The sequence below is a fragment of the Dryobates pubescens genome, chromosome 5 (assembly GCF_014839835.1).
Source record: "Dryobates pubescens isolate bDryPub1 chromosome 5, bDryPub1.pri, whole genome shotgun sequence".
In the NCBI taxonomy this organism is placed as follows: Eukaryota; Metazoa; Chordata; class Aves; order Piciformes; family Picidae; genus Dryobates; species Dryobates pubescens.
This window is the reverse complement of record NC_071616.1, coordinates 21219169-21363347: the sequence shown is the minus strand read 5'-3', so window position 1 is coordinate 21363347 and position 144179 is coordinate 21219169. Positions and strand designations below refer to the sequence as shown.

The window sequence follows — 144179 nt, the reverse complement described above, 5'->3', positions numbered from 1 at the left end:
GAGAAAATAGTTTTTCAGAAAGGCTGTCGTGAGAGCCACCTGCACGCAGCGAGGAGGCCGGGGCAGGCGCGCCGGAGAGGTCAGCTGAAACAACAAGCGGTGCCTAGGCTACGCTGCCAAAACAGCTCGCACTGGGGCTTGAATTACCGCCTTTGTGCAAACACCCTGCGTGCCCTGCCACCAGCTCCCCTGCTTTGATGAAGCAGATAGGGCTGAAAGGAAAACAGAATGGGGAGAGAAAGCAACATATGGCGATACTCATGGAGCTGCTCGATGAAACAGGCTCTGCTCCCACTGGACCTAAGGGAAGTTTTGCCTCCAACTCCAGTGATAGCAAAAGCAGAGCTCAGGAGACTGAAGGAGAGTTTGGGCACACAGGGAAATGAGCTGCTGATCAGGGAGGCCAGGGACACCAGTCAACTGTATGCTGTGCTGCAGCAAGCCAAGTATTAGTGGGAGCTTAGAAAATTATACTCGCACTGGGCATAGAAGGGCAAGTGTAGTTCCTGAATTTGGAAAATATTCCTGTTTACTTCTGCTGGCCTCTCGGGGAGAGGGCAGCGTTACGAATGATCCCAGCCACATAAAGGGAACAACTAAGATTTTACCTGAGCAAGAATGCTGTTTTCAAGGCTCATAAATGCTTATTGATTTGTCCTTTTCTATTTGTGTGCCTCTGCATTTCCAGGAGCACTAGTGGAAAGAGAACATTCCTGAAAAAAAACAATCCAACTGTTAGCAGAGGTCTGACCCTCAGCCCCTTGACAGCCATGAAGCTGCTTGCCTCCAGCAATGGATTTGATCCATCCTCTGCTGACACAGGGCTGACACAGCCCTGGTGTGCAGAGCCTCTGGCCCACAGCAGTGCCCTCCTGTTCCTCCAGCTGCCTCTTACCTGCACACATTCACCTTTCAGACGAGCCCAGGACACTGCCAGAGGTCACCTAGAGGGTTGCCAAGAGTTTGGCCTGCAGTGTCTTGGGGTTTTTCAATGGACTGTTTTCAGTTTGGGATTCCTGAGCTCCTTAGTCACATCTTTGCAGATAACTATAAATCACCTTCTGCAGAGCCTGGGGTTTTGCAATACTTGGCCCTTTGCAATTTTGCCTCTTCTGCAAATAAGAGGAGTGCCCGTTTTTGCTCTGTTTGAGACAAGCTTTCAGGCTATCAGTTTTGGGTTCGTGAAGAATAAGTTGGGCTAATCCTGCTTCCTTGCCAAAGTTATTAAATTTCATTGAAAGCAGCTAGAGACACATTAAGTTCCTCTGTTTTCTTGTTTTCCCTTGTAAGGAATAGTTGCCACTGGGCTGGAATATTGGCAAAAGCATCTGTGAAAGCTTGGGAAAAGACTGGGAAGGATTGCATACTTGGTCAGGTTTACATCTCTAGTCCAGGACCTCCACTGGTGGGAAGCCTTTTCCCTGAGGTGAGCTGAATGTTGTTTGCTGATTGAAACCACCTGCTGTTGCTGTGATGATGATCACCTGGGCAGAGGCAGGTGATTTCTGGGGTTGCCCTTCCCTCCCCACATCAAATCTCATCCACTTCTATGGGTGATGGAGTCCCAGAGGACAAACTCTGCACCCATGCTCTACTGTATTTCATGTCATGCAGTTTCATGGTGCAGCTGTTTGGCTGGGAGCATGGCTGGAGGGATACACCTGCACAGCTCAATGTGGATCACAGGGAAGTCTCAGCTGATGGCTTTGGAGTAGTGTGCCCATGGCAGGGCTCTGCATGGGGCAGAGGGTCCTGCCACCACTCCCAAAAGTGCTTCATGACCAAGGGGATGTGCTGCCTGGAAACCAAAGCTGAGCAGATTCCTACCTGCCATGGTGCACCACTTCTGTGGGTTTTGGTTCTTGGGCAGAGCATGGACTTCCTCAGCCCTCAGGTAAATAAGACAGAAACAAGTATGCTACAGTCTTTAATATTTGCACAGGCTCCTTCCCTTCCTAGGAAGTTGTTAAAATGATGGGAAAACCCCACGGTATTGCAGCAAACCATCAGCATGGCTGTCATATCTTTGTCTCATGTCTGGTCAGCTCTGCTCACGAAAGCAGCTGCCATCATTGGCTACGGAGGCTGCTCAGGGTAGGATTTATTTTTAAGTTATTGGGGGTTTTTTTTGTTGCAGGGATAGATTTGACTTTTATACTTTTCAGGTTCACTCACCCTCTCATTGGTGCCTTTCCCTCTCTCTGAGCTCACTTAATAATGTATGACAAGGAGCACAGGCTGCTTGCTCTGCCACAACAGCAATAGCGCAGTGTGAACCCGCACCGTGCAGGGTCAGGTTTCTGCCACTTGGGAATTCGACAGATGGAAATGCTGGGATTCTTTCCATGGCCCTCCTGCCTCCCAGGCCCCCAGGATAGGAGAGGATTATCAGGGGCATATCCAAGCACAATCACCAGCACGGGAGAAGGAGGACCTATAGTGAGGGCTGAGGAGAGTGAGAGAGGATAGAAGCCATTTTAATGAAACCGCTGAGGATGAGACTCTTCCCTCTGCCTGGGCAGTCAGGGCATTCATAATCATGTTGCTTATAAAATCAGTTTAGCTTCATGAACTGATCTTGTTTTCACTGTGATGACCCAACTAATTAAAAAATTCTGAAAAAAAAGTCCCCTCCATCCCCAAACTGGTGCTAGTTATTTCCTCTCCTTTGTTTTCTCTGCACAGAGTCAGAAGTCCTTGGTTCCAAGGGATTCTGAAGAAGATTCCCCAACACTGCAGTCTGCCCAGACTCCCTCACTCAGGAGGGCTGAAGCTGTTGTTACAAGCCCTAGCGCTTCTGCATGAACATTGTGCTGCCATCCCTGAGCCACTGCTGCTTCTGCATATCTGCTTCTAGAGATTCAAGGACTGGCCTGTAGGATCAAGCCATTTTCCTTCTTGTGCAAGGAACTTTGCTTTCAGATCAGTCCCATTTGTGCAAGGTGCCCCATAGAGGCCAGCCTTGTACATCAGAGGAGGAAAAGGAATTTTGGAAGCTGGTCTTATGGGTAGAGGGATATGTATCTTGTTTCCCTTATCTCTGTTGTCTGTGGGTCTTCAGCTGACAGGAGATGGAACAAAACCCCCTGAATTAGGAAGAGCAAAAATGCATGTGAAGTCACGAAAAGGAGGAGCAACTGAGAAGGTGCCACAGCCAAAGCTTTAAAAAGACCAAGAAAAGATACATCATATGAAAACAGAACAAATCAGCAGTGGTGGTTTTGTGCCATAGGTCTCTGTATCTTCTTCATACTAAGGAGCATGGATGGGAGCAGAAAGGTGCGTAGACCAGAGCTTTGGGCATTTCAGGATCAAGTGTCAGTCTGTGCAGGTGCGTATGCAGGTGAAGCCATCCTGAAATACAGCTGAAAGCCACACGAGGCTGCCTCCTATCACCTCTCACTTTCATCAGCACTGTGGCACAATGGTTTTGGACTTTGGCCCCAATGCTTTGTATATGGGGAAAGACTGGGGCTTCTTTGTCCCCAGGAGTCATCTTTTTTTCCCCAAACCCTCCCATGTACCTTCCAAATTTCATCCCAGATTGAATGGCTTCTTTTTTTCATAAGAGCTGTCTATACTGTAACAAAAATATTCCTCTTAATTTTAGAGTATGAAATGTTGCAAAAGTCAAAGCTGGTTATATTTTGCAGTTATGGCAGAGCTGACTGGAGCAGTCTCACAAAAGTGGTGTTGCTGGGATATGAAAACATCACTGTGGCAGGCATTGTGGAGTTTTAGGACTCATCCACCTGCCTCTACAGTTGTTTCCAATGGAAAACCCAGCGACTGGAGGTTGGCAAATGTGATGTCCGTCTACAAGAAGGGCCAGGATCTAGGGAACTACAGACCTGCTATTTTGATCTCAGTGCTGAGGAATGTCATGGAACGATCATCTTGAGTGCCACATACAGCACATGCAGGACAACCAGGTGATCATGCCTAGTCAGCATGTTCATGAAGGGCAGGTCCTGCTTGCAAACATGATCTCTTCCTATGACAAGGTGACCCACTTAGTGGATGAAGGAAAGGCTGTGGATGTTGTGTACCTGGTCTTTAGTAAAACCTTTGGCGCTGATTCCCACAGCATCCTCTTAAAGAAACCAGCTGCTCATGGCTTGGATGGGTGGACATTTCACTGCTGAAATACATAGCTGGATGGCCAGGCCCAAAGAGTGGTGGGGAATGGAGTTAAATCCAGTTGGTGGCCAGTCACTAGTGGTGACTGTAGTCACCACTAGTCACTAGTGGTGTTTCAGAGTGCTCAGTAGTGGGTCCAGTTCTCTTCAATATCTTTATCAATGATCTGGATCAGGGAATTGAGTGCACTCTCAGCAAGTCTGCAGATGACACTAAGCTGAGAGGGAGTGCTGATCTGCTTGAGGGTAGGAAGGCTCTACAAGGGGACCTGGACAGATTGGATCAGTGGACTGAGGCCCATTGTATGAGATTCAACAAGGCCAAACACTGGGTCCTGCATTTGCTTCACAGTAACCAGCTTTGGGGCAGAGTGGCTGGAAAGCTGCCCATCAGAGTTCAAAGCTACCCAGACCTTGGAATATTGATTGACAGTCAACTGAATATGATCTAGTGTGTGCCCAGGTGGCAAAAAAGGCCAACAGCATCCTGGCCAGTATCAGGAATAGTGTGACCAGCAAAGTAATTGTCACCCCTGTACTTCACAGAATCAGAATTGTCAGGGTTGCACTGGTGGGGACACACCTTGAGTTCAGTTTTGGGGCCTTAACTACAAGAAAGACATTGAGGTGCTGAAGTGTGTCCAGAGAAGGGCAACGAAGGTGGTGGAGGAGCCTGAAGAACAAGTCATGAAGAGCAACTGAGGTAACTGGGTTTGTTTAGTCTAAAGAAAAGGAGGCTGAGGAAAACTCTTCTCACTCTCTCAATTACCTGAAAGAAGGTTGCTTTGAGGTGGATGCTGGTCTCTTCTCCCTAGTAACAAGTGATACGACCAGAGGAAAACGGCCTCAAGTTGCACCAGGTGAGGTTTAGATTAGATATTAGAAGAAACTTCTTGAATGAAAGGGTTCTCAAACAAAGGTAGGTGGTGGGATCACCATCCCTGGAGGTGTTTAAAAGATGCGTAGATGTGGTGCTAAGGGACATGGTTTAACACCAGACTTGGTAAAGTTATCGAACAGTTGGACTTGCTGATCTTAAAAGTCTTTTCCAATGAAAACAGTTCAGTCATTCTGAATAGGAGCCCATTGATAAATGTCATACAATACCAGGATGTACTCAAGATGCTCTGTTATGGCAGAGCAGGAATATTAAGAGCTGTTTGCTGTGCCTGGGCACTCCAGCTGTATCCAGCCCGGCCAGGGACTGTTGAGCCAGGGCTCCTCAGTGAGTACATGATGTTCTCTTCATTCTGCATTTGCAACCCTCAATTTCTCTTCTAATGCTGCCCTATGATGTGGCAAAGTGACTAAATATGGGACTTAATGAGACACACCCATAGTCTGAATTTGTTGATTTTTGTTATGTACAGTGCTTGGGTGGTAGTGGGAGCAGAGTGTGTGGGAGAGGGAGTTGTGATGTTCCCAGGTACTTATGAGGGCTGGTGCAGCCCCAGCTTTCTGTGGCCAACAGAACATGGAGGGGAAGGAGGATACATGGGGGCTTTCACATCCCCAAGCAGGGAGAAGGTGGTGTGGCACAGCAGGGGTGCCCAGAGCTGCCCAGCATTGGTCAGCAACAGACAGCTGGTGGGCAGGGAAATCACCGTGGGGCACGGCAAGCCTCCCCTTGGCTCTGGGGAGGACAGGCAGGGTGTAGCATGGAACATCAGGCAGGCATATTGTTTGACTTTATCCCTTCATGAGGCCACTTTGTGGTCCCTGTCAATCCTGAGTGACAAGATACATAGATGGAAGCCAGCATTTGCTTCGTGTCTCAGTTTCCTCACTCCAGCTTCTTACAGAGGCTTAGAGAGCCTTGAGAACAGGGACTGGGACAGAGACAGCTCCTACACCAAAATATGTCACTGCTAGCTGATGCAATCCCAGCAAGAGACAAGGGGACTTAAGACAGCTCATGAAAAACATGCCATTAGACTTGCCTTTAAACCTTGCCTTCAGGATTTTGAACTTAAAAATAACACACACCGTTGGTCATTTATGTTTAGCTCACTGGTGGCTTTCTTTCCTGCAGGAATGTGAGGATTAGATGGTCTTCTCCACTTGTGTGGTGACTCCACCAGCACCCAGCAAAGCGATCATGTTCTCCTCTCCTAAAGCTTGGGCTGGATTGGCAGCAGTGGTGCAACAGCAGATGCATGAATGAGATTCCAGAGCGCCACAATCCATCCAGGTGCGAAGGAGGGGCTTGCTGTGCAGGACAGGTTCTGTGGCAGGCTGGAGCAGGACCTTCAAGCCAAGTGAAGACTGCAGGAAAAACACGGATATTATTCAGCTTCATTTTATAGGTAACAAAGCCTACTTATTGCAGTGCCCTGATTTCTGAGGGCCAGACCCAGCTGCTTGGCTACAATCACTGACAAGCTGCCATCAGGTTTCAGTGGTGTAAAGTGACTGTAAATGACAGTAGGAAGTGGCTGCAAAGGTTTGTTAATCAAGAAAGTGTTAGAAAGGCAAATACTTAGCAGAATGCAGCAAAATCACCAGAGAGGGGTAACACTGTGCTGCAGCTGGAGCACTGGCTAGGTATCTGGGGGCTCAGAAACCTCTGTCTGCTTTCTGAGCTGAATCTGAGCTGTGTGCAACACATCAAAATAGAAGATGTGAGATAAAACAAGCTATGATACCAATACTGGCTCCCCTGCAGTTCTTCCACAGGACAGATACTGGAATCTGAGGGACACAGACCCTGGCCTCAGTCTGGGCAGCAACCTGCTCTTTGATTGCATGGTGAAGATACATGTGCAGTCCTGAGGCCTGACACCACCAAGACAGAAGAACTGAACATAATCTCCTCCTGCACCTGCACTTTTAAGATGAGGCTGCCCAAAATGGGCAGATCGTTTATGGGTGTTGTGGGCAGAGCCAGCTTGTTGCACAAGGGGCAGAACAAACTCTCAGACCACCACTGCCAAGTATCTCAGCTGCTGCTAATGCCTCCTGGTCTCTGTGATTAGCATCTTGGGGCCTGGAAAGCTGTCATTAGCCAGGACATTTCAATGAAAGAAAAGTGTTTCCTGAATTCACAGTCAGATCCTCTCTTCTCTTCTCTTCTCTTCTCTTCTCTTCTCTTCTCTTCTCTTCTCTTCTCTTCTCTTCTCTTCTCTTCTCTTCTCTTCTCTTCTCTTCTCTTCTCTTCTCTTCTCTTCTCTTCTCTTCTCTTCTCTTCTCTTCTCTTCTCTTCTCTTCTCTTCTCTTCTCTTCTCTTCTCTTCTCTTCTCTTCTCTTCTCTTCTCTTCTCTTCTCTTCTCTTCTCTTCTCTTCTCTTCTCTTCTCTTCTTCTCTCTTCTCATTTCGTTTCGCAGCTGTTTGGCCAAGTAACAATTTGGGGATGGTGGGAAAGACAGAAATAAAAGAGGAGGTTTACTAGGAGAGGCCTAAAATTAGCATCCATACAGCTTAAGAGCAAATTTACTTCTGAGAATAAAACTGAGATGCAGGCTCTGCATCACAGCAAAAGACAACACTGGGACAGGGAGAGAGACTTGTGTATTCACCCCTCAGGGAATGAATGAGTCATAGAACAGTGCCCCAAGGCAGCCTGCTCTGCCTGGAGTCTGTCTTGCAGATACAAGGAGACAAATCTTGCTCAGAAGAAATTTTGAGAGCAGGTACAGTGAAGCTGAACAAGATGATGGCTGCCATTCTGGGTATGGACGAACTTTTCCTAGGTGGTGCCAGTCCTCTGTTCTCATGCAGGAGCAGTCAGAAAGAGAAGGAAAGTGGCAGCAGACACCACTAAACTCTGCTCTGTGCACTTCAGGATATGATTCACCATGGCACTCAGCTTCCTTAGACCTGCGAAAGTGATTTCAACCCAAATAATACTACCTCCCCATCAGTCCCAGAAGCTCAGGACTTCAGTGTTGCCCTTCAGAGGCTGCTGAGAATGCCATGATTTTTGCCTCCATTGTGGGTCATTTAATGTGTTTTGAGATCTATCTGAAGTACTTCTGTGGTTCACTTCACGCTAGTGTCACTTCATACATTTCATCTCCAGCTGTGATAAGAGCTGATGCCTCCACTCCACAGAACCTTTTAAGACACACTACATTTGGAGGCTCTGTTATAATATCACTGCTATACATGGCTAATAGCCACCTCCATACTACTTGACTGCATTGAGATAGTCAGAATTCCTCTAAAGTTGCTTCAGCCTTATGTGATCTTTAGGGAGCAATTGGTTATGTTAAGTGTAGACACAGCATAGGACATCAAGGCAAGGGTCCTTAAAATACGCTTGTTTCAGAAGGAACATTTGCAAAGGTGAGCTTGAGGTGAGAGGAACACATAACTCATATGTCAAATGCCATATTGAAAAAGTGTCTGGTGGTGAAACAAAGATTGGCAAACTCTCTTGTAATGGCTGGTTTAAGAGATCAAGTAGTGCCTTGGGGCTAACTGTAAAAATGGAGCATTTAAAGTGGTGGGTGATCGTTCATACCAGTCTAATTATGTTGGAAATAATTTGAAACAAATTAGAAGGGGAAAATAGAGTCAGCCCCCCTCCCCCAAAATCTAGGAAAGATCAACCTGTAAGTATTGCCAATATTTCTTATCTTGTAGGAGCAAAAAATTTTCCCTGTGAAAAATTGGACTCTCCAGCCTAGTGAGAATGTGCAGTTCTCACGTGGAGAAGAATTCTTCATGTGGAGAAGAAACTGTTGGTTGTCATCATTAGTGATAATATATTAGTACTGGATGAGGGCTCTCTGTGGTGAAGTAAACATGCCTGCAAGGCTTAGCTATAGTCTCTTCCTTTCAGAGAGCACCTAATTACATCTAGAGAGACCTATTGCACCTTTAATCATGATAAATTATCTGTGCTGTTTTTCTGACACTAGAGTTGCCTATCTGCTGAGCAGTGGTAGAGATCAGGAGACTTGGTAAGTGGTTCCTTAGTAAAGTAGAAATCATTGCTACCATCTGAGTATATCATTAACATTTTATTTCCACATACCTTCTCTTCTCCTGGGTCAGAACAGGCCAAATGACACACACAATTTATTTGTTTGTTTGACCTCTTAGCCAATTGCCAATATGCACTTCCCAAAAGGCAATGGTCTACCATGACCATTGAGTCAACTCTCTTGACGAAATGAGGTAGCTCATCAAGCAGGTCTTAACAGGACTGAGTGCCCCATAAAGACTCATGAAAAAGCCACTGTTCAACCATTGCACCTCAGGACAGCTACAGCGGTATTTACCAGAGCACTTTCTCGGCTTGTGAGGGGAAGAGCTTGTCTCTGCCTCATGGATCTTTTGCAGAAAACAGCTCGGAGAACAGCTCCTGGAGATTCCTCTGTATTTATGCAAATTACTTCTTAATGGGAAAAAAAAAATAACTTCAAAGCAAATTTTTCTGGTCACCTTTCTGATTTGCATTTGCAAAGCTTTATCCAGTGGTACCTATTAAAATGTTTCTTGAGAGCCGTTTGGGTGGCACTGTTCAGGCAGGCCAGGAAGTGTTCAGAGAAGCAAACTGGCTGTCTCGATGCAAATGAGCCCTCTGAGATAACTGGAAAACTCTTTCTTGTGGGCTTTGTTAAATACCGTGGTCTAACAGGCTGTTCTTTGCTTTTTTGTGCTGCCTGCACACGCTGCCTGCACACCCTGACCTGGTGTTGTGCTGTTTGTCCAGACTGCAGCCTGGGCACTAAAGTTCAATGAGTGCAGACAAACTGAGCTTGCAAAAACATGAGGTTCAGAAACCAGTTTCAGCTCTACTCCGGGTCACACAGCTATGGGACTTGCTTGGGCTGAATTTGCCCCGGTTTTCTGTTGGTGTAGCCCTGATGACTTCAGTGGCCTGTAAACAGGGTAAGAATCACATGGTAGATGTCTGCATGCTTTGAAGTAGGATTTGAATATACAATAGTGGTGCAATGTATCTGCTGCTAAATCAGGTGTGTTTCCTTGAAGCAACTGCATAGAAGAGATCAGAGGCACAGACTTAGGTGGGTCTAGAGCTCTCTGCTTTGGTCTGCTGCTGGAACAGCAGCTAATCGAACTGCAAGGCATCAGAAAGCCCTTAGCTTACTTAAAAGGAGAGTGATAGTCTCTCCATGGCTAGGGAAAATGTGCAGGCAAAAAGGCAAAACCCCAGGGGTGAGGTCCCAATTCAGCAATCTCTCCACCCACAGATCAGCACATGGTCTACCTTAAAATACCAATGGCAGTGATACATCTAGCTTTAGTAGGAGCATTTTCCCATTGCAGTGCTGCACCACTCTGGTCAGTGTTCCAGCACACACCAGGCTAGCCAAACTTCCATGGTCTGGCCTACTTGTCCAGTGGAAATGTGCATTGAGGAGCTCACCACAGTTTTCGATGTCTGGTCTGGACTTTGTTGGCTTGGCTGCAAGGGAAGAGACTGGCAGGCTGGCTCAAGCCTTGGACAAGCAATGCTGAGGAGCCATCAGTGACGTTTTCTTGTGAGAGTGTTCATTCACATGAGCACTGAGCTAGGAAAATGCAAAAGATCCATGAGGCAGAGACAATTTCTTCCCCTCACAAGCAGAGGAAGTGCTCTGGTAATGACACTGTAGCTGGGAAGAGCTGATGGAAAGAAGAAAATTTCCATTGTTGTGAGCCTCAGGTTCCCTATAGAATCCAACTGCAAATAACAGCTAGGCAAAGACAATTTCTCTGCACTCTTAGCTGCTTTTTGTCATATTTTCAGCACTGGTCCATGTCATGTTTCTCTTTCCAGTGTACCTTTGAACTCCTCTCTCCTTGTTAATTTCAAGCCTGATGCACTGACAATGCTTTGTCCTGCCAGGACATTTCCTTAGGAAATCTCCCTGGTTCAGTCCCGGAGCCAGCCTCCTGCACAGGATGAGGGTGCAGTGGTGTGTATTTGCTGCCGGGCAGCAGAGCTTGCATCTCTGTTTTGCTCCTGCTTGCCTGTGCATTCCCAGCAGGGAGAACAGTATTGTCTCAAGGAGTGGCAGGCATAGGTATGGGATCAGGAAACTTGTTTGGTCATGCTGTAATCACCACAGGAACTCTCTTATCTGCTCTTATCACACAGTGCTGCAGTGTGGCTTCCCTAACACACCAGTCCCTCTGAGACCTGGCCAGTATGAAGGCTGCCAGCCTGGGACCAGGGATTCCCACACAGCAGGACTACCCTAAAATCACTCAGGCTATCCTCCCACACTGACAGCCACATTCAGTTTCCTTTGGATTCCATAAAAGCATGGAAGGAAAGGAAAGAGTGATGAAACCTGTCTATTGGTTGCAGCTTTCCCCTAGCTGGTCACTACTCAGAGGCTGGAGTCAGTCTCTCCCAGGTGTGTAAAGGTCCTCCACCTGGCCAAGTTGTGAACTCCAGTGAAAGGCATGTCAGCTACCCATGAGCCTGTACAGGGAGCATCAGGTCTTCCAGGAAGAGTGCCTTGGCATTTGGCACTTTGTCTAGAGAGCACCCATCAGCCAAGAGGTGCTTGTGCTGCCTTATTCCTGCTAAAGTCAGATTTCCTGTGTTCGTGTTATCTGTTTGAGAGGGAGCTTTGAGAAAGCTAAGCCAAGGTTTTGGGCAGCTGGAGGGATTCAAAACAAGACATAAACTTTAACATGGTGTTTGCAACTCCTTCAAAGCCCAGGTAGTGCTGCCTGGCACGTTTTTGATCAGGAGCAAAGGCAGGTGCCAGGTCTGCTCTTCACTGCAGCCCTTTGCATGGAGAGTGGCCTGTTTCAGGCAGGTGTCACTAATTAACCATTGTCTTATTTGAAATAATTGCTGTGCAAATCAGATGCATGCCAGGCTGGTTAATGTATGGCTTACTCATCAATAAGTTGTCTCCTGGTCCTCCTGGATGGTTGGGATTCAAGAATGGGGTTCTGGATCTCTCCTCTGGAGGGGCTTTTTCCATATGAAGGAACTCGGAGGGTGAAAATTTACACCCTGAGGGATGCCCTGTGCCTCCCTACCACCCATCCCACACATCTCTGACAGGATGAGTCAAGAAAATGAAACAGTGAAAAGTGAAGATTTCTGATGGCTTTTGAGTAGAAAGAGGGAGTGGTGTGCAGAGACTCTGGATTCAGGCTCATTTTTGCAAGGCCTATTCAGAGGAAGTGCCTCCAGATATTTCCAAGCCTGTTAAAAAAACCTCATGAGCTTAGCGGTCATTTTTCACTGTTTTGTTGCAGACTTTGATCACTATGAAAATACTGTGAGATGCAAAAAGACAGGGGTGAGCCAGGGGTTGCAAGACTTGGGAAAATTTGGATTGAGTCCAAGTATGGGCAAACTGACCCTGGGATGCTGTTGCAGCAGCAGTTCTCTCTTCCTCACTTTGGTACCCTTGGAGCTGCTGTGGTTTGACAGTATATTTGCCCACCTCCCTCAAATCCAAGACCAAAAAGAGCTTTTCTATCATGTGAAGACTGATGTGATTTATTGTAGAATAATCTTACAAAAGAGGGTGAAGGAATGGTACAGGATGGTGGAGTTGGATGGGTAATGTTGTCCTGGGGAGGGGCTGAAAATAAATGAGAAAAGAACCCTTAGTGCAGAGCCAGGACATTGAAAGAGGATAGATTCAGGGTGTAAGCCTTAGATTCAGTAAAGAAAGCTTCTGACTTCAGTTTTGTGCAGCAGGTGCAAGTAAAATATTGCAGATGAATGGTAAAGATTGTCATGGAATGTAAAGCATTGTCACTTGTTATTTTTTCTCCCAATATACTGCAAGGAGCATTAGCAGCTAAGCAGCATCTCATGGGTTTGTGCTGCATTTGAGGCATTGTTGGACTCTATGTATTATTTGACAATAAACCACAGCAGATCTTCCCCTGATGGAAACTCTCTGTTTGTTCTTGGATTGAGGGGGAAAGGCATGCCGGGGGTTGGCCCGGCCAGGGTTGAATGTGTTTGAGCATTCCCTCCCCTTATAGGATTGAATCCCTGTCAGCCCTGTGATGGATGCACTGCTGAGCCAGTATATCTGATAACCACAATCATTAACTAAATTGTTGGAGGGTCAGGGGTTGGAGGGCCAAACACTGCTATGCTCCCAGTTTTACAAGGTTCCTTTGTCACATTGTGTGCAAACACAAGTCATGTAGGCAGGGAAAGCCTCTGCAGAGTCAGGCAACGGTGGCAGATCCACAGGGGGACCTGGTGAGCAAGGAAAGATCCATAGGGATGGGGAGAAAACTGCAGGACTGGGGTCTTTCAGCCACCAGATCAGCCACATCTTTGGGAATGAATGCAGGATTTCCTCATGCTCACAGCTCCCTTTGAGAATGGTGTTTGACTTTCTTCTCTGCAGAAAAAGGCAGGCCACTGTGGTTGCACTGGCTTCCCTCACCCATCTTCCCCACTACCCTCCTCTCCTCCTCTGAAAAAAGGCCGTTTATGGTGCACAGCCTCTCTCCCGGCTTGATCCATCAGAGCCTCCCTGCAGTTATGAGCTGTCACACACAGAGCCAGCAACCTCTCTAGAAAATTGCCTTCCATCCTGAGGCCGCCACTTTCACTTTTACAGGCAGATATCTCCAAGTGTTAAAAAATAATTGCCTGCAAGCTGGGATGCTCTCTTATTCATCCTGGAGAGCAAAGTGTAGTGGAATAAAAGGGATGTGCCCATCCTCTGTCTCTTTATGGACAGTCTGTTGCTTACAAGACTGTTGAACCAGATTCAATGCACCACTGAAGCATCTAAGAGAGGATTTAGGGATTTAAAATTTGCCTATGGGCACCAATACACACTTGTGAACAAATGGCTGTGATCCCTGAAGAGGTTATCAGACGCCAAAAAAGAGAGAAGAAGGAATCATCTCACATTGGGTCAGCAGGGGGAAACAGGACAAAATGGTAGCAGGAGGTTCAGATGGACCCAGGATGGGGAACAAAGCTCCCAGGATGAAATTCCCAAGCAGAGATGTGTGCTGCCCTGCAGCTTTGGGAATACATGGGAAAAAGTGTAGAGAGAAGATGTGGGATATTAAGCACATCCACTTCAGTGACCAAAAATACTTCTGCTCATTCTTCAGTGTCACAAGAAGACATTTTTGACATAGCTTATTTAGACAGCTGCCTGCAGACAGTCAGGGGAAGGAGAGGGAAGGGGAGGGGAGGGGAGGGGAGGGGAGGGGAGGGGAGGGGAGGGGAGGGGAGGGGAGGGGAGGGGAGGGGAGGGAATTATTGTTTCATAAAAATGTGAAACTTTCAGTGGGACCGTGAAGCTTTCAACAAAAAGCAGCTTTGCAATAGGTTACACAGACATTTTCCTGCCAAGGTCAAGATATTCTCCAGGCTTTTTCCAAGAACCTCTTTATTTTTATTTTTATTTTCTTTTTTGAAACAACTGTACATGAATTTTTAATGCATATTCTATTACAAACGGCAGCGCAGTGCAGTACAGTTCAGAATAGACCTAGCCTGGAATAAGGAGCATTGATTGTATTGATGAAGAATGTTCCTCTGATATCTGAAGTCCCACTTGCACCTCTGGAAGAGGCTGTAAAGCAAATTCTTTTATTATTACATTTTGGTTTGTAACCAATATTTCAACCCCAGATAAAGAATCACATAAATTCACACTGCAAAGGAAGTTCTTGTCCTGTGTACCTTTACTCATTTCCCCTGCAGACCTCTAAAATGTGTCATCACCAGTGCTGCTGCCTGGCAGAGGGGTGCAGGACCTGCAGAGCTGGCAGAAAGCCACTTACAGGCTGTGGGGAATGAGACAGCCTGTGAGAAAAAGATGCCATCAACTGCCTCCATATGTGGACATTCTTCAATCAAAAAGCTGTATGACATCCAAACACAGGTGTGAGGCATCTTGCCTCTTGTGCATGTATATAGATATTCACTTGACTTAGCATCAAAACAATTGCAGAAAAAAATTCTTGGGGGACATCTGTGAGAAGTATGAATGGCTGTAGGGTGTAGTGCACACTATGTTGGGGGGGGGGGGAAAGGTGCTGAAAAGAATATTCAGAGGTGTTTTTTTTCTGCTGCTCTCAGTGTGACTCCACTCCCAAATATCAAAGGGACATTGGGAAGCCCCCTGCAGACTGCAGAGCACAGTGACAAGGTTGTAAGGAAGGAGACTCTCTGCAGAAGGGATAGCAGACACAGAATCAGTGCAGGCACACAATGGAGATCAGATTAGAGGAGACCCAAATTCCTGGGCCATGGAACACTTGCCAAACAGGTTTTCTCACCTGCACCACCAAAATTTGAGGGCTTCTGTGAATATGGTGGCTGCACACCACAATGTTTGTGGACAGTGATGCTGCACAGCTGTGGCCCATACCAGAGGCTGGTCCCACACCAGCAGTACTGAGCTAGGCTGCTGGGCATGCTGTGTGGTCAAAGGCAGGCTGGGTATCCCTCCCTCATGGCTGGCTCCTGACCCAAACAGGAGCCTAGACCTAAGCAACAAGGCTGGGAGAGTCTCTGTTTGTGGGCAGAAACCAAGCAGGTGCTCTTAGAAGGTCTCATTGACTCTCTTTCAATGAGTGACTCAGCTTCTGGACGCATGGGGGAAAGGCAGAAGAAAGAAGCTCCACTAAAAATTGGACTCATGCAGCCAGGTTTTTGTACATTTTTCTCTCCTATGACATTCTCCCTTTTGGTTGAGATCCTGCACAAAGAGATCTTTGGCTGGCTTACTCAACTGGACATTTACAGCTGGATGATGTCCCAGTCCCATTGCAGATGTGTGAGCTCCAAACCATCCACACAACTCCCCATTAGGGAAACCACCTTGAGGTCACTTGGGAAATTTAGTACCTCAAGGTTCCAAAATTGTAGCTGACTCAGAATTGTACAGAAGCTGCTGCTGTGAGCATGGTTTGTGAGATCACTGCACACATATCTCTCATTTGAAAGCTGAATAATACCAACTAGGCCACTGCTGGAGCATTTGATGAGTCACTGCACTCCTCTGCTTAAGATGGGGCCTTTTTATTGTTTTTATTGTTCTTTTAGTCATAAGGAAGACAAGTTTCCTTTGTTTGTAAGCCATGAGCTGCTCTGTGGCATCCAATTAGCTTTACAGGAGAAGGCTGCTTGGTCTCCTGTCCCTCTTAAAAGCAACAAACATTAAATGTTCTTTTCAACACTGAATTATTTACAGCAGGATAGTAGGAAGGTGTGCAAAGATTTTGTATTTTAATGGAGAAATGGTTTGACAATCAAACAGCCCCCATGCCATGACCCCTTGTAGTAACATTATTGTGTGGATTGGTGGCTGAAATGGTGACTTGTCCATCTCTGGACTAAGCCAGCTGTGGGCAAATGATTCTTAAATTGTCATCTGAGATGTAGCACTGTGCAGCAGTAAGTACATGACACTTACTTCCAACCAAGCTAGTAAATCCCAGCGAGGAATTTGCTTGGTGTGCACAAGTTCCCTGTGAATTCCTTGGAATTACCATGAGCTTGGGCTTTTCTTGGCAAGTTGTGGGTAGGGAGTTTTGCTGGGGGATTTTCAATTGTTGTTGGAATTTCAGGTGCATTCTGATGGGATAGGAAATGCAGGCTGTGGCATCTGTTTATGTCCCCTGATGAAGTGAAAAAAACTGGAAAAAAAAAAAAAAAAGAAAGATCTACACTGAGTAAGGACTTTCTGTAGCGGGAAGGAGAATTCAGTGGTGATCAGTAATTGTGCTGGGGTATCGCAATTAACAACAATCATAATTTAGGGTTTTAGGCAGTCCTGAATGTTTATAAGAAGTCATGCTGTGCCCAAACTGACAAGCTATGAGTTTGACAGTCCTCTGGTTAAACAAACACTACCATGGCTCAAGTGAGAATTTGGTTGCAGTGAGCTCCAGGACTTTATCCTGGCATTGCTTCAAGACACTAGCGTGCCACCGCTCTGCGACACTGACACATCATTACTCCAGCACATTAACATCTCACTGGTGCATGAAGTGAGCAAAGCCCAACAGGGAGTCTCAATGGGGTATACAGGCTCTGGAGTACACTTCTGTTCAGTGATGAACTAAACCCAGCTCAAGAAGGAGCTGTAGATGGAAAATTATTCTGGTGGACAGAAGTATGGTCCATGGTACAGAACCCATGTGCTCTTTGTCTGGTTTCTTACCTCCAAAACTCGAGGTGAGGCCATATGTTGCCAAAATCTAAGGACCATACTGAGGTCCCAGGAGCTCTTTAACCTCTGATTTCGTTTGTCCTAATAGGTACCAGGCCAGGTAGCCAGGGAGGAAGTGGGCTTTTTTCCCTGTCTCTTGTTCAAACCATATGTATCCCTGGCTCTTCTTCACCCAGAGCAAAGCCAAAGGCACAGTTAGATGTGTACAGCTCTTGGGCCTTGCCTTTTGATGGAGGGAACAAGGAAGGTGGTGGCCACTGGCTCCTTTCAGTGATAAAAATAAAGTCATGGAAAGGAAATCTTTTTCTCCAGAAATGTCTGGCAGTCAAGGTCCTACATCCTGAACTTCCTCACCTCAGCCTTCTCCAGAGCTTTGGGACCTAAAAGCATTACTATAACTGGGCATGGGTAGTCCAGATTGTAAAAAATGACTCATTTTTTCATCCAGCATTTGGATGCTGTTAGTATTTTCCTTCTTTTCAAGGACATTTGAAAAGTCTCTGTGTTAACAATTTGAGCATGCCCCTTTTCCAGTGTTTAATATCCCTCTTTGAGCACATGATGGTCTTGAAACATCATTGATTGCTCCCCACAACACTATCAGACCTGTCCCAGCTAGTCAGGAATCCCATATGGGATGCCAACCCCCATATCCAGCACAGTACCGGTCCCAGAGTTGTTTCTCTGCCCCATGTTGTCTTTTCATCACCTTTATCAAGTTATGCCATCTTGGAACAGTACCTGGGTATTTTGTCAGGCTTCACATTGATTAGAGGCTGTTTTTCCATCTCCTGAAATCCGTTATTTGTTCTTCATTCACTTCCTTCTGCTGATTCAATCTGCTGCAGAAGTGACTCATTGCATGGTGGCTCCTCTGAGGTTTTGGAGTTGCCTTGCACTTATGTGAGGTGCAGTCATGTCTCACAGAAGCTATCAGTTCAGTGGTGGACATCTCCCATGAAGATGCTTTCCCAGGCTTGTTGCCAGGAAGATTTCAGCCATAGTGGGCTTTTCATCCAAAAGCCCTTGATTTGCTCACAGGCCTTTTCCAGAGCCTGAGGAAAAATCAGATTCTCTCTTTTGGAAATTGTTTGTGGAAGACCAGGTTTCTGATGCTGAATACCAGGGGTATATGTTATCCATCATGAATGTAAGAGGCACAGCAGCAACATGAGAACAGGAAAGGAGAGCAGACCTTAGAGGCAGTCTCTTAAGAAACTGAGTTCTTAATTTTAGCAAAGAGAGAGAGAGGACATTCTGATATATATGCTTTGAAGGGATGAAACAACTCAGTGCTCCTCGTGGTTTGAGAGTTGAGGACAAATATATTTGAACCAGAAGGACATGACTGAACAATGGTTGTGACCAGTCATTGAGACAGAGGAAAAGACACTCCATCTCTCAGTGTCTTCAGAGCAATGTGGGCTTCAGAGAAACAAACTACTGAGCTTGAGCAATTCAGCTCAGTGATCTGGGTAAATACAGATTTAGCCATTCCTTCTGGCTGTAAAAGCTATGACCGTTCTGGTTCTCACATTTTATCAGTGGGAAAGGGCTGAATTTGGTAAACCCAGACATAAATGTTGTGAGCTATATTTATACAAACCAGTGAAACCTTCTCCTTGTAGGGCAGCAGCCCTCTCCCCATGTGGCAGCAGTCACTCATCAAAAGGTAGCAGCAAGTCTGGGATGGGGGCTACTCCCTGGGAGGGTGGCTGGAACTCATCCACAGCTGTCCTGGAGTAGTGATGGTGTTGGTGTCCCAGATCAGCTTCTTCTCTCAAGGAAGCTCAGAGGCAGAGGGGAAAGGTTTCATGAACCCAGAAAGGAACCTTTAAGAGGTTCGACATCAACAGCATCCAGCAGCACCTGGAGCCTAACAGAGGGGGGGGGGGGGGGGGGGGGGAGGTGGCTGGGTGCTGTTTCTGAAGGTAATCAGCATCTGTGGTTCTGTGAACAGATCTGATGGTCTGTTTCATCCTGTATTCATGTAAATGCAGTTCTCTGAACACCCAGAGACCCCTAAGCTTTACCAGCTAACCACACCAGCCCCAGTTCACCAATCCCCACGATATCAGAAAACAAACAGGTTTAAACACTACAAAAAGCATAAGCTCTGTGACTTTCCAAACTTAGTTTGGCTCCAAGGTGTTGCTGTTGCAAGATAGATGACAATTTCCAGCTTTGGCATGGAAGTTCGGCTTCATCTCCTGTGCAGAAACCCCTGGCACCAGCCGTCCTTTTCCCCACAGGACATGTACATGGATAACCAGAAACCCTATCCCAAGCCCAAAGCTGGGTTTGGCTGCTAGTTTTTTCAAGGCTTATGGTATTAACCAGGGTTCCTATGAAAAGATCTCAAGCATGGGCCTCCTATGAAAAGATCTCAAGCATAGAGAGTAACATAGAGAATGGTGTGAAACCCATGAGGGAGAGTAACCCGAGCAGCAGCATTGCTATGGCAATGGAGATAAGGGGCAGCCCTCACAGGGCAGCTGATGAGTGACATGGTTTCTGGTGCTTTCAATGAATTGAAGTGTTTTCCTTCTTGACTCAAACTAGAAGTAGCACAACTTAAAAACAATTAACGTCCCTTAGAGAAGAAGAAAAAAAACCCAACTCAGTAATTTTTTTCTTCTATTTTTAAGTCTCACTTCACCACAATAGCTCCAATATTTCACTCCTGACTCAAAGGCAAAGTCCGAGGGAGCAGGATATGCTGTAGGGTATCTCTCTTGCCACACTATTCGTGTTATTCTCAAGTTCCTCTCTCCCGGGTTGATCTTGGCAGCAGATCACAGCACCACCGCAGCACAATGTAAACCGGAGCCATTGTTACTCCGTCTCCCGCTCCTCAGCGCTGCAACAACATTTCCCTAAACGCCTCCCAGCAAATTGTTGCCGTGTCCCGTCCCGCTTCCCCCTCCTCCAAAATCCATTAGGCTGCTGCAGTTCAGCTATTCATCTAGCCCCCTTGGAGGCACCGAAATAAAACAGTTTCCCCTTGTTGGCTGACATTGCACAGGGTTTTGACAAATGGTCTCGGTGACAGCAGAAAGCGACTGCTGCAGAGTTGCCCGATGTTTCATGTCATGGGCACCAAGTGGGCAGAAAGGGGTAGCAGGGAAGGGGGCAGCCATCAAATGGCCTTAAATTGCTTTGTCCTCTTCCATCACCTGGTGAAGGTACAGTGGCAGGTCCAGTGGAGACCCTCAGAGGTGAACTCTTTCTATGGGAGTGGCCCAGTGTACAATCTGAGGAGCATACCAGGGTTTGGACCAACACAGTGGAGTCAGTGGTGGCTTTTGCTGCTACAGTCAGAACTGAAAATGAGTCGTGAGACCAACAGAGAGATGAGGGTCTCAGTCTTCTTCACTGGGGACCAGTTAATGGCAGCTGCCTGTTGAGACTTTTGCTTACAAATTGGCATCTAATAAAACCCTGATATATATCAATTTGATGTATATATTTGTATGCACCTGATCCCACTGCTTCAACAACGCAAGGACAAAGAGCACTATACAATATCAGCATGATGCTGAACCTCAGTTAACTCACTCTGCTTCTCATGAGTGCATATGACTCCAGTCCCAGCAGATGCAGCAGAAGGATGCCCAATCAGCAAAGCCAGCCCTAACCCCACAGAAATCTCCACAGTCACACTCTACCCATGCATTGCCCAGGTTGGTAGTGGATGGTACCCAAGATAGGCTGGGAGCAGTAATAAAGTGACATCTATGGGAGCTCACTGCCAACTTCAGTGAAACAAGATCAAGTCTTCTGTCACTTGGCAACCTGCTTTATCAATGTGAACTTGTATCTCTGCTGCTGTTTTTCCAAGGGCTATTCGTGGTTCAAAGCTGTAGACAATACTGTTCCTTTCTTCACTCACCGCCACCTAGCTATCTCTGGCAGAGTGTGACTCTGGAGAGAAGCAATTTGAGAGAGGAAATACATTGAAGATGGAAATAGCATGGAAGATACAACAAGGGCTTTACTTTCTTGTTTCTATCTTACTCAAGATTATATTTCCTGACTGCATCCCCGAAGTCCTTTGAGTTGTTCTAAAAATTATGACAGGAACAATTAAAAAAAAAAAAAAATCATGTACATTGTAGAAAACCCAGAATGATTCTGTTGACTTCCACAGTGTGGAAATGGCAAATGGGAGTTGGCACCTGACCCTTGGCTAAAGCATGAAATATACAGAAGGCGCAGGGGCATGGAAGAGAGAAATGCAGTGTCCCAATCAGATACCTATGTGGGAACATTTCTATCAGCATTCCAGTTCATAGCCCATTGGAAAACTCATCTTGGTCTCTGCAAAGGTGCAATGTAAAAAACAAACAAACAAACAAACAAGAACTCAGTAAGTGGATAGAAATATGTATTAGATGGAAAATTCTACAAATGAGACTGTGGCAGGACAGGTTTACTTGGGAGAAATGACTGAAAAAAGCCAAACCAGAGCCCTTTTCCCTGGAAGTCTGCTGGATCAGTTCACCTGTACAGGAAGGAAGGTTGCATACTCATCCTGGGTTTACTCTGAGTTTCCTAAGTTTGTACTAGAAATAGCATGAGAAGCTATGACAAGGTGAGGTGAAATAAGTGCGCACAACCACAGGCCAGTTTTTATAGTAAGAGCTTTGCAATCTCAGCAGAACTTTCCTTGAAAGGCTAAAGTTGTCCTTCCATAGGTAAATCTGACCTGACTGGTTTAATTTTCTGAGAAATGGCTACATAGAGATCAGGTGGCAAGTTTGTAATGAATTAACAAAATGATGTAATAAAGAACAAATGGAACAGAAAGAAAATGTCAGGGAAAGTGTAAAAATCAAACAAATTGAGAAAAAAAAAGGCAAACCAAAACCCAAAAAATCCAATCCCCACTTAGCTGACCTGCAACAATTAAGGCTAAAATATCACCTCAGCCCCATCTGGAGAGCTTTGCTTGGACCAGTCCCTGAAGCTGGAGAGGGCTCAGGGATCCTCCATGGAGTAGAACTCCTGCTGTTGCCCCACCACCCAGGACCCTTGACATCAGTCAGGACACCAGTCCACACAGTGGCTCGGGGTTTATACCCTCCACACTTTCTGGGGCTGTGTGTCAGAAAGTCTCACCAAGAAAGTGTCTCTAAAGAGATCCCAGGCTGCCAAAATGCCCAAGCTGAAACTTTCTATTTTGATCAAATCTAGCTTGAGTGCACAGCTTTTTCTGCCTGACCCTAAATGGATGTGCAGACAGGGAAATTTATGAGAAATAAACAGCTTCAGTTAAACAAACATTTGCAGCCCTGTGGCTATCCTGGCAGGGGAAAAAACATTAAAAATCCAACAGCAGATATTAGCAACAGATTTTTAACAGGTGGAGGAATTATCATATGTATCTAAGAAAGAAAACACAACAGGCACTCCTAATCAGCATACCAGCGCTGATTTAAACATGGGCTTTTAAATAGAGTGTGTGAGCAGCAAATGAGTTCTAATTGAGGAAAGCTTGTAAACAACCAAGAGCTTTCATCTGCAGCATCAGGCACAATATGGGCTCTATGATGGGGGCTGGACCACGCTGCAAAGCCCAACCCCAGGAGTGGAGACAGGTAGGAGCTCACATCTCCTTAACGAATTTTGAGGCAGAAGCACTTTGGAATAGTGAGAAGCCACGAATCTAGACTCACACTTCTCAGGGAGATTTGGAGCAGTCACCCTGCCATGGGAGTCACTTTTAAAAACCATCCTTGAGAGATGTCATTTGTCTTGAAGTAAGAGACTTGAGAGTCCTTTCCAGTGCCCATGTTCATGTGGGCATCTGATTCCTGTTACATCTGCTTCTCTGGGTAGTGACTTGCCTCAACATCCAACATCTGTCAAGCACTGTGAAGTATCTGGGGAGCAATCTGGGAAAGCAGGAGTAGTAGAAAGGAGGGAATGTGGCTGGGAGCAAGCCTCTAAAAGATAGTTGGGGCTGTGGTCAGGAAAGAAAGGTCTGTTGCAGCAGAGCATGCAAAGTGAATGCTCATCCTGTGATGCAAGAAGAGAGGAGATGCAGCATGTCAGGAAATGTCTAAGCAGTGCAGATACAATCAGGCTGAAAACACACAGAGCATGCCAAGGAAGTAACCTTGAATGTCTGCTGGTATTTCTCTCTGGAAGGCAACAACAGGATATTAGGGGACAGAAGCAGGGACATGGTTGCCAGTGCTTACCTAGATACATAAATTATGTGCCCTGGAAAGGATCATAAAGGGAAAAGTGTTTGTGCCCCGGTTCCAGACCAGGACTCCCTCAAAGGTAAGTGCTGGCTCCACTGGCAGCAGTGCCCAGCTGAGTTGTCACAGCCAGCTGGAAGTTTTGACTGTGAGATGGTTACGTTCAGGGTTAGAGCTCAGTGTTTCCACCAGGTCTTTGGGGGACAGGCCATCAAAAACACTCCCACTGCAGGAGAGATGGACTCAGGAGGCTAAGCTGTGCACGCATCTGGCCTCTGCTGCTAGGAAAAAGCAATCTGCTTTAATTCAGTTTTTATTTCCAGAAGTTTGAATCGCTCTCTGCTCCAATAAATGATTAATCATTCCAATGAGCTGAACCAGAAACTGGCAAATCAAACCCACCCTTGTTTTGAAAACACTTTGCCCACAAAACCCAGTTTAGCACTATACCCCAGAGCAGGGGAAACACAAACCCAAGCAGAATATAGCGTCCGCAGCTCCCAACCCAAGTACCCAAATTTAGGCATGTAGATACAGCAGCTTAACCCTGAGGATTGCTGGGACCCATATAGACCACCAGAGTCAATGGAAGCAGCAGGTGCTTGGAAACTGAAATCAAAGCACTCATTTAGGGCACTAAATATAGAGCAAAATTTAAACACCCAGGCTGGAAAATGTTGGCCATGTAGTCCCTCTGCTTCATTTTGCTGCAGGTCTTTTGCACCCAGGCTGCTGCTGTACAACATCCATAGAAGGTGCTGGGTCTCCACTCACACTAGTGCTGCTCATTAACAGGTTTTTATCCACAGTGACACAGTGCAAAGTAGGTTCCCCTCCTCACTTTTTCAGAGGATATTGCTGCACTTGAGATAACCTCACTGGTTTATCTGCACTGAAAGCAGTGTCAGCAGGCCATCAGAACACCTCTCTGCTGACTCGCTGCTTCCAAGGTGTTTTGGGGCCATGTTCAGGAGTTGTCCACATTCCACCAAGGGTGAGATTTGCATCTAGGCAGCCCCTGGCAGCACATTGGGGTCCAGGGAGCCAAGGCAGCACCTCCCACTACACACTCAAGGAAGGCAAAACTCTCTGCTGCCAGTTTTCTTCCCCCTCCCCATCATTTCATCCATGCTCACCTTTTAACTTGCCCAAATGTTCAGCTCCAGTAAGGCCTTATTTTGCTTCCTGTTGAGAAGCTGCTGCACTCACCATTTCCATTTGCTTTTGAGAAGCAGAGTTTAGAAAAAGTTGCAGGAGCTGAACTTTCAGGGCCCTGCAGAGGCCAGTCCTGCCCCAAGGAGTTTCAGTTGCACAGAAAGCAGCTCAGGTCACAGATGTCACCTTGGCTGGAGCAAGAGCTGGCATGCACATCTCCTGTGCAGGCTGACTTGGAGTTTTGGCACTGAACAACCCTTTCTCATGCTCCTCTCATGGAGCATTTTGGAATGTAGCCCAGTGACGTAGACATGCAACAGCAAAGGGACCATCAAAGAGAGAAGAACTAGATAAACCACATGGCGAAAGGAGAAACAGATACGGACTCTGTCTCTGAATTTTCAGCTCAGAGAGAGGTCAGGTCCTGGGACTGCACCGAACAACAGTACAACTCCACTCTTGCCAACAACTATTATTGTATACTACATATCAATGCTCTAATGCTTATAACTTCATGTAAAACTGTATATCCTAAATGTTCAAAACTGTAAATCTGAGCCATCTCTCCATGGAGTTGTTTGTGTTTTGTTTTTTTTTTTCTGGCACTGGCTGGTATCAGGATGTAGAAAAGCCCTGCCAGAGTATTTCTTCTGCTCCTAAAACAATGAGCTGCCTGCAGTAGTTCCTGGCTGTGGGCAAGTGTTTAATAATGGGCAGCACAGTGAAGAATAGGAGCTGCTGCTCTGTCAGATAACGGTGTAGAGAAGCCACCCAACCTCTCCTACCAACTTCTCAGGGCTAGGCACAGGACAACGGCTACCAGTCACTCAACCCTTCTTCCTTCTCACATTTCTCCCTTTTGCATCTCCTCTAAGAGGAAACCAGGAGCGCTGGTGGTGCAGCGTGAACATGAATAGTTCAGTCCCAACTGGAGAACATGAAACTGCGGACATACAACTTTTGAGAAAGACTCTGTTGGCTGTGACTTGCTGCACAGGTCCTCAACAGCAGAAATTCAAGAGGGATGAATGAATGCAGTGGGGTAGCTACTTAACCTCATCTCTGAATCCCAAAACACAGTCTGCTTCCACACTATTGATGCCCACAGCCTTTTTAGCCTCCTCCCTACTGGTAAAGCTGCAGCGTTAGATGCTCTTCTGCTAACTTTATCTGCATGAGTCCTGGTCATTGACATATTCCCTCTGCCAAACAAATGAGATCAGAAAGCTCAGCCCCAGCATGGTGTACCCATCCCCACTTTCCAGTGCTGCTCCTTGACAACAGTCATGGATAGCATGAGCCTCTTCACAGACCCCAGCACTCAGGGCAGCAAAATTCAGGCAGCTTTAGACCTTCACTCTAATAAGAGCCATGTACATGCAGAAATAAAGCATGAAACAATCATCTCTGTTTTCTTCATCAGTCTCAAAGCCAGTAGGGGCCAAGAAGTCAGCCCAACAGAGATTGTAAATAAAGGATTCAAACAAAGCAGAGAACAGTACTGATCCATGTTGGAAGCTCACACATGAGATGCTGCTCAGTTTGGTTGTGCCAACTCAAAATCATCAGAGAACAATTTAGAAGGGTATGGAGTTCATACAGTAAAAACAGCTGATAACGTGGAACAGCAGCTCTGCAAATGGAGACGGTAGAGACTGGGACTTTCAGCCCCAGGGAGACAAGGGTGTCTGCACTGTAAATCCCAAGAGTTATGGAGAGGCTGAAGAGGGAACAACTTTTTGCTGTACTTGTGTCACCTTATCAGGGATCAGATTCACAACAAACAAAAAGAAACATTTTTCCACTCAATGCATAGTGGATTTGTGGACCTTATTGCCACAGGATGTTGTGGAGGCCTAAAGCATAAACAGGATGACATAATGCCATGAAGAAGTGGTGCCTATCAAACATGTCTGGCTCAGGAAGGCCCTAAACCACAGATTGACAGAAACTGAAAGAGGGCTAGCTGCAGTTCCCTGCTTTCTTGCAGTTTCTCTATGCATCTTCCACTGGCTGCTACAGGACACAGGACTAGGTGGACCTTTGATCTTTACCAGTATGATGGTTGGCTGGATCAGTTACCACCTACAGGTAGGGCTTTGTTAACAGGTAGGGTTATGCCTCCAAACAGAGGACCAAGCCTTCAAAGGGCCTTATGTATGCTGCTGCCACAGCAATTTCCAAACCTGCTCCACAGCTCCCTGCTCAAGCTTCTTTCATATGCAGCCTATCAGCACAGCAAATCTGCCACAGGGAAAAGTCCCCTTCAACCCAAGCCACCTTCAGATGGGTGGGAGAAGAGATAGGATAGCAGCTGAGAAAGATCTACAAGTTAACATGTCTTTCCATATGAAACAGGGCTGAAGGATTTGCATTTGATTGCTTTTGTGGGTGTTTTTTGTTTGGGTTTTTTGTTTCGTTTTGTTTTTTGACAGAGCATTTGAAAGCAATAATCTCTTTTGGGAACTCTGAGGCCAGAGAACAGTGCAACACTCTAGTCACAGTCTTGCATCCTTACAGAATTGTCATGTTTACAGCTGCAAAGTGATCCCTCTGCCTTATCCACCACTGGAGAGAGAAAAACAAAACAACAAAGGAAAAGGCACTCTTAGTTTGGTCTTCAGAAAAGCACACATTCTTTGTGTTTCTTTGGTTATAAAGAGTAACATGGATGAAGTATATATATAGTATGTATGTATATATGTATGAAGTATGTAACAGCTCCTAACCACTGCCTGTTTCATGGTTTCCATGATTGCCCCCCATCTAGAAAAACTGGAAGCAGCTTTGTTGCCAGGGACAGAAACAAACTGAATTCCCCTTTTAAGTTCCTGAAGATTCACTCAAACTAGTTAATCTACATAGTCCTTTCAAGAAGGTATCACAAAGTACCCTTTGAGAAGAATGTGCTCCATGAAATATGGGACATGTTTACTGGCGGCAAGAATCAAGATAGCGTTGTCTCCTTCTCAGGAAATGACATGCCTTGTGCCAATTCTCTGCAAGTAACCCAGGTTACTAATTCTGAGGCAGGAGAGATGGGTCCTGATCCAGGTCATTTAAGTCTGACTTGGTGGTATGCATTGACACTGCTCTGTACAATTCTATTTCTTCTTGGTCCAGAAGTAGGACACAGCATGTAAAAAAGGTGATTAATCTAAACCACACAGATTCTACTGGCTTTAGCAAAAGTGACCCAATGAACCATGAACCTTAGAGATGCTTGCAGAAAAAGCCCAACATCCAATTTATTACCTATGACATCCATTTATAAGCGTTTAATTGCAAACAGATGCTTACAATCAAGTGTTTGAAGAAGAGATTTCTACACTCTAAGTCTCTGTCACACTGCAAGATGCCATTTGTATACAGAGCAAAAGCAGAGTGCCACTTACTCATGGAGAAACATTGTGGGTATGAGGATGAACATGGGAAGGATTTAGTTGGATCTCATTCCAAAGGGGATCTTTTGTTCCTTTACTGTTTTATGAGCCCATTCTTTATTCCACCATCTGTGATGAAACTATGACAAGGGGCTAGTTAGGGTCTGCTTTGCAGCACTGAACAGAACAGGTCTGGGATTCACAAAATTTTTCCAAAGCAAGAACAAGATTCCCAAGAATGACTCAAACACCTACTTTACTGTTGAGAAAGGAGAGAAAACAATGCCAGCCTCTTCTATCCTCACTCACAATAAGCCCCACAAAAGTCTCAGCTAGACTGCCTAACAGAGGGGGTGGTAACTGCCCAGGCCAGTTCATTAGCTACTTGAGCTCTTCTTCAGGCCTATCCTTCCTCTGTTGCATCAAAATGACTACTTGACAGCCCCTCAGGACTCAAGAACTAAAAGACAGACCCACATGCGTGACAGTTATCATAGAATCATGGAATGCTATGGAAAGTTTATTTTGCTACATACTAATTCCATGGTCTGCTGGAGAGCAAACTGGACAACACCACACAGCCAAAAGAACTGAGTTTGCCAAGAATTTCAGGTTAGCATCAGATCTTAAAAAAAAGCAGCAGAGGAAAAATAACAATCTGGAAATACTCATTGCTTAACAGAAAAAAACCCCAAACTCTCAAGGAAGAACCCATTTACTCTTTACATTACACAGTTCTTCTAACCGATGATGCTACTAGTAGCATACAGCTCAGCACATGTGTACCAGGCAGAAATTGAGATGTTTTGATGTGGAGAAGACATGCAATCAGTTTCAGAGCACCACAGAAATAAAATCTGTGTAAGACAGATCAAGGTTATACTATGTTGCTTTAATTCATCTTGTTTCACATATCTCAGTCTACATTACTCACCCTTGGTCATCACACAGAGGTTGCATAAAATAATAGTTGGATTTAGCAGGCAAACAGCACTACCAGTTGAACAAAACCTGGATGTGGTATCCATTGGCCATGGGAGAACTGCTCTGCCCCTTTGTTTAGGACAGTGGGCGATGACCACCGCTGTAACCCCATTAATTCGGGTATTATTTCAGTAATACAAAGTAGCAGAACCAGAGCATACAGGAGCAGCAAGCCAGCTCACTGAACAGCAACAGTCTTATTCCATATGCATGTGTTATTTCTCCTTCTGCCCAGAGCAGCAACACACATTGCAGAATTTGTATTCATGTATAATCTCCCAACAAGGTGCATTCTCTCAGGTGTTTTAAGTATGTTTGAGTATGAGAAATTGCTCCCTGTAACAGGTACTCAAACACTGGAAGTCTCCAAGAATGCATCTTGCAAAAATTAACTGTCCTGAGTGGTTATAGCATTGCTCCCACCATTTCTGAGGAGCTAATAGCAACCACCAAGTTATAGAACTCATTTATAGAAAAAACATCAGTTGCTCCTCCACCACCAGCCTAAACCTTTCTTCAAGAGCAGGAAATTTATTTGAAACATAGAAATCACATTAATTTTGAGGACTGACTTAGAAGCCTGTAGATAGGGCAGTTCAGGATATAATTTAGTGGTCATGATAGTTTGGTTACAATTAGACTTGCTGATCTTAAAGGTCTCTTCTAACCTTAATGATTCTAATGATTCTATGATTCTAAGAAACAGCTCTCAAAACAAAGACAAACCAATGCTCCAAGGAAAATAGTAACAAAATAACTGTGTGACAACTGGAATGGAGCAGGGAGGTCATTCTGCCCCTGTACTCAGCACTGGTTAGGCCACACCTTGAGTACTGTGTCCAGTTCTGGGTCCCTCAGTTTAGGAAAGATGTTGACTTGCTAGAACGCATCCAGAAAAGGGCAACAAAGCTAGTGAGGAGTTTGGAACATAAGCCTTATGAGGAGAGGCTGAGGGAGCTATGGTTGCTCAGTCTGGAGGAGGCTCAGGGGAGACCTCATTGCTGTCTACAACTACCTGAATGGAGGTTGTAGCCAGGTGGGGGTTGGTCTCTTCTCCCAGGCAACCAGCACCAGAACAAAACGACACAGTCTCAAGTTGCACCAGGGGAGGTTAGGAAAAAGTTCTACACAGAGAGAGTGATTGCCCATTGGAATGGGCTGCCTAGGAGGGTGTTGGAGTCATCATCATTGGGGATGTTTAGGAGGAGACTTGATGGGGTGCTTGGTGCCATGGTTTAGTTGATTAGGTGGTGTTGGATGATGGGTTGGACACCGTGATCTTGAAGGTCTCTTCCAACCTGGCTTATTCTATTCTATAGTTCTGTTTTGGAGGATTAGAGCTACTAGGAGAAACAACTTTTATATTCCATACTATCTTAGGGAGAAGTTCACCTTTTACTACAGAACATATTTTACACAAGTCATTCAAGCCCCTGTGAGAAACAGGCATAGACCTGCTGAAATTGGAACATGACAAGTAGGAGGTCCGAATAGCTGCATAACAGAGGAGAAAGGTATTACTTAAAAATCAAACTCAATTTGGCAACACTGTCTTAAGCCCCTGCATGCTCAACAGCCCTCACATCACCCAAGGAAGCAAAATAAAACTGCTTGGACAAGCATCACCTCAGCAGCTGGGCACTCATGACAAAAAGGTTCATCATATGCACGGTCAGTAAGTGTCAGTTAAACTCAGCCTTTCTGTTTTTCAAAGAGGCAGCACGAGGAGAGTCCCAGTGTAAGGACTGAGGGCGTCCATGTCTCTAGACCACATGCGGGATACCGCCTCCCACACACTGCCAGTGGTGGAGCAGTGGGCAGATGACAACACTGCTGCCAAGCCAGCTGAGGAAGTGTCAGCACTCGGGTGCAGGCTTTGAGCTCTGCGTACAAGTACTGGGCATTAAATCAGAACTTTGACTCCTTCATCAAGCTTCACCACACCAGAACTCCAAGCACTTCAAAAGCAAACACACTCTTAAGTATCTTACACACAATGAGGGAATCATTTTATTAGGTTATGGAAGACAGCAGCATTACAGTACAAAAAGTTACAAGAGTAGCAGAAAAAAAAGTGGTTTTTTTGGTTTAAATACTCAGGATTATACTGGGGAACATGAGAAGAATAGTACCCTTTTCTAAACTAAATCCTAACCAGGTTATCAAAATAAGTTTTGAGTATTTAGCACAAGTAAAAAAGTTACAACAAATATCATTATAAAATGCTTTAATAAATAGGTTCTTTTCTGAAAGGTTTTTGTTTTTTTGTTGTTTTTTTTTAAGAACATGTCAAAAAATGTCATAAAACACAAGATCCTGCAAAGCAAATCCTGGGTTCCTGTATAAAATAACTGGTTTCAAAACATTCAGGTTTACATTGTTCATGGGCCAGAGTTTATACTCTCAAACATCCGCTCCTCTCACTGGTAGGGTAGCTAGCTGTATGTAGTGTTATGCTTCTTCAGTAATTCAAATTAACTTAGTTTGCCCAGTTAATAGCAATAATGAAGCCTTTTTAAAACAAACAAACAAACAAAAAACCCAATAACCAAAAAAAACCCCACCCCATAAACCTTCCATGACAAAGAACCATTTCTAATGAGGTACTCCCACCTTCACAGCTCACCAGCCTTTTGTCTTTAAAGCGAAAGATGAGTAAAGCACAAGAGAAACGAGACTGAGGAAAATATTGTTCCCTTCATTAGGCCTGTATTTAAACGCAAAAAAGTAATACCACATGTAATTAACATATTCACAAAAGAAAAGAAAAAACAATGCCTCGCTATGTTGGTACTGTACAGCAGATGCACCCGTTAGTGTTCTTGAGATGGGCTGAAGATGGGGATAAACAAACATTTCTGGATCTATTTACATGTAAGCGGTTATGCTCCTATGCAAATACAAATGACCAACAGCTTCCTAACAATGATTGTATTAACATCATATTCTGATCTGGACATAATACCAAAAAAAAACCCTTTTATAAACTGCCATAAAACCTCCTTTTCTGCAACATAAATTAAAAGGAATGACATGTAAAAAAAACAAACCCCAAAATATTTAAGTTATTAAATCAAATATACAGAGTGATTCATTTAATATGTACATATTTACAAAAAAAGCACTTTCACTATTAGAAAATAAACTGTGTCAGTTGGGGAACCTAGAGTTCTCACAATTTACTATTTTGATATGGCAGTCTTTGACAGTTGCTATAGAAAAAGTTTAATCTCAAGGCACTTGTCACATGCTTCAATACTGCAATTCTAAAGTAATTAAACAGAAATTAAAAGGCCACTTTTAAACCACAGTTGAAAGATCTCTATAACTTTTTGTTCCTATTACAAAATGTGTAAGGCAAATTTGGGAAAAAAACAAAAATCTTACAGAAGCTACTAACGTAACAAGTGCAGTGAGCTGCCATTAATAGAGATTCAAAGTCAAGAAAGCAGTTTAAAGTTCACATAATTTCCTCAACCAGGAGGTTTTAAAGCCACCATTAAATTAGAGCAAGTAATAAAAAGAAATACATTCTGTAAACAGTGTACAGTCTTTTGTACTAAACTTTACACATATTGAAAATACAACCTCTCCTCTGCCACACAGCGAGTGGATTATAAGTAAACTTTACAAAAATAGCAACTATCAAAGATTACTCATTTTTTTTTTTTAATCTGACAGTCATTGAATAATTTATACAAGGCTAAAGAAACAAAATAAATTTTATTTATTATTTTTATTTATTTTCTTTTTTTACGCAAAATAAAGAAACTATGAACATTTGACTCCAGATATTTTTAGTCCTTGATGCAAAGTGGAGATGCCAATTTTTCCCCTCCCCAGTAAGCGCAGGTGCAGTCAGCCTGCGTTCCAAATACAGGTTAGTCTCTACTGCCTTCAAAGTTTGATGCATTCACATTTTTTACAGATCTGTTGTCCATTTTGCCTATTTGATGGGATTTCTTTACCGGACTGCTCTCTGATGTGTCAGATGCCTTTGTTGGCAAAGGCTTCGCAAGTTTGAGAGAGAGGAATTTGTCCATTTCCTCATCTCTTTCCTCCTCTTCGTCCTCCTCTTCCTCATACTCTACATACTCCTCTACTGCATCACAAGTTCTTTTTTGAGGAGATATGAAGTTTTTGCATTCATAACGAATGTCTTTGTTACTGTAAGATCTGTCTATAGGATTTCTTATGGGATTCAAAGGTGCCCACTGGTTGTTGGCACCCTCTTCTCTGGGAGGACGACTTCTCTCTCTCTCTTTTCTTCTCTTCCGAGTCCACCACACGCAGATGATAATGCAAGTCAGCCATACAATGCTAAAAACCGCACAGAGGATTGGAACCAAATAATCTAGAGGGTAAACAAAAAAAGAAGTCTTGAGTTACAGGACTACATGTATAGCACTGGACATCTGCAAGAAAAATATCCATACATAACTACTTGTTAGCCCTAGAAAGAATTTTAAGAGGAAGGAAATAGGATGTTATGGCCACACAATGATAACCTCCAGAGTGCACTAGTCCATCCAGAAATGTTCTTTGCTAGTGTAAATGAAGTTACAGCTTTTCCTGCTTAATGATGATGATAATCATTTATGACATTTTCTTACCTTCCAGCAGACTGATTATATAGGCAGCATCTCATTCTCAAGGACCTAAGCTAAGGTGGCAAAACTAACCCTCAGTGGTAACTCTTAACAAGAGAGTTCTATCCTTGCAGGAGGCAGGCTATAAAGACTACTCTGCCTCTAAGTTGCTCTGGAAGTACGGGCACTTGCCTCAGAAATGTCCTGTGTTTGCTGTAAGAGGAATCCTTTTTCCCATCAATTCCACAGACATTTATGTATCAGCTATCTCAAAAAAACATTCAGGTTAGAGCTGTGCAAACAAATCAATCCTGCACTCTTTAGGATGTTCCAGTTTTACTTCAGAGCAAGACACCAGAATACAGTCTTCACTGCTCAAGGATTAAACAAAAAAAGTGTTGCGGCAACTGCCTTTTTCCACATTCCCAAATAAACCCCACTAGTCCTCTCAAAGCCACACAGACACTGATTGCTTCTTTAGGAAACCATTTCTGGAAATTTATGTACTTTTGGACTCTTTCCCCTGCCTCCTCAAGGGCTTTACTGCTAGGATAGAATAACAACATTTTTCCGCTCTGCTTGATAAGCAAGAATTCACACGTGGCTTACCAAGCCACAAGACAAGACATGAGGTGCTTAGCTCTTTGCATACAGTAGGATTGTGCAAAAGCCCTGCAGACAAATGCTGTCAATTTACCAATCCTAACCTCTGATCCAAAACAATTCCCTCTGCACTGCGGACAGAATAACCTGCAAATGGCTCTGTAAGAACTTCCAACTGCTTCAACACCATGCTCATTCATCCCGACATTAAAGCTTCCTCTGAATGTATTCTTATGCAGAGTACAGCACACACTCAAACACTTCCTGCTGGTAAAGGGGAAGATGAATAAATTGCCAATGTGCTTGTATTTTAGTAGTTTGAGAGAGTACTGTATTCCTGGAGTAACTGGTATTCTCTCCTCTCTTTAGTCTATACTAAACCATGAATGAGGGGGAGGAAATACCTCAAAGAAAAAAAAGCACCTTTTATAGCAGTTTATCCCAGAACACTGGGATAAACTCACTGGGATCACCTGTATTACTTCCACATATGACCGTGGATCCAAATTTCCTTCATGAAACGTTCCTACACAGAGAATTGTATTTTGGAGTCTGCATGTAGACTTTTTCTCAGAGTAAATTAAGTGTCTAAATGATCATCTCATTGATACACTTGAGCCTTTCACAGACATGGGATTCTCAACACAGATATGAGACTTCACAGTACATTTTGTGATAGGTTTCCCTGTAACTCAGCCAGTTAAGGGACAACATTGAAAGAAACCAAAGACCAGGAGAGTACAGGTTAGTGTACTTCATGACTTCATTCAAAGAACCTGGCCTGGGTCACCTATATAAAAAATGAGGAGTCTGGAAACCACTCTAGCACCAGCTGCAAGAGAAGTTAGTCTATCCACAGAATCAACCAGGTTGGAAAAGACTTGAGAGATTATAAAGTCCAACCTATCACCCAACACCACCTGACTACTAAACCTCCAGGGACAGGAAGCAATGTAATCCCCATCCCTTTTGTCAGAAGAAAGAGGCTGAGGTGTGTCAGAATGTCAGCTTAGTTCTTCATCTACACAATTTCTGTTCATGACACAAACAAAGCTGATATGCTCATTTGGGGGAGCTGAAGAAACACTTTATTTGCCAAGGCTTTAACAGATTAAAGGCATTGCCTAGAAGGAAAATGCAAGGGAAGTGGAACCAGGCAATTTACTAATTGTCTGGTCTATGGGTGGAAGATCTTCCAGAAGATTATGTTGAGGAGGTCTAAGGAAAAAGTTGGGAGAGTCTCCTACTATTTTAAGACTTCTACTCTGAGGCTTAGTTGAACTGGAGCCTATCAGTGGTCTTCCATAAGATAGCCTCCTGCCTCCCTCAGGCAGGAACACATACATGTGAAGTGTTAACTATTTTGGCATAGCTCTTGGAGAGTCAATATTCAGAGATAAAGGTCACTCCAATCACAGCATACCCTCTTTAAGAGGAGTGAGCACTGCATTTTAAGCCAGCTGTGTACTAGGTGACAATCACATTGAAACAGACCAAAGTTTCACATTATCATGGTTGGAAGATACTAGACATCTTTAACACTTCTGAAGGTAAGTAACACTTAAGTACTTCAGAACAGATATGGCATCACACTATGTCTGACCCCTCCCCATAGTTTTATTATCTCTCAGCCTCAGTTTCTATAGTGCAGCAACATCGAGGACTGATGTTGGGCTAAGATTAGTGTAGGAGAATCACAGAATTTCAGGGCTTGAAAGATCATCTGGGCAGCCTGTTCCAGTGCTCTGTCACCCTCACAGTGAAAAAACAACTTTTCCTCATATTTGTGTGAAACTTCCTATGCCTCAACTTCCACCCATTGCCCCTTGTCCAGTCATTTGGCACCAACAAGAGCAGCCTGGCTCCATCCTCTTGGGACACACCCCTTACATATTTATAAACACTGATGAGGTTACCTCTCAGTCTCCTCTTCTCTAAGCTAAAGAGCCCACAGCTCCCTCAGTCTCTCCTCATATAGATGATGTTCCACTCCCTTAATCATCCTCTGGCTCTGCTCTGGACTCTTTCAAGCAGCTCACTGTTTTTCTTTAACTGAGGGGCCCAGAACTGGACACAATATTCCAGATGCAGCCTCACCAGTGCAGAGTGGGAGGAGAACCCCTCTCAACCTACTGGTCACACCCCTTCTAATCCATCCCAGAATGGCATTGGCCTTCTTGGCCACAAAAGCACATTGCTGTCTCCATTGCCTTCCATCCACCAGGACCCCCAGGTCCCTTTCACCTTCACTGCTCTCCAGCAGGTCCATCCCCAACCTATACTGGTGCATGGATTTGTTCCTTCCCAAGTGCAAGACTCTACACTTGCCCTTGTTGAACTTCAAATTCCTCCCTGCCCAGCTCTCCAGCCTGTCCAAGCCTTGCTGAATGACAACACAACCTTCTGGTGTGTCAGCCACTCCCCCCAGCTTGGTGTGGTTAAACTTGCTGACAGTGCACTCTGTGCCCTCATCCAGGTAATCGATGAATATATTGAACAGTACTGGTCCCAGTAGTGACCCCTAAGGGACTCCACTAGACACAGGCCTCCAACTAGACTCCATCCCATTGACTACAACACTGACTCCTTCCCTTCAACCAGTTCACAATCCACCTCACTACCTGATTGAGACCACACTGCCTCAGTTTAATTGCAAGGATGCTGCGGGAGACAGTGTCAAATGCCTTACTAAACTCAAGATAGAGAATCAGAAAGTATTGGAATAGCACATGAGAAGAGGAGGTCTTATGTGAAAGGCATGTTTAGAGTGGAAGATGGTATTGGAAGTCAAAAACAAAACAGTGGCAAGGGCAGGCAGGGATATGACGCAAGGGATGAGGTTAAGTTTAAACTAGCCCATAAGCACAGAATCCTGGTTTTAAAACTGCTTTCTCTTCCATTCACAGAATCAATTAAAGCAGCAACCCAATCTATTATTTTCCTCAACATGTAAAGATAGTAAAGACTGACAGCAGGGGAAAAGAAAATGCTTACACAGTGAGGATGGGAACCTTACCTGATGATGAGTTCCCAACAACGATGGTCTCTACTTTGACTTCTGTTACTGACAACATAACTGTGCTGTTCTGCCGCTTAGTGATTGCATTTACTATCATGTTAGCAGCGTTCTGTATGAGACTGTTATCTTGTTCAGCTCGATGTGGGACAAATGACTGAAAAGTAACAGGAGGAAAATGAAGTTATTGCAATCACTTACCCACAGAAATCTAATTTTTAAATCCAGCTGCATCTTAATTGAGTTCACTAGGTTGAATTTATCTGACAATAGTTAAAAACAACCCTACAAGTTTACTGAAGCAGTATCATGGCTGGCTCTATCCAAACTGCAGATGCAGTGTCAGACTTGGTGGGTAACATGCCTACTTGCTAATCTACCATACCCCAAATAAAAGCCAGCTGACTTCCATGTTACTTACACTGCTGTGCTAAACTTAGTCATAGTTTGGAGCACTTCAAGACATGTGGATTATCTAGATAGAAGCTTGGTCTAAGAACAGTCTGCTCTATTTATACCATACACTTTGCTTCCTGCACCATGGCTCAGCATGTTCTTTGCAGTGCTGCTAGAGACAGGCAGTTCAGCTTCTGCTTCAATAAACACTTTACTACGAAAATTAACTCTTACTTGGAAACAAAACTGGTTAGGCTGTAAACACCTCTTAAGCAAGCCTTTAGCTCTGTAGGGCAACAGTTCCTTTCACCTGCTCAACCTGCACCTTCTCCCCCCACCCACCTAGGTATTTATTGAACATTGTGAAGCAGATGTGCTCTACATACACAGCACAAACATCTTCACAAGATCAAATCCAGACACCTGCAACTATCTCCTTACTAAGAAGGCCTGTAGCCCAAGATTTCTGACAGAACAGGCAAGCACCTGTTTGGTAATTTGAGCTGAATTAGTCTTCAGTTTAATCAGGAAATTGTGGTAGTCCTATGTCATTGATGAAACCTGAAATTTCACCTATCTAGCTTCACAAGAAGTTGCAAATCACAATTGTCATCTGCTTTGCAGTCAGACTAAGCCATAGATCGCAGTACTTGCATTGAAGTGAAACAAGCTTGAACATCATCATCTTCATCTCAAAACAGTAAAAAAAACCAAACATTTTCCTATATATATATTAATACAAGTCTCATACTTACAATAGCAACTTCCACTGCGTTCTCTGTGGAGTAAGATAGATCACATAATATTATCAGAGTTCTTTCCCTAGAAACAGTCCTAGTAGCTGGCAAATACCGGATCTCTGAACAGATATTTTCAGTTGTAGTGCCCTGTTAGAAGCAAGGGAGATGGCCTGACTTTAGTTCAAGTAAAAAATAGTACATAAAAATAAACATCTTCAGATTTTTTGTAGTTACTGAGACCTAATAAGGCAGAAAAGAAGGTAGAAAGAAAGAGTAGAAAAGAGAACATGGTTTCTGGAATGAAGGGGGTGAAACTGAGCTTGCATGACTGTTCTAGTACAGTCTGAGCCCATCTTGAAAGGTAAGAAAGCAGTTTTGTGAGGTTTGAAAAAAAACAGCCACCAAAACATTCAGAGTAAATCCTAATTTTGCCTATTTGTTCAGCCAAAGCACAATTAAAATCAATAGAGGAGTCTAAAACTTTGCAAGTTCATGACAGCAAGAGATCATATTAGAAACATGAATCTTCTGTGCTTTGACATGGAATATATACCCCTACACATATTGCCATACTTCATTAATAATTTTGTTCTCACCTGGGGGACTTTGTCTCCGTTAAAAATTAAAGTAATTCTAGCACAGTCATTGTCCAAGTATCCAGAATTAGGCAGACACTTGATATTGGCAGGTAGAGGCTCAGAGGCACTGCATTCTCCCCAGTCTGCACATGGTGGCTGGAAACATTTCATGTATTTCTCCTGGCACTCTTGACCCATGGGACACTGGTTATTTGAATTATCCCAGTGTTTGCGTAACAAACAAGGTTTTTTCCCACACCACACCTAGAAATTATAAAGAACAAAGTACTGATGCATAAAAGCAATTAACTGTAACAAATAAAAATAGCAATTCACACAATATATTAATGAAAAAAGTGTCTGTATTTCATTACTGGTCTCATTTTCCAACACCCGAAAATAGGAACTGAAAAGATTGAGACTCCATTGACCGGGCAGATCTCCTTAGAGGCTTACAGATTTGTGCTACAACTGAGTTACAGAAGTTCAAACATTATAAAAACCTAGGTAACTAGTTTAAAATAAATCTAGGAAGAGAAACATCTCTTCAAGGATTAATTTTTCTTCAATATTTATACTGAGCTTCTTCCTACAGAATGCTGAAGATGCAAGAGCTGATGCAGGTCACTGCATAAGCACTGCCACCTCAACCCCTCTCCCCTGAAAGAAAACAGCATGTTGATACTCCCAAATTACTGAGGTACAGCAAGCTCACAAACAGCTCCATTTCATGATGCAAACTTTACTATTCTATTTAATGATATACAGCTATTATTTAGGAACTTATAGATTTCTAAAAGGATACTTGTTATTGAGAAAGCATGAGATAACCAAATACCACATACAGATAGATAAAAGTTCGATTTACTGCATCGCTATTTCTGAGATTCTAGTTACCTTTAGGGACTTTTATCTTGTGATGACATCTCAAAGTTGAAATCACAACAGGATAAAGGGTCTAAAATGATACTTCTAAAATGCTAAGTGCATGGTTTAATTATTTCTTTACCTACAGGACCTAGTTAAAGTTAGTTTAAGGCTGGATAGATTAATAAGACTCAGAGGTTTTTAAACTGGTACTTCCATTGAAACATGGGAGTTTGCCATGAGGCAATGTTTCATCAAGTGCTCTTAGTGGAGCCACCCACCTAGACCTACAATCTGTAAGTGACACTGACCTTGTATCTCTCCACCTGCACAGGTACCACAAATCCACTGAGAAATACTATCTCAGGATGGCTCAGAGCACACATACTAATATAACATATTCAATATGCATTTAAGCTAGTCTTACTTTTCTGAAGTCACAACCACCAGGCTGTAGTCCACAATGAACATACAAAGGTTGCAATTTGTCCTTCACTAAGTCTATGAACTGACAATACAAAAAGGCAATTACTACTCACTTGAAGAGATTTCTTCCTACACGTCCTTTACCTTGCAACTAAAGTTTCACAACATTGGAGGCTCTAGAACTGAGTTTGCAAAGTTTTAGCAGCAATTTATCCTTTCAAGGATCATTGTTTCATTCCAGTTCATATTTCCTTTTCTGCAGAAAGTGCATCTTCTGCTTCTAGAGAGTTTGTTCTAGCAAGTAGGGACCAGGACAGTACCTTATTGATAATAAAAACTATCCTATAATGAATGTTACAGGAAGTAATTATTTTTCACTTTTAAAAAAAATATAAACAAAGGCCTACAGAAGAGTCTAGATGGAAAAATGGTAAATTTCAGACAAAAATTATTTAAGAGAATAGGTCAAAATGCCTACCTTGGTGCAGTCAATACGGCCATCCAAACAGTGGCAGTTGTTGCACTCTTGATCCCACCGGCTGCCATGGGGAAAGGTGATTCCTTTAAGCCAGCACGGCTTTCCAATTCCAATCACTAAGTAGAAAACAACCATAAAGGCGCACTCAGACACTTCACCTCTCAGTCATTGAAGCTATACAAATGTAAACACATTTTTAAAAAGAGAAAACTACTAATAATAGTTTGTTCCCTACACATCAGGCTACTGTACATAAACTCTATACCAGCTACCTTACACCCAACTAGGTTTTAGGTAAAGGCTGATAGCAAATATAGGAATACCTTCTTGGCACCTAGGACCGATTCTTCCAGGGGGACAAGTACATCGATATCCATTTATTTCATCTATACAAGTGGCACCATACCCGCAAGGGGAAGACTGGCATTCATCAATATCTAGATAGAAAATAGGTAAAAATCAATTACAAGAACATGAAAAATTGTAATCAAACATTTACTGAGATGCAATCTGACAATGGTACCTGTTTTCTTAGTCAGAATCATATAGGTTGGAAAAAACTTACCATCAAGTCCAACCACAAACCTAACATTGCCAAGTCCACCACTAAACCATGTCACTAAGCACCACATCTATACCACATCTTAACAAATGGAGTACAGCTTGACCTCAGAATTAATAGCTCTACCATTTCAGCAGTAACCTGTAACAGATTTCTCATTATTGTAGCCCAATGGAAGGTCTGTTGATTTGGAATTTAGCTAGCCAAATGGGTCACAGGGTATTCTTTCTGATTTATGCATCTTTACCCATACAAGTACTTACTAATTCTGCAGTCAGGACCAGCAAACCCAGGTGCACATTCACATCGAAACCAATTCACACCATCAACGCAGATGCCTCCATTGTAACTGTAAAAATAATAAATCTATCGTTACACTGAGGGTTCTCAGGGTAGATTCATGAGTCTGAAGATGAGCGAAAACAGTAGGTTGTGTGTGCCATTTTTGAATGCAAATTTCTCTTGTCCCTATTCATAGTACTCCTTCACTATTCTACAATGCAGAATTAAAAAGTTCATGTTAATTCATGATAGGAGTCTCCTTAAGAAGTCATCTACATTGTTTCACTGTCCTCTAATTAAAGCTTTAATTAAACCTTAGGCTGCTGTTTCAGTGGATGGTCTGTTTTCATCAATGGAGAAAGCATAATGTTAGATAAACAATATTGCTTAGTAAATCACCTGCTAAAGCAGCAACATCCTACCTCAGTGCCTGTATGCACAGGGAAGTGCATCAACAACTCACTGAGAGAAACAGCACTGCAGAGTGAACATGAAGGAAGACTGAGCTTCTGCAAGGGTTGGTTTGTTGTTTGTTAGGGTTTTTTGTTGCTGTGTTGTTTTTTTTTGTTTTGGTTTTTTCATTTTAGCTTGTTGTTTGGCTTTTTTAATACCGGAGGTATAAGTTATTGCATCAGAGTGCACAGAGAAAGATGATTTGCTTTATCCACATACTGGTGCTTTTCCCCCTTCAACCAGAAATATTAATCTCTATATTTAAAGTGCTCCCATTTTATAGTTAAAAAAATTAATTTTGCTCTTAAAACACATTCATACATCTTATTTGACCTAACAGGACACTTTTATATTATCTACATTTTTTAATTGTAAACTAACAGCTTTTAATTTCTCATTTTCATTCTAGAACTCAATTGCAGATGCTTGAAAGTTACCAAGTCTGATTCATTTTGCATCACAGTAATTTACTAGTCAGTTCTGGCATGAATACACTAAAATGCTTTTATCTGTTGAGATAGGATTCAACTCAGGATTGTTTTCTGGTCTTTGTTGTTGTCAAGGAACAGGTTAAGCATGGCAAAAAATTGTTTTAGGATTTTTACAGAAGGCTGGCTTCAATTGTTTTAGGGTAAAATTACTTTTTAATCTGGAATGAAAATTCCTATTACTGTGCTCTCTAATTTGTAAAACAGGTACAGAACTGGAGTTCATACACTTACCATGGATGAGGGTTGCAGTCATTGGTATCTATAAAAAAAGACAACAGACTAGTGTAACTAGTAGCATATTTTCTAATGTTTATATATTTAAAATTTCTTTCTTTTCTAATATCTAATGCTCAATAGACTGTATTTAATACAGAAAAACACAGAACTGGAAGTCATCTTCCAGACTTGCAAACAAAGTTCAATCAGACCAATGAACAACATTTCGAATTTTATGAACAGACTGAGAAATGCAACATTTTACAACTTCAGTGTATTTTGGTATCCATATGCAATGTCACATAAATAAACCAGGATATTGGTAGCGGATAATTTAACCAGGCTCTAAAAGCTGTCTAAAGGATCACTGCTACTTTGGCACTTCACGTTTATATGAGCAGCTAGTCAGACTTCTTGTAACTTTTCCTTTATAAATGGCTCTGAATTACCTGTCAGTATTAGTACTAACAATGTCAGCTTTAAAACAGAAAACTAGGGCATACATCAGTGCATTAGTAATTTCACAGCCGATTTAGAGTAATAACAGAGCTCAAATTTAGGTGTCTCTTTTTCCTTCCTCTGTGTTACATCTTGGAAAAAAAGCAGAAGAATCATTGTTGCAGGCTTTACTTCAGCTAACCAGCTCACTACACTGGTAGATCAAAGTAGTTAACTGCCATTCTCAGAGAAAATGATGGAATATACAATAGTGTCTGCCTTACCACATTCTTTTAATTATTAAAATTAGTATTTTGGTGAGAATTTTTTTGCTCTGCTCATGTTCTCCAAAATGCTATTTCTATAGAAGGCTGAAAGTCTTATTTTGGCAGAGATTAGGTGCAAAAAGAAGCATGACAAATTCTTCATTCATTACTCTAGCATCATCATCTTTACCTACCTCCCACTCTGAATGATTCAGATGTTTTGGCATATGAACTCTATAAACTTGCTTTGTTTCAGTTAACAGCTCTGTGCCAGACACTCCTAATATTATCCCGGGGGAATGCAGGGGAAGAAAGGAGAAGAGCCTTACTCTGAGTGCATGTACGCCCTTCCCATCCTTCTTTGCAGATGCAAGAAAAGGAATCTCCACTGCCAACACATGTTCCTCCATTCATGCAAGGGTTTGGAATACAGCTGCTGTTTTTAGCTTCAAAAACAGAAAAGGCCTCTATTCAGCATAGAAGACAAAACATAGCTAGATTCTGGATACATCAATAACACAATCTTGATTAACGTGAGTGAATTGTGCAAGACTTGCAAGAGTGTCACACATCACATGAGAATCTCTCACCTACCTTCACCATCTCAATTCAATTGTTTGATTGAACCATGAAGTTTTATTGAAAGTTAGTACCTATTTTTCCCCATCTCTGTAAGCGCCTTTCAAATACTGCCTCATTCCTACCTTGGCAGTGAGTTATCCAGCTCACAAGGTGTGCTTCATAATAAAATAGTTGTATTTGAAGTTCAGAATGAGTAAGTGCTGCAATAGTACCTAAAAACTGGAAGAGCTACACTAAATTATCTTCATCCAACTTCTTGTTCCTCATGTAAGTTTCACATTCATAAACATGTACCATGGAGACAATGTTCAATCTCCTAAACAATCAAGAGTTGTTCCTTACAGCAGACAGGAACTCTGCAAATTCCCTAGGAAGAACCATTTAATTTTATTCTTCCTGAATATGTCTGCTTATATGCCTCTCAAATTTACTCACAGGGCCTTGAAAGACTAACAGAGAACTCAAGGCACAAGTCCACGTGTTTCAAATCTGCTTAGGAGAAGCTACGTAGAAGACTAAGTAATTTGCTGAGAACAGCTTCCTAAAAATCAGTATCATATCTGGTAAGTAGAAGAAATGGCTCTAAACTTCAGTTACCCAGCCAACTGGAACAGCTGTGAACTAGCCAGCTAAAAAAAAAATCCACTGTGTCTGTTTATTAAACAGTTAGGTACTATTTAAACACTTCTCTGCTTTTTCTGCCTTCATCTGTACAAGATTTGAAAAGCTTACCGGTGTTGCAAGTGCTTCCTATCCATTCTGGAGGACATGAACAGCGGAATGTATCTCCATCATCATAGCATGTTCCACCATTGCTACAAGTATTTGCATCACACTGGTACTCACCTATACATCACAATAAACCAGTTTTAATTTCCATTGGTCTTACTGAATTCTAAGGCTAGTCACTTTTTAAATTACAAAGTTACTTTTTTGAAGAGTACTAAAAATACATAGTTCCACTTGCTGTGTCATGGTAAACAACCAGAAAAGTGGAATCCAAGGGCATCTCTTACAGCACTATTTCACTACATGAAGGAATACTGCTTTTAAATGCTCTATTTTGCTCCTGGGAAAAATGAAGTAGCAATGAAAGTGCACTTATGATTTCACTGCAATTGTTTTAACATTAGATTTCAGGAACTCTAGTCTTATGAGAAGAAAGAAAACAAGTCTTTGGGTAAAACAAAGATCAAAGCAAAGAACACTTACGTGAATGGCAAGTTTTGCCTTTCCAGTCATTCTTACACTCACAATAGAAGTCATTTACCAAATCAATGCATCGGCCACCATTGTGACATGGATTAGGAGAACAGTCATTGAAATCTAAAGAAAGAGTTATTCAGATTAGAATATCTAGCCTACCCAAGATCATGAGAAAGCATGAAACACTTTATAAATAAAATTGTGTGCTATTTAGGAAGATGCATTCCCATTTGTTATGGGGTTATCTTTATATAAAGAAGGTGTGTGTGTGGGGAATCTGATTTAATATAGAATACCATGAATTAAGGAAGGTCTTCTGATAGCTTAGAAGTATCACTCAGTATAGTTTCTAAGTAGAGCACCAAGCTAGTTTCGTTTTTCCAGCAAACAGCTGCATTCTAAACTTCAGAAGAAAACTTTCTAGTAGGCATTACAATGGTCTGTAAAGGAGCACCCCAACCCAGGACATCCACATGAGATGCTTAATGCTCCCTCCTCTGCTTTATGTCTCAAAATACAGAGAGTTAAAAACATTAGATGGCTTAACCATATACCTACACTAATGCATGTATATACACATCTATAGATATGTACACATTTGAATTTCAGAGAAAGTTCTTTTCACTTGAGACAAATATTTTAATAGGTAGAACATAATTACTCCAGACTGAACTTCATCTAGACCACACAGAAAGCTTTGTTGACCATGATAGCTGCCAAAAGCTTCTCTGTCTTTATTTCACATTTCAGTTGGTGCACATCCTGTAATAAGTCTCAGTGAGTCCATGTATTCACATGATCATAGATTCATAGAATGGTTTAGGTTAGAAAGGACTTTGAAGATCATCTAGCACCAATTCCCCTGCCATAGGCAGGGACAACCTGCCCTAGACCAGGCAGCTCAAGGCCTCATCTAACCTGGCCATGGACACCTTGAGGAAAGGGGCATCCACAACATTGCTGGAAAACTGGTTCCAGTATCTCGCCACCCTCACTGTAAAGAATTTCTTCCTATTATGCAGTCTAAATCTACCATCCTCAAGCTTAAAACCATTCCCTCCCATCTTATCAGTTTAAGTCCTTGTAAAATGTTTCTGGCTTTCTTACAGGCCCCCTTCAGATACTGAAGGTGGAAGGATGTCTTCATTAGAAGGATCTTCAAAGTACAAAAAGAACCAAATGCACTTTCCTCTGAGGTAACTAAACCAAGAACAGTTCTGTTACACTACTTTGTCAACTAAGGACTAATGTGTCTCAAGTCGAGGCAGCTCCCATGGAACCCAGAATACAAAACACTTGACTCATGGTATTCATTGAGTATAAGAATTCAGGCTTCAACAGTTCTTTTCTTTCTAAAGGAATGGATATAAAACTTAAAAATTACTTTGGGAAGGTAGAAGCACATTATAGCTTGCACTAGCTCAAAGCTAAAAAGCTTTCCAAGTTTGCAAACTACTGTGTTTGAACAGATTACGTAAGTTTGTCCCTTACCACACCAGTAAGTACATTTTGCTTTTATTGCTGTAAGCATATAACGAGGAGACCTCCTAACAGGATATATCCATTTTAGCCTCTCCTCAGAACAAAAAGAGGTTTTCTCCTCCTAACATATATTCTGTGCTATATCAAAAATCAGATTATGGTCCCATTAAAGAGGAAGTGAAACTTTTAGAGCTGCTACTGAACACACTTTTGTAAACAACACTGAGTAGACTAATTATAGAAGAGAGAAACTTCCATGTACCAATCGTCATTAACTGTTACAGCAAAGCAGTAATATTTCATCCTGCAACACTTTGCAGCACTCACTTGTGTCACACAGTTCTCCTTCCCAACCACTTGAGCAGAAACATCTAAAGGAATCAACTTCATCGATGCATGTCCCACCATTCTTGCAAGGTTTCCCAAGACAATCATTGATATCTATGACAAAAAGTCAACAATTATCTTTCAAGGCTGTCTTCACCCGTCTAGAGAAACGGTTTACACTTGTGTCTTCAGGAAAAGCAGCATGAGGTTGTTACATTTGTACATACACAGGAACAGCTTATCTGTTTTCAAGCCAGTCTAGGTTTCTGGATGTATTCTCTCACATAGCACGTCAAACCAGAACATTAAGTTTACCCTGCGAAAATGCTCAGGTGTTCAATAAATGCCTGCAACAGCAACACGTACCCCAAGCTGTGCTGTCAACGTGTCTGTACCTTCTTTATCATTCCCATGTTGGAGAAATCTGAGTCTTCTTGTTAGATTGTACATATACCCAGTGGATGCAGAAATATTCACATTAAAGTTGGACTAAACCCAGTTTTCTTTCACAGAGCAAGAATGAATGACAAGAACTTGCCAGAAGAAACCACATTTCAAGCAGTACATCTCAACCAATGCTTTTTGTAACTTTAGTAAAGTCTTCATGTTTTATGTCATAAAATTTTGTAACAAAAACTTGAGTTTCAGAGCAACAAAATTAGTTAGAAGAAACTTACTTTCATGACAGTATGTTCCAGTAAAACCTCTTTCACAGGCACAAGTAAAATTCCCTCCTGGCTGACTAATACACCGTCCATGAGGTCCACAAACATTAGATGAAATGAAACGGATTCCTTCTTGGGTTGCATTAGTGAAGACTTCTATTGTACAGCTGTCTATTACTAAGAACGAGAAGTGTATCATTAAACTGAGTTTGCATCACCAACCACTTTTTACTTTTTGAAAAAGCAGTGCAAAAATTAAAACTAGCCACTATCTTAAAAATTATGTTGAATGTAAATTACCCTCCATCTCCTTATAAATCAGGACTGTTACAATCATTTTTTCCTCTCACTACCTCATTAGTTCACAAAGTCCAAGTTTGTACAATAAAAATGTTTCTGCATTGTGCCATTCCAGAAATACTACTGTTCTAATGTACCACAAATACATTAAGACAAGTTTCTGGGCAAGAGAAGGTACCTTTACAAGAATTGTTTTTGCAGTGGTCCTTCAGATGAGAGCAATTCTTTCCATCGTAGTCATCAGGACAGGCACAGTAATAATCTCCTCCTAGATCATAGCATTTTGCCCCATTCTGGCAAGGGTTAGGCTCACAGTAATCAATATCCATCTGTAAGAAAGACCATCATTAGTAGCTGCTGCTTCATCTCCCACAAGTAAGCATGATTGTCTGTGTTGCCAAAGACACAGATGAAGCTAATGCACAAGCAACCTCAAGTTTTAAGGTTTGCAAAACAGAGAGAAACTTTAGGTTACTTTAGTCAATCCTAATGCAAAGCATTTCTGATTCTGCTAAAAAGATACTCCTTTGCAGGAGGCTGAATAAGCACAGCTACAATAACTTAGCAGAGATCAAGCCATTAGGAGATATCACACTGTGACTATTTTGGATCATGACAAGTCATTTCTCTGTCCTTCCCACCCACATACTAAGTGCCGTAATGAAAGTTAAATACTAGTGCACTTGTCAGCTTTGTCTGCAAGACACTTAACACAGAACCTTAGAAAAGCCTGTTCTCTCCAGCAACTTCTCTTCCCACCTCAATTAACACATGGAATTTATTATAGAACCACATAGCCTGGAAGGGACCTCTAGAGGTCAGCTACTCCCCACCTCCTGCTCAAAGTAGGTCTAGCTACACCAAGCTGCTCAGGATCTTGTTTGCACAAATACTATCACCATGCCAATTTGCACACAGAATACTTGGTACATTTTGAACATTTCTTACCATCTGTTTCAAAAAGCAAAATCTAAACCTAGCTTTCATAATATAGCCCTTAACACAAATGAATTGCTGCAGCAAAGCAGTTCTGCTTCTACAACTTCAACATGACACATCAATTGTGATGCCCTAAATTCACCTCAAAAGGAATACTAAATATTGTTACTTTCCTCCAAATTGTTATTCTTAAGGATTATTTTTCCTTTCCTCAAGGGGAATTTTTCCCTCTTCACATCTCACAGAGCTTTCACAACCTTAGATGTAAAATTATGTTGACAGCGGATTTGGTCACTATTTTTAGCGGTTCTGTAGCTAGATAGAAGAAAATTTCAAACCTAACCAAACCAGAAGGAACACAAATGGTGTTAAGTATTTAATTCAAAGCAGCATATACAATTCCAGCTACAGCACAGGGATTTTCAGCAAGCTACTTCATGCTCTCATATGAAACATTCAAAGTAAACTACAAAAAATAGCTAAGGTTTGAGAAAGATTCTCAGATCTCCTCTATCAGATGTCACCATTTGTTTCCTTCCATTAGTGTAAATTTCCCCTTCCCAATGCAAGTTCAGTAGCTGGTATTTTAGTATCTGGAATCAGTGGTAGATATTTCCTGCAACAGACAAGGCAAGCAGACAGCTCCCCCCTACTATTCAAACAGATTTGCTAAAACTAATTACACAGTCTGGTATGAACCAGCCAAGAGTGAAATACTCAAGCTATGATCCTTATGTAGAAATGGCACATGAACTATTAGGTACTGCACCAGTTCTACTGAACTGGTCAATATCTGCAACGTTTTTTAAATTAAAAGAAGGGCACTATTTCTTTAACAATGCAAATAAAGAATAAAATTACTTCAGCATTTAAGAGATCACTAATATCCTCCATGAAAAATTCTGGTGCAAATCCAACAAAACCCTAACCCAATGCCTCCAGCGGATGCTGCTAACCATAGCCAAATTCATGTAAGTGTTATCAGCAAAAGACAAAAAGTACATATTTAGGGCAATATAATTACATTGCCAAGTCTAATGTCCTAGAAAGATCTTAATTAGCATGAAGCACTTTATGAACTATCACTAGTATTTCAGATCTGAATTCTTAAGCACTAGAACTACATGTTCCTAAAAATTATCTAATATGTCTTTAATTACAGGAATACTCCTACCAACAGAAGGATTAACTGAATTAACTCTGAAGTATGTATCTGAAAGATATTAGGATGAACACCTAAAACATTCTAGCATAACGAAAGGGCACAAGTCTTGAATATTGCAAAAGAAAATGTTTCAAGCGTAAATGTTTTAAGGCTGCAAGCATTCCTTAAGTGAGTCTACACCTATGTGCAACAGCTTGGAGGTTTAATCAGGCTGCAAATTCAAGTGTTACAGCTACTATGACAGCACTGCACAACAAATTTGCTTATTCAGAGTATCAAGTAACAGCTATGTCAGTCAGCAATGTTTTAGCCTTGGGTTACTACTATTTAAACCCAGACATATGTTTATTTCAAGAATTTGAACCATGAAAAGTATTGCTGTAATTTCACCACTGCCCTCACCTCACAGAAGACTCCTGAGAAGCCCTGTGAACACAGGCAAGTGAATCCATTCACCAGGTCTTTGCAACGGCCTCCATTTTGGCATGGATTGCTTTCACACTCATTTGTCTCCGTCTCACAGTTTTTTCCTGTGAAACCGCGAGGGCATAAGCAATGGTAACCATTCACTTCATCCTTCAGAGGTGGGGCAGAAACAAGAGTAGAAAGACTTTATTCATAGAACTTGTACACAAGAATTCAAGTTACTTCTATAGTCTGGATTTGTGAACAGCAGTAGCTCTACATAAAATTGTTTTTGTGAAATGGTGCAGCACTACACTGTATCATTTAACTAACCTCTAACTCCAAACTACAGAATGCATTCCTAGCCAGAAAGATTCTTTTTCAACATGGCATGTAATAAACAGCAATTACCTTACAAGTCCCGCCATGCTGGCATTGTCCATGACAGTCATTAATATCTATGGATAAAAATATGCAAGACATTAGAATTTATACTGGAACACTAAGCTGTAACAGGTTTGCAAACCAATAAAGGACAAATTCTTTTCAGAAAGGATTCTTCTAGCTGTTTCAATAGCAAGCAACAATGCTTGATGTCTTAAGAGGTTATTTTAAAAAATATATCATTAAAAAAACATTTTACATATTTCTATTAGTATCATAGAAATTAAATGCTATCAGCAAATATCTAACATTTTTGCTAAAAGTATTTTAAATTGAGTTAGTACACAACATCATTCAGAATCTAGAACGAGATTTATTAAGAGTTATGTAAGCTTATATCTACGCACATTTTAATACCAATTACACTTTCAAATATATTTTCAAACTGTATTTTCACTTCACATTGTTGGAAATTTGAGAAACCCTGACAACAGGTATTTTCACTTTTAGAAGTATGTGTACTATTGTTCATCACAAAATCTTTTTTTAAGAATGAAGCATCCTATGGTCAACAGATACTAAAGAAATACTAACTGATATGACAATTAACTCCTGTCCATCCTGGAATGCAGTCACAGTAATATCCACCAATGAGATTTTTGCAAGAGTAAGCATTAACACAGGGTTTCCCCTCACACTCATTAGCATCTGTGAAAGAAGAGAAGAGAAAGAAGAGAATAAAGAACAAACCCAGAAACAGATTACCACAGCACCCAGCAAAGTTTCCATGCAATCCAAGCATCAGAAGCTCTTACTATACATTGCTAGGGCACTAAACCTATTTACATACCACAGGTTTTTAATGCACATTTTGTCTGTAGTAGCACATGCATGTTATTTTATTCTTCCCTTTACCACAACTCAAAAAGATATGTTAGTTGGGGCAAATCCCTTCCTTGCCTCCATTAGCTTATAGTCACTGTTCTGCCACCATCAAGAAGGAACTACCATCACCCATGCTGTATTTTAAAACAGAAATGTTATCTGACATTCTAGAAGAACTACTGTAAGTAAGCTTAAATTGTTACAGCTTCACTTCAAACTTCTAGCTTTGAGATCTACTAAAGAAGAACTAAGAAATCAGTTGCAACACAAATCTTCAGTACGTTCTTCAACAAAAAGCACATTAGAAAACCACTTACACAATTACTCATTATTTAGGAATAATATCTAGTGGTTTTCAAAACTTTAAGGTAATTACTTACCAAGCTGACACGTTGCTCCAATCCACTGTTGTGGACATATGCATTCAAATGCATTAATACCATCAATACAGGTCCCTCCTTGAGCACAAGGGTTTGATGAGCATTCATCAATATCTGGAAAGTCAAAGGATGTCCTCAATTATATACTTTAAAACCTGGCTTAACTTGTTTGGGTTTTTTAAGTGATTTTTAAGATGAAAGGGAAGACTGTACAAATAAGCAAGCTTAGGAACAGATTGGCTTTATCTAACTTATGCATAGGTTTTCGCACATTTTTGATGTAGGAGAAAGGAACTCTGAAACTGTCTATCTGCAAACATCAAGAAGATTAACTGAATCTGTCAGCAATGAACATGTTTGTTGGAAGTCACATTCCTAGATTATGAGACAAACTTCTTTTTTGTTTTTTGGGGGGTAGGAAGGATTGCTGCTGTTGAAAACTGGATTAGAAACCCCTGTGATCCAAATCAGAAGCAAACGATTACATAGGTTCATAATACATTTTACTACTTCCCTGTCTTCCAAATCAAATACTTCAGCATTTAAATGAATCTACTGTTCTGCTGTGTTAAGAAGGGAAGAACCATTCACATTTATATTCCTTAAAATGAAGCCATTCTATATTTTGCTTTAGATAGGCTAAAGAGTCAGAAACTGTCCTACAAGCTTTGGCAACAGGGCATTCCTCTGGGTATTGCCCAGCTATGCTTTTATAACTTGTAGATCTCAGCTACATCAACTAGATACTGCTGGCTGCACAGTACCATTAATCTTTTCAGAGTTTCCCAGGATATAGCTGTTAGAAGTCAGGTAAAGTCAAACCCTACCACCAATCCAAACCCCCAGAGCATGATAAGGTTGAAAGGGTTGATACAACTAACAGGTAAGTACACACTCACCAATAGCACAGGTTGGTCCACTCCACCCTGATGGGCAGTGACACTTGAAGCCTGATGAGATTTCATGACAAATTCCACCATTAGCACATGGATTAGATACACAAGCATGCTCCGCTGGGAAGACAAAAGGAAAGAAATTCTTACTAAATACTCTTCTGGTATCTATTAAAGGGAACTTTGCACTGCTAAGAAACTGCATTCTGATTAAAAGTGACTAAAATCATGAGCAGTCAAAAGGTGCCTATACAGAAGTTTAGAGCCTCCCTCTACAGTCGTGAAACCATGAAGAGTAAGATTCCAAGTCAGAAACTGAAATGAGATTTTACTGAAGGGACATCATCCTTCATATAAACTGAATTAAAAGCCTGAAGGTAGACAGGTCACACTATCGCAGTGTCCCAAGGAGCTCGAGCAGTTCCCCATTAACCCACAGCTTTCAGTCACACACTTTATTTCTAGAGCACTCCAGCATTTTTTTCCTTCAGTGAGACAAAACAAATGTTGTACACTGAGGTCTGAACAGTAAGTATTGATGATCTCTTTAGCTTCATTCTACTACCGTTCCTTAGAAACGGCAAAGAATAAAGCTATTTGCAATTATAGGCAGTACTGCTTGACGTCACTCCATATAGGACTGTAACACCAGAAGCTACACTACACAACAATCAAGTTCCTTCTCAGAAGTCAAGGAAGGTTTTGGAAAGAAAAAAAAAAAAATCCCCTTACTAGATAAGGCTAATTGTTGCTAGCATTTGTATTTTGCAATCTACTTCAGAGATGCTATCTTTCAGAGATTTATACTGTCTATGATCTTAGGCTCTAGTACCTAAAAAGCAGCACTTATACATTTAATGAGTTCTTTACCAATCTACGGCTAATAATTGGTATAGAACTCATTAAATGTATAACTCCCTTTACCCTGCTTCCTCATCTGAAGAGCCAAGGTGCTTCCCCACAATTTTTTGGGGCAAGCTAAGACAAGATTTCATTCACTTAAAACCATGTAGCACTTGATAGAAGTTCAAAGATGATCTACATTCTGATAAATATGAAAACCTTCTGCTGATAACAGTTTAGTGAACTTCAGGCCAAGCAGTTAAAAGGATTTTAAAAACAAGAAAGAAAAAAAAAGAGGAAGGCAAGATTTCATGTGAGAAAACTGGGAATATCACTTTTTAAAAAGGGATTTAACAATCCATTGTGGTAAAGTAACCACAGAACATCCATCTGAATACTACATAGGAAAAAGCATTATTTTTTCTCCAAATACTGAGTCTTTAAAACAAAAGAGGGAAAAAGATAGATGTTATGCACATGCCCCTTATCTCCAGAGACAGAATAATCAGGAAAAGTGTCCAAATAGTAAAATAGTCTCCAGTATCTGACAATTTTGGTCTTTGTGTAACACACACATGGATAAGGGGGAACAAGCAATATACTATCTTTGTATTGTGGTTATGTGGTTTTTCATATTGGATAGACACAGATCTGTTAAGACCAGTCAAGAAGGCACACTGCACCAGAACAACCAGTGTAAGGCACTAGACAGGAGGGTTGGAGTTGGCACATCCCCACTATCAGAAAAAGCAACAATCAAGCTGAAACGTTACATGCCATCACTTTTCACACTCCCCCTTTGAGAAACCAAAACTAACTGCTGGAAAGGAGAAAACAGCTGCTCCACAAAAATTAAAATAAAAATATATTAATGAGCATATAGAAATACCACCTGCCTAAATACCTAAAACCATCTCAGATTTCTAAAGATACATACAATCTACAGAAGTACCTATTTCACAGTTCTTTCCAGAGTAGCCATCTGGGCAAGCACAGCGATATTCATCTGGTTCGGTGTTCATGCAGGTTCCACCATTCAGGCAGGGATGGTGATTTCCACAGTAATTCAGATCTGGACAGAGAAAAGTGTCAAATAATAGGGAACACATCTTACCATTTTCATCCGAAGTCAGACATACAGATGCCATTCTGGCTTGAACGCTATTCATCTACATCATCCTCATATTTCATGAGCTAGCCTGTCATCTGGTAACTATTCACAGAACCGGGAAGGATGAGCAAAGACAACTGCATGAATTACAGTCAAGGTCAGTCCAAGCCTTTTGTCTTAAATATTCCTACACTTACAATGTTTAAGCAGCACCTGCTAGAAAAAAATTAGGCACAGAAACACTCAGGTAGTTGCAAACTAGCAGAATATAAATGGTTAAAGAGTTAAGTTGAACATGCAACTTAATTTATTTTTTCTGTACATTAATGTTAAGTACCTTTGTTACAGAGCAGGCCACCCCAGTTGGTTTCACAATTACACTGCCATGGTTCATTACAGCTCCCATGAGCACAGCCTGGATAGCGGACACACTCATCACAGTACTGTCCTTGCCAACCGTAATGACACCTAAGATGTAAGTTGACATGTTAAAAGTTAGCAACACAATGCTTCATTATCAGCATTACAGGTATTTAGAATGTTACCATTCTCAATAACAAGATTGATCGTTCACTGTGCAACAGATAACACTATTTCTTCTGTTAAGAAGAGACATACTGCTCCTGTTGAACACCCTTAATGGAACTAATCTTGCTCAACTGTTCTACATACCACAGCAAAGAACAATGCCAAGCCCTGTGTTACAAGTTTTCTTTCACAAGAAGTCTCATCTTCACAATCACCTCACATAGGAAAAAAAAACTGTGATTGGTATAAAAGGAGGTGAAATTACTTTTCAAAATGAGACTGCTGGCTTACTGAAACAAGCACAATAGTTTTTGTCTATGAAAATAATTTCAAGATATTAGCTAATTTGTTCTAGAATGCCACATAAATATAAGGGCAGCCAGAGAGGCAGACATCTTGTCCATTTTCAAGAGAACCTTTTTAACAGATTTATTCCATACTCAGTGTTCTCTAGTGAAAAAAGTACTCTTTGGAGACAGGAGGAGAGAGAACAGAGGAAAAAAAAGCCATTAAAAACTAATTTGTTTTTAAAAGAGTAGAAATTCTGTCAGATTTCTTCAGAGACCAGTATCTTTATGTTACCTATAAAAAGAATTCTGCTAACAAAACCACAACTGTTTATGCTACAGGAAAAGGGTTAAAGTCTGAACTTTAAAAAAGAACACTGGCAAATGCATTTTTTGTTGATGTGTATTTCACACACATTCTAATAAAAAAGAAACAGTAAGCCTGATCTTTTAGGCAAAAAGAAGTTCTACTTGTTATTTCTAAAGTATTTCATATAAACAATTTAAGAGCTGTGCTAAGAACAACAAGATGCACAAAACCACACTGAATGGAGCTGGGCACATGCATGCCAGTGGAGCCCTAATGCCTAGGAGGAAAAAACCAAAACATTAGAAAGGAAACTGTACTCTTATAGATTTAACACCACCATTCTGTTATGTACATGCCCTGAATATCATAAAAGAACATACACTCAGTCTTTGGAGCATGGTGAGAGGAGACAAGGAAAAAGTGTAAATGAGGATTCTTGGTTCCTTGTGAATCAAGTTCCACCTCTTCAGTAAGCTGTATCAATCCCCAGAGGAGTAGGACTAGTTATGCTGGCAGTATGGTATTTAAATTTCTACTAAGTACACAGTGGAAGCCATCTAGATGCAAATTTTTTTTCTATAAGGTTCTAGAACCACTGAGTTCTTAGCACCACTATTTGCTCTTCATTCAAATGTCACAATTGCAGGATTCCTAAGGAGACCCTCAGCTGTGTACCTAGACCAAAGGCCTCTGCTCACTCATCCAAGTAGTGCTATCAGAAGCCTGGAGAACAGATTCCAGAAGCAGCTTTCTTTTGCTCTGTTAGCAGTGAGAGGAAATAAATACTGCTCCTGCTAAATTTGTTCTCTTCCTTTCTCCTCAAGGACAGAAAAATCTCTTCAGGGGCTAGCAATAAACAATAAATTAAAGAAAAAAATTAAAAAGGCAGCACTATAACTCACTTTATGGGCCCTAACCCAAATCTTCATCCATACCAAACCTAGCACTACTGCCATTAATTTACCACGACTATCCAAGCCAGAGCCAACATCCCACCCACATACAAGAAGTATTTTCAAGGGCTGAAAGCCTGCATCACGAAGCAAATGTTCACAGTAACTAAATTTGGTTTGCATACCCAATGGCTAACAAGTTTTTGTTTAATGCTGCACTGGTGATTAAGAGGGCAAAGAAAAACACAGTCACCTTCCAAGAACTTGAAGGCATCTTAAGCATCTACTTGAGTTTGTAGGTATGCTTAACTTCATTAAAATTAGTTCAGCAGAAAAGAGTTACTGCTTTTTTGCAATTACTGTTAAAGTTACCACCAAGCCTGAGGGTAGTAATTTCTAAAGGCTGAAAGCAGTCAGTGAGAAGGAACAGAGTGTTTACAAGTCAAAAGGTTACTATGAGGTAAGCTGATCAGCCTTCAGTTTACAAGGAAGAGTAAATTAGGATTTCCTCTTCAACAGGAAGTCTAGTCGCATCCTACATTAGCAGGTGCTAGAGCAGCTTTAATCCCACTTCCTTCTAAAAAGATGTTTACATGGATCTCAGCTCAATCCTAGAGCAAGATGTGATCAATAAAGTGAAATGAATTCAGAAATTCATTTGTATCTTTCTCCTAAATGGTCATTTAGGAGAAAGATAAAAAGCCAAGGCACAAGGATTTAAAAAGGTTCATGATCCACTATAAGAAGTCCAAAAGACATAGATAAAAAAGCAACATCTTCAATACAAAAATAAAAAACAGTACAGTTTTAATGGTGGACTAAAACTTACTTCATCTCTGCTGTTTCCCTCTCCACTTGAGAATAATTTTTTCAAAGTTTCTGCAGTCCTAAAGTTTTCACATCTGACTAATTAAGACAGCCAAACTTAGAGAATTCATAAGGATTCCCATTGTTCGACAAACAAAGAAAATTCTTATTGGAATCAAGATTCTACTTCCTTTGTCCTTCCCCTCTGCTGACTTCATTGGCTCTAACTTGTCTTTACAACCAAACACATGCAAAACAAAATCAGAGCTGGCTTAATCTTAGCCCTTGCTGGGTTATTAAAAGTACAAAAGAAGTTACTATAAATAGATTGTTACAGTTTAGCAACTTCCTGATGGAAGGTTGAAGTACAGGCATATGCTCCCACCCAAAGTATGCCTTCAGGTCAGGATTTACACAGGGACAGTGCAATAGAAATTGCAGAACAATTGCTAGTTATCTTGAAACTAAGACCTTGCAGAAAAGATCCTAATTCTACCAACATGCTTCACAGCTTCCATTTTCCTTAGATGAGAATCTAGTGGTGACAGAAAATGAGACTTTAAACACAAGGCTGGAGAAAAGGGAAGTGGCAGGAGTTAACATCAGTAAAGCTTCTAGATAACGTTTCAGTCTTGAGATTACACAAACTGCAACTGTGCAGGAAAAATACTGTTGTCATTGACAAGTAGATAAATCCACAATAATTGAACTCAGTGTATACTTGTTTACAGTAGGACAGTGGGGCTTCAAATAGTAAAACTCCAGGATAAGGAAAAACACTTTTTACAGTAGATCGCAATGTGGTTTAAGTTGCATATTTAGTATCAAGAAATCCTGCAGAAGCACCCATCACTACACATAGTTCAAAGATGCATACGCAGTCAACAGCAGAAGCAAGGAAAAGCAAGGAAAGGAGAAACACAAGATTTGAGGGTTTTGCTTTTCCAGGGGCCACTAAAACAGCTGAACTGGTCAAGTTAAGTCAAATAGAGATTTTTCTGCAGAACTGTTTTCCCTATGTTTACTGAAGCAGTTCTAGTAAACAAGCCAGTACTAGTCTTTGCTCTTCTCTGAGAAAGTTTGTGTTATAATTATTTAGTGAAAGCTAAGTCGAAATTTCCAAATCAGACAGCACAAAGTTTTCAAAATATCCTATGTTGCTGCATGTAAACAGATACACTACTTGTATGTATAAACTGGTTTTAGTAGATCTAATCTCCTTTTGGCAGGAGGTGGGAGCATGGTTTTACAATAGATTCTTCAACAGCAGTTATGGTAACAAAGTGGAAAGGCAAAGAAATTAAAACAGATCCTGATGGTCTGTTAAGCGTGGTCTCTCAGCACCTTGCATTGTTAACAACTCCTTATACAGAAGGAAGATTTCTATTAGGTAGCAAAAAGTTAGGGTGCTCTCCACAGTTAAATTTACCAACTGAGCTGTTTCATACTATCATCACACAGTTTATTCTTCTGGTTCAGTGACTTTTGGTTATCTGAGAAAACCCATATTGCAGGTCTCATTCAATCACTAAACTACTCTGGTTAACCTTAAGACAAAACATAATATACAAGAATGAGAAGATACCCAAATAAATTCTGTTCTACATCCAGCTACAGAGATTTGTCACCACTTCATTTCAACATGAACTACCAATGTGAAGGAATGCAAAGCCAAACTACTCCTAAAGCTTGAGTCAGAATATGGAGCCTAAAAATAAATTAAAAAAATCCTAGAGAGGATGCAGACAATGTGGTATAAGCCTTTAATTAATACAGGTTTCATGTTACTGGTATTACGCACATCCCACAAAAGTTGAAGTGAAGATCACTGTGACAAATTTACACTTTTTTTTTTTTTTAAACCAGGCTTTTTGGAGGGAATTTCTCCCACTCATATTTCAAGTAGAAGCTGTGGACAAAACACTCAACACAGGAAAATGAAGCAAAACAGTGACATTAAGAGCAGAAGCAAAATGCATCATTCAGGGGTGGGGGAGAAATAACCCTCTTAAATGGAAAACCACTAAATTTTCTAATGACGTGAACAGGATGGTGCTGCATAGGCCAGAACAATAGCTTTATATTAGTTATTTACTTAAAATAACTATAAAAAGTCTGTTTAATCTTTTAAGAGATTGTTGCATAGCAGGCAGCAATATGGTCTAGCTGTTAGATCCTACAATTCCAAGCATCCGGATTCAATATTATAGTTGGTATGGTGCTTACTAAAAGGTGTCACAGAATTGTTTTCTTGCTTTCCTACCTTTGAAATAGGCATGATCATGGGGGGGGGAGGGGGAGGTCATTAATGAATGCAAGTATTTTAATTACCTGAAACCTTATAATTTTTTCCTCTCAACCCCAGCATTCTTGTTAGACCAAAAGATACACCTTTCTGTACAAATTTTATTCTCCTTCAATAAAGGAAAGAACATTCTCACTCTGGTACTTCAGAGTTTTGTGAAGGAGCTGTTAGAGGGGATGGTTCAAAACTGTTTAGCCAGAACATGAGGAAACATTGCTCAGTTAACCTGCAGTAAGTGGCTCTAGGGGTGTGTCTGTATTTGCACTAGTTCACACCAGGAGCACGCTCTTTAAATGAGCTGCCTGATCATTCCTGTTGATGGTGTGTTGGTTCACATCAGAGCTGCTTCGGAACAAAGAATTGGATTCCTTTTAGGTTAAACTAAGGTAATGTAAGATAATGCATGCCAGGAGCGCACAACGTATTCCAGCTGCACACAGGCAGTCCACAAGAACAGACTAGGGCTAGTCTAAAAATTAAAACCAAAACAAAACAGTGGGTTTAGTATGGATATTGGGTTCTCAATGCTGCTTTGGTCTACTATTCCAATTTGTCTGCAGTGCCTACTACTGTAGGCACAAGTTAGAATAATACATGTTTTCACTTCCTGTATACTGGCTCACATACTCCTGGAAGTAGCATCCACCTTTAGGATACATTCTGCGCCTTCCTACCCATTAACCATCCAAGGATGTGAATGAAAAGTGTGTCTCAGTTCCTCAACAAATAAAGAAACAACACAGGATTCTTCTTTGTCTAACTTAATAAATCTGCTTGTGAAATACTTGCCAACAATCCCAGAAGGCTTACTATTAGTACATAAAAAAACAGTAATACAGGCATTACTGTTCCTGGTAGCAGGCAAAGGAACTTACATGATGACACAGCAATTGTAATAGTTTTCTAAGTTCTGTGAAACTCACAGCTGTGACATTGTATTTTGCATCAAAGAAGAGACAAGAGAAGATGTCCTGGTACTGGTACCAAGTGCATTCCTACAGGGCCAAATAACAGCTCTTCAAGGACCATAGTCAGTCTCAGCTCAAACTAGACTTTTCTAGTTTACTGCTTAGAGTAGTCTTTGAGATTTCTTGCAACTCTGTTCTAGAATAATCGCAGAAGGAAGCCATACTAATTAGATCAGGACAATCTAATTAGCTAGTATGGAAGTTCCTTATCTCTTACATTTAGAAACAGACAATTGACTTCCTCCTTTTTTGTCCAGTCCTCTACAGTTCTTAAACAGCCTCCTGCTTAGAGATGACTCATCAGGTCTCTTTTTACCTAAGAATGAATTGACAAGAATCCAACTACCTTAAGTTCAGGAAGAGCTCCCCAAAGCTGATGTTAACAATATTAACCACCCAAGTGTCATGAAAATCAAAGTAAGACTATTGATACTGGTAGGCCTACTACTGAAAAATTTAGGAACAATCCTAAGCCTTTAACAAAGGATCTTTAGAACACTATTGCACCCCCAACACTCCAGGTAGTTGTAGCTTATTTTGCAACTCAAGCTTTTGTTTCTGCATCTTGGTAAATAAAGTACTGAAAGCAGGTATAGTGACAGACTGAGGAAGGATAACCACCTGGGAGAGTTCTACATTGTTTACAGACACAGCTGGACACAATAAATCAGCCTTACAAACAAGGCTGAAGTGGAATACTAGTGGACTAGAAGATATATGGCACTGGACAGCAATTTTGAGCTATCTGCTTCAACAGGATATAATAAAATAAATGTGATTACATAAAACCAAAACAAAAATCACCAACATGGTAAACCAGCCTTGTCACAGTTCAAACACAGCTCTAGAATAAGACAGGTCAAAGCGCACAGATTAACCAACTTAATTTACTTCAGCATTTTTAATAACTGTGCTTGCTCCGCTCATCTTGCACAAATTCATGTTCATGCACTAGTAATGATACCATTTCCATTTAATTTTAGTTAGGCTACGCATTCTGAGAAATTTTTGTTCTATAGCTGTGTGAAGTAAGACTTTCATTTCCAATGACATAACCTAGATCCTATCATAGGTCCAGAAGCTGGACAAGTTGAGCAGCGTTGGGGAGTTCACCATTTTTGTTTTGCTTTGGAAGAGAAATTTAAACATTCAAAAGCCAGCAGGAAAAGTAGAAAGACTTCAAAAAACATTATGGTCCTGGCAGGGATGGCAACATAGGCCAGATACGAGGCCTATTTGGACTTCTCACAAACCCATCCCACTCTAGATCACAAGAAGTAAAAGATGAAGCTGTTAAACTGCCAGTAAGCTTATGAGCAGTACCCAAGATTCTCAAGTTGGTAGTTTTAATCATGGAAGGAGACTATCATTTTTGTTTCCCTATATTCAACTCTCTTCATTTCACAAGAAAATTGACCCTGAGCCTGTTAAGCCATTAGATCAATCTTCCTTCTTTTCTGGACAGTTTAATGGAATTTAACAAGTACTACAAATTATGAAAAAACAAAAAAGCACCAAACATCATGGTATCACAGTATAACTAAGGTTGGAAGAGACCTCGAGGATCATCGAGTCCAACCTGTCTCCACAGACCTCATGGTATGGCAATCATGCTTCTCTGACAGTCCTTCCTACAACACTTTGGGCTGGTGAAATCAACAAGACCATATGGTCTGCCACTGCAGGCAGAAAAACTACACAAAAAAATTACTGTGACCATCTTGATTCCAGATACAGATTAAGATTTGGTTTTTTGGTTGGTTGAGTTTGTTTTTATTTGCATAAGATAGCAATTTCTCGTCTTTTTGAGATACAGCTATGTTGTGTTTGCTTTTGAGGATGTAATTTTTGTTCATATTCAATAAATTTGTCAAAACAGTTGGCACATGAACTACCCCAACAGATGATGTCCAGTTACAGCCAACGGTTTACACTTTACTAAGTCAGCAGTCATTTAGCTACTTTTAAGATCTTGTTTTGGTATAACACTTTATCCAAAACTTGCTCTAAATTACATTGGAACACCAAAGCATGGAGGGTAGATTCTTTTGACTAGAGTTCAGCTGACACCTCAGAGCCATTACTTAAATCACCTGCACATTCACACAAGTTAGGATGAAAACCATTTTCCAACTTTTTTGTTTTTAGTTGCCAGATCTGCAGTGGCATTTAAGTGGCTATTGACACCAGTGGTGTTCCATACATCTCATGCCCATGTTTTTCTCACATTTTCTTTTTCTCTCTGAATTAAAAAAGGACATTGTTTTCACTTGTTAAATGACAGTGGCAACTGTCCAAAAGCCGGGATGAAGGAATCTAGATTATAATTCAATAGCACCAAACATAGCAGTTGCTTTTAAATAACAGCTTCCTTTGTACTGCTGGAGATAAAAGTCATCTGTGAGCCTTACTTGTTTTTAGTTCAGCATAATTTTTCTCCAGGAAGTATTATCCAGTTGGGATAGAAGCAACATTTCTAATATACCCTAATAACTATTACAGAATATGAACTAAAGATAGCTGTGTAAACAAGCTCAAGCAACAAGTCACATTTAAACAGGTAGGCAAGAACCTTCTGCAACACTGCAAATGGAGTGGCCATACACAGAAAGGCCATTGTTTTCCTCCAACCTGGTGATCACAGATCTACCACTTCAGACAGGTATAAAGGAACAAGGCAGATGGCACACAATCCATTTGAAATTTTAAGTCTCTTATTCCTTCCTCCAGTACTTCCTCCTGTATCAGAGAATCCACCCAACAAAATAGTGAGATTTCTGGTCAGTCCTTCAGTCAGTGTTATTTTTGTAAGCTTTGCTTAGCTGGGCAGGTCAGAAAGGGACAAGAAGGTTAACACTAGATGCTTACAGCATGTCACTCACAGAAGGAAGGAAAGGCTTCACTATTGGCAGACACCTTAAAAAGGTACTATAGCCACCCAGGCTCCCATCTTCAAAGGTTTTTGTATTCACTTCTTTATGTCTTCCTCTTCCTCTCCAACTTCTGCCTTCCCAGACACAGCTGGCATCACAAAGAAATGAAACCTAAGGAGGAAACGGCACCATTCCCTTTCACTCCCCACCAAAAGGGTACTGTTTTGTAGTTGTTTAAACACATTGCTTTTTCGTCTTTATTCAAAGGCTCCTTTCATTCCAGAAGCAAACTTTCACAGGCTCATAGGACAATCCTTTGATGTCTAAGGGATTCCAGAAAACTACAGGACATCCAGAAACCCTTACATGGACCGAAATTCATTATAGTAGATACTCAAGGGGAAATTGTGTTCTTGGAAGCTCAAGGGAAGGAATACTTCTTGCACAAGCAGAACTAATACTGACCCAGCTGTCAATCTCAATTTCTACTTGTAACCTGCAAAAAAAAATAATCACCAATGGTAGGGGCAAACAATACCTGAAATCCCACTGAAAATAACTAATGGTATGAAAAGATCACAAATAACATTAAATAGAAATATTGTCTCTTGCAACAAAAAAAAAAAAAAAGGATATTTCATAGCTGTTCAAATGTGAAACTGCAGATGCACTGAAGTATTGCACTTCATATACTGGATTTTACAGTTTGCAGTTAGTTTTAAGAGATACAATATGCCAAATCTTCAAGTCAGGAGCATCTGGTGGACATTAAGGCAGTAAGAAGCCACTCTGGTGTAATGATTTAAGACTTTATTACCTACCATACCCCACTGTCAGACATTTCAGACTATGCAGCAGGATGGGACTTGTTTGTACATCAGCTACAACAGTTCCAGAACTGGCACTTGAACCCCAGTTTAGATTGAAGCACAAAGTTAAGTGACTTCCATCCTATCTCTGCCATTTCTGTGATGGCTGTAGCAAATGCTAGGAGGACAAAGCTTGCCACAAATGGTGTTTGGCTGCTCTTAGCCAATTCAGTTACATATCAGTCCAAGCAAGAAGATTCAATACAGCTTACAAAGGAACAACTGCACAAATCTACCCTTTCAATGATGCATACAACTCTGACCACAAATAAACTTAAGAACGTACACAGGATCCCAAAGTTGCAAGCAGACCTTTCCAATTTCTTCCACAGTGTGATAGATATCTGAACTTTTACAACAAAACAATCAACTCATCTTGCTATCACAGAGTCTGCATAGACTTCATCACAAAGCCAGTGGAACATTTCAGAAGCTTCTCTCATATATGGAGACCAAAAACTTTCCTCTGGGGCAGAAAGCTTAGGTTGGGGGTGCTACTGTATCACCATCACTACCAAAACCTGCCCTTTTTTTGGAAAAGCTGGGTTTACTATTTTGGTGATCATATATATACATACACATATGTATAAAGAAAGAGAGAGTCTCTCCTAGGACTGTGAGCATTTCCCAGCTGTAACAGTCCAAAAAGTAAATTCCCTTTTTTATAATACAAATACAGAGAGATCAAAGCTCCTAATGATTTTTATAGAGAGGAGAAGAAATAAAACCAAGATTATTCTCATTTGATAGAGGCAGTTTAAGATTACATGAAACAAATCTGTTCAGTCCTATATACGCCAAAAATAGGATTGCAAAACAGTAAATGTAGTTCTCATATGTGTGAAATCTACTTCAGCTCTATTTCCATCCATGCTCCTGTATAGAATTTTTTCCATTTTAAAGCAGACTCTTAAAGAGTAGTAATATACAAGAAAAATGCTAAGATGGGTACTCAAAAAAAAATAAATTATATTGAAGCATGCAGACTTACTTGCATTCTCCAGGTACACTGCAACCCCCATGGAGCAAGTTACATCCTTGTTTACACACAGCTGTAAACAGAAAGATTCAGGCATCAGTCTAGGCTTCTGTCAATCAGCCTATACATTGTTTGTGCAAAGCAGACTGTCTTTAGCCACGTTCCAGTAACTGTTGCTTCCAGCCAGCTATTTCACAAAACCAACCCCATTACAACTCTATTAGGAAAAAAAGGTAAGGTAACCGTTTTTAAAAGTCACTGAAGAAATTTGCAGCAAAAGTAAAACCACTGAAACATTCCTCAAAAAATTATTTTTTCAAACTTGGTATTAAACCAGTATTATGCTGGAAATCTCAAGCTTCAATGGATAAATATGACCTTGAGTAAGCCTTAAACATGGTCATCTCTAATTTCAGCACTAATTACTCACTGAGACTGAAGACAAAGCACAAAGATTTGATTAAGTGGTACATGAAAGAGATGGCTACACTTGAATTTCTGTTCACATTAAGAACTATCAGAAAGGTTTCAGTTTTGTCTGTATTATGCTTAAAACTTCATCTGCAAGAAGAGTATTATGAAAGCATTTTTACAGGATTAAGATCTAGTGTATTACTGGTAACAATTGTTCCATAAAATCTTGCATTAACAGATGTAATACATAGTTTTACTTTAAAGTAGCACCACCATGGAATAAATTCAATTAGTAAAAATATGCTTTACTATTTCAAATCCTCTACTTGTTGTGTAATCCCCACAGTACACCACAAGCAAAATTTTACCCTGTGCTGGGCTGTGCTCTTCACAGAGAATGTTTTTTCAAAGATTTGTATTCGAAGGACAAAGCCTGTATGTGTTAGAATTAGTATGCTACAGCACAGACTACGGAAATATCTCCTGCAGTTTGTACCTGTTATGTAAGCACTAGAGCGAATATAAAATGAAGTAAACGATACTACCTTGTTTACATTCTTCTCCCATCCAGCCTTCCATGCAGGCTTTGTTTCCATTTTGATCACATGTGTAGTGACCAACAAAGTCATCTCGAGGTCCACAAAATTTATTGCACAGGGAACTGTAGTAATTTTCATCACACTTTACTCTTATTTGCACTTCAAAATGGGCAACAGGACCATTAAATTGTAGCGTCTTCCATCGATCTTCTGGATTGATCATGCCAGCATGTGCCACTCTTTCTATTAACAAGTCTTCACCTTTTAAAGAAAAAAGTAAATTCAACAGGTGGTAAGTTTGACAGCACAGAAGAGCATGTAAATTCAAATCAGAAGTACCCAACTGGTTAAGAGAAAATCTAGTAAAGAAAATGTTAAGATGATAAAGATCTACCATATAACTGAATTTTCCTTTGCCTTGCAAAGTTCATTACAGGAAAGCCAATTTTAAAGTGTCCCAAAGGAAATATTAAAAAGCCCTGGAACATAATCCATAGGAAATAGCTTATTTTTCAAGGCAGCCAAACATACCACACCCACAAGCTGACAACTAGCAGCCTTATCTTGATCTGAGGCCCTTTCTGCCTCCTTTATTATAAAATTACAAAACGAGCATAAGCTAGAAGCTGAGATATCAAAGTTTTTTGGTATAAGCTCAATTTTAAAAATAAACCAAAACATAGTAACTCAATTTGCTGCAAAATTATTAGGCAACAGTAAGTGCTCTGGTACGCTTACATTGTATATATAAATAAGTTTGCTTCCATTTTACCATTCTCTCAACATTAAAGGCAAAAGATCCTTAACAGGCATTTCAGGGAACTCTGTGTAGTTAGTATTTAGCATTTTGAAGGAAATGTCCAAGTGAACCCAGGACTGTCAAGAGGCCATTCCCACCTCTGTATCCTGCTTATCCTTATCCCCAGTGGAACTACTGATAACTACAATCACTATTGCAATACCTTCTATAAGCATCCTGCCTTGCCCTCACAGAAAACAGCAGCACTGTGACTGTCAGGCTTTGTTTACTGGGACTAAATTTACACCACCTATTATGTACCACATGGGACAAGAAGATTTGAGGATAGAAGATTCTGGAACTGCAGTATGAAGTATTTTCATGAATATGTATTTTTTATTTTTATCCATTTTATTCTTGGCATCCTTCAATACTAGGAGATGATTATTGCCAGTACAATAACATTGCTTCAGTAAATGTTAAGAATAAGCAAATCACAGCAAGGGTAGGGGTAGACAATGAGTAACCCCAAGTGATAGGAGTTTTCAAATGTCTTCAGTGTTCAAATCTGGTAACACCACACTGTGTAAAAAGAAAGAAAAGGAACCACCAAAAACCTGCACATGGGAAGAAGCAGTAAGATAGTGAGAAAGTCTAAATCTCAGATTACTGGTAATATAAAACACAGCAAGCTCACATCAAGCAGTACTATCTACCATTTTCAGCAAACGCATTTCACCTACTTACTTTCTGGAACTCATTAACCTAATCTGTTTAGAACAAAAAGCCAAAAGGAGTGACTGTTTCTCAACTAGGAAGTTACTGACAGAATAGAAGTATCCTGTGCATCCGTCACCAAAGCTGCACTGCCCCCTCGGCATATAAAAGGACTCCAGCAATAATTATCAGTCGCTTCGATGTTAAAGGAAAAGGAAAGCTAAAGTAATGGACTCTGCAATTTATTATTGTAACAGCTTTTTTTCAAGCTTGTGTCTACCATAAAAATCAATCCTCTTAAAATTAGAGAATATTGAACTTAAAAAAAAAAAGACACCAAGAAAAAGCTCCATTTTAATTAGGCAATGAAATGTTCTCCAATTAAGAGCACAAAGTACCTCCCCTGCCTCACCATTAAAAGTGTACGGCACAATTTATGCTTGCCCAGACTAGTCTCCATAAACCAAATATTTTACAGGTAGACAAGACTTATCGAAGCCTACCCTTGTTTGCTAACTTTCTAATTCCCATACATGAACTGCTCTGTAATCCACCAGCACATAGTAGTAGAGTGGACAAGAAACCTGTAAGCTAGGAAAAGGCGCCTGCATTTTGTTTTTGACTGAGCAGAACATCCATAACTTCACCAGACACCATTAAAAGCATCAAGATTAGATTCAACACCCTGTTATAACCTTATTCTTCTCTAAAGACTATTGATCCGCAAAATTATAAAGGAAAGGCTGAATCATCGGGATTTGAACAAATAGCAAATATGCATGATAGAGCTATTTTCCAGCTATAAGAAACAAGCTTATTAGAAACAGCTGCAATAGTCACAGCTATTAAGTGTTTCCTCAAAGTGCATCAGATGGACTAAAGAACAGGTCCTAAGATTAAAGGAGTGGCTTATATAATAAAAATTCTATTAATCATCCTCAGGCTAATGCAGATTCATCAGATCCAGTTAATCAATTGGAACAAGCATTACAGCTATTGCAAATATATTGATGCACAATAGTCCTCTTGATACCTGAAATCAAGAACAAGGAAAATAACCTGACAGTGCTTTTGTTTTTCTTTTCTTGACTACTCAAAATATGTTCACAAACTCCTTTGAAGAAGAATGTATTCCAAATTGTGATTTTTCCTCTAGTTTACTATCAGTAAAAGTAGGGCTCAACAGCCTTAAGCCAAGCAAATAATGTGCCCTGAACCACAAAAAGGCATCAAGAAACCAGCTCCAATATAAAAACGATCCCAAATAGAAGGTGCATTTTCCAAAAGGAACCATAATCAGAGGAAAGAGTTTATCAAGGTTTCTCCTTCCTCCCCCCCAATGTCAGAGTGCTTCTGAAGATATTCAGTCATTTGCATTTAACTGTTTCAATGAGACAAGCTTGCTCCCTGCATCTGGTTCAGCATTAAAATTCACTTTAGAGAACTCAAACAATGCTTCTAGCCCTCAATAAAAGCAATGAGCTGCATAACCGAACTTGTTTGGTTATTGGCCAGAAAAGCAGCGTAACTACTCAAACCTCCACACATAGCCCTCAGAAGCAATACGGATTTTTTCCCCTTGATTTCCAAATCCTCTACAAGCATCTCTAGAAAAGCAGATAGCGGCACAGATATGCCTAAGAATAGATGGTGGCTAAAAACTTATTGTTCCTACAACATGTAGTTTTTAGATTAGGAAGCCTTACCTGAGGAGGAGTTACCTGTAACTGCAATCAGAAGCTATGACTATGCTGACTTAGGAACACTGCTCATCAACACAAACTTTTAGCAACAGACATAACCAAGAAGCAGCTCACAGCGCAACACAGAAAGGTGATGCTGGTAGCTGTTTGCAAGGAGACACACACAGCAGCGTATGAACTTCATGCCAAAGGAACAGGAGAAACCCATCTTCGGAAGCACATTCTCTTCAGCCTGTTTCAAGCAACATTTCAAAGCACCATACAGACAGATTAGTCCCCTACAAGCTAACACAAAAGAAGGCAGCAACCACTGCATCCCTGCAGTAGATGTAGTCACATGGAAAGTTACTTCACACACGAAGATGCTGGTTTGCTTCCCAATGGCAGCACCAAGTCAGACGTTAGCAAGTCTGCTGCTTTGCCAAGTCAAATGACTTACCTGCAAAGTAGCATAAACTGGTGTGACAGATGAGACAGAACAGGACCTTCACAGTGACTTTGTATCTAAGGCAGTTTCCTCTCCCTCACCTCCACCCTCCCAAAGCAAACAAGTAGTAACACTACACTGCCACATGCTTCCCTCTCAACCAACGCTGCTGGACAGAAGGGCAGGAATAATTCAGGAATCAGGGTTTGAAAGTCCCTCAAAGTTTGTAGTTTGATGCAAATAATGGGGATACATTTGCCCCAGCAGACTTGCTCTTAAGAAGATATTTCATAGATCTACTCGGAGCACCCTTGCCTTGCTTCTGATGAGTGCAAGGAAGAAAAGAACATAGAGGGAGGGAAGAATAACAACTGTGCTAAAACCTTCATGCTTCTCACTGGAAACCTCACCAGGGCTTTGTTTCCTGTTTCATTTAGGCTTTTTTGAGTTTTCATGGGCTAATTAAAAATACCTACTTGAAAGTCCATGCTGGAACACAGGATCTGCATTTAGCTTTCAGCCTTACTCATCCCCATTAAAGGAAAGCAAAACCTGAATTTGGAACTTATTAGTCAAGCTTATAAACAGACTCTGGCAATTACTTTGATTAATCTTTCTTACAGTAGCAACAGAAGATGCATGTAACCTGATTCAGAGATCAGCTCAGTGTTCAGGATATGATAGGGAGTTCAGTTTTCCACAGATACTCTGTTCACTCCTTCAGGATGCAAATATTGTCTTTTCTCTACAGAAGCTGGCATATTCCCTTTCCTATTCTCTTACATATGAATTGTCCCTGTTCGGCAGTTTAGTAGTCCTTGTGGAAATACAAAGGACATGTCTTTGCATCTTTACAGATTCACAAGACAAAAATCTACTGAAGGACACCCTGACAAGACAACAAGTGTTTAGCTAGGCTTCTGCCAAATTACAGTCCAAGAAAGCCCTCCTAAATTCACATGACAAACCTTCTGGCTTTCAGATATAATAAACCTTATCAGCACCTCTCTGGCAGCCTACATTAAAGTTCACCTACTGTAACAGTTTCTTGTGAGAACTAGAACTGCAATCTAACACTGACAGACTCCTGTAAATCATAGAAACTGTTAATTCAAGGAGAAGGCCCAGTGAGCCCCCAGAAGACACCGTATATCCTGTTTGCCTGAATCTTAGTATTTAAAAAAAAAAAGGGGGGGACCATAAATGCAAATAAACAGATTTGTTACAGCATGCTAAAAAAATTAAAAATAAGAGACATAAGGCTTAACATAAGTCTAAGGTGACTGCCTCCTTATCAAACACATTTGAAAAGAAACCTGGGGTTTAAAGCTACAGGTCTGCAAGAGGATTCTGCAGATTGTAAGACAAATACAGCAAGTTACAAGACCATTAAGTAGCTTATTAAAAGAACAAAACTAATCGCTTAAATGCATACAGATCTGCTTTGCAGGATAGGCTCTTAGCGTTCATTCTCACCTACACCATCTTATGAGTTGCTCTGCCATCCAGAAATAGGGCATGCATATTCCAGTACCTGCTGTACTAGATGCTCCTAGGTAAATTATTCCCAAGCTGGAAACTACTTAAAGGAATTAACTTCATGTAGTACCTTTTGAACAAAACATTCAAGGACACCTCCAATCTGTTGCTATGTAGGGTATCTAAACTTATTCAAGATTGAGGCTTACTCTGCTCAGCACACAAGATCTCATTTTGAATACCATGTCCAGCTTTAGGAAGTGTCACTCAAGGCTGTGGACCAACTGAAGGGTTGCAGCAACATGAATTACCAGAGATCTAAAGAAAACATACCTATTAGAAAAGGTTGAAGGAGTTGTTCAACAGTACAAAAGAAGCTCAGTTCTAACAGAGGGAAGACTCGGGAACAAACTCGTCATTATTTGGTCATTGGAGATGGAGCATGTTAGGAAAAAATCTAAGATAGGAAAGTTTTTCAGAAAAGTGCAAGTGGGACTGATGTCAACCTTCAATGACTTTGAAACTCTAATCAATGTGTTCTGTCAAATTTTTTTTTTTTTTTTTTTTGCTTGATACATCTTTATAAGGACAATCAGTGAGGCAGCAGAAAACAGAACTTATAATTAGAAAGCAACGATGATTTCAGGCTAACCATTTGCTATCTTAATGCCCAAACTCTTATCCTCTATACTGGTTCTAGCCAAGATTAAATAGTCCAGTAACTACAACAGAAGTTTGAAGTTCACTTAATATTTGCAGCCAAAAGCATCAATTACTAGGTTTGTAAACCATTACACTACAGTGTAGATTAAAGCTGGAGTCCTACTTTAGCAACAATATGGCAACAAGCACCTACATAAGATATTGAAGTATTTATACAGTATCTTGCTTTCCATTCAGACCAACAGCCCTGCTCTGATAGTGAGCATTACAGACCAGCACTTACACACCAGAAACACAAGTTAGCTTTTCAGTACTACAGAATAAACAAGTGGAGAAAGGAATCATACCTGGACTGAGAACACTTTAATCAAAAACATCAAGCATGGTTTCTTTATGGGGAGCAAGAACAATTGGTTGTTTACCTAAGCATGAAAAGTATTGGATGCCATGGTTTTTGGTAAAAAGAAAGGATTTCATGTGCAACTCTACACCACAGAGTTTAGTTATTTATTTTCAAGAAAGGGTCTACCATGATTTGTGTGTTTTATGATTAATTAAGACTCAAATATTACAACCTTCACTTACTACTGTCCATTATTTTTCTTGTCAGTAGTAATTTTTCAGTTCCTAACCCAATATTCACTGATGGATTTGTACGTGTCCTTTACTTCAGTATCAGGCTTGCATTCAAACTGATTTGGAGGGATGGCTAATGGCAGCAGCATACCATTTCCTCCCTCCCTAATCTGTATACATATAGCACAGGTAAGTGGCAACTGCAAGTTTTACATAAATACTCACCAGCTTTCGTATCATTATCCCAATCCCATGCTTCTATTATTAACGTGAACGATCTCTGAAAAGAAACAAGACACCAGTTAGTAATTAAAAACTCTCACACATCAGACAAATAGTGATTTTGAGTAAGCAGATATTGCTGCTATTAAGGAAGCCAACTGAAAGGAGTTAAAAAATTAAACTTCTCTACTGTTATGTGAAAGCCCTCAAAGGCATTTTCTCAAAAGCATGAAATAATAGCACTAGAAATTGTGGGGGAAAGCAGGCTAACAGCAAAACAAAACCAATTCCCTTCCCCACATGCACCAAGGACTAAATTACTATTGTTATTATATTCCGCTCCCACTGCATCTCATTCTCAGATTTGCTTGGCCACAGAGGCTGGAATGAAGTAAGGTGTTATGAACATTGGGAAACAGCTAGGATGTTTAAGACTTAAGCAACTTACAACCAAAAAAGAAATAAAATCAGAATCACTCTTTAGGCAGCTCATGAAAGATCAGTCTAGGTAACAGATGTTTGCTGTTTTCTAAAGAAACTCATCTAAACAGGAAATACACAAGAATTCACCATGCATTTCTTCCTTGTGAAATGGGTAGTATGAAAAATAGACCTGCAAAAGACACAGCAGTTAAGGGAAGCACACCTGGCAGTGTACTTTGTCCTGAGGAAAGAAGCAACACATTTCAGACAGTTTTAAAATTTGGAAAAATCGTGAGGGCTTTACTCCACTAAAGCAAGGCTTCAGGCAGTTTTTTGGGGGTGTAGGATCGATGTTGATATTCAAACACTAAACCTATTTATGAAAAGGTTACCTTATGCATATGTGTAAAGTTTACTTGTCTTCGAGTTTAGCAAGTCAAATTATCATAGAATCACTATTCAGTATTGTTAAGGTTGGAAGGGACCTCAAGGATCCAATCCCCCACCATGGACAGGGACACCTCACACTAGATCAGGTTGCTCAGAGCCACATCCAGTTTGGTCTTAGAAACCTCCAGAGAACGTGCTTCTGCCTCCCTGGGAAACCTGTTCCAGTGTCTCACCACCCTCACAGTGAAGAATTTCTTCCCAACATCCCATCTGAGTCTACCCATTTCTATTTTTGTTCCATTCCCCCTAGTCCTGTCATTACCTGACATCCTAAAAAGTCCCTCACCTGCTCTCTTGTAGCCCCACTTCAGATACTGAAAGGCCACAATAAGGTCTCCTCGGGGCCTTCTCTTTCCCAGACTGAACAGCCCCAACTCTCTCAGACTGTCTTTATAGGAGAGATGTTCCAGCCCTCTGACCATCCTCATGGCCCTTCTCTGGACACTCCAGCGTGTCCAGATCCTTCTTGTAACAGGGGTTCCAGAACCAGATGCAGTACTCCAGGTGGATCTCACCAGAGTGGTGTAGAGGAGAATCACCTCCCTCACCCTGTTGGCTATGCTTCTCTTGATGCAGCCCAGGATGTGATTGGCTTTGATAATTTCCAACTTGTCCAAGTTACCATTGGGACTCCCACAAACATTTAAAACCAAGGAAAAAACATCCACTATCTTAAAATCCTCATGTATAAATCTCTGTGCTTAGAAGTAAGTCACATCAAAATCTGAAGCTTATTAAATACAGGAGAGCCAAGCCTTATTGTGCACAGAATTCAGGCTAATGAACTACAAATTCACATGGACTGGGAGACATTTAGCCAAGAAATTAAAAGCATCATCTTCGGAAGAGGATAATGTAAGAATTCAGCTATCTTTCCTGAGGTGCTTAGGGCTATTCTACTGTTACAAAAAGAAATGCCTGTTTTTCACTCTGAAGTGCTCTGTATGCTGCTCACCTCCCACCAAGGAGTGGGAAAATCTCCCCACTTTAGAGCAGTAGCAGAAGCAACCACAAGGAAGACTAGTGCAGCACCCAGTGTAGAAGGGCTCTGACTGAGGTCCTTCCTGATTACAGCAAACAATCAGTCTATTCAGAAATGCATTTGTCTATTTTTCTATTGCTTAGTTACATTAACACATAAGCCACAAACTATGCCTTTGAAAGATACCTTTCTTCCACACTTTCAGCTTCAGACACACACTATGGAAGATGATTTTCCCATCACTGGAACAGATAAAGGTTTAGTGATAGATTATACTCAGGATCAACCTCTCTTGCTTTTAACAACTGATCTAAGATATCTCTCAGTTTTCCTGTGTTCCATCAATTTACATTAGAAGTACAAAATAGCATTCAAGTGCTTCCAGATGTCCACTTACTCAGTTCATGTAAGTGTTGGTCTTTCCTACTGCAAATTGACTGTTGCATCTGACTGCCCACATAGGCTAAGGAACAAAAATTTTAAGCTGGACTTGCTACCTTAAGAAACAGATCAGTCAAATATTGCCTTCCCAACATTCCACTCAAAAGCAGATTTGTATCTTTGCCTAGAATGCTTAGGAATTTTTGTGGGTAGAGTTCCACACAATACACTGCTCCAGCATGCTTATGTTGAATGGTTGGGGGTTAAAGAAGCATTGTACCAATTTTAAGATGCTTAAAATAGAGTTCGTATCTCCAGTGGCACAGCCTCTGGACTTGAAAAATATTCCTCTACTGCCTTATAGAAACTTAACAGTACTTTACCAGCAAGCATGACTCTGATGCACAGCTCTTCTTCCAAGGCCTGGAGAAACCCAATTTCTGGCCAAATAACTGATCCCTGCAGCCCACAGCTCGTGTTGCCTCTTAGTGGCAGCCAGGGCATGGATATGGCCCCACATGCCCTGTCTCACCCATTTGCTTTTACTGACCTCCCACTGGTGACCATTAAGAATTGTAAGCCCATCCATAAAAAGAACACACACAACAAATGCAAGATCCAGACTACTACATCTTTCCACTTACTGGCATCCCATAGTCCCAGTTTCCCCCTATCTACTTATAAGCTAATGGGCTAGAACTTGACCATTTACACATGAAGGAGCACACAGTGTCTAACATTTAAGGAAGGCTTGTAGTCACATTTGTAAGGGATCAGAGATGTTATTCAAATGGCAGTAAATGGTATTGATAAATAAATGCATATTCACTGGAAGATCAGTTTCAGCTAGGACAGTTCTCAGTTGTGCAACTTCCTGCTTTCTACTGACAGTTACAGCATCACCCTCCAAAACCTCCTAACAAACACTAGGTGCATAAGCAGAATTCTGATTTTTGTGATTGTTCTACATCTAGAGAAGAAAGTTAAGATTATCTACCCTACTTCTCATCCCTTCCTCACCTCCAGCTAGTCAATAAGCTTAAAGAGGAATTCCTCTCTGCAGTACTGCCTTTGAATTTTGGACTTGACTTTAAAACAACAACTGAAAACTTTGGAAACACCCATATTACTAAACGTGTTCATGTTATGCTGCACTGAGCTTTCCAATTATTGCTCAGCTATCAGAAACATTTGTTTGACTATCAAAAATGTGGAAATGTCAGTATCTCAGCCATACTACAACCTTGCCCAGTAACCAAAGGAGAGCTATAGTCTGAATAACACCAATGGACAGCAATTTTAAAGAATATTTTTAGCTGACATAACAGACATACTCTACTATTGTCTTACATTAGTCATGTCTCCACTCTTCAACAGAAAGTCCAACAGACTCATCAGCACATCACCTGCTAGCACCATCCACAAGTATCTCTTCTGTAACACACATCAGACAACTTAATTATTTTCCATAAGCACAGTTTAACAACTTGCATTAATTTAACTCTTGTCCAGAATCTAAGATCTACTGCAAATCTTTAAACCCCTTGCATGATCCAGTTCCATGTTGGCTCTTTGATGTATCTTTAATAAGAGTAGCTTTAAAGCTAAAAAACTCCACATTTTTTAACAAGTGTCTTAAGAATGTACCAAATTGATGAGTCTTATGCATAATACACACACACCACCACACCTGCTTCTTCTCCAAGCTGAACAGAACTCTTTCCATAGGCTGATGTGACTAGCACCTCACAAGTGCAGGACCTGCACATTTCCATCTGCTCTGTATCTTTTGCTTCTTTCAACTTGTACTAGCACAATTTTTACAAAATATTTCATAAGTGTCCCTGGGGGACTGGGGGATGGGGGTGAACATACAGCACTGAAAATAAATGTTTCTATTGACTTCAGTGTCTAGGTTTATCTTCCTTATAGAATTAAGCATAAGACAGCATTTGTGCTCATCAAATAATGTTAAAGGTTACGAGTCAGCAGGAGAGCATCAGCACACTGCAGAAGAATATAGCTCTATGAAAGAGAGATTTTGCAGGACTTAATTACATGTATGTGCCAAGTAGTTTGGAAAGGTACAAATGAAACCTGTTTATCCTGGTGATGCTGTTCCAGTTGTGTTTGTTGGTTTTATTGGGCTTGCTGTTTTTTGTTTGGTGTTTTTTTTCTTCTCTCTTCTCAGGACTGGTGTTGACAAAAGCAACTTCAAAGCATTATTCCACTGTTTACTCTAAACAAAACACTCCCCATGCAATCCCCACGACCTCCTTTCTGGGGAAGGGGGGAAAATAAGACCTGTAACATTGGTTTGGCATTGTCTTTTCATGAACTATTACCTTGATATTGGCCAATCAAGATTCAAAAGGTGGGGTGGCTTTTTTTTGGCAAAGCAGACATGTCAAACTTTTCATCCCAAAAATTATCATCAGTCTGCTGACAGAACAGCTTTCAGTCAGGTATAGAACTTGTGTTCTCCAACTCAAATTCTGAAAAAGGCAAGAATTGAAGATTCAGCTGAAATTAATGTGACACTTTCTGCATCAGTAATGTGTTACTGTGAATTAAAACACCTTTATTCTAGCAGACAAACAATTATTAGTTTCATGGGAACAAAAACTGACTGGAGTTTCTACAAGGAAAAACCTTGCAAGAAAATCAGGCTATAAAGTAGAAATGAAGTGTGGTTCCTGAACAAAACCAGAGCCCACCTTATCATCCTCTTCCACAAACACACAATGCTAGGTCTCACTGGTAAATACTGCTTCCTTTCAAACCTCACTCAAGGACAGATAGTATTTGTATTTGAACATTTCAACTGTAAAAAGCATTTTCTAAAAACTGTGGCATATGACTGTTCTTATTACTAATTAATTCTTGTAACCTCTGGAACAAGACATAAGCAGTATTTCTTGCATCCAAATTCACTGTGTCTTGATCAGCACAGTCAACTCTCTGTCTACACAAGTGAAGAAAGGACAGGTCTGGGGGCCCTGGCCTCGCCTCCCCTCCCTTCTGTTTTCTCTTTCAGCACCTCTCTCCCTCTAAGCAGTCTGCTTGTCATGAAAAGAGCTGACTTCAAGGCAGCATATTCCATTTCCTTACCCAGGAGAGCTCTGCAGCTAGTTCTTCATGAATAACTCAGAAGTGCAAAGGAAAGAAGACAACAGATTTTGAGAAGATCCAGGACTCATCTTCAACACAGGTTTAAAAGCACAGAGATGGAACAAACCCAGAGTTTGATCTTTTAGAAGCAGGATTTATAAAGCCACAATAGAGATCTTTACTGAAGGAAAAAAGCTTCCCATTTTTGGAAGAGGATATGGAAGGAAGGGAAGAGGGCCTGTATTTTTGGTTTTGGGTTTTTTTGTTGGTTTTTTTTTTTTTTTAATTGAAGAGCATTTCAGTCATGCTCACATGCAGGAACTTGTGTGCTCAATGCAGAGGCCATTCCGTCATGAAAATGTCCATCCTGTAAACCCTCATTTTTCATCTGAGAAGTAAACAGTCCTAAGCAAAAGTCTTCCCTTTGGAAACCAGGGACAAATGATATTATTTTGCTAGGAGAGCTGTGGAAGACCAGCTTACAGTACTGCAAACATCAGCAGAAAGCAGCTAAGTTGAAGCCTTCTATTTGAAAGCAATTACTGCAGTTGTACTCCATTTGGCCCAGCCACAAAAGCAGGATGATGTTTACAAACTGGAGCCCTAAATGTTGTGTGAGGGGAAAAAATTAGCCCCACCTGACAATCTTTAGGAAGTCTGAAAAACCAGCTGGGGAGAAGGGGGTATTTTTTGCCATGGTTAACAGCCAACAGGCTGTTATCTCCACCTACATGAGTTGGAGCATTTAATTCCACTCCTCCTCCAAACTAAGGAAAGTCAAAACTGGAGGGGTGTGTATGCATATGGGGGTGGCAGGGAGAAATCTAGATGTCTAGACTATTAAGACTCATTTCATTGCAAGAGGAACACAAATAAAAACAACAGGTGAGTAAGTTAGCATCAGTCTTGGAGCTAACATACCAAATTTAACAACCAGGTAGAGACTCACCACCAGTTAAGGAAAATTACCCAGCAACTAGGTGGAATAAAACTACCAACAGCCAGCTGCAAGCATCTAAAAGATAAAAGGTTCAAGGAAGAACTCAAAGGGGTATTACATCTCTTGAGCAGTGCCCAGTGCTTTGTGAAAACAAGAACATGGCCTGTTTCTCTTCAAGGTGATCAACCTAGTAGATCATATCTTACCAGATGACATATCTGTAGGAAGACCTTCAAATGAAGGTTTGAAGATACTCTGATCTGCTGTAATGTCAAGAAACTCCTGCTGCATTCTGCCAAGAGGGGACCTGGATGTGTAATGGTACAGCAAGCATTTAAGCTGAGAAGTTCTAAAAATCATCTAAAATCCCATATTATCTTTAGCTAATGTCTGTAAAACATTGACCCATTTTCAAGTAGCTCACAAGAGGTCAAAACACCGTATCTCTGACTGGAGCTCCTCAAGCAACAGCATTCATGCAGTCACCTCAGACCACACACAGAGAAGAGCAAGCTCTCTGGGGCTCCATCTACACAGGAGAAATTAAATCATCAGAAGACAGACCCCACAGGCTTATCACCCTAGACAAACACAAAGCAAATCTCACCAGATTCAATCATGTCAAAAATGAGGTCTTGTAGACAAGAGTATTTGTTCCCAATACCTCAGTACTGGCCCTAACCTTTGACAGTGGCCTCTGTCAGGCAGCTACTGTATACAGCAAAGCTGCATTGTTGAGTAAATGGGAAGAACATACCTCACTAACAGTTCTCAGCATCAAAAGCAAGTCCAAGCTTCTCATTTAGAAAAACTGTAGATGTAACCAGCCAGTAGTCATGTCAGGACTTCATTTGAAGAAAAGCAGACCTGCTAGCTACTCTCAGATCACAAGACACTAAAGGTTCTAGAAAAGCCCATCCCTGTTTAAAAGCAGTTTTTCACCATTACATAGATAGGAGCAATGCTAGTCTAATGGAATAGAAGTAGTATCTGACTGCTTTTTATAGCTATCTGCTACTCATCCCCACCCTACTTCATCCCCCACTCCCCGATTCCAGCATATATACATCTCTGCTGTACTCAAGGAGATTAAGTTCCATCTCTGAAGTCCAAACTTTCAACTGCTGATGCTTAAATTTGAACAAACACCACAAGATTGCCTTTCAAATAATTTATTTTCCTTATACATCCACAACCAGACAACAAAAGCACCAGGGAAAAAAAACAGCTACAAAGGTACAAGGGCTTCCTGTGATAACTTGCTTTTCCTGAGATTTTCCAGGAAAAAACAAGAACAATATCAGCTACTACATTTACCACTTGTTAAAATACTTCTATTATACTGTAAATGCCTTTGACTATACCACATCTAGGCACCTTTTGTGTACAAGTTATAAATCAGTATTTTTGTTGACAATACAGCAGAAGTGAAACAGATTTACTTTTGCCAACCATCTTAGCAAACAACGTCCATGTCAAAAAATAATCAATTTAATCTGAAGTGAGTGGTCAGCAGCTACAATTTTATTCTAGTGACCAGAATAGTTACATTCTAGGAGATCTTTACACCAGTTCTTAGACTAGGAAACAGTTTAATCTTACTGATTTTCTTTCTCCTTCCACAGTATCTTCACAAATTCTTTGTACCAATCATAACCAGAGTATTTTAAATCGTCATTTACATTCCAACCTTGCTGAACATAAAATAATTTTCAGAGCACCTCATATAACCCTAAGTTACAGACAATTGTGAGTCTGTTATTCAGTGCAAATTAGCATTGATAAGCAATGTTTCACATAAAGTACATCTAGTGACTTCTCAATTCCATAACCAGTTACTCCCTTCAATCCACCAAAGGCCGCTTGCTTCCAGTTAAGCATGTTCCCTTTACAAACTCAACACAAGTTCTTTGAGACCTGCTTCCCACCCATGTCCACCTCTCAACTACTTGACATTCAGAAGCTAGTCAGCAAGTGTACTCTGACTAGAAGGGGTGTCTTGAGAACAGAGGCAAAAAAACAAGGAAAAGCACATTCCGCATTACACCACTGTGTGATTCTGTAACTGAAGTTAGAGGGAAGCAGTGCAGGTACCCTGCTCTCCCTTGAGACAGGATGAACAGCATCCCCCAAAAGGGGGATGGCTACAAATCAAAGGTTCAGAGAATACCAACAAAATACAACAAAGAATCAAATTATTTCCATGACAAGAATGAAAGGATCAGTCAAAATTCCTCAGCCTGGAAAATGGGCAAGAGGTGCATGGGGTGGAAGTCTACAACACACAACAGGCCCCAGGTATCTGCCATTCTCTTCTTGACAAGAGCTCAAGGGCCATAATCATAAGCCACAGTCAAAACAAAGGAAAAGACAGTATTTCATGCAGATTGCCTAGAGCAAAGTGGTTCTAAGAGCTTTGCGGGTCCAAGGGCAGACTAGCACAAGTACTTAGGACAGACCAATCCACAACTAGTTCAGGAAGTCCCCAGGTTGAAAACAAAGCTTGGGAGAGTAAGGTTTTCTATATTCTCGCTCTTAGCCTTCCATGAACATTTGCTTATGTTCCCTGAACTCTGGTTTCAGTACAGGTGCTGTTCTGAAGCAAATATTCTGCCTTTTCTGACAGCTGACATAAAAACTAAAGCGTACTGGGGAAAAGAATAAAAATTATACTGTGAAGTCTTGCATGTCTGCCTGAGCCATTAGTATCTATCCCAGGGTAATCAAAATTATGACCAAGAAATTAGAGTTACAATGCTACTTCAGAACTCTTTGAAATCCATGACAGTAGTCATAAATTGGAAAAAAAAAAAAAAAATTAATCAAGACTCTCCTTTCTGCAATATTGAAATTTCATATTGAATAATTGTGGGGGGGAGGGAGGGAGAATATTCAAATCACCAAACTATAGTAAACCATCTACCTGCTGCAGTAGATGCAACAAATGCTATTCAGAAAAAAAGACAAGCCGAGCCAGATCTATTAATTGTAAGATCTTACTATTTGGAATAAAAGTTTAGAGGACTCTAGGCTTATGAGACATCCCCTGAGAAAAAGGCAATCAGACAGTCTTTTAAGAGTGATTAAGTCAGGTGACAAAGCAGAACATATTGTCATGAAGGGAAGATATGAGAAATGCACTAATACAGACTGACAAGTGCCAAGTGATGTACTAAGATTATTGATTTTATAGTAATTTTTCACACAAATTTGTCAGCACACTTACAATATACTCCTGGTTTAACTACAAGAAAACCAATATTTGGCTTGGGAAGTTGAAGTCTACAACAGAAAGCTAACCAAAATAATTAGGCAGTTCATCTCCAAACTTCAGCCATTCTATTTACAGTCATTAAAAAAAAATAAAAAATAAAAAACCAATCCCTGTTGGCTTCTAGTGTACTGTAGATGAAGGCTGGTGCTATTCCTAGTCACTCTTGCTTCACTATGAAAGCGATTCTGCACTGTCTATATATGTCACTAAGCTGCATATTCCAGTTCCACACAGACACGTTCCTCTACTGTAGCTGAAGAGCAAGCAAGAAATGCCTCCTCCATTAAAAGCCAAACCTGTCAGGCACTTGGGAAACTAGTCTCCAAGGAGGAATAAAACAGCTTTCAAAACATCACCTATATTCTCCAGGGAGAATTAGGGAAGAATAGAACAGGAAAGGTGAAGGTTAGGTTAGTAGGACAAAATCTGTGAAGGCAAGAGCATCTGTAACAATCTGAAAGTACTAACAAGAATGAAGAAGCATTTGAACTTTAAAGAAGATTAAATGTCAGACACTAAGTTTCCCTAACTCAACTGAGCCATGTCAAATGCAGTGCATCCAATATTGTACAGAACCCTTGTCATTACTCAAAGTCCCCCACAAAAACTACATGAATTAGATCCATTCTTTTCAGAGACAGATAAATTGCCTAGATTTCTAAAAGATGCTCCTAGAAATTCTATATGGAGACCTAGAGTGCTCCTGATAAATGGAAACAGCAGATGTTATCCACTCAGCCTTTTGGATCTGCCTCTAGATACAGACTCAGCCCAGGACAGATTCAGAACTTCAGCCAAAACCATAATCCTTTAGTCATCTCAGGAAACACTTTTTAGATGAAAAGGTAAAGGGGTGAGGAAGCAGGAATGAAGACAACACAGGCCTTTAAACCTATGTCAGGGGGTTTATTTGAACTTTTTCGCACTGTCCAATAGTGGGGAAAAAAAATAATCTGTAAACATTTTGGTCGGAACCCACCAATTAGAAGACCTCTCTTTAGGTCTGTATCACATCATGGGAAAAGACTTCCAGAAAGTCACTATCATTCAACAACTCCATAAAACTGCTTCTTTTCTACATAAAGCAATCCCTTCCCACCCCACATAGTCTGATACACTTCTATCTGCCTGCATCTTGAAAGCATCTCAAATGATCTATTTGCTGGACAGAGCATCCCCCAAAAAGCTTTAGGCATATAGAAAATGAGCCTCAAAAAGGACAGGCACTCCCAAATGCCAGCTCTTCCACAGCTGCCTAAGCACTGCGACGCTCTGTTCACAGATAACTACTATGGATGAACAAATGACACTATGAAGAAGGATGACACACAAAGTAAAATACACCTGAAAAGAGTCTTAAACCATCCTGATCACTTAGCTTTATTTCAAATACCTGAGAGCTAATGACCACCACAGAAAACCAATACAACCTGCAAAGAAGCATCAGTCATCCTTCCTACTGTCACAGCTCCCTTCTGCTAGATAACCTAACATATCTATATACACTAAACAGAATCTGATTGAAAGTTAACCAATCTTTAAATGTCCTTTGATATAGGCAGTAATGTCTTTGTTTCAATGAGGTTTTCTGGAAAGCAAACTAGGATAGAATATAGTATCAGCAAGCTTTCCTTCTATACCTTAGCAGAAATTAAGGCAGTAGAAAAGCCAGCCAGTAGCCAGAACAAAACTATTTTAAATACAACAGCTACCAAAACAATAGTATTTGGTATGCTATACTACAACCATACAAAAATAGATAACATCATCCTAGTTTATGTGTAAAAGTAGTCAAGGGCTACAGTCTGTATTGTGCCTGAATTTCTCAAACAGCAGAGCCAAGTGTGCCCTCCCCAGGTTTCATTTCTCTTTTTCACAATTACAGAGCATAAGCAGCAAAAGGGGGGAAAAAAAAATCCCACATGCAGCAACCCTGCAAATCTGCTACAAACTCAAGGAGCCCTCCCCTTCCATTCTCTTCAGGGAAAAGCACAAGGTGTTTATTTTCAATTGAGATTAAATCAGAAGCTATATATAGGAGAAAACTCCAGCAATTGCAATACATGTTTCTCTGCTAGTATCAAATTTAGTGGTCAAAAAAACCAAACAGAAGTCAGAAACCTACCATTTTAGAGGGAGGGTCACAAGATTAAGTTTCACTAGACATTTTACCTGATCATTACAGGAAAGTTAAAAACCAAGCTATTCACATATTAAGACACTTTCATGATTTCACAGCTATTTAAGATACAGTTCTCTCCACCACAACTGGAGCTAGCACTAGTGGTTTCCAGAAATCCATTGAGTTAATGCAATAGCAAAGAACAGAACAAAGCATTGATGAAATTAGAGAACAGACAAAAAAGCCTTTCCGAAGAAGACATGCACAAATACAATGCCATGCAGACAGTTGGGTACCGCCTTAATGTTATTTTATTAGATTTTAGCAGAAGCTTTCAGCCTTGCTACCATCTTTGAACCATTTTAGACAAACTTGATATTAACCAAGTATCCAAGTCCTACCCTTTTCCTAAAGTTTTGGAAGAAGTCCAAGATAAATTAAGTCCATTATACATACACTTTCTCATTGCGCTAATGAAAGCGTAGCTAGATGTTCTCTTTTGAAGTGTACGTAACAGTGAAGACCCATTAATGGTTAGTGCAAGACTTGTTTTATGCTAATATTTAGAATTCAAAGATTAACTTGCAATTAATACTGCACTTCCCTCCCCTCTGTAGCATGGATATTGGTGTCCTCTGGGCACCTCAAGCCATGCATCATTATAATTTCAACTTGAAGTCAAGAGGGAGTTAAACAAACTACGTAATAACATACTTTAATTATCATTCTAAACACAGAACACCTGCATGCACTCTCCTTTGTATTGGAAATATGCATACTAAGAAGGCAGGCAAACAAAAAAAAACAGATATACCCCTAAGTTCTACATATGCAAAGTTCCCAGGAACAGAAAGCAGTGGTTTAATTTTAACCCTTTTAAACCATGGCAGCTGTTGATAGCACTGCAGTGTCTCCCTTTGCTTTTAAATAAGCAAATGCCCACAAAACTAATTCAAACTAATGAGCCTAGATGTCTTGCCCCAGGAAGATGAGAGGCCCATCATTCAACTAATGTTCCTAAGAGAGTACATTAGGGTACTGTTTTTCTAAGTCCTCTTCAGCTTTCTCATCAGTCTTAACCACATCAACTCTAGAGCTAGCTGGGTAGCATCAGACACACTTGAAAGAGGATGCAGAAGTCAAAGGCTTTGCTGGTCCACAATGATGGCAACAGCTGTCTAGCAAGCATTTGTGTAACTCCAAACAAGATGATGGTGGTGTTCTCCAGTGGTGTTGGCTCCAAGCACAGGTATCATCATAGGCCTTTTCACCATGAAGAACATGTCTAGGTTCTATTCTTATGCAAAGTGCATGATGGTTTTGGTCAACTTGAAATTCACACCGGCACAAAACTGTTACGTAGACTACAGGTTTCCTCACAGTATGAGAAACATCAATCCAGAAAATGGGCATAACACATTTAAGCTGTCCTTTATTACAGCCCCAAACTTAACACCAGGTCAGTTTTGAATTTCTGCACATACTAGAGTCCAGCAGAGAAACAGAAAGAAAACACCATATTTCAGCCTTGAGAATTTTCATCTTCACTTATAACCTCCTCAGCTGTCTGTATCAGGGCACTGAAGACATAACCAAAGCTACATCTATATCTTGCTGTTCTCCATAAATTTATGGGAATAAATTGAACAGACAAGAGTCACCACTGTAAGATACGGTACAAGTCCTTCCATGCAGATCTACACAAGCTAGAATCTTGAATATATGGATCAAACAGGAATTCTGCACACAGAGATGTACACTTAAATATACATGGGAGCAGCAGAGTTCAGTTGTGAAAACAACAAGTTTATAAACACTTGTAACAAATCCTTATCCTGTATTCCAACAGCAGGATTGAATATTCTGATCAGTGCTTTGTGGCTACAGTAAAACTCAACCTTTGTAGTATCAATCATTATGCTCTATTTAATTACTATTAAAAAAATCAACTGCTTACAGGTGCAAATAAACAGCATACAACAGTGTATGTATCCTACAATTCCAAGCTATAGAAATATATGGCAACCAAGATTTGATCAATCTTGACACAGCAAAGTAGCACCAGAACTCTAACAGCAAATATTATTATTCAGATTACTGTGAACTAGAGGGGATCTACCTCTGTATTAGCACAAATTAAACAAAATCCACAATCTGCCATGCCTCTGGAAGAAAAGCTTTGTAACAAGTGTCACAAAGTACATGGAACCACCTTTGAAAGCAAGCACTTGCCCTGTAAACTTGCTCTAAGCTTTTCCAAATTTTTTCCCTTCTCCCACCAACATGGATCTGGAAGTTAAAGGGAGATTAATTATCACAGCAAGTCTTCAACTTCATTCCATTGTTGACCCCTGGTTATTTCTTTGGTGTGTACCAACCAGTGTTACAGCTTTCCTCATGAGAATCAATAGAGAACAGAATGAAGCCACCTAAAGCAGCCCAATGTTAAATAAACCTGGAGAACAATTTTTCTAACCCAAAGCTTGACTCATAACTTGCTAATGTGTATTAATTAATACTTTTCCAGCTTCTTTAGTACATCACTTGACACTGACCCTTCTGCTATTCTGTCTTCTTCAAAGCCTTTGGCAAATCCAAGCTTCATAGAATACCAACTCTTGCAAATGCATCTTAAGGGCTTAGGGACAAACAAATTATTACTGATAGCACAATGCCACAAGTCAAGACTATTTCTTCCTTGCCAGCTAAAGCTTATTTTATTTACCTTACATTTGCCCTGATCTGGGAGTAAATATGAACAGCTTTAGAAGATCTGTTGATGGGAAACAGTTTGTTCTTCTAAGTCCTACCACAATTACATTCTGACAGTCCACAGGTTAAGTACAGGACATGCAGTGTTAGGAACAGGGATACGATTTTTGGAAATTAACCTCTGAAGAACTGCCACCAGAAGTAGTGAATACAATCTATAAACCATACAGCCCTTAAGTTACCACAGCTTAACAGCAAATGTCAGAAGGCACTGCAGCAGCACTAAGTATTTGACAACCAGCACCTTAATGTAGTCTAAACATTTCAGTTTCTCTGATTCTTTCCCTTCCTCCCTTTCAGATAGAAGAAAACACTTGTGTGCATGAATCATGTAAACAATACTGTTTTACAAACTTCAACAGACAACACTACATCTTGAGTCTATACATAAACATATGGTTTAAAGAACAGTTTATGACCAACATAAGAGGCGCTATTAGCTTATTGATGTGTACATAAACCAGTTATTATCAGGGGGCAACATGGTTTATACTTGCTCTTAATAGTTCACTTTTAGACTTTGTTGATTATATGTGGATAGTTACAGTAAAAACTCCATTTTGGGATATAAGGAAAATCATGTTATTGTAACACATAAGAGGATCAGAACTATCAGAAGCACCCCAAAGAAAATGTTTTACATGGCATGTAAGAAAGGAATGGTCTCCAAAATCTGTTAAGCAGCAGCCCAGATTACCAAATGAGTGCTAATAAAATTGTTCTCCATTAATAGGAGGAACAGTAAATAGAACCAAAAATTGCACACCCTAAAAGCCTTCTATTTCAGTCTTGATTAAAGCAGATCAATTAAGGTATTTACATGCTTAAAAGTACATGCCAGTCAAGCCTTCTAAGTATGAAGAAGCTCCCTAACTAGAACTTAAGTTCTCTTTCACATCAGAAGCATGTACTGTGTTTTAAGGTAGACATTAAAACTTTACAAACTATAAACAGAATTATATATATTTGAGAGGGAAAAAAAAGATTGGAAGACTCCTATTTGATGTTATAAATTAACTGCAAGCTCATACACTATCTCATTCCAATTTGTACATACAGAAATGCTTCAGAAGGGGTAAGGAAAAATAGCTCTGCATAAAGGAGCATTTCTATCCAACTGCAGGATCCTGCAGCAACGTTAACATTGCCTACTTGCTGTGAGTTCAGAAATGTAAAGATTATTCAAATGTTAGACACTTAAAATTACTTGAGCTGGTATGTTCAGAGAACCAGGAAGCATAGGAGAGACTAGAAGCCCAGCAGACTATCTGAAAATAGAAGAGGCATTACAAGAACTATTTAAGCGTAATAAATAGTAATGTACTGAACAAAACCCAACAGAATACATCCTGCTAGAAACAAGATATATACACGCACACATAGTCAAAATTTTCAAGCCCAAAGCAGGATGTAAACAGATTGCAGTTTATGTACTAATACTGCAGTCTTAGCTCAGATTAAAAAAAAAAAACAAACAACCAAACAACTTCAGAGAATGAGCACCTGTGCATCTGTCCATGAGACATATAATTGGTTACTCAAGGACTATTAGGCTGTTTCTTAGCAACCTTGGCAAGCTTTAATCAAGTAAGACTAGGATTGTCATTTAGCCTTGAAATGCCTTGCCCCTTCCACCTAACACAGCATTCTGACTGCTACTGAGGAACAAACAGGCATTTCAAAGTCAACTAAAAATCTGTGCTTACTATGTTTCAGCTGAGAGTTCCTCTTGCTGTCAGAAGATCATGTCAAATATACTTTACACAATTTATTTAGTATCTGAAACAGCAATTAAGAAACCTTTAAGTGTCCTCTTTTTTAAACAAAAGTTAACTATAACTCTTTGAATGTAGGAATGAAGTTTAAAGTTTAATGAGCATAAGCCTATAGCCCAACTCTTAAACAATATTTTACAGGACTAAAACATTCTCCAATGTAATTGCAACAAAAACAATATCAAAAGCAGCAGCAGACATTTCAGGAAAGCATTCATCTGAGAACTGGGTGGTAGTTAAATCTTTGGCGATCCTGAAATGTAACTACTATGCTGCACATTGGATTTCTAAAATCGAGTATCTTTCAGCAAAGTATGGCCATCAGATCAGGAAAGAAAAAAAAACAAGAGGGGATCTCAGTAATTGAAAGCTAAAATAATCTCTTCAGTCCCAGTCCAGCTTCATTGCTCAAATATGTTGTCAATGAATACATGATAGTCTTCACTTAATCTTTAAGACTGATGTCTTATATACAGTATTTTTCCTTATGCAGAAAGGAAAAGCACCAAAAGTCTATGGTTAAATCAGGGATGGACATTCCTTGCCCACTCAAGATGACCTACACAAGAGCTATCACACAGCTCCCTTCAGCTCTCTCCCAACAGATCTCCTTGGGTGTACAGCAGTGGAAAGCAGGAGCTCTGAAGATCCTACAAAAGCAACATGACCTAGCCAAGATGGCCTGAACCATCCAAACTGGTTCATTCCCCAACCCTGAAGGCAGTGGCAAAGGGAAAAGAAAGTGATCAAGCTAATTGTATGCCTCCTGGCTCACATGATAGCTGAGGATGAATCTCAAAAGCCACAAAGTGGATATAGCAGACTACTGGCGCTGATCACCTCTAGCCAAAGGCAATCAATTTTCAACAGCCACTAACCAGAATTCAGAGTGGTTTTTCAGCAAAATGTGCATACAAGGCCTATCAGTGATGACACAAAAGAGAATGATGGACCTGCTGCCAAGGAACACTAGCTACTATCCTTTGGGTAAGCATCTGGCTAAGCATAGAGGAGTCAGAAGCCGTATCAGTATCCCCTTATTCCTTACTCGAGGTAGCCTCTCTCCTTCCAAATTGCTGCTCCCAAGCTTTTTCCAGATCAGAAGAGTACTAGCAGCTAGAACTGGGGAGTGCCAGGGTAAAGTAAATTGATGTGCTATCAGGAAAGTAACCCTCCCTTTTTAGTCTCTCCAAGAGGCTGAGCGGCTCTGTACTAGAGCAAGTGATGCAAGGAGGACCCACAGTTGAAAAAAAACAGAGAGGAGGGAGGGGAACTTTCAGGCACACAGTAATTTAAAGCTTCTGCAGATGACTAAGTATATGGTGCGATCACAGTTGCTTTATGAACTTTCATCATTTCTAAGGTATATTCATATCACGTATATCAGAGCCAACACTCAGCCAAAGCAAAACGTACAGGAAAAACAAGCAAAGGAGTCAGACTACACAGAAAGGATGAATTCTACTCATCTCACCTACACATGACTGGATCATGTTTTCAAAGAGGGGCCTAACAGGGACAGCAAAAGTGAAAGCAGTAAGTTAAAAGTAGTCATCACTTACCTCACACATATGCCTCAAATACAACTCTTATCAGACAAGAAAAAGCTTTGTAGCAAGTGATTAATGACAAAGATTAAAAACGCACTAAACCAGTTTTGACATCCAGAGAGTGTAATTGTTTTGCATTTATTATTTGACAGACTTTTCTTTTCCAGCTTTTGTGCTAACCATGAACTCTAATAGTAATTCAAAGCAAACTGAACTTGCACAAGCAATTTACAAGCAGTAGCATCAAAGACAGAAGGCAGCATCTACAACACAAAGCTGTTCAACATCTACACCAGCAGATTTCCTTGAACTTCACAGGACCACTGTGAGTCTGCAACACAGTGGGAATACAATCCGATCGGGCTAGAATTAGTTGCATCTTTAGCGGATCTTATCAAAAAAGAAAAAAAATCTGCATATGAAAAACAGCATTTAAAGCATCTTCAAAGAGCGCCATGAAGCCTTCAATCACACTGTGGTATACTGAACATGCTTTGTTTCTACCTTGACCTCCTTCAACTCACATCCTATTGCGTAAGAGTAATCCTGACTACTCTAGTATCTACCCCATTTTCAGTCAAAAATGTAATGCCCCCACCAGCTGCCTGGCCCAGAGTATAACATTTCACCAATAGACTGGCTGGAGTACCTTACAGAATAAAGATTAGAAAGTTGGCAAGAGGTGTCTAAGCACGCCACTGTCTGGGAGGTAAGGTCATTTGCAAGTTTTGAGTTCAGTCTCAGTGTTTCTAATAAATAAGCAAGTGTTTACTTAAGGAAGCTTTCAAGGAATATAAATAGAAGTGTTCTTCACTATCTGAAAGTCTGACATTCAAAAATCCCCCAGAACTTTAAGGCTAGTAGTATATTGTTTTCTGAGGCGTACCTATGTCAAAGACAGTAAATTCTATATTTAGTGATATCAATGTATGAGAGATTAAGAGAGCAAAGAACATTTCTGCTTAAAATTAGAAGACAGATTTTCTATAGTTACATGAAACTTAAGTCTTTAGTCTTTCTATTCTGGGCAAGCTGCAAATAGTTGCTGGCACACACAGCATACCAATAGCAAATCCCTTTCTCAAACAGTGGTTCTGAAGTGCTCACCATTAAGGCCTTGATTCTTTTTTAGAGGTGACACCTGCAGCTGCTATTGAAATCAACTGGAGTTGTCACTAACCAGTCTCTAAACCATCACCTTCTTTTAGAAAAGAGTGTAACAAACCCTGCAAGCTACTTTTGTATTTGTGTAACTTGAAACTAAAGGGGTATCATTTATATCACACATCATTCCCTCAACCTTTCATATCAAAAAAAGTTTGAAGGCAAATACAGTACTGATCAGGGGAAAGCATGTAATTTCCTAATCTAGTTCCCCAAGACTGTGTTCTGATCCACAATACATCTGTCCATGAATTGCAACAAGCAGGGGAAGGCTTTATAAGTACAAGGACTACAGGCATATTTTCAAACTAAGATGCAGTTTTGCATGCCAGTTTCCACATCAGTCCTAGAATCTGACATAACAATTGGGCAGAGTCATCAAGCAAGCAGCAAGCTGGGGACAGAGGGAGGAAAAGGGGGCAAGTATAAAAAGAAAGCTTTGTGCTATCAGCAGAGCCCTTCCACCTGGACAAAAAGAGTTAGGCTGCTGGCAAATGAGATTTTAAACATTTATGTAGTTAATCAATATATGGCTATCAACCACATTTTTTTTTAATGCCAACTTCCTCTGATAAGGAGGTGTGATGGATGTGCATTATAAGCCATCACTATACCAGGGGAGTTTTACATTTTGGCATAAGATCTTGCTCTCACTTCTTATTCCTTGCCCTCAGGTCTTGCAGGCACTTTTTTTTTTTAAATGGAATTTCAGCAAAGCAAAGAACAACTACTTAGAGATGAAAGGCTGCTGTGCATCACTTGAGGATGGTTCATACATGAAATTCTCATCTTCTTCATGAAAAAAAGTACATACTGTTCCTCAAGTATGGCTGTGAACAAGCACTTTTCTCAGTGCTGAATAGCCTAACTTTAACCTTCCCACTTTAAGTAGATCCATCATGATGGGCTGTCATTCAAGCTGACAGGCTGTATGCTTACTCCATCACAGCGAATATCGTAATCTTATCTAGGATATTTTCATTACAAAGCCTCAAGATCCTGATCACAGAGTAGGGATGGCTGTGTCAAGACAAAAGGTAGACCAACTGGAGACTATAGGCCAAACAAGAATAGGCAAGAACATTTCTTACAGTTAAGCTGTTCCCTGTGGGTATCAAGGATCCCAGACAATACACACCAAGACTAGATGCCTTCCATGGCCTAACCACCTTAGTTTTTTCAAATTAGAAGGATTGAGAGAAGTTGACGCAGAATTCTATACTGAAGACAACAGTGCCAAAACACTGCACCCATTAAGTTACAAAAGCTGCAAGGTTGAGTATTCCCACTCAGGTTTTCAGAAGAGAGGAGTTGCTTTCTATGAAATTTGATGTGCACTGCTGCAACCAAGTTACACTCTCAAGAGCTTTCTGTATTTGATGGTTCACACTCCTGTGTATATTTTAGACCAAGACTGAATCCTTACAGGCATTTGGACAAGACTCACATGTAGACTACATATGGATGAAACTCACACAGAGTCTGGATATTGATGTAGTAATTTTTTGATCTACCTGAAAGTTAGTAGCACTTAACAAGTTTAGAGAGGTGATACAATCACACTTTAAATAGGAAAAACTTAAGATCAGTGCCCACAAAAACAGTTTCCACATTCTAGTAAAAAAAGTGCTCTTTACCAACACAAGTTGTGAGGGATCCCTGAACCTCCAATACCCTTTATTCAGAGAGGTACACCGAGTCTAGCTAGGCACCAAGGAAAACAAGCAGTGAAATTGCTTGTTTCTGATACTTATTGCCAAGTCTCTGAACACTGTGAAGTTCAGTTGTGGAGCTCAGAGTATAGCGTATTTATGCATACACTGCACCGCCAGTCACATTGCAGTCTCAAAAACAGAGGGGAAGCAAACAATGCATCCTGTAGTACATTATTTCAACATTCACAACTAGTCAGAACAATTCCTCTGTATGACTAATTAAACTGAAGTAATATCAGTATTTATGGTGCAAGAAAAGCTGTGAATTCCCTGAGGGAAGGAACAGGGTGTAGGGAAAAACCACACATGTGCAACTTCATTTCATGCCATCTTGTAATGGAGTGTGAAAAATAGTTCCATCTAATCCATCCAGAAGAACACTTGTAACTTTCAAACATCTTCAGATGCAGCCTTCAGTTATGCCTGAATCTAAAATTCTGCCAGTAACATAACTGTTATTGATAAATATTGCTCTGCCAGACAATTCGAACTTCAGTATCTGAATAGACAGCTTTGTGCTAGAAAAACACCACTCAGGACTAATGAACAAAAATTGTCTAAGAATGGACTCTCTAAAGTTACTTTAATACTTCCATCTTTGCAATTTTAATTGTATCAGTTGTTTGTTAACAATCTCAAATGAGTATTAAATTTCAAATTTTACAGCAGGAGGCAAAGGGAAAAAAAGTAAGGTAGGTGGGTGACAGCTGTATTGTTCTAGCTGTTCCTCAGCCTCTCCCACTGCCAAATTTCTGTGGATTATGTATCCCTAGGTAGCAATTTTAAGAACTTTTTGGCATTATCCCAAGCTCCTCTTGCAAAGCAGTGATCAGACTAATTGTATTTTAAAAGGCAAAAATAAGAATAAACTGCATAACTGACACTGCATTAAACAGTGGAAGCCACTGAACTCCAGTACTGCAGCTTTGCAGCAAAACCACTTGTCCAAATTTCAGAATAAAATTTTACCAAGTAAAATAAACAAAAAAACCCTCAGTATAATAAAACCAAGGCAAAAAACCCTGCTTTTCAAGATACTGTTTGCCTTACAGCTACTGCTAGCTCAGGACACTGCAATATCAGAAATAAAAAAAAACTCCCTCAAGCAATTTACACAGTAAGTTAGTCTCGTTAAGTGAAGAGTTGTCATTCAGACAAGGTTCAGTAGGAAGTCCACATATAGCAGTGCTGGCTTTCACTAGGGTTGGATTTCGGTTTTAAAAATGCAACCTAGAACTACTGAAATAAACCAAAGGTTTACTCCCTGCCAGCACCGAGGCAAACTTGTTTCGTAAGTGAGGACAAAATTCCTGCTCCTCTTCAGTCATTGCTTCACTCTCTATTCGGTAAAGCAACACTAATTTCACTTCTGTTGCACGGGGGGGTGGGGTGGGGGGGGTAGTCACATGAAGAGACTATCCCCCACATTGTTGGCTCTTGTTCTCAAACTTGAGTAGAGTATTATTCAATAACAATTTTGGAATTATCCCAGGGAATTGAAACCTAACCCAGCGACTCCATATACTTCAAAAACCCCTCATGTTAAACAGGCATTACAACTAAGTCTCCTCCTTGCAGAGTCCACACAGCTTATGTACAGCTGTGACAAAGATGCTACATGTCCATTTTGGACTGGTCATTCAGAGCTTCAGCTGCAGCTAAATATACAGGAGTGACTTCTTTCTGTAAGTGCATCACAGAGTGCAAATCTGGGATTGTTTTTAAAACCACAACTACTCCACAGCTTATTTTTAGCATTAAGAGTGGGCAGGAAGAGCATTCAGTAAACCTTTCAAAAATCAGCCAGCCACCCACTGAACTGCAGTGACACTGTTTAAATAAATTACAGGGTGCTTTACAACAGCTGCAAAAAAGCAATGAAAAGACAAATCAAAGACTTTTGAATCCTTTAAAACGCCAGAGGCAATGAAACAAGAAATAGCAGCAGACACTGTGAAACACTGCAAAACACTGCAGTAATCTACCTGCAAGAATTATGTCCAACAGGCCTTTCTTCAGACTTGATGAGCATAGAACAACAATATCCGGCAGCTGCAAGGTAGGAATGCGCCTATTCCAACAGAGAAAGACCAAAGAAGGCCAGTCTCATAGACCTGCACTGCAAGGATTATCAAATTCTCCTCTCGTTTGGAAGCTGGCAAAATAAAAGAGTTAAGCTTCCTTTACTTCCTCATGCAGATGGAGTTTGAGGTGCTAATATTATTAAAACATCCCACTGAAGAGTTTATGATTTCATCAAGCCTACATTAAATGGTAAATAAAGAGAAAGAATCTTAAGTTATAAGATCAAAAGGAACATTTAAGATCAGATTTCCAAATACCCTTGTTTAATGATATTTGCTATCTTAACAGGAACCTTTCTACATTCAACAGACCACAGGACTAATAAAAGGCAAAGCATCACAACTTGGAAACCAGAATGTAAATGCCTCCCTGCAAAGAAATTTATTTGTTGTACCATTTCTTTAATCACCTAACTCCAGTAAAACCCCTACCATCAAATAGAAGCCAGTTCTTAATTTGAGGTATACAGGCTTCAGTTTGAAAAAGTCCTGACACCACAGAAAATTAAGATACTCATATGGATTGGTTTCCCTTAGCATGAAAAAAAAAACCAAGCCGTTTCGTCCCTGATCACTCCTAGTATAATTTTTCCGGGTAACAAAGATCCTGTGAGCTACCTATCTTGAGAGGTCGGCAAATACCATTTCAGCTGTTAGTCACCAGGTGCGGGGCAATCAAGTGGTACTGGGGCTTCCGATACGCATCTTCCCTCCTGAGCTAGAGCATTGCACCATCCTCATTCCTCAGCGCCTCTCAACTTGCCAGATCCCACCCCGTGGCCCACTTGGAAGGGCCGAGAGCAACAGCTGTGAAACTCCCTGCAGGATCATACCTGCCCGCAGCCGGGCAGGAAGCCCGTCCTTTCCTCCTCCCGCACGCCACTCCCCAGCTCGCCCCAGCACGGGCCCCGCTCCGCACCTAGCACACTCGAGAAGCAGAAGCCAGGATCGCCATCCGCCAAGGACGGGGATGGCTACTGGCCTTCAGCCTCTAGTGGTGTACCCCTTCAGCCAAGCGGCGCACGAGGTGAGAGGTAACAGATTAGAAGGAGCGAGTCAGAGAAAACCCCCAAGATCCTAAGGGAAGGGCAGAGCGGGACGGGGGCAGTGCGATGGTCTCGCACACACATGCCCACAGCTCCCGCCGCCCCACAGCCGAGGCACGGATCAGGTTTCTGACAGTATCAGGGCATGGCTGCGCTTCAGGAGCTCCCTATCGAGTCTTGCGCCTGATGGAAAACTGCTCCAGCACCCCTCCGCTCAGCCCTGTACAGGTACGGGAGCTGGCTGCGCTCGGGACGCGGGCGGCCCCAGCCCTCACGCCTGCCTGCGGCGCCGACAGCGCCCGCCCCTCGCGGCCCCCGCGCCAACGGCCGCCGCGCGCGCCGCCGCCGCCGAGCGGCCCCGCCCGCGCCCCAGGAGGGGCAGCAGCTCGCGCCCTTCGCGAGCCGCGGCACGCGCCCCACGCCGCGCCCCCACCTGCGCCGCGCGCACCGCCCAGCAGCGCCCCCAGCTGGGCACAAGTACGCGCTGCGCGGAGCAGCCGGGGCTTGGCGGCTCGGGGTGCGCTGCTGCCGTCGGGCTTTGCCTTTCGGATACGCTTTGTCCGTTATTACTCTCATTATTTTAATTTTCTTAGCCCAGAAGCCGCACCTACAGCGGGGGCGGGAACCCGTCGTGCCGTTAGTCCGCAGTCAGACACCATTCCGCAGTCGATCCCCGGAGCGACCCCCGCCAGCACGCCCCCGCCGCCGGCAGCCCTTTGCAAGATTGTCGCCGTTCCTGCGGCCCACCGCGGAGCGAGAACTGCGTACATCCCCCCGCACCTTTTTGCTCCGGCCGTACCCCACAGCCTCGGGAGTCGGCTGCCCCACCCGGGCAGCAACCCAGCAGTTCGCCCAGCTTTCTAACGGGGGAGCGGGCAGCCGCTGCAGAACTGGCGCGGGGTGAGGGGTGGGAGGGAGAATACAAAAAGGACGATAACGACAACACGATCATCAACCTACCGGCCACGCAAACTGAAAGGGAATAACAATCCTGCCCGTCTCGGGGGTTCTGCCTTGATGGGAGTATTTGTTGCTGTTCAAATAGAAAATATTTCCACCGAGAACGGGGGTAGATCCGAATCCGTAGTTGCAGGGTCCGACCGGAGTGATCTTGGCCTGATATTCCTTGAGGCAGACTTTCACGTAAGTGTCGCACTCGTCCCGGGTACAGTCCAGGTTCTGGGGGCTTTTCATGCCATCGCAGCATTCCCCATTGAACAACTCGCCGTTTACATTCCGCACCGAGTTAAGCTGCAGCTCGAAATAGCCCGTGGACCGGGACACCTAAAAATAAAAATCAAAGGACAGCTTCGTTACTACCGCGGGCGGTGGCAGCGCGGGGAGTGCAGGGCTGTGGCCAGGCGCTCGCCGCCTCCCCGCCTCCAACTTTCGCCGGCTGAGGGTTTAAACCCCGCCACAGCTGCACACATACACATATAAATATATACACATGTATACAAGATAACGCACATAGTGGGACCGGAGCGGGAGGAGGAAAGGGGACGCGTAGCCCGCGGCCGGGAGCCGATTCCCCCGTGCTCCCCTACCTGCACGCAGGAGGCGAGGAGCAGCGCCAGGCCGAGCGCGGAGGCGCGGGGTACCCGACTCCGCCGCCCGGCGCCCCGCATGCCTGCTGCTGCTCCGCGCGGCCGCCTCAGAGGAGCCCGCCAAGCCCACCAGCCACGGACCAGCGGCTGCTCGCGGCATGGGCGGCGGGGGAGCCACCCGCAGCGCGCCGGGGGGCGCAAGGCATGGGCTGCCGGCGGGGCCGCCCGGAGCGCTCCGCCGCCGCTCCCCTCCCGCGGGCTCTTCTCGCCCTCTGTGCGCTTCGGCTCCGCGGACACCCAACAAGTAGGTGCCGGAGTGACAGCTTCATTACCCATTCGCCGCTGCTGCCGCTGCCTTCATATTAATGAGGGGGACGGCCCGGCCCCGCGGCCGGCGGGTGGGGCCAGCGCTGCTCCCGCCGCGGCTCTTAAAGGGCGGCAGACAGCAGTAAGAGCCTCCGCCCGGTCTTGCCTTGCTGTGCTCTGCCTTGTTTCTCTGGTACCGGGGGGATCCGCCAGCCATAGGGCGTGGGGGAGCACGAGTTGGGTACCTGCGCTCCCCACAGCTACAGAGGGGTATTCGAAATGTGTGCACCCACCCTTTGTGTGTAAGTGGATGGGATCCATGTACCTGCAGTGTTGGAGGAGTGACCGCGTGCACCCAGGGCTGTGGAGAAGTGCGTGAGGTGGGTGCAGTCCTGGCCACGAAGGGGCACATGGGGTACACTCACACAAGGCTGCACAGGGTGTATGCACCCACAGACGCAGAAAAGTACACGTAGTGCAAGCCACATGCAGGCAAGAAGTGATGCTGGGGGAAACGTGCACACATCATACACCTACAGCTGTGGAGTACTGCACAAGGTAGGATCACCTACAGCACAGCTGTGGAGTAGGATGTATTTACAGTCATGGAGGACTGTGCTGGTTGAGAGTGCCCGCTGCCATGGAGGAGCATGTTGTGCACAAGCCTAGCTGTGGAGAAAAAAACCACAGTGTTGGATCATCCGTAGCAGTGGAAGAGTCTGCATGGTATATGCACCCACAGCTGTGGAGGACTGTATGGGTTGGGTACACCCATTGCTGTACAGAAAAGCAGAAGGTGGGAGCACCCACAGCCCCAGAGGGCTGTGTGTAGGCTGCATGCACCCACAGCTGTGGAGGAACACAGTGGTGATCCCACGGCTGTGAAGCAGTACATGAGATACATGTACATACACTCATGTAGAAGCACAAAGGGTGCACACACAAAGCCACATAGGATTTGACACAGGATCGCTTATAGAGCGCTCTCAGTGACACGTGTGGAACACAGAGCAGATGGCCAAGTGGTAGGATCATGTCCTTCTCCAGCGGTGGCTCAAGCAACTATGAGAGTAACTGAACAGAGATTTCTCCTTTAATTTAAGCACCCTGTGATTTTGATCCCTGCTGACATCTATGAAAGCTATACATCCAGACAACTGCATGCTATGGATATCCTATCAAAGCCTAGGTCTGCATTTTGGACCTAAGTTTTCTTTCTGTTTCAGTCCCTCCCCCCTCTCCCCATTTAACTCTTTAGAACTGATCATCCAACAGAGTGGACAATTGGAGAACAAACAGCTCAGAAATCAAAGGGCTGTCATGTTCCCCTGTGTGGAAAACGTTTTAGAGAACCTCCCCCAGCCTTTTCAGCGTCCCGGCTGCCTCTGTTCCTCCAGCAGCCAGCCGGCACGCTGCTCCTCTGTTATTCATGGCCAGCCTGCAGCTGCAGCTACTCTCCTAGGCTGACACAGCAGCAGCTGCTATATGTGTGCCAGCTGGCTAGCCGCTCTCCAAAATCCTCTTGTCCGCCCTGCCTCCCCTTGCTTTCCTGCTTCGCCACCTACAGACCTGCTGCTCCTTCCCCACCCACGTCTCCCACTTGCCACAGTCTGCTCTGGTTTCCTATCTACTCAGTGTCCTGAGCCTACCCCTCTGCTGTCCCGGTTCACCTTAGTTGCTCTCCAGGAAACATCCCTCCACTTTCCCTCTCATCCCTCCTGAGCTCGAACAGGAGCTCTCTGAAGTGGAGCAGTGAATATTACTTTTAATTGTTTTGTGTCCTCCCTTTGAATCTGTGCCTCCCAACATAACTGCATTCAAGCTGTCTTTGGTTTTTTTTTGGTTAGGATAGCCTCTGGTATAGCCACCTTGGGAAGAAAGCAAAGTGAAAGCAGGGAGAGCTGAAAGGGGGACAGGACATTGATTTGAGGCATTGTTTTAAAGTTGCTGCATTTCACTAATCAGAAACTCTCCTGGGCCTGTACCCTTGCCCAGATGTGCTGCTTGTTGGCTTTCAAATGGACAGGCAAGTGCTCTTTAATTTTTAATTACTTTTTCTGGTGGCTGAAGAGAATGAGTTTCTTAGATGAGCTTTCTGCCTAACAATTATTTTGCAGTGCATGGCATCCAAAATATTTTGCAAGACCGGTATTTTGTTTGCAGGTATCATCATAAACAAACATAAAACCTCATAATCTGCCTTCTGCATTATGCGGTCAATATACCTGTGGAGGAAGACATATATTTTTATCACCAAGCTAAGTAAATGTAATACAGAAGAAAGATGATCCAGTAGTTACAGCATATGCTCGGTCTCTACAGAGCCAAGCTCGGTTACCTGCTGTATCACAGAATTTCTTTGTTACCCTGAGCACACTGCACACTCTTTTTGTGCTTTGGTTTTGCCTTTGTCAATATTCTACAGGACTCCAAAATTCTGATGCCATTTTAAATTGCCTTTTCTCACTGTAACCTGACTTCACTTGAGCAGAGAGGGGAGGTACAGCTATTTCTAGGCATTCACTCTGCTCAGGGAAATTGTCTTTTTATTCTTCTTGGTGTTGCAGTCTCATTTTCAGCCTGAACTCTGTTCTCTCACTGTGGTCATTATTTCCGGTCTTTCATTCTATTCTTCTTCAGGTATAGAAAGTTGTTTCATTAGTTAGGCACAGATAGAGACCATTTTCAGGAAACATGGCAAAAATATTTCTTAACACAGAAGCTTTGAACTTATATAAAGGCCCAGGGGCCAGATCAAGAGGTGAATGCTGACCAAGGCTAAGAGGAGGCATTCCTTGTATCTTGGATAACCTGCATCAGATGTGTCCCTGTAGGACCAGCCTGAAGGGTCCAATCTCTATCAGAGTTCCTGCTTTCCCATGGGGGCTGCCTCCTGGTAGAATTTGGGGTGAGATGGAGTAAGATAAGGTGAAAAGCAAAAGCCCTTGTGGTGTCTAGGTCATTTCCAACAGGCCACTGAATTTTTCTGCATCCAAAGATGCGGAGACAGGATTTGTCCTCCTATTGCTCCGGTGTTTCCCAGGCTCTGGACCCATGTTGCAGAACAGCTTGTAGGACTGGGCTTCCCCTCCTCTGAGGTAGTATACTGGCTCCATAAGTCATTCCCAATCAGCTGCACTGTCCAAGGCCTGCATGAGGCCCCAGCTGCCAAGTGTAAAGTGTCTCCTCTTACACCCACACCTGCAGCCCAGCGTGATGTCACCCAACCCGCTGCCTTTCCTGGCCATCTTGCGTCTGGCTGCACCCTGTGCCAGCAGCCATCTTTTCTCCAGCACGTGAGGCCAGGACCTTTCCTTCCTCACTTTGTGGTCCTCCTCCCCTCATCTTCCCTTTGGGTCACTATGCCTTTATGTTGAGTTGCGGGGCTGTCTGTGCAGTTCTGTGCAGGCTGTCACCTCTCTGCTGCTCAGGCAGTCGGTATCAATTTCCCTATGCTGAGCACAAGCTTTGAGGTACTCTTATTTCATTCCCTCCCTGCCAAAACAAGAGATGTCAAGATCCAGATTAAAAACAATAAAATAAATACACTCTCTTTGCTGCTCTCTCAATTCCTCCAGCTGCTGCCCTTCTCCTTTCTCCAGCAAGCCCTGCTGACGATAGCAAGTGGGATTTGGGGGCTGTGTATGAGAGAGGGGTGGGAATAGGGCTAAGAAAGCTCATGCTTGACTTTAACTGGGTTTTGATGTCTCACTCAGCAGTTACTCATCTTGCACAAGGGACACAACTGGAGAACATTGATCCCTCTGGCAGGAGAGGGATGTGCTTATGGCCAGTCTCAGGCAGGGTGGAGTGCCGGCATCCCACACCACCTTGTTCCCAGCCCTTTGGGCCAGGATTTTTACTTTTGTGCTCTGGCTGTGCACTAGTGCTAAGTTATGCCTGTATGCAAATCCCTTGCAGGTATGCTCATTAAATCATTTGCATTAAATATCCCTGGAGGATCATAGCAGTTAGGAAGGGGCAGGGTTTACCCATTTGCCTTAGAGATGGCAGAGGGATAGGCATGCCATTTGTTAGCATGTGAGTGGATATAGATGTGGACATGTATCTCACTCAGGCCAGAATGTGTCTGCTTGGGAAAATTAAAGGCAAGAAGATCACTTTGGATGTTGTCCATCTGAAACTTGGCAGAGTAGGAGTTAACCCTCCTTTTCTGGCCAGGAAGGCTACAGCTGCCTGTCCTGAGAGCAAGGCATTGCAGGACAGAACCAGCTGTGAAGAATTAACTTCCCTCCTTCCTCCTCCATGAGAAGCTTCGTGGGCCGGGGCTGAATGGAGAAGTCTGGTCAGGAAGAGAGCTAGAGGGTAACTAGAGAAGGATTTTTCTTTCTCTCTTATTTCTGGAACTTGGCTGGAACCAGGGTATTTTGAACATTGCTGTGGACTTGGCAGGTTAAAGATATGTCTTCTCCCTTGACTTTGACTGAAGAGTCCTGTTAGATTTGTATGGTTCACGTAATGTCTTTAACAAGCGTGTACTTGCGCGTGCGTGCTCTTCATGGAGGCAAAGCAGACCTGAACTGCAAAGATGTTTTAAAATATCTTCCAGTCTAAGACCTGGGAGTGGTTTCTCTTAGGATTGAGCTGCTAGTATAGCCCAAGAGAAGATGAAGTGGAAAAAACATAAGGTAGTGCTTATATTTGTCTTCCTTCCCAACTACTAATAGGAAAGTAAAATTATGCTTGATGGAAGTTGTGCCAGGAAAGGGGCTGAGATCTTGGCACCACCCTTTCCTATTTCAGTGGTTGCCCAGCTCTGAGCTGCTGCTGGTCTCTGTGGGCTCTAGAGCAGAAAGAAGGTGGTTTCCTATCGTTTCAACTTCACTGCCTGGCATGCTTTCTGCTTTTGAGGCCTGGCCTTCTGCCAGCAGAAGCATATGCTCTGTCTGGCCCAAGAAGTCAGTTGGTCTCAGTTTGTACAACTTGGTACTAAAGACCAGCAATATTAATAAAATGAGGGAGGTCTACTGAACACAGACTTTGAGAGTTCCTCCCAACTGATCACCTCCCACATTTCAAAGTCTTGCCTAAAATGTTAACACTTGAGGTGATGGTGGAGGTGTTAATTGGTCAGTTGGGAAAAAAAAATTGTAGAAAACCTGCTTAAGTAATCTGATTTCTGAGACTCTATCCACTCCCATAATACTGAAGATCTTTTTCTCCTGTTATTTTCTGGGTGTATTTTTAGAAATCCACAGCCCATCTCAGAAGCCTTCTCAAAACTGACTGAACCATCCTGTATCCACTACCCATAGGAGGCCTTTATTCTTAAAGTTCAATGCATTCACCTTCCAAGAAACATCTACCTTTGACTTTCTGGGTATGTGAATCACAGCAAGTAAGGTCAGAAGGGATATCCAGAGATGACCTAGTTTATCACATCCACAAGGAAGGACAAACAGTGCCAGTTTCTTGCATAACAGATGGGTATCTGACCTCCTAAAAACATCTCCAGACAGAAATTTCATAGCTGTGATAACCTGTTCTGGTGGTTAACTCTCATTCTGCTATATTGCTGTGCTTTGATTCCCACTTCTTGACCTATTTGCAACAGATGTGGAGAACAGCATATTCCCTTCCTCTCTGCTGCTACCCTTTATGTCTTTGAAGACTCTAGTTGTGCCTCCCTCTGACATCTCTTCTATGCCCTTGATCATTCTATGATTCTTGCAGTCCTACTGCATTCTCTCTGCCCTTTTCTCTCAATTTTTAAAAAATCCAATACCCCAAACTGGACACAAAGTTGCAGTGAGATCTTAGCAGCCTTGGATGAGGTGGGAGGAATAAATCACTGTCCAGGCAGTAGTCATTACTCGCTATGCACACAGACACGATGCTTGCTTCCTTCTTTTCTTTCTTTCTTGCAACAGCATACTGCTGTTGACTTAAATTTGGTTTGCCCTCCACTTAGCAGCTTTTTCACCCTTGGAGCTTTAGATCATGTTTTCTAGTTATAAGAATGTGATGCTAGTGTCAAAAATCCCTAATAAAGAATAGTTTTGTTTCATCTACTAGTTTTTGCACATCCTGCTACCCCAATGATAGGAAAAATATCTGGGTGTTTTAACAAATTTGTTAAAAGCCATTACTCACTTCCTTGTTATTTTCCAGACATTTATAGAGCACGGTTTTTATTTGTTTCAGGTCTCTCCTGGAATTCAAATGGGGTTGCCTTGTGCTTTATTCTCCACCTCCTCTATTTTGCAAATGGTATTACATCTCCTTTCTCTAGTCTTCTGACACCTTGCTCATTCTCTTTTGCATCCAAGAGAGCTGCTAACAGCCCTGAGGTTGCTTCCATAAACAGTCTAAACATAGAATATTTAATCCAGCTAAGTAGTTATTCTTTCTTCTCTCTAGATGGAGAGATTTCTGTGTCATCTGTGGCACTAATTGTGTTAACTTGGGCAAGAGTGCACTTTTTACTGAAAGCTGAAGTGGAAAATGCCAGTATTTCCACTGTCTTCACATCATGCATTGCTATCTTTCCTTCCCCATTGTGTAGTAGTAGCATGACCTTCATGTCCTTGCTAAGGTATTTTTCTTGATGTGCTGTTGATCATATTGGTTATATTTCTTTTTGTACCTTGACTGTTCTGGTTTGATCCCTACATCTTCAGCTTTTACATTTGCATTCACATGCAAGTGAATCTCTTTTCCATCTGAATGCACTCTTTCTTAATTAGAGGTCAATGACGTCGTCATGATTTAAGCAAATCATCCATCTCCTACAGCAGTTGCTTTCTCTTCTCTGCTGGGATTGTTTGAATTGGTGTCCTTACCATTGTTTCTTTAAGGTGCTGCCAACTTTTCTGAGACTTGTTTCTCATGATTATCAGTTCTATGAGGTTTTTGAAATATGGTTTCTGGAAGTCCATTGTATTTATTTTGCTGTTCTCCTTCCTTCCTTTCCTATGACTTGTGAACTCTGTTGTTTCATGGTCATTCTCACCCAAGCTGCCTTCCTCTTGCATGTTATAAGCAGTTCCTTCTCTTTGGTTAAGGTCAAATTCAATTCTCATTCTGATTATGTATCAAGGTTTTTATCTCATTTATTCCTTACACTGTTTGTGTTATTGCATCAGATAATCCATTATCCTTTTCAGCATCCCTCCAATGATTTTCTTATGAGTAATGGTGTTTCTCCTAGTTCATACACCTCTGCATGAGTACTTGATGATGACCTGTTCTCTTTTGAAACCAGTCCTTGAGGATCCTAGTTGCATCAGTTCAGCTAGTCAGTGCACAGAGGTGCTCTCGCTGCTTTGAGAGTTGAATGCTAGCTCTCATCACCAGTTGTTTTTTTTGAAGCATTCACCCAGGCTCAAGCAAATCAGACTTCTTGGTCAAGCAAATCAACTTCTTGGTGATATCACCTGTACAGCCATGCATTCATTTTCAGGAAAAGTTTTAAATAGTTGATGCCACTCATTACCAAAATAGTTAGTGCTTTATTCGTGGAAAGAATTTTCCCTTCTTCCTTTTATATGCAAACTTACCTGAACAATTGTAAGAAAACCCACTCTGCATATGTTGGTTCTAGCCAATTGCCAATGTGACAGATCTCTGATTCCCATGGAAAATTCATAGGGAAATTATCCAAAGCACAAAAGTTCATTTAGCTGAAACCCAATATAGATTCAGATAATCTAGAGATTGAATAATCTTCTGTCAGAGAATGGAGGCCTGACATCCCTCTCCCATGTTTGGACCACTTGGCAGAGCAGGAGATGCTGTTGATCAGGAAGTGCTGTTGTCCTGCCAAGAGGAGGTGGCAGAGTTCAGGAAAAATGGAATAAAATATCCACAGCTGTGAAAGGGACATATTCAATGAGTAGGGAGGAAAACAGACATGCATCTATGCAATGAACCAATAAGGTGTAACAGAGAGAGGTATCAGATGCATGTACACAGATGTAATTATAGACTCATAGAATAGTTTTGAGTTGAAAGGCACCTTTAAAGGTCATTGAGTCCAACTCCCCTCCAGTGAGCAGGGACATCTTTAAATAGATCAGGTCATTCAGAGCCCTGTCCAACCTGACCTTGAATATTTGCAGGGATGGGGCATGTACCACCTCTCTGGGCAATGTGTTCTAGTGTTTCACCACCATCATGGTAAAGAATTTCTTCCTTATACCTAGTCTGAATCTACCTTCTTGTAGTTTACAACCACTACTTCTTGTCCTATTGCAACAGGACTTGCTAAAAAGTCTGTCCCTGTAAATGGTGCATTTTCCTTCATACAGACATTCCTTTCACAACATTAGCCATGTGGCTTGCCTTGACCAGCTCACAGCTTCTTAAACTTAAATGTAAGCTGGATAGTATGGTAGGTGACAGAAGAAAAAAAATATGAGGTGTTTGAAGCTGTTATCCCATCCTTTATTTGAAAGGATGTTATTCATCATCAGTGGAGTAGGGTTCATGAATTTCTCTCTGATATTAGGTTCTTGTGCAGCAGCAGCATCCTCAGCTGATATTTCTCACTACTTCTGGTCACTTGAAAAACCTATCCAACACTGGAGGAAGAAGAATTGCTTTTTGTTAGGATCCTCTGTCACAGAGAGACCACTATAATATAATGTGCTTAAAAGTAAATCATTCAGACCGATGGAAACACAGATTTCTATGTATGGAACTGCTGAATACCACACTAGTGATGTCCTAGCATGAGCATCATGCCAGTCCAGCAGTGGAGATGTGCAGGAAAAGTTCTTCCAGTGGAAAGGATGAATAATGTGCTTACACAGTGACCCTGATTTTTTTTCCCTGCCTGATGCATAATTTTATCTGTTATGCATGTTCATGTAGTCTTATCCCTTGCTGACACCTCTACCTGTTTTGATAAAATTGTATTCCTTTCAAAAATAATAGCTCTAGGCTTCAATGTAGCAGAGGTTGTCACAGAAGCGATCATCCACATCACCACATCACAGCTTTTGAACAAAAACACTTTTGCCCACTGTTTCCCTTAACATTTGGATCTCAGTCAGTCTTTGACCATTTATTCAGCCAGTGCCTTCCAGCACTTTCTTCAGAAAACTATGTGCAGGAGCAGACCTCTAGCTTGCAGAGGACAGTTCAATTCATTTAAGTAACTCAGAGGCAGAACCACACCATTCATTGTGCAGGATCAGAGTCACATTCAGAATTAATCTGTTTATGTCCTGATTAACCATTCAAATAAAACTTTTATCACTCCTAGTTAAAAGCAGACATAAGTGAGAGCTTCCGCTTCTGAGCAAGAGATGTTGCTCCAGAAAAGAATTCCTTCTTCCTGGAGCCAGGCAAAATAACCAAGAGGGGTGACAGATGATTCATCTACCAGCACTCTCTATCAAAAACTGAAGCTAAAACAAGATTACTAAGAAGAGGAGTGCTATTAAAGGAGGAAACTGCTGCTGTAATTTTGTTAAGGAACATGAGATTATTTTAAAGCCTTTTAAAAAGTGTGTTTGTTCCGGGAGGGGAGGGGTGAGGAAGGATTTTAGAGGAGGGGAGAAAGCGGAGAGATTATTAGTCTTTCTTGCCTATAAAGTTCATGCTGCTTGCTTTGCCCTAGCCATCAAGGGTAGTAATTTCAGAAGCTGTTGCAAGTCATTACTCCAGCTCTAAAGAATAGGACATAACCTGCACCTTCACTTTGCAGAGCCTGAAAACACAGGAAAAGAAAAGAAGTTGTGGGTTAAAGAGGGTTTGGTGCACTATACTGCACATAATTGCAGGTTAAGATTTTTTCCCCAGTCTGTGCTTTTGTTCCTGGCTGTGATGATCCCTAGCACACTCAGAGAGCAGCAGTCTCCCATTGTTCAGGATTCCTTTATAAACTCTCTAAACCACGAGCGAGCAAGCCTCAAGGCATGTGCCTCTCCTTACTCACTGACAACCCCTTTTGCATCTGCTCATGAAGCAGTGATGAAGCAGGTAGTGAAACAGGCTGCTTATTCATGGTGAATGACACAGCAAACGCACTTTAGTGCAGTGGCTCTGCAGGAAGCAGAGCAGGGATTTCGGGGGCAGAATCCCAGAGCTGGTGGGAGTGGGAACTTGAGGGAGTCTGTCTGGAGAGGTCTGTCACTGGCTACAGACTGCTGGGGACTACTGCCAGGTTTGCTCTCCTCCCAGCACGCCAAGTCCCTGCAGAGCCAGGCCAGCACAGCTGTCCCTGGGATCAAGAAAAAAGACTTTGCCTGGAAAGTCAGAGATTCCTTTCTGCTTCTGAAAGTGGCTTCTTCATGTACCAGCTGAATATATTGAAGGTGTTCTTAAGAGAGATAGAAAGAGGATTTGTTCTCTGAAGACACAGGTCACTGGCCAGGAGTTATGTGAAGCTGCTTCAAATGTAATTCTGCATAGGCAAAGCTAAGGGACCAAAGGGATCCATTAAGCCAGACATTTCAGTTGTACAAAAAGCATCTTGTGTACAGTGTCAACTCACAGCCAGAGCTATGCATTTTGATCAGATTTTCAAGGTCAGACGGAAACTTGGTGGTGATCTGGTCTGACCTAAACCAGTTTTCAGGCTTTGACTCCATTTACTGTTCTAAAACAGAGGCTCTGCAGCAGGTTTCCCTGCATTCGGTTCAGGGAAGGGCCACTTGCTGGACAGAATTTGGCCTGGGGACTGCCTAACAAAATGGTTAGTGAAAAAAACCTGCTGAGCAGAGAAACTGCTCCAAGACCTGGCACAAGTTGTCTCTGTCCATTTCTCCAGGAAAGACTGCTCTGGAATGGAGCTGATGCCTGTTTTGTTAATTGTGTGTTGAAGTTGCTCTGCTATCATAAATTAATGATATGTTTTAAAAGCAGAGTTCTGCCGAGCAGGATATTTTAAAGCTTTGGCTTTGTAATACGGCAGGATGGAGGGTTTGGGGGAACTGCCACCATTACATGAATGAGCTTGGAAGTTGAGACAGGTTCCAGTAATGAACAATTTTGAATAAAAAGATTGAAGTTCATGCTGGAAAACAAAAACAAAACCCAGCAAACAACAACAAAACCTACAACATTCAGGATGTGGAAAAGAAAGAGCTGGAATGGAAATGTGGCTTTTTGTTTAAAAATAGTATCAGGAATTCTACTGAACATGTGAAGAAATCTCACAGTTTATTGTGCCCTAGAATCCTCACCCTCAAGCAGGCTTGCTCTACTCAGTGAAGTTCTGGAAGAGGCAAAAATTAGTTGGTATTTTAAAAATGTGCATCTAGGATTTGGTAGCCTCTAAATTTGGGGTTAGCCCTCAAAGTGTGTGTCTCCAAAGATTATGTTGCACACAAGCCACAATGTTTGCATGCAAGGAGACAGGGAATCAGACCTGCTGTTACTTTACTGTTCAAACTGACCCCTGTCTGGAGAGAGACCCCCAGCTCCTGTGTCAGACCCTCTTTATGGCTGGCACAGTCTCCCCTCACTGCCATGCTGGTATCTCCCTCTGCAGGCCAGCAACATGCCTGGGGCCTCTGAAACCCTGAATCCATCCAGTGTGGACCAAAACAGAGCTGGCTGCACGCCCAAATGCAGGGTTTTGTGGGTGTATTGTGTCCTCGCATACATTTCCAGGCAAAACATATTACACCTAGCTTTGGATGCCAAACTTTTCCAATTATGAGAGAACAGCAATTCACCAAGGAGTAAGTATTCCTTCAATTTCCTTTCCTTGGAAATGATACCAAGAATCTGTTCTGAATGGAGGCAGATGAAAATGCTACATGTTAATGCATATTCTGGGTTAGCTGTCTTTGTTAAATTAGAATGAGTGCTGCTCATTTCCCATCTGGTCCTCTTTGACATTACTTCCAGAATATATTCACAGCTCTTATTTGTACAGTAGAAATGGCTGGCTGTAGTACCAACTTTACCTTTTATAGGCTGCTAAAATACTGGTGCCAGATCGCAAAATAACATTCTACTTCTAGGAAGCATCTGTGGACATTACTTGCTCCAACAGCTTTCTTTTTACCCCTGTTGTCTTTAAATGTAACCATATATGTGAAGTGAGTTTGTTGTCAAACCAAGTGAAAGTTGATGGTTTGACAGGCCTGGAGCCTGCAGTCTTCCTCATGCAGCAAGGATGCAGCAGGCAGATCAAGCAATGTGCTATCAGCATTCTCATCTCTTCTGCACAGCCTTTCCTGAGGGCTGAAAGATCAGATATTTCTCCATCTGCAGCTGCTTGTTGGTGCCTTTGCTGGCTTCTCTGCTGAGGGATTTTGTGCTCTGCATCCCTGCAAGCTCTGGGTTGCCCTGAAAAATACCAATACATCAGAAACTAAACAGCTCTCAGCCAGTGCTGAATCAAGTGCTGTTGACCAGAGCTGGTTTTCTGATTATTCCTATATCTTCCCATCTGGGAATGTTTGTTTCTGGCAGTTTCCTTAACAGGCTCCCCATTCCAGCAACCTCCACCCCTGCCCTCCAAAGCATTTCAGTCCTACCTTGGTAAACAGAGTGTTGTGATCTGAAACGCCCACGTTTGTCTGCCTGGAGTGACCAAGGCTGCAGCGCCGCACTGGGAATTCTCACCATAGCAACTACTGGCATTGACAGAATTTGGTACTTATTAAATAGGCTGTTTGTTTACCTCTCAGGCTGAGAGAGTAGACTACAACCTGCAGTGAAACACTGCGAGCCGAACAATGATGGGCTGCCTCTAGGCTCTTCATGTGTAAAACCGATAATTACTGTGTTCTGTAAATGAAACGGATATAGAAAGCCTGCGTGGGGTAGGAGTGTTGAAGATGTAGGGTGACATGGTATTATTATCAGAAGATCAGCAAGCATGCTCATTGAATGCTGCTAGGCTGTCTTGAGGGATCCAGCAGAAAGAGAGTCCTGCTGGTCACATCTCCTTGATAGACAATCTAAGTGACTATTCACAGAGGTCAGTTCACAGACTCAGCAAGCATCACATACATGGGGGAAAGAAAAGATAAATTATTGGATTACTGGTGCCCCAGCAGAAAATGAGCAAACATGCAGATAGAAGCTTTGTGCTCAGTCTTTCAGAGATCAGATGTCTGGAACTGGTTTGTAAGATGTTTGTCAGTGACCAAGATGCAGAATGCCATAACAATGCAAAAGTGATTTTCACAAAACACCTCCTGTCATCTGTTCCAGCAATGCCACATCTGCCAACCTCTCTGCAACCCCATGCTTCCAGTAGGGAACAACCTGGTGCAGGGCTGCTGTAAGCTATGTTCAACAAAGGATAGAGGTGATAAAAATAGGAAGAAACACCTAAGGTTGAACCTCCTCTGTCCAGCCTAGAGCTGCCCAACCTCCTCAGCGGTGCCTCTGTCAAGGCGATAGCTTCCAAAACTTTTGCAGGGGTGCTGCTCTGCACCCACCACTGCTCAGACAGGAGCAGGTCAATGCCCAGCCTTGACACAAGCTCTCTGAGCTATGGTGTCCCATGAGTGATGTGCACTGGGTATGAACTGCCCATGCATGTCCCATGCCTTGGAGCAGCCCTGTAAAATCAGCTAATGAATTCCCATTACGGGCAAATCCCTGGAGAAGGGACATGTGCAGGCACAGCCAGATCACAAACTGGGAGCATTGCACACTGAGCATCAAGTATCCTGATAGATACTCATAGATGCAGTTTCTGTCTAGCACTTGAATGCATTGCCCACTCTCCTTCATGTCACCTACAAGCCTGTGATCTGGGTAGGAATTTCTGCCTGCCCCTGCCTACCTGCAGCCTGAGTCCCTCTGACATTTAGGATATTGCCAGCAGTGAGGGGCCCAATCCGGGCAGGAGGTGAAGCACATGGCTATAAGACACTGAAAAAGGAAAGAGAAGCCATGCTGCATAATTCTCTTCTGGCATCCCCATTGAAAGGGGCCAGGGCTGCTGCTCTAGTCCCTAGGGCAGGGATGGGTGGGGAAGTGGGCTGGAGTCACTTTCTGTGTAAGAGGGACATGTTCAAGCCCCATCCTCCTCACCTATTAGGGGAGCACAATAGCTCTCTAATCACAGATGGGATGCTTAGGACTTTGTGCAGGTAGGTGCTTGTAGGAAGAGAGGGCAAAGGGGATAAATACCTCTGTGACAAAGGTCAGCCTGGAAACCAGCCTCCAGTGCTCTGCTGACTGCAAAAACCTTAGGACTCCACAAGCTTTTATTAACATTTTTCCTCAGGTCTAGCCTCTCTCCCTTCCTTAGGCAGTAATTCTTGCTTTTTTCCTCCCTACCCTTATCACTTTGGTAGTACTTCTGTCTTCTGTGCAGGTGATAACCCTTCTTGTCATTTACATTAAGCAATTAACAAAATTAAACCAAACAAATTGTGCTCAGATATCCCTAGACTGGAAATGCTGCTTCTCTTTCAAGCTTAAAGAAGGACTTTTAGGCCTGGAAACCTAATTTTTGTTCTCTAACCGCATAAGCTAGTCTGATGAGGGTCATTGTATCTCCATACAACCCTGCCCTTGCTTAATGGCAGGGAGAGCAAAGCTCTGTGCTCTCATCCTTGTTCCCCCAGCTCTTTCAGCTCCTCTTTAATTTTAAATGCAGAGTGCTTTCCTCAGGGGTGCCCTGAGCATGAGGCTGGGGTGCTGTTTCCACTTCTCATCTCCTCACTTATTTTTGTTTCTGCATCAGCAAGAGGAGGGCTGGAGAACACCACTCTATCCCAGCCAGAAGCTGGGGCCTTCTTGGTGAATTTCCAATGGGCTTGGCTCCTCATCTGAATGTGCCCATGGGTGGAACCAGGGGGTCTGGTCCTCACAGTTGTGCTGTTCCCTGATCATGTCAGCAAGAAGATATTCCAGAAGGCAGCAGGAAATAAATTGCTACTGCAGTAATGGTTTCAGGGCTTGTGCAGGCTGGGCCGCCACAGCTTTGCTGCCATCACCCAGGGTACAGCTCTGAGCACAGCAAATCTCACTCAAACCCACACTTTGAGGTATGGAGTAGTATTGTAGTTCACTTCACAACTTCAGTATCCTCCAGTTCTGGATGCTTGACTTTAGATGGCAAATATTTAATTTTCCAGTGTGCCAGGCTCTCCTGGCTTTTGCTGCAATCAGGGCAGAGCACAGCAGAAGCATCAAATCAGAGCATCCAGTCTGGTTAAAGAATGGGGACAGCAGCAGCAGCATACCCGGAGGGGAAAGGTTACTGATCTCCCTTTGAAAGGACAAGGATGGAGTTCAGTGAAGGTATGAGGATTAAGCAAATGCTGATGGTGAGCATGTAAATGTCTGGTCAGATTAGAGGGAGAGCTACAGGCTCTTGCATGTGGGGACAAGCAGAATTGTGGGGCAGTTACTGGCCACGAGGCTCTTGCTTTGGTTGCTCCTACCTCTCAGAGAGGTGCTGCTCTCTCTTCTTTCCAGGCTGGTCATGGCTGGTTGGTGTTCTGCTTTTGTTCCAGCCTTACTACTTATGATCAGGCACATTTCACATTTCAAAGTATTTTTTTCTGCTCAGTGTCATACAATCAGGTGTATGACCCAAAACATAGCCTTGAGTATTTCAGAATGATCACATGAAAGACTTTCAACATCCAAAATTTTTTCAGTGTCAGACATTTGGGGAAGCTTAAAGATACAGAGATGTTGAAAGATCATTTCCTGCCATTTTCTTCAAGGACAGGGGCAACGGCATGTGTTAGGCTCTGCTGCCGTGGTGATTACCCACTCACCCAGAAGACCTTTCACTGAGCTTTATGTGATGCTTCCTCAGTACAGGGTAAAATCTTGGCCCCTTACAAACTCACCATGAGTTCCCATTGTCAAAAGAACAGTTAGAAAGCATATGTTTGCTGAAGAAATAAGCAATGTGCAAAATTAATGTAATTAAACAGAAAAAAAAAAAAAGTATGTGGATTGCTACAGGAATTATCTAGGTAAGATGAAAAAAGGTGGATTTTTCATGTGATTATTTCTTTCTGTTTTCCAACTTCCATGATTTCTGAGGAGCTTCAATTCCCCAGCTGCACTTCAAAACTCTGAGAACAGTTCTGGACAGCATGGAGTTGAGCACCAGAAGAAAACTAGCCCATTTTTCTCAGCTCATAAAGGAGTCCCAACCTGAGTATTTTGTTGGATTCAAACCATCCCTGAACAGTGGCTTTCCTGGTGACCTATTCAAAGCAGGTCTGCATCTGTACTTTCAGGATTCCCCTGTGGGGAGGGAAGGATCCAACTTGGTGCACATTAACACTGCAGTACCCTTCCTGCCTCATGCTGGGCTATGAGGAATGCAAAGGTCAAGAGCTGACCCTCTCCCCTCCCAAGCCCTGAGCTATGGCACTGCCTGCACATACCCCTGCCTACTTTAAATATGCTCCTTCCCACTGTGAAGCTGCACATCCATGACTGGGGGCTTAATTTAAACTGGGCTTCAGTAGTAGCTGAGCCCAAACCAGACCTGAACCCCCAGATTTTTCCTGTTTCGAATACCTGGGAGACGACTGCTATGAATTAACAGTAAGTCCCTTTGTTTTCCATATCTGACTCATCCTCTTTTACTGCCTCACGTTTTCAGCAACAAATGAGTGCAACTGCCAGTTCAGAGAATTATTTTTGTGGCAGAGTGTGCCTGATGGAAGAGACACCCATTGCTATCCATTTCCATTAGCAGCCTGTCAATAGAAATTAAATTACATGAATAAGGCACTATCAGTGCCAACATCACTGCAGGAAAACATTAATTAATCCTCATTTACATTAGTCAGTGGTACCATCAAATAGACTCTTCTGTTGCTACAAAAGCCATTTCCACAAATGATTGTTGCTGTCTGATAAACAGATTCACAGAACCTCACTGACTCACTTGTTGGGCCTTTGCCATTGCATTCGGGGTCTGAATGAAGCAAATGCTTTGTGGGATCCTATTCAAAACCCAGGTTGAACGTTGGTCCTATTCAAACCAACCCAGACAGTGAAGAGGTGGGGCTTTGGGCTTTAAAGAAAATAAATCCCCAATTAACTTACAACAGTCAAAGCAAATTTATTTTTCTAAGGAGTTTGTGATGTGCCTATCACCATTACGTCTAAACATCAGTAAAGGTCTAATGATCTTTCAGAGGGTGCAATACAATAGGAGGAAAATGGAGAGGACTTATCCTTCTCTTCTGGCACAAGAAGGAAGGATTAAGAGCTAAATCCTTTCTCAAGTGAACATTTCAGTAAGACATGCCTTATTTAAAACACAGGATGTCTTTACTTTGGGATTTTTGAGCCCTCCTGAAATCGAGATTTGCAAACAAGGCTCTGTCTTCACTGCAAACTGAATGAAGCTCCTACATCCAAACACCACTGCCCTACGAGGCACTCCAAGATCCAGCTGTGCTGTGTGACTCATCTCAGGGTGCCTGGTCCCCAAGTGCCTGCTCTCCCTCTGCAGACAGGGAAGCAAGGAGAGACATCTTTTGCACCCAGCTTTTGGGAAATGTAGAAAACATGGCTTGATCTACAGCTGGAGCTCATCCGGTGCAATAGAAGTGACAACAGTATCACCATGAGTCCAAAGGCTTCCCCGATGCTGTCACACTCTCAGCATCCCATCCATCCATTGAGCTGGCACAACTGACTTCACCATAAAACACTGTGGATGTGGATCTATAGTGTAAGCAATGCAACCCTGTTGTCAGCAGGCCTCATTTTCTCTCCAGGACTTCTGCTGAGAAGAGAGGGTCTGCAAACTGGGATGGGTCAGAAAGCAGTTTGGAGAGGTCAGGTGCCTCCTTTGAGGTTGTCGACACCATTCTTGGATATGGATAGTGGATGCAGCAACATTTACACTATTTCCAAATCCTCCCCTGGATGTGGAGGGAGCTCTGTGATGTGAGTCCCAAATGGGGCACGTTGTTGCTCCAGCCATGCAGTTATTAGCTTAGGCTGAGCAACACAAGGGCAGAGCTGGTCACTGAGGGTGTCTCTGCCTGTGGTGGATGTCAGAAATGAAGATAGCAGTCCTAGTGGCAAAAAACCCACAGAGATAAATAAGGAGGAGGGATGGAAAAGGAAATAACTCCCAGAATGTCTCTAAATTGTGGCACTGACTTTCTAAGTAAGTTGCATTGCATGGCTGGCTTTGCTGGACACTGAGGTGCCCATGTATAGTAATGCCACGAATACTTTATCCTACTTTGCTGCAGGAGACAAATTGATCTAATGGGATGTGGGAATGGGTGGAAATGGAACTAGTGATTACCAGCAGCTTTTGCCAAAAGGAAATAAATGCCATTAGATGTTCTTCTCTGTGAAAGACTGCTGGGTGTTTCTCCTCCCTGAGCATTCAGAAGAGCACTTTGTCCAGACACCACCAGTATTGGGCACCTGTTTGGAGGCAAAAAGCTGCAAATTCTTATGTTGTCTGGAGACCTGTGTGCTTGTGCTTTGGGGTCTTTCTTTCACCCATGTGGAAAAATAGTACTGGTATGGGTCTGTGTGCTGAAAAGCATTATTTTCAGCCAGCAACGGGAGACAGAGAAATAACAGGAAAAAAAAAGCTTAAATTCTCTGGATTTTAGTAGGTTGTTCAATCCTGTTCAGTGCTTTGGCTGCATAATGTCTGGCACAAACTGCTGGTTACTGTAATAAGTCTCTAAATCTACTGTAAGTGCCCTTCCACTTCTTTCTTTCCTTTCACAAGGCATGTGTTCAGCTGCCAAATGACTATACAGGGATGTATTAAGCAATAAACAGCAGAGTCCACATACAGAAGCTAATCTGGGACAAAGACAAGGCAGTATCCACACAACCAGTGCATGCACAGACAAAAGTGAAAGCAGGAAATATGGGATGTACCTTATGAACACTGAACCTGAAAGCAAAATAGAGACGATGCAGCCTGATTTACTTGGAGGTATCCCTGCTCACTGCAGGGGGGTTGGACAAAATGACCTTCGAGGGGTCCTTCCAACCCAGTGTACTCTGTGAATCTATGTAAGCAGCATCCATTTGTTGGTCCTGCCCCAACTGTCTTGTACTGGGAAGTGCAGGAGTGGGCAGTGGTTTCCCCTCCAGGTGGGAGATGCTGCAATGGGGCTTTGAAGCTCTGCTGGTCCACACAGGGATTTCTTTCTGCAGTGCCCAGCCTGCTGGGTGGAGGTGTGCCAGTCATCAACTGGCTGCTTCATCTCTCTCTCAATCTATCAATCTATAAGCAGAGAGCATTACAGTGCACATTCCCCTAAAGCTGATGTCTGAAAAGATATTTGCAGGAGATAATGGTGAGCAGCCCTCAATGAAAGTGTGAGCTAAATCTGAATGTGTTACCCAGTCATCTGCTACCTTCTACTGCATGCCAACACTAATATAATGAACTGCTGATCATTCACTTAATAGCTACACTGTGGCTGAAAAGCTGGGGACTCCTACATCATGTAAATTTGCCTAGATTTCATACGCCTACTGGTGACCTCCAATCCCTCCTAAAGTGGTTTAGTTCCTCTGAATAGAATGGATTCATTCTAGCTTCTCAGTGAAGTAAATAAAATGGGAGTCAGGTCCCTAATGTTGTCTTAAACTGTGTTGAATTACCCATGGCAGAAAATACCAGCTTACATAAAATGCCAGGTGTCTAAGATTTTTAAATGCTTATCTGTAGCTTTCCTTGCATGAGCTGCCTTTATTTGTTCCCCCAGTAAGTCTTTACCCACTTTTCCAGGTCATGAACTGATGCAAGAATGATGGTCATGAAAGCGGAGAAGAAACTGTGGATAGTCTTACCTCAGGATTTTTAGAAATCAGTGATTTAAAGAAGCCAGCTGCAGTATATTCTAAGACATCAAAGCCAAAAATCACCTTCAAATTACCCATCATCTTAGAAAAATGCCCATTTAATTGAAAGTCCTGGCAAACTGCTCAGTCATGTCAAAGAGTAATTGTTAACAATGGGGCAATCCTTAATCCTGCTGTTATACCTGTGCAATAGTTAGTTTCCCGGTCCCATCTATAATTTCACAGATACCAACAGTTCCTTACTGGTCCATGAGAAATAAGAGGGAACAAAAAGATCATCATCAGAGACTGCAATTTCTTGGCTTGATTCTGAGACGGTGATTCAATTAAAGTAACTTGAAATATTTTCTACCTTTAATGAGTTATATCTCAAACGAGACACAGCAAAAAAATTGGGGTGAAAAGTTGCTGCAGAAAAGAGGCAGGGAGTTGCCAGGATGGTGAGTTATTAAGTACATTTGGCTACACATACTTTCATAGAAGCATGGAATCACTAAGGCTAGAAAAGACCGTTAAGATTACCAAGTCCAACTGTAATCCGACACCATGACTACTAAACCATGTTGTGAAGCACCACATCTACACACTTCTTGAACACCTTCAGGGATGGCAGCTCCACCACCTCCTTGGGCAGCCTATTCCAATGTCTCACTACTCTCTCAATAAAGAAGTTTTTCCTAATCTAAACCTCCCCTGGCACAAGTTAAACCAATTCCCTCTCATCCTATCACTAGTTACTTGGGAGAAGCGGCCAACACCAGCCTCACTACAGCCTCTTTTCAGATAGCTGTAGAGAGCAGTAAGATCTCCCCTTAGCCTTCTCTTCTCCAGACTAAACAATTCCAGCTCCCTCAGCTGCTCCTTGCATGCCATGCCCTCCAAACCCCGCAGAAACTTTTTTGATCTTCTCTGGACACCCTCCAGGACCTCCATGTCTTTCCTATACTGCGGCGCCCAGAATTGAACACAGTACTCAAGCTGTGGCCTCACCAGGGCCGAGTACAAGAGCACAATCACTTCCCCACTCATGCTGGACACACTGTTTCTGATACTGCTTGTGTTGCTGTAATCTCTGGAGGCCTGGCTGTGGTTCAGCACTCCATTTTGCAAAATTCTTGTTGATTCTCCTCCTTTGTTGCACATTTGCTTTGAGATAACAGGTAATTGCATGGGAAATAGAAGCTGGGCAAGAGACCAGGACAGGCTTTGCCTCTCAAAGGCTACCCAGAAGAGGTGAGGCATTTCTATGGGTAAGTACATGCCAGACATCCTATGAGGATTGTGTTTAACTGGTCAACAGAGATGACCCTCCTAAAAATTGCTGTTTGCCTTAGATAAGACATATCTCTCTGATAACCTCAGTATTTGCTTGTCCAAGATATTTCCCATAAGGAGAACAGGGAACTAGATGCTATTTGTTTAAGCAAAATTATTTATATATATGGGCGGTTGGCACTGCGACTCTCATCCTCACAGGCACTCTTAGGTAGCTAGCTGGTGGTCACACCAATGTCCTGTTTCAAAGGAGCTGTTTCCCACAGGGCTGTGGTGAACCACTGTGGTCCCCTGTCAGCCTGGGGAAGCGAGCACGCATCATGGCTCTTCCCACCCACTGCCCCCAGTAAGCTAACCTAGATGTCTGCTACAGCACATGGAGAGCCTGAGTAAAGCTGCCGATGCATTTTTATTCAGTGTTTTTGGTGTGCTTTTTCAGTCTTCAGCCAAGGTCTTCCTTGGTTTTCAGGTGCCTTGGTGGCTGTGGCCAGGAGAAGGTGATGAGCAGGGAAAGGCAGTATGAGGTGATGTGTCTGAGACTATAATTTGGAGGACATAGAGGTGGATTAGAGCTAGGTAGCTGGGAAGGACAAGGTTGTGTCTCCAGCCTGCAACTGTCTTACCTGGTAAAGCTGGAGGTTCAACATAGAGAACATTTATATGCAAGTCAAGAAACGGAGAAAATGCTGTGGAAGGGAAACTGAAGAGGAAATCTCCTACCAAAAGCAGGGCAAGCTTTCACTCTCAAGAAAATTTCTGCAAAAGAATTAGCAGAGATTTTAACTTTTTCACTGTAGTTTATAAATATATATGCATGGATGTGTGTATGTCAAATCCCCCAGCCCAAGCATGCTATGCTTGACCACTCAGTTGAACCTGTGAAGAACATTATACAGACCTACAGACCCAGGAATGACAAGGATTTTACAAGGGGCATATACACACACAGGACCCTGAAGCCTAATAAGGAAACTCTTTACCATTTGTTTAAAGACTACATAATTTATGTTTTTCATCATCTCACAGAGGAGAGAAGGCTGTTTACTTTGATTTGTTGATGCTGCAGTTTCAAACATACTATGTGGTATGTGCAGTGTATCTGGAAAACCCCCACACCTTATTGATTGTGATGCAACCAACCTAAAAGCCATGGTATGTAAAGAAGAGAAGTGTGTGTAGGGAGTGTACCATTCTCGCTCGTGTTACATACTGCCCCCCTTTATGCAATGTTTGTGATTGAAAACACCTTGCAGGAAAAATCACTGGAAAAGTAAAAAAGAAAGTTTAAAAATGCCAGATTTGAGGCATGTCTTGAGGGGTAAAAGAAGGTACCCACAGAGTCCACAGGTTTCACAGCTCCCAGCTCTTAGGTTGAGGTTTGAGCTCTCAGAGGCAGGTAGCTGTGAAGGCAGAGGAACAACAGTGAGGAGACTTCACGGAAAATCTGCAGTGATAAATTGTTTGCACTTAATATAAGCAGGTTCATAAACCAATCTGATCCCTGAAGCTTGAGAGAGACCAGATACCAGAAAGCACATTTTCAGCTGCAGAGCTGGCAGAAATCATACCTGGGATCCTGACCCAGGTGTAGTGTTACATTGTGCTTCTAACAGGTTTGATTACGTGTGATGTCCTCGTTGGGTTACCCAGCACGGTCATGCAGGGTGAAGCTCTCAGACCTAAAACAAGCTTTGGTTTCGTCATCACAGGCAGAGTGCTATCTCTTGGGTGCACACAGTCTGTCTGATGGGGCTTTGGGAGTGCAGGGTGCTCTTTGCTAGGCTGCCAAGCAAAGCCTCATCAGCTGTAGGAGTGAGGATGGCAAATCATCAATATCTGCAGCCTGGAGATGGGTAACCTGGACAAACCCCCAGGACATGGATTTTCCTATCACTGTCCCTCCTCCAGTGGAGCCTGGCCTGAAGTTCTCTTGGCTGCAGAGCAGGTGCAGGGCTGATACCAATGCCAGTTCAGCTGTGAGTATCAAGCTGAAGGTGGGGTGACCCCATGATTTCCCTCTGTGCATGTCTCATAACGCCATTCATCTTTCACTCACTCCAGTGAGGACTTTAAAGCACCTCCTTTTGTTCCAGTATTGCATCTTCTCGCTTTCATTTGCAGTACACAAGCACACTGATGTGTGTAAGTGGGGACAGCCGATCTTCAATTCCTCAAAGTTTTTACAAGAAAAGAGTGCACTTTGCCTAATATGGGCTGCTCCCTGGGCTCTTTGCTTACATCTATAATTTTAAACAGAAGGAGTGGGGTTTGCTGGTGGCTTTTATTCCCTCCTTGCTCTCGTTTGTTTTACTGTAAGGAAAATGTAGCCATGTAGTCGTCTTTGTTCTCATGCAGGCAACAGAAAGAAGTAACAATTCAAGTTTGATAGCACATTTCCATAGACCTGATATGCAAGTGGTAGATTTACACTGAAAAAGCCAGATTCTTCATTCAGTTCCTGAGCCAGATTGAACTGGGTGGGCCAACAAAAAAAAAAAAAAAAAAAAAAAAAACAACAAAAAAAAAAATCTAATTCAAACCTCTAGCTGTGTTTATAGCAACTGATTGTTTTCCATCCTGAATGCTCTTCACAGAAATTGTTACTATTTATTTTTTTCTCTTTGGTAATGCTTGGTTTTTATGTTTACATCCTAACGCAGCTGGTTCTTTATTGGCAATATCTCTTATCAGAACTTCTTGCATTGTGACAAACATTTATTGAGGCATTTTGTAGAGACAGAAAAAATAACATCATTGTGCAGGCACTCTTGCCTGTCCTGTAGCTTAACTTTTTATTGGAAGCCATGAAATCAAGATACCGGGCAACAAAGCAGCTAATGGCTAGATTGGACTAGGGAAAGCCTCTCCTTATCTCTTCCTTCCCTTTTCTGACTGAGATATTTTTTGACAGAATTAAGTTTTAGCTGCACTGAAGCATTTTGGCTTTCCTCAGGAAAACCTGGGTTTCTTTTATGGAATAGAGAAAGGGGGTTTTATGTAAACATTACAGAATCTGCTAGCAAAAATGTCTCAGCAGAAATGTTCCAACTAAATTTACTAATAGTAGAGTGCCCTTTGTTCCTTTCTATTAGTAGGATATATTCCAGTCAGTACTTGAAATTAAATAGACAACTATTAATACAAAGTAGGTCCAGCCTCTGAATTATCTTGTTCAAATGTTTGCTTATTTTAAAGTTTGGGAGATGCACTTTGTTTACCTTCAATATCCATTTTGTACAGAATAGCTAATTAGTTTCCAAATGTGAGCAGTGTAAACATGCAAATGCTTTTCAGCATGTCATCCCACTGTTCCGTTGGTTTCTATTGCAAGGAAAGATAAGGTGTCATTATAAATACATATATGCGACCTGCTGTTACAATATTGGAGCAACAGCTAAAGAAGCATCAGGTAGTGCAAGGGAGGGGAGGCCATCACCTCATTGTCTCTTTTGCTTTCAAAGCCTGAAGGTGACGCCTTCATGTCTTAGTTCATGGCCCAGTTACTAGCACAGTATGGGGTGTTATGACACCCCACCTGCATGCACTGTCCCAAGCCAGCCACCCACCTTGGGATCATTATCTCCAGCCACACTGAGTTTCAGCCGAATGATCTCTTCCAAGCTCTCTCTCCCAATGACTCGCTCCTGCCCTGCTCCATCCTCTTGGATATGCTTGAGGGAGGTTATTCATGTCTGGTGAAGACAGTGAGAGTGATCAGATCTGGCTGCAAGGAGCATGTGACTTCTTTTTTCGTTTGTTCCTTTCCTGTTATTTTCCAGAGGGATCAGTTTCCTGGGCTAGCTCACAGAGCTGCTGCATGGGCAAGTACATGGCAGGATGGTTTTCCTAGTGCTGGTGAGGGACAAGGTGGGGAGAGGTGGAGGGAAGATGGAAGTTAGTCATGCTCTTGAATGCGGAACCCTCACCCATCTGTCTTGGCCCAGGTGGCCAGAGCAGCCTCTGGAGAAGCACAGCCCAACTGCCTCCAACAGGCTCTTGATTAAGCTGTTATGTTTGTGACTAATTTCTTAAATATCTGCTTTCCTTCTTGTGTTCTCTCAAGAGCCTCCTGCCCCACAGTTGACTCACACACAAGCAAATGCTGCTGGCAGAGATGGCACGTGCCAGTTTCTCTGCCCCTGCCTCCGTACAGAGCCCCAGCACTGCTCTCTTGGCATTCTCCCTCGCTAGCATCTGGGGTGAATTCTGCCCAGATCTTCCCTTCTGCTGGTGAGATCAGAGAAATGATGCCATGAAGTATCTCACAACATCCAAGGACCTATCTAGGTGAAAAAAAAGAGTTAATTTTACTGTATGCTTTGCCTCTTGATGAAGAAGAAAGGGTTTTGCAGTGCAGAAGGGAAGTCTGGCATCAGAAAATGGGGGAAAAAAGCCTTTCCCACCCAGAACTTGTCTCATTATCTCTGTAATACATCCATACTTCTAAAGAGATCACTGTTCTCAGTGCTGAGTACTGCATGGAGCAGGTTATGATTTTATGGCTAGGTGATCAGGGTAAGCCTGTGAACAAGTTGGTCAGATGTGTGGTAGCAATGAGAATTGGATAGAACTGCAGCTGTTACACCACTGACAAATGAACCTGCCCTTCTAACCAAGTCAGCCTTTCTTAAGGGAATGACAGGAGAGGCCAAATCACACAAAGCTGTAATGAATTAAGCAGTTGTTTGAAAATGGCAGATCTTGCATTGCCTGAGAGTAAAGTAATTAAGCAGCCTCAGCCCTGTGTGTACAGCTCACCATGCACTGAGGCAGGCACCATGCACCAGAGCTGGACCTCAGCTGGCATTTAGGGAGGGGTCAAAGAGGAAATCAAGGCAAGGGGCTGCATTTCCTCAAGTCAGGCATGGGCAAGAGGATTTTGGCTGTGGTGGTGCTGCAGGGTGTGTCCTCTATCTTCTGGCAAAGGCTCAACATGATTAAGGCATAATTTGGGGTGCTGTGAGCTATGGGAGAGGAAAGCAGGCAACCGTGTGTCACATAATTTTTTTGTGGTGAAGTTTCTTTGGTGGCCTATAGGTCACATATTGGTGGAGCAGCTCCATCCATCCATCCAGAGAAGACAAGAAGTGTTGTGCAAGCAGCAAACATTGACCAAACAGCTTCCCAACTGCTCTGCATGGATTCTGGGTTTGGCCCACTGAGACCGAAATGACACAACCCAACTATTTTAGGAGCTACAGCTGCTCCTTTGCTCTTCTGAGCCATTTGCCAGCCTTGCTCTGCCCTCTCCACTGCCGGAGGCCCTGCCCGATGTCAATGAGGCTCATGAAAAGCAGTCGTTCCTGCAGCAGTGAAAAATGTCACTTCAGAGAGCTCTGCAGTGGGAGGAAAAAGGTCAGCAGTTGCCTGTCTGCAAGGACCTCACACCACGTTATTAATGTTTGGTGGCAAGAAAACATCATTGGGAAAGACTTTCCTCCTCAATGCAGGGGCATGGCTGTCAGATGCATGAGGGCTGTGCTGAGCCAGCTGGTGGATCTGTATGGTTTCCAGACCCCTTTCTTGCTCGTCCTTGGCTTGGGAGAGCAGATGCAACATGACTGAGCTCATTCCTGCTTTTCCTTCCATATTAGGCAGACCCCTTAGTGTCGTGCCCTTCGCAGAGCTAACATGATCTCCAGATAGCAGCAGATGGCACTCAACGGCTTGTGTTGTGCTCACAACTCCTCATGTATGTTACACCCTTCTTGGGGCTTCAATTCCCTCCCCCAACATTATGCTTCATCACATCATCTCTTGGTGGTGCAACCGCTGGACCATGCTCCTTTGTCTTTTAAAGATGTCCAGCTGCCACCAGAGGATGTGGACTCCTAACAAGCAGGTACCACTTGGATCAAGCTACTGATGCTGTGGAGAAACATTCCACAAAGAGGTGGCATAGATGTCTATTTGCCTTGGCCAGTGACCTCCCTGTGACCTGTAGCAAATGATAAAAAAAGACAGCAGAATAACTGAAAAATTACAGATATCCTTTGTTCGCCTTGGCCTGCCCTGACACTTCCTCCTTCCCTCCCACACTGTCGGGCTGTAGGGGAGTGAGATCATCCACACTCACTTGCAGTGGGTCAGCCCTCACTGGCCCACCTGGTGCTTATGTTGCTAAATATAATGAGGATGAGTGGCACTGGCAAACACATCTAACTGTCATGCGGCAGCTTTTTACAGTAGATGTCTCGTGCCGATTTACCACAGTAGTCATCTGAAAGATGGAGTGTGCACAGGATAAAAGCCTTGGAGATGCCTTACAGACACTTGTCTGTAAGAAATGAAACTCGTACAGAAACTCATCCTGGAAGCAGTTGGATTTTGAGCCATTGCAAATGTTTGAGATACCTATGCAACATATTTGTCTTCGCTGTGGATTCAACACTGAGCATGTTCTGCAGTCTGTAGCCACAGAGCAAGGGGGTTTTGCCTCTGCCTGGCAAAAGAAATGGCCTAGTGATATTTTTTTTTTTTATGATTAATGTAACCAAACATTGAGTGTGTGCATGAAATAGAGCAAGGAGCTGCTCATGCAACCCCTTCAACCTAGCAATCAATCTGGGTCAAGAACGTGAATTTATTTTCTGGTGGGCATATAGATAAAACCCTCTTTAATGCACACAGAAATGACTTAAACACAGGTATGCAAAAACAAAGGCTTGATTTCACATGGCTGATTCCAAAAAAAGGAATCCATCATTTTGACACTTGGTATAAACCAGAAGATGGGAAACAATAGGCTTGCTTCATAATAAAGAGTAGATTACATGGGTTGCTTTATGGGACTGAAATATACCCTCTGCCTGAGTGGATTATCTTTATTCCCCAGCTGCTCAGGGGGCATCCTCAAGAATGGATCATGGCAAAGACCAGCTGATGTAGCTCCCCATGCCTCCTCTCCTTTTCAGATCCTGTCAGCCCCAAAAAATCCTTTGACTTTGCTTTCTCATCTTTGAGGGTGTTTGGCCTCAACACTCATTTCTTCAGAGCCTAGGCAGAGAGTTTGCTGTCTTCTGAAGTGCCCCCTCTTCCCCTGCTACAGAGGAATGGTAGTGGTACACTGAGGTCTTCAGCCTAGTAGGAAGGTCATTTCACACCTTGTCCTTAATGTCTGCAAGGCGAACTTTAGCATGGATGCTGTACAAGGAGGAATAAGCTGATATTTGGGACAATGCTCAGATTTTTGCTTTCCCTTCCCATCACAGGGCGGTTTTTGCAGTCAAGAGGAGAAGGTGTGCACTTAGCTCATAAAAATAAACAGTGTTCTCTGCTGCATTCCTGGACATAATGTTTGCAGATCTGATATTCACTTGTGCCACTCCGGCGAGCATTAGTTGGCTCAAATACTAAATATTTACATAGCCTGTGTCACGTGCAGGCTGTGAAGAGGGAAAGCATCATTGCTCCCACTTACAGGGGAGTTAAGTGACTTCCCATGGCTGCTCTGGAAAGACCCTAGCAGGACCTAAAAGCCAGCAGAGCACCAGGGCACAGGGCTTCTCTCTTTGCCTGAGATTTTGGGAGTCATCCTTTTGGGGAAAGCTGTCCCTTGCCAGTGGGAAAGGAGCAGTAGGGTATTCAGCACAGGCAGCTGGGTAAAGCTTTGGGTGCCCTGTTGAAAATCAGGCCCTCACACACATTGTGATGGCATCACCCCAAGCAGGCGGATGGACCTGTTGCACAGCTTAATTTCACGCAGGAGACAATGCCAAAGGCTTTAAAGAAGCAGCTGCCCCCTATCTCCAGAAATGACCCAGGCTTCTCAGAAAACTCATCAATTCCAGCCTGAGCAGCAAACAAATTGTCACTCTTTCTGTTGACAACAAGCAGTAAATTATCCTGTAATATAAAAGGGATCATCAGCCCAAGGGGCTGTGCTCTGGCCGGCTAGCAGGCATTTTGTTTTAGCAGGGAAGAGCAAACCCCTTAAGTTTAATTAAGATGCCCCCATTTTACTCAGGTTGGTTGTTGCCCAGCACCCTGCTGGCTTTCTATAGGTTTCTTTGGTAAAGGTCATATAGATGGCTTGGGAATAACACAGTCTCTTGCTGCATGTCATGCGGATGGAGCTGCAAGTCTCTCAGGACTGGTTGTCTCCTGCATGTTTATTTTATTCAGTGGTATCATGTCAGTGTGTCTGCCTAAATATAGCTTCTGTGAAGAGCATTTCCAAGTTTCCTGTTACAGTTTCACTCGCAGTTACCTTACAGTAAATGGAGGAAAATCAATGCAATCTCCATTATGCACTGCATCTAAATGTGCCTTGCTGGATATTCTGCCTGGATTGATTCTCCTCTCATGCCCATCCTCTCTGCTTCTCTCCCTCCATTTTTTTTTTTAATAAACCACAATTTTATCATTTAAAAACTCTCCTTTGTCTGATGTGCCCTGTTGATAAGGCTCTCACAGGAACTGACAGTGCAGAAACCATCGAGTCCCTGGACAGAGTTGCAACTGCAAAGCTTGGATTTGACTCTGTGGCATTTGGACACGACCATTTCAGCAGCTTATACAGTCTAAATTGAGCAGAAGGGTCAAATTCAAGGTAGTCTCCAAATAGCAAACATTACCCTAGAACTTATTTTGTTTTTCACAGACTAGACAATCTTACAAGTAGCAAGATAATGATTGATACAAAAATATATTCCCCTTGCTGTGGTGTTTAAATACAGCTCTTTTATCCACCCCCCACCCCCCCCACTGCCCTCCAGTAACATGTATCTACAGATACACAGAAAAAAATACTACTATCAAATCCCTGCTATGTCAGTGTCAGCCAGTCACTGGTAAACAATCACAGCTATAAAATGATCCCACAGATGTTATGCTAGAGATGAGTACCCCGAAATAGAAAGTCTAAAAATATATCTGCACACCCTCTTTTTTTTTTTTCCTATGCTCTGCCAATTTTTGCCCCACATGTAGAGTTCTGCCTGCAGTGACCACCCAAAGAACAGTCACTATCCTAAACAGGTTCATCTGAGATTCAGTTTTCAAATCATTATTATTTGCCCTGCAAGTATCTCTGTAATCCAGCACCATGGGCTTTGCTGATTGCAAAAGACTTTCAGAAATGGTGCAGGGTTATTTTGTGTTGCTTTGTAAAGAGTGGACCTAGAAGATATATCAGCAATATCCTTTCTGCATAGAAACGTGCTGCAGACAGGAGGACCCCAAAGAGAGCCCTTGCAAATCTGTCATTATTGGGTCCTTGGGGGAGTTGTTCCAGCCAGTGAGGAGCAGATGACACCAGAGATTTTGGCCAGCGATTGTACTATCTCGGGCTGTGATCCTATCAGACCTCGTGAGCCAAACAAGACTAGGCCATGGCAGCAGCTGGCTGGGAGATTTCCAGGAAAAAGAAGCAAGCAAGAAAACAGCCTTTACAGATCTGACCCTCTGCTCAGTTCAGGGCCCATGCAAGGAGATTTGGATGTGGGTCAGGATGGAGCAGTAAAGCCTCAAATTTGGAGCCAGTTCAAAGACCTCAGTCTCAGCTTGGCTCTGTGAGATGGTCTGGTCAGGAGGTAGCATATCCTAGTTCTCCCAGGCTGCACAGCCAGAAAGGAGGGTGAGGATCAGAAGAAGGGGGAAACTCAGAAAAGCTCCCAGGATTGAGTACTATGTTCTGCTTTCATCTCTGAAAACAAAACAGCCACTTCAATAAGAAACAGCAACAGCCAGAGAAGACTTGGCACCTTCCATCAGTGCCAATACCTGGCGCAGGAGGGATGATACAGAAGACACAGGCATCTGACACAGGGGAGATCTCAGTGCTCAGGTATGGGGCCAGCTGCCCCTCCAGTCAGCTTGGCAGGACTGGTGTGTAATGGAACTGATCCTCCAGGCATACTGCCCCATGCCACTGCAGCACATCCTTTGGCCAAGTAGCCATGGAGCAGCTTCCCTGTGTGCTGCAACTTCTCCAGAGCAAACATCTCTGCTGGGGGAGATACGGGAGGGCAGTTGCTTGGTCCTTTGGAGAGTAAATGCTCCCCTGTCTCTATGGACAGGAGAAATGAAAGCCACAGGACATAAGGGAATGGAATAAAGCTGTCAGGGCAAATTAATATTAGACTTTAGGAAAACATTTTTCACTGAGAGGGTGGTTGGTCACTATAAGAAGCCCATCATGGAAGTGGTCACAGCACCAACCCTGTCAGAGTTTGAGGACTGTCTGGACAATGCTCTTAGTCATATAGTCTATGGTTAGGTAGTCCTGCAAAGAGCAGGAGTTCGCCTTGTTGATACTTATGTGTCCATTCCAATTTGCAATAGTCTGATTCTATGCTTCTATGTATTTTGATGGCTCTGGGGACATTTGCCTGTAGGAGACTGTCACTGTTGTTCCCCCCAGCCTGTAATGGTGCAAAGATAGCTCCCATGTCCCCAACCTCAGGATGAGATGGGAGCCAGAGACTTTGCAGCTCTCTGTGAGCATTGCTCCAGCAAGTGTCTTGTTTCACAGCTTTAATAGACAATTCAATGTGACCATAGGCTCCTCTCCCCATACTCCCTCCACTGCTTTTACCTTGTGGTAAGCAAGCTTGGGGCAGCTCAGTTGCAGAGACTGAACCATGGGCCTCTATCTCCATGTGGCAATACAGGAGCTGCCAAAGACATGGAGGACACTTCTTAGTGGAAATCAAGTGAGATGTCTTCTAAACCACATTGCCTGAAAGGGTCCCAGCTCATATCCAGCACAGGTGATGGCCCTTTGCTGCTGCCTGGCACCAAAGAACAGTGCTGGCAAAGATGATGGTGTACTTCGACTGTCTTCTTCCTCCACCCACTACATTCTCAAGCTAGGGCACAAGCTGCTAGCTAGGATGCTTATATTCCTCTGTGAAAGAAAGAAAGTAATAGAACCAGAGCACATTTTAAGGGATTCTCAGCCTCGGTTTTTTCCCTTCTGAGATGGCTCACACATTCCTATTTTTCACAGATTAATTCTTGCTTCCTGTGTTGATTTTTCAACAGGGACTTGAAGCTGAACTCATTTACTCTAGAAAGAATGCTTCTTGCTTCAGCTTCCCAACGTGGGTTAAGATCAATAACATTAAAGTTTATTTTAAACACTTTAGTTTATCAAAGCAATTTTCTTTGCATTCCAGCCTGCTGTCAGTTTTTTCACAGTTATTTGCAGTTCATTAGGTGTAGTAAAAGAGTGTTTCACAATCCCATCTGGTTTCAAAGACCTTTCTAACAAACCCTGCAATGAGGATATAATTCATCTGATGACCTTGGTCAAAAACAAACACAGGCCCCTAGGTGCAGCATGTGCAAAGGGCTTGATACACTCACAGGTTTTGTTATAAAAAAGGTTTTATGTGTCACTGTCTTGCAGAAGCTGCCTGGCCTTGCATACACCCACAGCATTGATGCTGCTGGCTGGGGAACCAGCTATTTCTTTGGCTCATTTGGAAACCATGAAATATATTTAAGCTTTTAAATAAACCACAGAGCCTGGCAAATGTCTGTGCCCATGAGCTGATGCCTGCAAATACATTATCCCGTTATCTCATCAGCTGAATAAATGCATGTGCAAAGTTGCTCAACTGTAGACCTTGAAAGGCATGGTCAGAAATTTTTGTGAGTGAGAAGAGTCTGAAGGAGGCAAGGTGGTTGAATGAATGTGCCACAGATGAAACACCCCTGCATGTGAGTCCCCTAATGAGAGGGCAGCTGGGTTTTACGTGCTTGGTGTCCTTCTGTGTCGCAGACCTGCCTGACTGATGCAAATCAGTGTTTAAGCAGCTGATTCACAGCTGCTGTGGATTCTTCTGTGGAGTATCAAACCATACATGGCTCAGGCTTCGAAATTTCCCCCCACTTCTGAAAATCAGGTCACCTCTTGGGTGCTGACTGTGGCATTAGAAGTCTAATTTTAGGTTCTTGGCTGCAGCATGCATCTCTGTAAATGTTCAGCTCCTCTGCCAAGCTTCTGTAATGCTGGAGTGGAAATTTGCATCAGGGAGGCTTTACTGTCTGCACTCCGAGTTGGGAATAAGAAAACAAGACACAGAAAGATCATCCTGCCACTGAGAGGGCAACACATGCAATAGGAACAGAATTAGTTATTTTGGGGTTTGGCACAGTTTTAGGGACAAGTTTGTGACTTCCCCTGGTCTTTCCATCCTCCCCACATCAGCTCATGGCAGCTGCAGGCTGCCACCTCACTGACTGCTCCCCAAAGCCAATGGAGTGGTCCATGCTTGGTGCCAGCACCAGGAGTTACATGTAGAAACAAAACTGACCAGTGTAGGTGTGAGCAGCATGAGCTGCTGTTATCCCTGGTTTGCCATCTCACATGGGGTGAGAGATGGTGACTGCGGAAAACTTGTGTTCTTGTGGGAAGGAGGTGGGACTGGGGATGGAAGGTGAAGGCTTCGAGGAAGGAGGGGACGGCTGCTTGCCACCCTACACCCATGGTTTCACATACACAACTGATACTCTGAGATGACCCCTGGGTTATCTGAGGATGCAGATTAGCTAAGAACTTCTTTGCAAAGGATAGTTCTTTAACAGTGGTGTGAGTTATCTGAGATGCAGTCTATATGCATGAAAATACAGTACTCTGAGCTCCTCAATGTAAAGCACTGATGTGATGGTGAGATACATATTATAGGGTTTTAAATCATGTCTACAGCACTGATTACAAATTCACATAGTCCTGTCCCAGCATGCACCAGGATCAGGGTCAGACCTGGGAAAGATTCTTTGGGGATGCACTATTCAAGTGCTACAAATTCCTGCTCGGTCTCTGTGACAGGATATTGCTTAAGTGCTACCTTCATTTTCCCAGCCTTTCAGCTTGGAGAAAGCCTGTGCTCCTTTCAGAGAAGGTCCTGAAGATGTGGGGGACACAACAGTTGCATCCAGACATGGCCACACTGCTTACACAGGCTTATAGACACAGGGTGACACAGCTGGCAGAATCAAATCCTGTCCCTACCAAACTTAGTGGATTGACTTGTACAGGCCAGGGTCTCATGATGCACGTTCCTGCTCCACTTCATTCCCTTTTTCATTGTTCATTAGAGCCTAAAATCCAACTGAACAGGATAGCCATACACCATTCATTACTAATGCAGACATTTCCCAGTCTTTGGAGGAACAAGAATGGTTACCATGTCCCTTTGTCCCACCTCTCTTGTGCCCATTTGCTTGAGAGCAACTCTATAGCTAACTGCAGCAACTTCCTTCCTGCTGCTTGTTACATGTTTTACAGGGAGCATCTGGACCAGCCCTGCATTTGCCCTCACTGAGGAACCTTTGTCTTTCCAGGTGTTCTGGAGGAGGAACCTGCAACTGAGCTACCTGTTATGAATAGGTGGACCAATTTTAATAGAGGCTTAAAAAATTAAATAAATATTGGTTTTATATTTTAATGGCAATATTGAACTTTTGCTGTAGTTCCAGTCCAGTATGCCATATCCAGGAGATCCTCAGTATGTCTGAGACATTCTGACAGAGAATCCAGAGACAGCTGGTGAGGAATGTTCTGTAGGTCCACAGAGAAAAGTTAAACAACCATCCTGGGCTCTCCTGTGTGTACATCAATACAGACCCATGCACAGTGATTGCTTTCAGCAGCTGCATTTCCCAGGGCATATTTCTAATGGAGTGAAGCACACTCAAATGTGAAGACTGTGAATTAAGGGCAAAAACTCTTCATCTCCCCAAGCCTCTCTGAGAAAGTTCTACATGTATGAGGCCCAGTGCTGGTAATAAGATGTTCTTTTTCTAAATGACCCTTACTTAAAGTAGACCCAGTTTGTGTGCTGAAGGTGGCTTTAGATAGGGGAGCTAATGAGTTTCCAACTCACAGCTGCAAATATCAAACGTTGGGAAAAGCTCCTTGTTTTACCCTGCTCCGCAGCTCCACAGAGCAAATAATGGTCATGCACTGAAACAGAATTACTGGGGTAGCCCCAAGCAAGGGCTTCTGATAAGCAGCAGCAGCAGTAGGGTGGTAAGGCAGACAGACAACATCTTGAGGAGCCCCAGGGCAGGGCCTTGCTGCAGGCAGCCACAACAGATGTTGGAGACATTATCGTGACCAGAACAAGGTCCTGGGGGGAGGTATAGCTCTGGAGGAATGGAAGAACAATTTCTGTGCATGTTTCCATCTGTTTGTCCTTTTTCTTGTCAAATCTGTAGTCAGAAGTCTTGGAAACCCTGTGGACGCTCCTTTTCCTCAAGAGCAGATCTGGAGTTCAGTGTTGACCATTTCTTGTAAGCTGGATACGTTGCTTCAGGAGCTGTGCCAAAACAATGAAGGCAGAGAATAGCCATGCTGTCTTCCTGTGTAAGTCAACATAGATCCTTTTCTGACAACAGTGGAGCTGTATTTATTTGCATCTGAACCTGGTTTGGCATCAAGGTTTCGAATAAAACCACATCATTGCCATCAGGACAGTGAGTAGCTGAAATTTTCCCTCTGCTTTCAGAGACCAAGTTCTTGAAGTAAGGATGGCTCATATTCCCAAGAAAATTGGTGAAACCTGAACAAATTAAGCCACAGTCCTTTATCATTACAGTGTGGGATACCTGGACCTCTCATGAGGGTGGAATGAAAAGGATATAATTGGAGATCATAAATGTGACCATGGTTGCTAAGGTCATGTAAATGCTGCAGTTGAAGGTGTGTGGACAAGCCTGCCCCAGGCTTGGGCTCCTTGGGCTGATACTGCTGAACCTGCAAGCATGTCTGTGCTGGGCTCAGCAGTCACTAGTCCCATGGTTGCCCATCCTGGGCACCTTCATCCTGCAGGAGCCACACATCCACATGATGCTGGAGGAAAGGCTTCTATGGAGGATATTTATGGATTTAAAATCCTTTCTGGAACCTTAGAGGTGTAGGGTGCTTCATTTGTGCTGTGGCACAAGTCCGTTTCCTCTTGGGCACTGCAGAGTGATGACGACAGAGAGCTGTGTGTCACCAATCAATTTCCTCCCATCACTGCTTGAGCAGACCCAATCCTTTGTCACTCTCTGTCTTCTTTTGTGATGATTTTGATCAACATTGAAAAGCAGCTACACAATGAATTCAGTGTGAAAACATCCTCCCAGATAGGTATCAACACAATTTACTGGGGAAACACCTTCTGAAGAGTCTTTTAAACCTAGCTGGGTTTAACTCTCCCTGTCCTTTACACAGCAGCAAAGCTCCTGCTGATGGCTGTGAGCAAAATGAACAGATTTTGGCTTGTGTGTCTATAATTAGACTGAGCATAAGGCAAAATACCCCATTATGACAACTTCAGAGTTGAAAGAAATAGGTCTGAGCAGATGTTGATTTGCAGGATAAACAAAATAATTTATTTCAGTTTAGTTCTTTCTAACATTTCAGTCCTTTGTTCCTTGATTTAGTGTCAAATACCACACTCATGCGGTAAGCATGACAAAAAACACATGCCAGAACAGACAATAAACCTGCAAATAGAAAATACATCTAGTATCCTTGTAGGTCTGCTGCATTTCCCTATCGTCTGTTAACCTTCAGGACCTTGGCTGGTGTTCTGCGAAGAAATGCTCCATGTGCAAAGATTTAGGAGCTTGCAAGCAGCATTATTGCCTTTGATGGAGAGACCTCTCCAGATTACAGTGCTGGATTAGGTTGTACTAAACAAGCAAGACTGAGCCTCCCACTCTCCAAATTTTCAGGTGAAAACAATGTCCCTTTAATGTCCTTTTAGTGGCACAAGGGATTGGTCTGATCTCCCAAATAACAAGTGGAAGGACAAGAGGAAAAGCCGGCAAGTTGCACCCAGTGAAGTTTAGGTTGGTTATTAGGAAAAATTTCTTCACAGAATGGGTTATCAAGCATTGGAACAGGCTGCTTAGGAAGGTGGTGGAATCAGCATCCCTAAAGGTATTTAAAAGATGTCTAGACATGGTGCTGAGGGTTATAGGTTAGCGGTGACCTGGAAGTGCTGGGTTAATGGTCTCTCAGTCTTAAAGATCTCTTCCAACAAAAGTGATCCTATGATTCCATGATACTGAGCAGGAGTCAGACTGAACTGCACACACAGGGCTGGGTGCTGAGTCTCCCCCTGCACATCCATCTGTTTTCACCAGGGACAGCACAGTCATTAAGGTTGGGACTTCCCTTGAAGCGCTGGAAAGCCCAAGCCCACAAAGCGCATTAATGCAAATTGCTTGGGAATAAGTTTGGTTGAAAACAAACAAATGAGAGATCCCTTCTGAAGCTGCATGCGCCCTCTGAAAATCTGAGCTTGTATTTAAAAGGACTTTACCTCCTTCAGAGGTCTCAGAGAGGTCTGTGACTCCTCTGACTTCCAAGTTTAGACCGAGACATAATTCAGCCCTTTTAATAATTGAAAAGCATTTGAGTCTTCTTAGTCCAAAGGAACAGATAAGCAGCTTTCTGAGTACTCAAACTCAGGCCGGTTTTAAAGTGGGGAATTAGTGCAATAGTCTTTGCGTGCTTAATAATGTGCTTTGCAGCCTAATAGGAATATCGGTGTACACACAGGCTTAGAAGAATCATCTAATATTGCTATTGTTTGCCATTTACATTTATTGGAGTGTGAATGCCAAACTACTGTACATTAAGAGTATTATGAGCTGAGATGCATGCTCCTTTTTGCAGGTATGGGAATAGGCCGAAGAGCAGCAGCTACATTTTCTGATTTGGTAAAGAGGAGGTGAACACATTCAGAAAGTCAATGCTCAAACACAGACCCCACAGCAGAGTGTAAATGGATGGATCAAAGAAATGGGTAGACTGGAAAACAGGATACCCACATTCATGCTTCAACACAGTTCCTGAAGACCTGGTGCTTTGATGACTATTTTTCACCTGTTGGACTTAGGTACACAGATGTTGAAAATTACAGAAATGATGGCAGAATTTCCATCTAGAGCGCCTGTGATCTACATGCAAGTGGCTGAAAGTTGGGCTGAGCATTGTACCCATTAAAAGACCTGGAATACCCTTGATCTGCTGTGTATTGGATGCTGCTGCATGAGATCTAATATCTCCAGGTGGCACAAAGGGGCAGGCACACGCCTGTGCACCACAATGATCCAGCTGGCCTGAATCCAGTTACAGGGAAGCCAATAGTTAGTTCTTAACCTGCACAGGTGGCTCCTGTCGACTGCCCTGTTGCATCCCTATAGCTCAGCCTGATGCTACATGGCAGAAAGTGTACTGCTTTTGCTGGCAAAAGGAGAGGAGCTGTGAAATAACCTAAGTTGCATTTGATTGATTTCCTGCAGGTGAGCCCTTGGCTTTTGTTTTAAACATTGTATAAGATGGATATTTGCAGCTGGATGATGGCTGTAGCATCAGGGCATGTTCCATGAGACACTAGACACCTGCCCCTACAGCATTTTGGCCTCTTCCCAAGTACCTAGGGCTTCTTCATGCTGTGAGAGTCTCAGCTAGAAGTGGGTCCTGAGCCTCCTCAAAGAGTGTGGAGTGGACCTGCCTGGCTCCAGACTTCCCTCTCAGACCCCCCTGCATCTAGGGCTCAGCACAAGATCTCTTCTTCAAAAAAAATCCCAAATTCTAATTCCACTCAAAAGACCTAAATATAGTACCCTAGGAAAATAAAAGTTCTTTATTTTTATGTGAAGAGTAAGTACTCTGTGTAAATTTTGCACTGCTGTATGCACAATGTGGATGAGCTTTATGAAGCCAGTGAGGAAAAGGCAGCCATGCAAGCATCAGCCCTGCAAACCCAACGACCACACTTATCGCCAACCCATGAGACCCTCTCTCATCTTTTCCAGAAACTGGACCTTATAGAACAATGTTTTACAAGGAAACAACTTTGCTACATAAAAATGAGACACATTATTTGCATTGCATGTTTCTACTCCTTTCTCTTTCCAATGAGCTGCACTGTATGCAGCCCAGGTGCAGATGGCCAGGTCTGTGGCATGCTTGTCTCTTGACTTCATGGATGTTTATTTCTCAACTCCATGGCTTGCCCTCTCCAACAGCATCATAAAACCATTCTGGAGCAACTGCCCCAGCCCAGAGGCTGATGTGCTGGTGGGTGGAGAGTAGCTGGAGCCCCTGCACTTGGAGGTAGGCTGCATAAGCCCTGTTCCTCTGGAAAAGCAGTTAAAATTAGACAGCCATGATACTCCCAGTGCCAGTTTGGTTTTTGTTGCAGCAGTGCTAGGACTTGGGCCCAGGCCATGTGCAGTGCTCAGGGAAAAGGGCTGAGGACTGAGGGGAGCATGGAGCTGAGCAGCCATCAGCTGGCCACTGCAGCTGGGACGGGGCCAAATGCAATGATCTGTGCTTTCCTTTCTCTCCAAGCCTGCATCCTGTGCGACCCTCCTCCCCAAAACCCACACCAAAAGCCGCCTGGGATGATCATTAGGTCTAAGGAAGTAGCAAGAAGGATCGAGGAGGTTTCACTTTCTTTATCTCTCGTAAGAGGGTTTGCGCTATAAGATGATACCTTACTCCAGAGCAGCCTGGTCAAGTGGAAATCAGCGCTAGCTAAGTAAACAATGATCATCCTGCTTAGAGACTTGAATTAAAAAGCTTTGACAGTCAGCCTTGATTGATAGAAAAAGGACAAGGCATTAGGATCAGTCATGCAGCTTTGGCAAGAGCTTCACCTCAATTTTTTTGCTTCTTTTCATGTTTGCTGACAGCTCCCCCATCAACTGAACTAGGAGCAGGCCCACATTAATGCCTGCAGAATATTTACAATCGCTTTTTCCAGTAAATAAAAATCACTCTATGTATTAGTGTCTACCTGGGAGCTAAATCCTGTGCTAGAGAGAGCTGTTGCTCTGCTGTGATCAATAAACCTGTTAGCCTTCACTCAACTGCCTTGGCTCTGTGAGGGCCCCTGGAATCAGATCTTATTATTTTTGATGTATTGGTGTTATGTTGACTATGCTCATCTGAGAGTCAGGGATCAGATTGCATGGAAGAGCAATAGAAGGAAAAGAAAAATAGGAGAGGAAAAAAAACCAACAAAACCAATTCCCAAATAAAGGCACTAGAGCTACGAGAAAGCCATTTAAAAAAATGAAGCTGGCAGCACAACTGAGAAGATGCAGTAGATGAGAACATTGGGTATGAAGCTGGTACCTGGCTTGGCTGTCTCCTGCACATTGCTCTGGTTGTGAGCAGCCTAGAAGCTGCACAGTGTGATGCTGTCACTGTAAACCAGGCCTGCTGCAGGTGGACAGCCTCCACCCTTACAACATCAGCTGGCTAGGGATGCAAGAGGTTGTGACTGCTTTGAAGGACCAAAGTGGAGCTGTGCAATTTTCATACACATCCAGCAAGGGCCTAACTCTGCTCCCTTTTTGCATTGGGAGCCTGCTGCAAAATCCCCCTTTCTGATCTTTAAAGTTATTTCCTAAACACCAGACAACAGTATCAGAGCCAGAGGTTTTCCACCACAGCAAATGGGGATTTTTGAAGCACTTCCATGACTAAGCACAAATCTTGAATGTGACCTCTTCTGCTTTGCTTGTTCCTGACATACACTGATGCTGGTCCTCTGCCTTCCTCAGTCATATTGGGAAGAGACAGGACAGATCCTGACACTAGTCCCAAAGACCAGAGACATGTTGTGGGGTGTCCCACTCCTTCTCCCATTGTCTCTGGAAGGTCCCAGCTCCCCCATGTGTGTGGGGCTTCCCTGTGCTGCCACAACCCTTCTAACCCACACAAGTGGGAGCAAAATGTGCTGTGAACCCACCCTAGGGCTCCAGGCATGATTGACAGCAGCACTGAGCAGTGGGGCTGGCAGAGTGGATTAGCAGCTGATGGATAGCTGTAATTCAATCTCTTACATCCCTGCTGCACCACCAGCTCCCAGGTCAGCAGCGCCTGGGCTGCGGTATGAACCTGGCCAGGCCAGTGAGCTTCAATTCTAAGTCTGCTAAAGCTAGAAAGACTTAGAGGGGCTAAATCCCAGTTATGTCTCTGGGGAGACCTGTGGGGAGTGTTGAAATCCTTATCAAGTCCCTTACTTTGATATCAAATAGAAAGGAGGAGCTGAAGGGAACATGGCACAGGCTGCAGTAACTCTGGTTTTGTTTTCCTCATTTACTGCCTTAGGAACACCCTGAAACCACAGGGTGGGAGAGGGGGGAGCCTGAAGGACAAAATGAAGGAGGTTACGAAAGGAGCGGAGCAGGTTATCAGTGTGAGCACATTCCTCCAGGGCCCCTTTCACAAACCCCAGGGAGCTGTTTGCACAGGACCTGCTGCTTGTCCCAAGAACATTTCTTAGATTGTTTCTAGCATTTTCAAGTGTGTGATTGTGCCTTGTCCAGTTATTTGAGTGATTGCTGCATGAGCCAAAGCGTTACCTGAACACCCCATCCTCATGGACGCACGGCAGGGCTGCTGGAAGCTTCTGGTGGGCAGGTGCTGGAGGCATGTTTTATTCAACACCACCTCTGCTGGCCAAGCTCATCTGAAACCTGATTAGTGACCCTGGCTCTGAAACCTGCCCCTGTGCCTGGGCTAGGTGGAACTCTGGAGAGGACCAGCAGGTTAGAGCAGAGCTGTTTTCCACAGCCCCAAACTCCACCTGTGGCTTGTGGGGAAGTTTTGGAGGTGGTGGCTGGGGTGTGCCACCAATGAGTTGCAGTGAGTATCCAACTCTGCCCACCAGCACCAGGTGGGGGACTGGTGCCATGCCAGACACCCTGAAGTAGTGGAGCAAAGCTCATCACTAGTGTTTCCATTGCAGCTGGAGCAAAGTGGGATGTTGTTCTCCTAGACCTATTTTCAGGGGCATTAATTAGGTGGTCTTTTTTTTTCTCATCCCCTCTAGACAACTCCAAGGGGACAGGTTTAAAAGAAGGGTGTTTGCAATGTGATGGACAAGTACTCAGATGGCATTGCTCAGAGGGGCCAGGCTCTTCAGCGAGTGGCCCCAGGCATACATATTGCTTGGGCCTCACATGGTACCTGGTCCATCCCTAGTTGGTCAGATGTAGCTGATGCCACAAACATGTTTGTAGTGATCACAGCAACATTTTGCTCTTACTGTTGGATACTCTATCCACTGCACCTATACGCCGAGTACTGAACCACAGGTGGGCACAAGAAAAGCCTGAGGATTTTTTTTACCAATGAGGCTGGGCAATGAGGGTAGCCATGAATGGATAATGGTTGATGTCCTTTCCTGCATTGCTCATTCCCAGCCCATTTTCATCATAACTATCTGAAAGGGGTTTCTCAGAGCACCACTGCTTTTCAATGTTTTATTAGAGAGCAAAGCCAGCACAGGATATTGAGCACTTGAGCAGAGAAGCGATACAACATGTGTCTGGCAGGGTTTAATGCCCATCTGATTGTGTTTCCGATTATGAGAAATGCACTGAAGCCAGTCCTGAGGCAGGCCAGAGAGCACTGAGCACTGCAAACCTGGGCTATTTAGCTATATTATAACTTCTTCTCTTCCCTCATGATTCATTTGGAGAAAAATTATGGCTCATGAAAAAAATTTCTTCCCAGTTCAAAAGTGAGACTGGCTTTGAAGGATTAGGCAAATTGAGGAGTAACTTTTGCAGTAGCACAGGATTTGTATGAACATCCCTTTATTTATGTATTTATTTTATTTTTTGTTCATATCAAGAAAAATCCTATGTGAACCAGTGGGAAGGAAAACTTTCTCCAAAGTCAATCTGAGTGCGGACTGGAGGCTGGAGTTTTCAGCGTTCCACTATACTGCTGTGCTGTTTGGTATGTAGCACCCCAAAGCAGAGCAAACGAAATAATTTTTGGAAAGGTTGAACCCAAACAGGGGCTGGATAGCAGATTTCTGGTACCTGCTGGCAGCGCCACTCAGCAGCACCCTTGGGACTGCAGAAATAGGGACGCGCAGAAAGTGTGGCCCCGCTCAGGCAGCTGCCCTGTCCTGCCCTGCCTGTTACCTCCAGCTCAGCGCAGCCTCCAAGACTGAACTGCAAATCCGTCCTGCATGCACAGGCCTTATTCTGATCCCTCTGAAGCCGCTACATGCTTCAGGGGGTGGCTCCAAACAGCTTCAAACAACCGAGTTAATCTGCGGCGGCCTCCCTAGCGGCGGCGCGCAGGGCAGCGGAGGCGCAGGGAGCACAGCAGGAGCTGCTCGGGCAGGCTTCTATGGGCACAAAGGCCAAGTCGCACCTGCTAACGGTTGTGAATAGACTTGCAGACAGCACCAGGTGTGCCCGCGCAGCAGGCTGCGCAACTGGGTGTGTCTTTCATCTATGTATAGAGCCCCAGTCAGGGGATGGAGCGAGCCTGGCAATTGCCCTAATTTAGCAAGACTCCTGTTTGTGCAGCAGGACGCCCTGCTCAGTCGGCACGCGTATTTCAGGGGTCATTATATCGGTTGTCCGTGGTCTGGCCACGGCCGTAGCCCTGCGGGGAGTTGGGAAGCGCTGCTTTCATCCTTGGCAGGGAGGGGAGGGTAATGAGGGAGAAGGCAAAAAGGCGAGCGGGCGTCTGCCAGGGGAGCACCCTTGCAGCATTGCAGGGAGCATCCCTAGCACCCAGGGAGCAGGGGTGGCTAAGGGACCCTGCATCCCAACCCAGCCTCTGCCCCCCACCTACTCCACAGTGTAATTCCACCCATTTGTTTCAAGTGACAGCCTTTTAGAGAAGGCATTTTAATTATGTTGCTGTGGATGGACTTGATGATCTTAAAGGTCTTTTCCAGCCTAACCAATTCTGTGATTCTGTGAGATCTGGTAGTAGCTCAGGGCTTCCAGATACTTTACAAATAGAGTGACAGGCAGCCATGATAAACAATGCCAGTGTGCTTACAAGGCGCTGGTGATGTCTCTTCTGCCACCTAATTGCGAGCCTGACAGCAAAAATACATTCAAGCTTTTATAATTTCAGGCATCATTAGAAGCCTGAGTCATAATATCAGCTTCATTAGATTATCCCCATATCCCAAAGCCACATCATAAAGATAAGAGAGATGCTAAGATGTTTTTTAAATGCGAACCACTTACACTCAATAGCAGAAAGATGCTGATCTCATGAGGATAGCTGGATGAGATCAGATAAGAGTTTTGCAGGCCAGAATCAGTATACATTATCTGCAAATGAGGACTCTGCTTTATTCTCTGCTCTTTATGGATGTATGTGTGGTGGCACGTCTGAAGGACATAATCTAAAATGCAGTTGGGATTTCAAGATTCCATTAGAAGCACTTTTTTCCTGCTGGAGCTTGGACAGTGTATATTGGATTTGCTCTAATTATGACCTTTAAAGCAAGCCCTGGCAAGAGAAGTGGCACGAGTTGTTTTGGTTTTATTTTTATAAATCCAAATCATCCACTGTTTTGAAAAAAGTTTAAGACCTTTCTCCTGCCTTTTCAAACCTTCCTAATTCCTTATAAAAATCCCCACCAAAATTAAAAAGGAAAACGGAAAAGGTTAAGATACATTTACATTTAATATTTCTAAGCCAAACACCAGACACAACACTACTGTACACATGGCTTTCAGTTATTTGTGTCATGGCTGCTTCTGGGGACAATTTCCAATCTGTAGAAGGAAAGCAAAGTCATCCCTTCACCACTTTTGAGAATGACAAAGTGCAGGGGTGGTCAAGCAAAGCACAGGGCTGACGTGTAGCATCCCTTGGAGTGTAAAGGCTTCAGAGCTACCATTGTCTCCTGGGATTTTGTAGATGTCTACCCTGTAGATCCCTGGAGAGCAACGGACTGGTGGCGAGGGCAATACTGCTCATCTTCTGGCCCAGCTTTCTGGATCATGGAGATGGGCTGAGTGACTGCCCAGCTCATTCAACTGCCCTCTGTCATGGTTATCTGGAAAAGAAATTTAAATTACATAAAAAATAGTCTGAAGCCCACAGCTGGTGTTGGCAAGGCTGCCTCGGACCACAGCAGAGGGCTGCTGCCATATGGGGGACCCTGTACCCTTATGAGGGCTGTGGCTTCCCTCCTCAGACACCCCTCCATGCTGCTGCAGCCTTCTTCCCACACTGTGTCTTCCCACTCTTATCCCATGCCTGGAAAACCTCTGCTGCTGTTCTGGTGGTGGTGGCTCTTCTGTATCACCTTGCATGGCCCCAGGGCTGGGTTGTAAAGCTGACAGGCCTCACTCGGGTAGAACTTGGAAGCCTTCCACCCTGCTGCCCGAGTGATGAGGAACAGCCTTCTCTTGACCAGCAGCAGTAGTTTGGAACAGATTTTAAAAAGTCTGCCCTTGATGCTTCCTCAGGTCCCACACTCTTGGGGAACGACAATACATTAGGACAGCCACTGAATCTTGGAAGGGGCAAAATACACATCTCAAACTCTCCAGCTCCAAGACATGC

General features: G+C 42.6%; 1 protein-coding gene across 1 annotated transcript; it reads right to left on the bottom strand.

Moving 5' to 3' along the window:
- Positions 1–32338: 32338 nt before the first annotated feature.
- JAG2 (jagged canonical Notch ligand 2) lies at positions 32339–98902 on the bottom strand. Its single transcript, XM_054161753.1, has 26 exons — positions 98567–98902; positions 97980–98303; positions 73234–73288; positions 66711–66965; positions 65764–65824; positions 55270–55400; positions 54774–54893; positions 52985–53098; positions 52086–52199; positions 51415–51528; positions 50848–50894; positions 50434–50607; positions 48106–48256; positions 47640–47804; positions 46963–47076; positions 45160–45273; positions 44680–44793; positions 43695–43811; positions 42677–42704; positions 41483–41568; positions 40981–41094; positions 40658–40773; positions 38905–39150; positions 38324–38455; positions 37173–37329; positions 32339–33318 (listed from the first exon to the last, which is right to left on the bottom strand). Exons 1-26 carry the CDS (start codon positions 98900–98902, stop codon positions 32846–32848), a joined length of 3972 nt encoding a protein of 1323 aa, XP_054017728.1. The 3' UTR covers positions 32339–32845.
- Positions 98903–144179: the final 45277 nt, after the last annotated feature.

What these genes read in the sequence shown, in the direction of transcription:
- JAG2 (XM_054161753.1), bottom strand. Translation starts at nt 98,902, where the DNA reads ATGGGTAATGAAGCTGTCACTCCGGCACCTACTTGTTGGGTGTCCGCG. An exon ending in CCTTTCAGTTTGCGTGGCCG is followed by an intron (nt 73,289 to 97,979) that starts GTAGGTTGATGA and finishes GTTTCTTTTCAG; the next exon opens with AGATCGTTCACGTTAATAAT. An exon ending in TGGAACATACTGTCATGAAA is followed by an intron (nt 47,077 to 47,639) that starts GTAAGTTTCTTC and finishes TTTTTGTCATAG; the next exon opens with ATATCAATGATTGTCTTGGG.